This window comes from Ahaetulla prasina, chromosome 5 (genome assembly GCF_028640845.1).
Source record: "Ahaetulla prasina isolate Xishuangbanna chromosome 5, ASM2864084v1, whole genome shotgun sequence".
NCBI classification, from domain to species: Eukaryota; Metazoa; Chordata; class Lepidosauria; order Squamata; family Colubridae; genus Ahaetulla; species Ahaetulla prasina.
The window spans coordinates 57,680,992-57,792,859 of record NC_080543.1 but is presented as its reverse complement, the minus strand read 5'-3'; the positions used below and the strand labels follow the sequence as shown (position 1 = coordinate 57,792,859).

The 111,868-nt window shown below is 37.4% G+C and overlaps 3 protein-coding genes across 3 annotated transcripts; 1 reads left to right on the top strand and 2 right to left on the bottom strand.

The window, feature by feature from the left end:
• Positions 1-36,754: 36,754 nt before the first annotated feature.
• Positions 36,755-37,462, top strand: CLDN14 (claudin 14). Its single transcript, XM_058186617.1, has one exon. It carries the CDS (start codon positions 36,755-36,757, stop codon positions 37,460-37,462), a length of 708 nt encoding a protein of 235 aa, XP_058042600.1.
• Positions 37,463-43,395: 5,933 nt separating this feature from the next.
• Positions 43,396-60,401, bottom strand: CHAF1B (chromatin assembly factor 1 subunit B). Its single transcript, XM_058186422.1, has 14 exons — positions 60,309-60,401; positions 58,744-58,870; positions 58,065-58,197; positions 56,578-56,698; positions 56,270-56,373; positions 54,258-54,354; positions 52,429-52,513; positions 51,089-51,182; positions 50,274-50,343; positions 50,085-50,176; positions 48,901-49,057; positions 45,133-45,540; positions 44,620-44,684; positions 43,396-44,046 (listed from the first exon to the last, which is right to left on the bottom strand). The coding sequence occupies exons 2-14, from the start codon at positions 58,867-58,869 to the stop codon at positions 43,970-43,972; spliced, it is 1,629 nt and encodes a 542-aa protein (XP_058042405.1). The 5' UTR covers position 58,870; positions 60,309-60,401; the 3' UTR covers positions 43,396-43,969.
• Positions 60,402-61,208: 807 nt separating this feature from the next.
• On the bottom strand, positions 61,209-101,396 carry MORC3 (MORC family CW-type zinc finger 3). Its single transcript, XM_058185656.1, has 17 exons — positions 101,182-101,396; positions 92,440-92,512; positions 89,697-89,829; positions 88,816-89,030; positions 85,922-86,069; positions 82,835-82,985; positions 81,048-81,179; positions 79,383-79,502; positions 76,623-76,720; positions 75,667-75,768; positions 75,438-75,560; positions 75,283-75,351; positions 72,829-72,871; positions 71,365-71,534; positions 66,521-67,370; positions 63,098-63,243; positions 61,209-62,477 (listed from the first exon to the last, which is right to left on the bottom strand). Exons 1-17 carry the CDS (start codon positions 101,221-101,223, stop codon positions 62,324-62,326), a joined length of 2,769 nt encoding a protein of 922 aa, XP_058041639.1. The 5' UTR covers positions 101,224-101,396; the 3' UTR covers positions 61,209-62,323.
• Between the last annotated feature and the right edge of the window lie 10,472 nt (positions 101,397-111,868).

Sequence of the window (111,868 nt, the reverse complement as noted above, 5' to 3'; positions counted from 1 at the left end):
CAATCAGGCTTGGCTCAATCCCAGGTTTCATAGGCAGGAGAGAAGAGAACAACAGAAGCAGGGGAGAGGCAAGCCTAGAAAGTGCTGAGTCATGGAGCCACACCCCACAGGATATAAAAGGCAGCAAGAGCTGGGGTGTCTCTTTGTATCAGGCAAATCCACAGATTGACTAGAGCTGAAGGTTGCTACTCACCAGCGTCTTGGCAGCTATCGAGGGCTCTTGGCAGACGCTGATTCTTTTGCTGCCAGAGCGGATAAGAGCCGGCTAATTAAGCCATCGTTCGGACAGAGGTGAGGAGGACACAACAACAGCTGGAAAAAGTGGGCTGTGCCAAGCTTTGCAAAATCCAGCCAGTAACCGCTGTCAGGAGACTCTACAGGATCATAGCCACTTTGTAGCGGTGGTGAAGAAAGGAGAGGTACTTCACTGACCAAGGGAAAATCACAATTTTCTTGTTAGGTCAGAAGCAAGCTCTCCCAAACGACAGCAGGGATGACAGCCATTTTTGGCAGTCACAAGCAGAGACAACCGGGACCACAAGATTTGTGCTGGAGTGGTTCATGACAGAATTGAAACTGGGTGAGATAATTACCAACTTTTACTCTAAAGACCTGATTTAAGTACAAGAATTTTAAAAGATAACTTCCAAGCTTAAGAAAGCGGCAATTAAATACACGGAGAGAGAAAAAACAACACCTGAAAATCAAGAGGCGAAAGAAGCCCAAGGGAAGCGTTAACACACAGAAAGCTTGAAAAAAGCTTAAACTTAAACAATTTGAAAGGTGATTTTTGGGATAAACTGTCTTGTTTATTTGTATTTTTAAACTCCTTGGATTTATCTAATAATCAGCTGTTTTTGACAGATTGTTTAAAGTTGGATTTGGGAATAAGAGAGCCATCTACTGGAAGAAAAAAAGTACTACACCACTATAGCTGCAGTATACTCAGTGAAAGTCAACTTTTACCCAAAGTCTAATACACAGAATAGAAGTAATAACATCTGGAAGACAGCCTGATCTTGACTTTATGTTAGAAGATGATTTGGATAATTTGAGAATATTTAATGAGGTATTTTTTCCCCTTCTGAAGATTTTTAAAAAGAACTAACTTGCAAATAACTAAACTTTATTAAAATTGGCTATGGATTATGGCACTGAAAGATTGGAGGAATCTAGTGGGTTAACTTGGATTTGTATTAATGTTATTAATAGAACATTCTATGAGACAAAAGAAAATAGAAGAAAAGAGAAAAGAAGGCAAGTTAAATAAGACTGTAAAATTTGGACAATTGGAAGATATAGAATTGGAAACTACAAGGCTGTAAATTACTAAATAATTTTAAAGATAATAAATTTAGGGGTTTTGGAGGTATAATTATGGGATTGATGAAATTTTATTAACCATGAGTTTTTAAATATTGAGACATTGGAACCATAGAAATATACTGAGTAATTTTTATTAAATTGTTACAAAATGGATTTACAGGGGATAATAGAGGCATATGAAGAAATATTCTTGATGCTAAAAAGTGTGTGTGAATCTATAAAGAACAACAAAGGATTGTTTAAAAACACAGAAATGAATGTAGAAGTCACTCAACAATTGGGGGAAAAAGAGAAACATGATATTCAAGAAATAGATGAGAAATTAGAAGAAGCAGTTGAAGGGAAAAATCAAAATGAGATGCAAAAAGCTAAAAATAAAGAAGATAAAGGATTCATAAGTAGGAATCAATTAGATAACTCCCCAAAAGCTTATAATAGAACAGAGAGAAAAGACAAAAATCTCTTTTAAAAAAAGAAAGATTTAGAGGGGGGGGGGAAAGAAATTTCTTCCGAAAAAAGGAAGTCTTGTTGATGGGTGTTCAAATCATACAACAGAAAAAGACATAGAAATAATATTCAAATAATACAGCAGAAAAAGACCTCACCCCATTCCTAAGAGGTCTGTAAGGGGCGTGCATAAGAGCACAAGCGTGCCTACCGTTCCTGTCCTATTGTTTCCTTTCATTATATCCAACTAATATAGTTATTACATACTTATGCTTATATATATGCTTATATATTGTATAGTTATTTCATGCTTATGCTTATATATATGTTTGTGACAAAATAAATAAATAAATAAAATAAAACATAGGGTATCCAGAAGGGAATGTTCAGTAGGGACAAAAATATTAAAAAGAGCTACAAAATTCCAAGAGAGAGAGATAAAAGGTTGACTAAAAAGTCAATAAATGATGGAATTTTAAAAAGGTTGAGATGATGGATAATGAAAAAATATATCAATAAAATGAGAAAATACAAATAGGGAAAATAGTATATATATATATTAATAGGTAATACAACTTTATAACTAAAAATAAGTTAAGATTAGTAGATGAAAATTTAGGATTAGGTAATTTAATTGTATTATTAACATTAATAGCGTGCTAAAGTATATTGTGAATTTAAAAATTTATTAAGGATTAGAAATTGTGGGGATTTTGAGATATACTCCTGGGATTGATTAAATACTGTTAATATTTTGCATTATTAGTAAGCATACACATTTGAAATATTGAAGTGATGGTGGAATAATGAGTAATTCTTAAAATATTAAATAATAGTAATTTAGTAGGGGATAACAAATACATGGTGCAAAGAAATGTTATTTATGTTTAAATGAATTAATAGGAAAAATGATAAAGGATTATGAAGAGAGAATAGTATTGTTGAAGTTGGAAGATTATGATTACTTATACTTATTTGTATTATTATTGTTAGCATTGTTTAAAAAAGACTTGACCCAGTCAATATACTGTCCACAAAATATGTATGGTGTGAAAAGAAAACTGCAAATAAAACATGTTTAAAGAAAAAAAACATAAAAGAATAATTTATACGTATGATTTTTATGTGGAATTATGAGGTTCCAAGACTGTCCAAATCAGTGCTATTGAGCACAAAATTTCCTAAGTGGAACTCCAAAATGGACCATTGAGTTTTCTTGATTGTATCCGCCTCACTTGTGATGAAAAGGAGAAAATATAGGAAATTGTCTTGTATAAAATTTATTTGTCACAATAACTATTTAGTTCTCTGGATGCATGTACTTCTTGAACAGTCGGAATAATAATGTTCAATTATTACGGCAACAGTTAAACAAAACCCTTTAAAATTATCTCATTTGCAATGAAACTACGCCTAAGTATTTTTTAAAATGGCTACCATTCATTCTAGGTAATAAAAGAAACTAAACTAATTAATCTCAAAGGAAAGAACCATAAATCAAAAGGTCAATCTGAAGCTGGCATTTTTTTATATGTTTCAATAATATTTTAAAATTGGTAGTAAAAATAAGGTTGCAAAATTAAGGAAATGGATGAATTTGTGATTTATAGCCAACTTTGTCTTCCCATATTAAAATTTATCATCTCACTTAAAAATGTTGATGGTACTTTCTGGTTATATTGCATACATTCCTTTTATTTAATAAAGAGATTGGTCTGCTCTTATTTAGTGAAAATCAGCTGACTGGTTGTCAGTCTTATTAAAACATAGTATTTCAATAACTTACATGCATCTAATAATTGGATTGGCTAGTAGATCTCTTCAAATTTCAGGAGGAAATCAGAGAAAATCAAGGTTGATTTTGAAATAGTAATATTAAGAGGCATTATTTATAGGACAAAACATGATAAAAAAATTAAAAGGAATGCAGGGAAGTTAGATGGCTTCAGACTTAATTTTGCTGCTTTTTCCACTGATTTTAAAGGATTTGATTTAGTTGTAACCAAATCTGGATATATAATTCAAGATATTAACTGTGCAAACTTCATTTAAACATGAATACTTTCTTCATTGATTTTGAAATTATACTCATTCTTATTACTAAAAAACCCCCACACAGTTTAAAGTGGAGAAGTTGGAGGAGTGAATCTAGTACAGTATTTTGACATTTTGAAAAAAGATTATCTGGAGCAGTTTCTTCAATGTAATCACGTCCAAAGTATAAAAGCTTTATGTATCCAATTTATATATAAATCCATTTATTATATATTTTATATCTAGCTACTTATATTTATATTCAGGGTATGAGACTCATTCCCATTCCACTCTATTTTTCTAGTCTCTTCTACATTTCTGTGAAGCTTTAGTTTCTGCTATACTCTCTAATGATGAAAAGTAAAACTAAAATGAAAAGGTTCTACAAAATAACTATTCAGAAATAGGTTTTTAAAAATACTGAACCAAAAATATTTATTTTACGTGTTCCTAGCTATCTTTCGGTCCAATGAAACACAGAAGTGAGATGCATTTCAAACATAATAAAAAATGCAAGCATAACATGCTGTAAAATAAAGGCAAATAATTAAAATCCACATTTTCAGACCCATCAAAGTAAAGAAACAATTTCTTTGCCTTTCTAAATGTAATAGATTATAAACTCAGAGATACCTTTTAAATAACCTATGTGTAACCACAAAAAAGGGGGGAAATTAATTTAATTGAGCTTTAATTTAATCACTGGTACGACATAGGTTCTCTGACTATTGATTTATATACAAGCTGCAATAACTTAGTAATTAGAAAGGATATGTAAACCAGAGTTCCCCAACCTTTCAACACACACTTACCCGCTGCTCACATAAGTGGGGATGCTTGCTCATGCAAGCTCACTTACCATTTCCACGGCCCAGTTCTGAAAGGCTCAAGTCCTGGGGACCCTCTGATTTAAACCATTTTCTGTTTTTATGTGTTTCCAGCAGAAAGAGGTGAGGGTTTTTTTTTTTTTTTTTACATTTATATCCCGCCCTTCTCCGAAGACTCAGGGCGGCTTACATTGTGTAAGGCAATAGTCTCATTCTATTTGTATATTTATATACAAAGTCAATTTATTGCCCCCCCAACAATCTGGGTCCTCATTTTACCTACCTTATAAAGGATGGAAGGCTGAGTCAACCTTGGGCCTGGTGGGACTAGAACCTGCAGTAATTGCAGGCAGCTGTGTTTAATAACAGGCTTCTTACAGCCTGAGCCACACCGCGGTGGGGAACATCAATCTATGATTAGAAGTTGTAACCCATTAGACCTATATAATGCCCAATTGGCATAGTATTTCTTGTTTTGCTACTTCATTAGAATAGAATAGAATAGAATAGAATAGAATAGAATAGAATAGAATAGAATAGAATAGAATAGAATAATAGAATTTTTTATTGGCCAAGTGTGATTGGACACACAAGGAATTTGTCTTGGTGAATATGCTTTGAGTGTACATAAAAGAAACGATATCTTCATCAAGGTACAACACTTAATGATAGTCATAGGGTACAAATTTAACACTTAATGATATAACACTTAATGATTGTCATAGGGTACAAATAAGTAATCAGGAAACAATCAATATCAATATAAATTGTAAGGATACAAGCAACAAAGTTACAATCATACAGTCATCAGTGGAAGTGGAAGGCAACTGAAATAGAATGCAGGCCAGCTTGGAGCTTTATTAAAAACTCCTCTGTGCGCATGCTGTTTTAAACATTTTGGATAATCATTCATTAGGATAAAAAAGCAATTGGTACCTATGACTGCATCTTCTTTAACATTAATAGTTGTTTAGAAATAATACCATCAAAGACTTGCACCATTCTTGGGATTTTTTAGGGAAGAAATGGCAAATTAAAGCTGGCTCTGCTAAAAGTGGGGCTGACAACTGTGGCAGAATGAAGAGTCAGCAAGATAATTTATTTGTCATAATTTCTCTCTGGACAAGGACATTATTTAAGATTACCCATGAGTGATGAATATACTCCTCAGGAGGAGACTGCAAGACAATAGTCTCTGGCTCGTTTAGAGGTCTGAGACAAAACTCTTCACATCTCCAAAATAATCTCAGAGAAGCAGCAGAATTAATAACCATTTAATAGTGCATAGTGCATAGTGACAGAAAACTGAAACTAAGAAGTTTTAATACAGAGGCACAATATAAAAGATAGTTGTGGTAAGATGAGAGTGGCATCTAGTGATCAGTTGAAGAATTGTTCGAATCTTGAAAAAATGTGGTATATACTTTTTTATGTACTCATAAAAAGATTATAATAAGTTATTTTCTCTCTGATTTCAGACTACAAGAACTGAAATCTGACTGAGCGTTTTAAAGAGTAGCATTTGTGAATATATAAAACAGTTGAGAATCCTAAACGATGAAAATTTAAATCTAAAGATAAAAAGTAGTCTTTTGCAATTCATATATTACAGTTAACAAAATAAACAATAGATAATATTTACTGGTTACACTCTCAAAGCTCATATGATAAAATGTATGCATTTGATTTTAAAACAGAAGCATAAGAAGAAGAAATAGTGTTGATCTGAACTATAAAGGCCACACTATTGATTTTAAAAGACCAAGTTCTGGTCTTGAATCAAACTCTATTGATTACAGGCAGGACAAGAAGAAGTGATTTATTTCAATTTTTAAAAAAGAAAGAGCACAGGTGTCCTAAAATTATTTCAAAGAATATGGTGATATGCCCTTTGTATGCCACGAACAATTAAACAAGTTTTACACAAACACAATACACAGGGAATGTTAATTCAATCATATTCTGCTCCAGACTTACTACTAAGTAGTAACAATGGCAGTTGAAAAACTATGTAATGTTTTCCCTTTTTGTTTAAAAATCTATTGTATATGTTTATACAGGTGAGTAACCAATACACATCTTTCAGAAACCAGAGGAAGATTTCCTCTCAGAAATCCAGTAAAAATCTATTTCTGATTCTTCATGTTCTTCTGAATGATAGATGTTGGTTGATTGACTTTATTAATTGCACTTACAACTATGCAAGATTTTTTTCAAGACACTTTGCAATATAGGTAGTATATCATTTCAATGGAATGCTTTGCAGTATATCATTTCAATGGAATGCTTTCTTTTACAAAAGTGAGAGGAGGAAGGTCAAAATTGTCTTTCTTTTTATATTTTTTATTATCCCACAAACATTTTATAGAAATGCTGAACAGAAAGAAACTGGAATTTTCCTTAAATATTAAAAAAATATGTTTTGAATGTTGAAGAAAGGCAACCTCAATGACTAGAAGCCATGATGACCATAGGCACTTTCTGTTGAGAGGCAGGATGGTTGAAAGAAGAACTGCTGGGCAAAAGAATAGTTGCTTTCAAGTCCAGTTTTGGGTACCCAGAGATATACGGCTGACTACATTGTAGAATGCAGGTCGTTGCTCTATGTAGATTTTGTCTAGGTAGACTCAGTTCATAGAGTGCACAAATTCACAATTTCTTTAAATTGACTGATTACAAGTCATTACTATAGTTTAGAAGTATTTATTATTTATTATTTATTATTTATTTATTTATTGCATTTGTATACCGCCCTTCTCCCGAAGGACTCAGGGCGGTTTACAGCCAATTTAAAAGATACAATAAATACACATTAAAAACAGACTAAAATTTATATAAATAATGGCCAAAATATTTAAAAACTAACTAATACAAAAAACTAAAACCCCATTTAAAATTACTTAGTCAGGCTAGCCCAGCTCGATGGAATAAAAGAGTCTTCAACTCACGGCAGAAGGTCCGAAGGTCGGGGAGTTGGCGAAGCCCCGGAGGCAGCTTGTTCCAGAGGGCAGGAGCCCCCACAGAGAAGGCCCTACCCCTGGGGGTCGCCAGTCGACATTGTTTGTCGAGCCCCCACAGAGAAGGCCCTACCCCTGGGGGTCGCCAGTCGACATCCAAGTATGATTGGATTGTACAATTACTAAACCCAAATCAAAAAAATATTATGGTTTAGTGCAGGGCTGAAATTCAGCAGGTTCTGACAGGTTCTGGAGAACTGGTAGTGGAAATTTTGAGTAGTTCAGAGAACTGGCAAATACCCCCTCTGGCTGGCCCCTCAGAGGGGTGGGAATGGAGATTTTGCAGTATCCTTTCCCTGCCACACCCACCAAGCCACACTATGCCCACCAAGCCACACCCACAGAACTAGTAGTAAAAAAAATTGAATTTCACCACTGGTTTAGTGTGATTTATGAACTCAGACTTTGAGCAAAAGATGGGCTGTTTTTAAGTCCACACATACCAAGCAACAATATATTTAATATATTATGGCCTCATTCCTTTAACTGCTTTTCTGAAAGAATTTAGGATGGATTGGAAAACAATTCCATTATCAGGAACTTTTATTCATTTTGGATGTTCTAGCAAAGCATGTGGGAAAATGACAGATCTACCCAGAATATTTGGCAATGAAGTCTTTGAAAGAGACATTGAAATTGCGACAAGTTTTCAAAATAAAATATTCAGTGCTGCATCCTGGTAACAAAACTGGTGAAACTAATTTTATATTTCTCCCCTCCTGATTGAAATAAATAAGAGGACATTTGTTCCAGGGGTGGGTTCTACTTACCTTTACTACAGGTTCACATCGCGCCCGCATGCACAGATCACTTTTGATGATGTTCGGGTCAGTGGGTGGAGCCTCCCACCAGTTTTACTACCGGTTCTATAGAACTGGTCTGAACCAGGGGCAACCCACCACTGATTTGTTCCCATATCTCAAACCACCTATTTAGGATTACACTGTCAGAATCTAAAATATCCCTTATCAGTGAAGCGCTTTTGGCTTGCTTCTATTCAAGTAAAGCTTGCTCTTAGCATCCGTTCTCTTTTAGGAAATGCTTTACTACTTAACTATAGTCAAAATTGAGCTGGAACCTGGATGCAACTCTACTTAATACATTGCAAAATTCACTAGTTTTCTTACAGAGCTAAGGAGCAGAAAATGGCTAGAACATTACAAATCTCTCTCTTTCTCTCATCTATTTAGTATCATAACTGTAAATTGAGTAAAATCTCATTTAAGAAGTTTGTCTGTCAAATGTGTACTCTGTATGCTGGCCGGCAATTACCTGTGCTTTTTCATATAAACATGGATTTCTGTTCACTTAGTAGACTACTTTAAATACAAACAGACACCACACATTTTATATCCTATGTAAAAGCCTTCATCTGGTCCTACTGTGCATTTGCCTCAGGATATAAAATCAAGTTACAAAACTGAAGTCATTTAGTAAGACATTATACATACATTCTCTGTGTTGTTCATTTTGAAACCAAACTGTTAATTTAAGCAGTGAGTTTAAGTAAAGTATGAGTCATTTTTCAAATCCCTAGAAGGAAAAAAAAAGCATGCTAATAAAGATGTTATGGTAGCTGCTCTCATTGCTCTGATGATTTTTTGCTTTAAGAATGCACCAATATACAGTATACAGCTGCTTTGAGTAGAAATGAGTATAGCACTGAAAATGACATAGAGACATTTTGCTGAAGAATACCCTGATCTTTAGCAGAAATTAAATTATCAAAGCCATTTCCTCCTAAACATACATACATCAAGAACTCCGTTAGCAATCTGAGCTTATTGTTTTTAGCTACAAATGATGGGTACAAATGATTTGTGATCACAGAAAACAGGGCTTGATAACTCCTGTTGTAGCTCACGTATTTCTTTTGTTTCAAGTATAGAGTGACTACTTCTCCAAAAAAAAAAAGGAAGAAGATACTACTCCTGATCCACAGTGCCGATCCACAGTCAGGCAACATTTGATCATGAAGCACGGGATCCATTCATTTAGATAGAGTTCAGGAAACAGATAACAGCTTTCTTGGCTTAGTGCCTGAAAAAAGTTGGGCTGCTTTTATTCTGCAAGCTAACACATGTGGCACACCCATACCTGACTCACCACAAGACCCATCACAAAACCCTGTCCTGATGGGACCCTCATTTGATATGACCTCACCATCACAAGACCTACTGACCACACAAAGCCCCTATAAATAGAAGAACACTGACAATGACATTCCCTAAACTCCGCTGAAGGTGTTACCTAGAAGACTGTTTAGGTTAAGATAAATTGTAGAGGAAAACCCCTAAAACTGATTCCTAGTCAGTTTTAACTGATACCTCCTCTTAAACTGGGCTTTAAAATTGAATCATCCTGAAGGACAACTAGCTAGGATATTTGTAGGTATAAATATTTTCTTTGTATACCCTTTACTTTTAGCAAATGCAGGCTATACATTTGTAATGGTATGTTTTATTCATCCCGTAATTACTCTGAACAAAAAATGTTTTGATACTTTAGGATATGACAGGAATATGCTAGCAAGTGCTTAACAGACCAGAATTTGCCTAAGAAATTTATTTTTCAAGTGGTCTAGAATACTAAATTGTTGGGGGGAAAACTGCTATGCAGTTTAGTCTTTAAAAATTTTTAAATTTCAACTAAGATTATACGCTATAGAGTACTGCACACCAGAACAACTAGACACAAGAACAGTTTTTTCCCGAAGGCCATCACTCTGCTAAACAAATAATTCCATCAACACTGTCAGACTATTTACTGAATCTGCACTACTATTAATCGTTTCATAGTTCCCATCACCAATCTCTTTCCACTTATGACTGTATGACTATAACTTGTTGCTGGCAATCCTTATGATTTATATTGATATATTGACCATCAATTGTGTTGTAAATGTTGTACCTTGATGAACGTATCTTTTCTTTTATGTACACTGAGAGCATATGCACCAAGACAAATTCCTTGTGTGTCCAATCACACTTGGCCAATAAAATTCTATTCTATTCTATTCTATTCTATTCTATTCTATTCTATTCTATTATTTCGCTTAAAGTATCCTCCTTTCTGCTAAGCTACTTGATATCCCACAAATTATTAATTTGATTTCCTGAAAAAGTGCATACTGTCAGCAAAGTAATGTAATATAAACTTTTAAAAAACTACATTTGAAATGCTTAGAAGAGAGAAGAACACTTAATCATTTGAATTTTTTGTTTTATAAGACATTGCATTCAATTTATAAATATTTTTTTATAAAAATATTTTGAATACTCAGCCTGATTCAATGGACCTACAGCATCAGTTGGCATAGTTGTTTGGATGGGGAATTTACCCAAATGAGCATAATATTTGAATGAACAGAAATGAGACATACACCACAATGTTTTTTAAGATAATCAGGCTAAATAACGTACCATGGATCCAGAATGTCATTTTGAGTTTATCAGAGGCAAGAAGTTTGAGAGGAATCATTAAATGATTCAGTTCGAACTGACAGTTTCTTAGTAACTACTGAATGAATTAAACGTATAAATACCATTTAATATACAATGAAAAATCTTTACTTTTTTTAGTAAGTAGCATACATTCATAATTTTCTAACTAGTTTCATTAACTGAAATTTTCATATCAAACTTCCCAAAAGGAAAATATTTTTATGATAATAGATAACTATTATAGGAATTCTTCTACACAAAAAATCTAATATACATCACACACATATTATTTTTACTATTCCTTGAGCCCAGCTAAGGATTGAGCAGCTGTTGTTATTTTCTCCGGATTCAAAGTTCTTAAGCAAACATAAAACAGGATTAAGTGATTTCCAGGAAGCATTTATCAGTTCTTTTTCATGTTTCCCATCCCCATTCTGTAACATTGTTCCCTTCTTAATCACATAGTACGAGATTTATTTCATGAAACCTGTTGGTGCAGTGATATGTTGTGTTTTTAGTCAGGCTTATATGAACAATTGATACAGTTGTAACTTTTTGGAGCCAGACTGTCTACTGCTTTCACATCTGTAGTTAGTTTTGCAAGGGTACCTTCAGTAGGCTAATTGCTGTGGAAAACACAGTCCTGTTTCATAGAAATGGGATATGTATGATATGGGACTTTTTCTGCTAATTTATTGAGTAATTATAAGTTTCTGGAAGATCAATTTGCTGTATAAAAGCAATAATACCAACTATAACAGCATTTGACAATTCTCAAAACACTCTTGTTGGGAATTCTTTGTTCTTTTCAACTGGGATCCTATGGACCTTCCACACAACCTGCATTTATGCAGGCTGCGCACCACCACTGAATTATGCCCAATTTAGGTTATACACCTAGGAAGCAATGATAGAATTAGAAGTTAACTGAGTATTACTAGAAAAAGACAAAAAGATGAAATGGAGATATTGAACTCAAATCAGTTATTATGAGCTCAATTGGCTGAAAATTGTAGAATACTCTGAAAAATAGGCTAGAGTATCCTCAGAGGAGAGCAATCAAGATCAAACAGTCTGGAAACAGTCTGGAAGAAAAAATGTAGAAGCGATATTTGAAGGAACTATGCATGTTAAGCCTGGAATAGAGGTGACCACAGGAAACCCAAGGGCTGTCTTCAAGTATTTGAAGGGTTGTAATGTAGAAGACAGTGTAGAAGTGTTCAGACTTGTTTCTGAAAAGAAGACAATAGAATTAAATGAAAGAACAGCAGAATTCAGTCAGGAAGAATTTCCTAACATTAAGAGCACTCAACAATGGGACATACTGCTTGGAAGCTGGAAGGATTTTCTTTCAGTGGAAATATTTAAAACAGAGGCTGTGTGGCAGCTTATATTGGGAGAGGAATGACTGAGATTATGCATAGCAGCCTTAGCCTGCTTATATTCTGTGTTGCTACTTGCTAAAACATAGCTGATTTAGAAATTTCTCTCCTTATTTCCAAATGTGGCAACAAAGATGGCCAGGTGTTTTGGTTTTATCAATGGACTATTTTTTTAAAAGGGGGGGGGGATGGCTAAACACACAGAGAGAGAGAGAGCTTTATTGTTTCATGGCCCAAAATCCCAAGGAAAAATGACTGTGGAGAGCAGCAACCGATGATGGAAGGGAAGGGATGGTACATGCATAGCAGACACTAGCTAGTGGAAGCAGTTATTGCATGCAATGAAATGAAGTGCAGCAGACAGATCTCTGTTTAATCCAGTATATATTGCAAAACGGTGCTTTTGATGTGGAGCAAAAAAAGAGGGGTAGAAGCTGCCTCCATGACTGACTAGAGGTGGGGCTGATATTCATGTCCTCCAGAATTGGCATGATGTGCAGATCAATGCTGCATGAGATGATTCCTACAAACCCCTATAGCTGAGGATTCTTTAGAACTGTGTATTATGTTATTTTAATATCATTCTTGCTTATAGGTCTCATATAATATTTGTCTGCACTTTCACATAATGCTAAAAAGACATGCGCCCCTCCAACCTTTAAATTTAGAAGGAAAAGAAATATCCATTTGTGCCACTCTGGCAAACGAAAACAAAATAAATTTTCCTTTCAACTGACTTGTTTCCGGTGTGTATGGGCACCAAATTCATCTATTAAGGAAAGCCAATGACATAGGATTCTATATCATTCAAATGCAACTAAAAGTTTGAACATTTTCCAGAGGCTGAGACAGAGAGAAGAGAGGGGTTGCTACATTGCTTATACTTGGAAACAAACACAAAAACAAACTGAGCACAGGCTCCAATTATTTTTAGGGCCCCTCTTAAGAAGGAAAATTTAAAAAAGGAAAATGAATTTTCATCAATATCCTCTTCTTACCTTCTCCTGTGTTATAAGAAAAAGCTCCGATTTTTTATTTGCTATATAAACAACACTTTGAGTAAAATGCTGTGGGAATAAAAAGTGTCTGAAAAAGGTGACATGGACATCTAAGACATCTGGCAATTTTTTTTAACCATACCAAGTATTCTGTATCCATTTCCCTTTTTGCATTAGTCATATGGTGGGGATTGTTAACCATTAACCCTTAACAATCCCCACCACATGACTAATGCAAAAAGGGAAATGGATACAGAATACTCTCTGTGTTACTATCGGCTGGGAATGTTATATCGCCTCCAAGATTCCTCCTTTACAGATATTTATAGAGGCACACATGGCAATCAAATGGGCTCTACTTAAATTAATAAAAATAAACCTAAGAAATCCTATTTTTCCCATTTAGTGGAATAGAGTAAAAGTGTCTCCTGTTTCCTTCTGCACCTAAACTGGATACATTCATCAACTCATGCAAAATGCATTGGCATATGGTTTGAAGAGATGCACATTAAAGAAAAAGGGCTTAAGTTATCCAAAACTTTCCAAAATAAATAAATACTCCTGTCACTGTATATATTTTCAGAGCAAAGCTGGAAGCAGCATGAATAATTTTTCTCATGAACTGCACTAAGTCCTTTGAAAAAGCCCTGTTTCCACAAGGATTCAATTCTTTTTATAATCCCAAACACAGAATCCTTTAAAATGTTACTGGCTTTTCATGGCAACCATCTCTGTTTGAGTCTGTGCAGGTGATTTAATAGAGTTAACAACTTTGCTTGGAATGGAAAGTATATGTGTTCCTGAAGTTTAACAAATGGTTTCAGGATATGCAAGTTTAGCGCTTGATGGCTTTCCTCAGTTGCAGTGAGACAGAAGGGATGGGAAAATTTCTGAGTAATGAAAAGCTGCTTTGTCAAGAGAAGTTTGCTCTGTTTTACATGTATCAATTAGGGTAACTAGGATGTGACTGTTAACATATTACGCTTCTCTGAATAGCTAACCCTTTCAGCCAGGTGCACTCATCAAGTCTTTGCCAACTGTACATGTATAGTGGAAAACACTTAAGTTTTTTTTAAGGGATCTTAAGTTTCTTTAAATACTGTACTGGATCCAAATACTGCTTAGTTGAAGTTCTCTCTTCATCTGGAGGGAGGTTGGAGGGAGACCTTTTATGTGATTTCTCCTTCTTTTTGTAGTACATCTTCTATAAACTACTTTTAAGGACTAGTGAGACACTTTAGCACAATATGAAAGGCAACCTAACAAGTTTCAGGCAATACAATTTGAACTTGAGGCTAGCTGTGAATACAAGGAACTGAAATGGGAACTTGGCCAAAGTTGTTACTTTTTTTCAATTTATTTGATTTATTGGCTGCCTCAAGCAAAACTCTGTAGCAATTCTAGATGATGTACAATGATATAATTTAAAAACAATACAATAACAAACAAAAATGATTCAGCAATAAGAAACAAAAAGGAACAACTCACTTAGAGGAACCATCAACTGTATCAATATTGAATCTACAAACAAATGTCATGAGTGGGATCCTAAAACTCTCTGAACCAGGGCCTCCTAAAAAAAAGTTGGGGTTATTGGACTTCAAAGGGACTCATAATCCAGAGGGCAGAGATGGCCATAGAGAAGACATGCCTTCAGAATCCCATAAGATAGCATTTTTTCATTGACAAGACCTGGAGCATGCAACTCTGCTTGATCTTACTGAACAATCAGAAAAAATATCAGAGAAAATAAATTATATAGATATTCAAGCTCCGAAGCTATGAAGGGTTTTATAGGTAACAATTATCACCTTGAACTGCACCTAGAAGCCAACTAGTAACTAATATAGTTTGCAAAGAGAGATGTTGCATGGTCAAAATAGGACTTGCTCATACGAATGCACACTATTGCATTCTGGACCAGTGGTGGTTTCTGAGTGGTCATCAGGGCAGCCCCATGTACACAACATTATAATAATCCAAAGGAGATGTGATATGAATGATGAAAGAAGTGTGTCCCAATCCCCCAACGACCCAATTCTCTTTATTCTTGAGTTTAATAGAACTGGTTTGAAATGGAAACATAAGGAGATCAAGATATATTTTTTTTGTCACAACAGTATATACAAACATCATCATAAATAAAAACAAGATATCATGAAAGAAATATATGTATATATAAGTAAAAACATGCAACAACTATGTTAATTTGATATAATGAAGGGAACAATAGGACAGGAATGGTAGGCACTTTGTGCTCTTATGCACGCCCCTTAAATTCCTTAAGATTCCTGTCCTCTTCTCTGCTCTGTTGCCTGTCAGTCATTGTTCCAGCTGACCATTGGAAGGGTGGAAAAGAAGTATTGAGTATGACAAAACCATTAACCACCAACCAGCAGCTGTATAGTTAAAGCTGCAGGGCAGCTAGAGCAGGTAGAGGGTGGGAATGAGGATGGTGATAACATCTAAGTGCCAAAGCCCACTGCAACTACATCGCAAAAAAGGCTCTAAGAGTTGTAAACCTAATCTTACGTAGCTTCTTCTCCAGAAACACTATACTACTAACCAGAGCTTATGAAACATTTGCTAGACCAATTCTTGAATACAGCTCGCCTGTCTGGAACCCATGCCACATTTCAGACATCAATACAATTGAACGTGTCCAGAAATATTTTACAAGAAGAGTTCTCCACTCCACTGAATACAACAAAATACCTTATGCCACCAGACTTGAAATCTTGGGTTTAGAAAACTTAGAACTCCGCCGCCTTCGACAGAACCTATGTTTAACTCATAGAATCATCTATTGCAATGTCCTTCCTGTTGAAGACTACTTCAGCTTCAATCACAACAATACAAGAGCAAACAATAGATTTAAATTTAATGTTAACCGCTTCAATCTTGATTGCAGAAAATATGACTTCTGTAACAGAGTTATTAATACTTGGAACACACTACCTGACTCTGTGGTCTCTTCTCAAAATCCCCAAATCTTTAACCCAAAACTGTCTACTATTGACTTCACCCCATTCCTAAGAGGTCTGTAAGGGGCGTGCATAAGAGCACAAATGTGCCTACCATTCCTGTCCTATTGTTTACCTTCGTTATATCCAATTAATATAGTTATTACATACTTATGCTTATATATATGCTTATATATTATATAGTTATTTTCATGCTTATATATACTGTTGTGACAAAATAAATAAATAAATAAATAAATAAATAAATAAATAAATAAATAAATAAATAAATAAATAAATAAATCTTGGCTAGACAGAGTGTGGGAAATCCCTGAAATTCAAGCCAAGGGGAACACTGATTCTGCAGCTTTTCTGCAGAATACAACTAATTCTGCATACCTTTTCTCTAATGTACGATAAACAGTATGATATGATAAGTGGCTCATCTTCCCAAGTGGTACAGAAACTAAGACCTTGTGATTATACAGTCCTACCCCCTCACACAATATGGGGACAGACTTAGGTTCTTTATACCAACTGAAGTTTCTAAGCATTCTTCAACATAATAGAACACATTGCCGTTGTTAGCATAATGTAACCAAAATGTCCATGGCTGTCGTTGCCAGATCAGTTAGGGCCAAGAAAGGTTGTAGCTGGGATAGTCATGCAAACACTTCTTGCTTCCAGTGCTGTGCAAAGATCAAGGAGCAGAGTCAATTCCAACATACAAATCTCATCTTTCAGACCAAAATCTCATCTTTCAGACCAAAAATATTCCAGAAATATTTTACAAGAAGAGTTCTCCATTCCTCTGAAAACAACAAAATACCTTATCCCACCAGACTTGAAATCCTAGGCTTAGAAAACTTGGAACTCCGTCGCCTTCGACAAGACCTAAGTTTAACTCACAGAATCATCTATTGTAATGTCCTTCCTGTCAAAGACTACTTCAGCTTTAATTGCAATAATACAAGGGCAACCAATAGATTTAAACTTAATGTAAACCGCTTTAATCTAGATTGCAGAAAATATGACTTCTGCAACAGAATCATCAGTGCTTGGAATACTTTACCTGACTCTGTGGTCTCTTCCCATAATCCTAATAGCTTTAACCAAAAACTTTCTACTATTGACCTCACCCCATTCCTAAGAGGACCATAAGGGGCGTGCATAAGCGCACAAACGTGCCTACCGTTCCTGTCCTATTGTTTTTCTTTTCTTCTTCCTATATATGTTTATATGTGTATATACTATATAATCTTTTTGTATGATGTTGTGACAAAATAAATAAATAAAAAATAAAAAATACAATTCCTTCACCATGAATTCCCGAGTGAAGCTTTCAGCTAGGAAATAGCATTACAATCTTGCCTATTTCAACTTGTTCCTTTTCGTCCAGTCTATTTTGGACAATAATCAATATCAAAATCTGGCAATTACTTTCTCTGAATTAAGTGACAAAGAGTTAATAGGTAATAAAACGAGCTCCAAAGAGTCAGAAAACAGGCAAGAGCTAAGAGCAAAATGGCTCTACCATTCTGCTGCCAGAAAATAGCAGTGATAATAAAGATTCTTGAGATTCCTTTATGTCTATAGCAAGTTTGTTATACAAGCATACACAGCAACTTTTTCCAAAGGAAGTCCCTTTTAAGTGTCAATGATTCTATTGCTTTTATTGGAAAGTAATGATGAAAATTAGAAGTTCCAAAAATCAATAGTATTCACTGAAACGTCCTACCAGTGTCGGTTAGAGGACATAAAACAATTTATACATCAGCACAGAAGTGAAACTCACTCAAGAACATGTGAAAAATACTGTCCATCAAACTTCAGGTACTCATTTGACCCTAATGACCTACTGAAGTTAACATTTAACAGGGGGCCAACTTTATTTCCCTTTTACAAACATCCTAGTACAGAATGATCTGTGTTTTTCTTGGCTGGGTAACAGACAAGAGAATAAAGTGCTGACCGTAATTAAGTTTAATTAGACACCTGTTCAAATCCTATATGTACTACTAGTGGAGTAAGTCCACTTGCTTCTCTACTTCAAATATATCTGAAGGAAATTATGGGTGAATTGGAGAACCTGGACAAGGCCCTAGCCAAGCAGCAGAATTAATATAATGGTGTGTTAGTTGTATGTCTATGAGGTCACTATTGAGTGCTTTCCTGGATCAGGGCCATAACACATAACAGCTAAAACACTGAACTTTAAAGTTCAATGTTTAAAGAACTTTAAAGGAGTCTATGAAATAGAAACAGTCAAAAAAGCAGTATTTCAGGCATTTGAAACTTCCTTGTATGAATGTATTTTTTTTAAATTTACATTTATATCCCGCCCTTCTCCGAAGACTCAGGGCGGCTTACACTATGTTAGCAATAGTCTTCATCCTATTTGTATATTTATATACAAAGTCAACTTATTGCCCCCAACAATCTGGGTCCTCATTTTACCTACCTTATAAAGGATGGAAGGCTGAGTAACCTTGGGCCTGGTGGGACTAGAACCTGCAGTAATTGCAAGCAGCTGTGTTAATAACAGACTGTCTTAGCAGCCTGAGCCACAGAGGCCCCTTTCCCCAATCATGCAAAGCAAACCACAGTAGCTTAAATAAAAGCATTTGCAAGTACTAAAAGTAACTTTGGAATTGTAAATTCAAATAATTGGGAAAGATCAAATTTCTCCTTGTGTTTGTAAGGAAGGGATGAAAGGGCTCTCCATGCTATTTGGCCAAATCAAAGTACATACAGGACCTACAGTACATATTACCATGGTATCCTGCTGCGCCGGTTGGAGGGGTTGGGAGTGGGAGGCACCGTTTATCGGTGGTTCTCCTCCTACCTCTCCGACCGGTCGCAGACGGTGTTGACAGGGGGGCAGAGATCGGCCGCAAGGCACCTCACTTGTGGGGTGCCGCAGGGGTCGATTCTCTCGCCTCTCCTGTTCAACATCTACATGAAGCCGTTGGGCGAGGTCATCAGTGGCTTTGGGGTGAGTTATCATCTGTACGCTGATGATACCCAGCTGTACTTTTCTACCCCAGGCCACCCCAGCGAAGCTGTCAAAGTGCTGTCCCGTTGTTTGGAGGCCGTACGGGTCTGGATGGGGAGAAACAGACTCAGACTCAATCCATCCAAGACGGAGTGGCTGTGGATGCCGGCATCCTGGTACAGTCAGCTGCAACCGCGGCTGACTGTTGAAGCAGTCACTGGCCCCAACGGAAAGGGTGCGCAACTTGGGCGTTCTCCTGGATGAACGGCTGTCGTTTGAAGATCACTTGACGGCCGTCTCCAGGAGAGCTTTTTACCAGGTCCGCCTGGTCTGCCAGTTGTGCCCCTTTCTTGACCGGGATGCCTTATGCACGGTCACTCACGCTCTCGTCACTTCTCGACTGGATTATTGCAATGCTCTCTACATGGGGCTACCCCTTAAGTGTACCCGGAGACTGCAGTTAGTCCAGAATGCAGCTGCGCGGGTGATTGAGGGAGCACCGCGTTGCTCCCGGGTAACACCACTCCTGCGCAGTCTGCACTGGCTACCTGTGGTCTTCCGGGTGTGCTTCAAGGTTTTGGTTACCACCTTCAAAGTGCTCCATGGCTTAGGGCCCGGGTACTTACGGGACCGCCTGCTGTTTCCACATGCCTCCCACCGACCCGTACGCTCTCACAGAGAGGGTCTTCTCAGGGTGCCGTCCGCCAAGCAGTGTCGGCTGGCGGCCCCCCGGGGGAGGTCCTTCTCTGTGGGAGCACCTACTCTCTGGAACGAACTTCCCCCCGGTTTACGCCAATTGCCTGACCTTCGGACCTTCCGCCGGGAACTGAAAACTTATTTATTTATACAAGCGGGACTGGCCTGATTTTTAAATTTTAAATTTAAATTTTAAACTTTTAATGGTAATTTTATTGGGTATTTTTATGGTCAATCGACGGTTTTAATTTGGCCTTTTATTGAATAAGTTTTTTAATTGTTATTTTAATATATATATTAATTGTTTTAAATGAAGGCTGTACACCGCCCTGAGTCCTTCGGGAGAAGGGCGGTATAGAAGTTTGATAAATAAATAAAATAAAATAAATAAATATTATGTTTTTCACTGATAAACATGTTTCCAGATAGGGTAAAAGAACATTAAGAACAGAATTCATAATTTGCAGGGGTGGGTTTCCCATATTGTTGCCACCAGTTCGCCGCGCGTGCACGCTTGCTTTGCTCGCACGTGTGTCCCTTCTTCTGCACATGCGCCCAGCCTTCCGCTCATGTGCTTTGCTTGTGCATGCGCCTTCCCTGCATGTGCCCGGCCTTGAAAACGTAGCTAAATAGGATGGCATTATATCTGGGCGGATGGGTGGGGGTGGACGGGCCCACCCCTACCCGCAGTCACCACTACTGTTTGATCCGAACTGGTCCGTACTGACTGATAATTTGACTCTAACTACAGCTAAACCTATATAGTAATCCTATGAGTGATTATTATAGCCTTGGTATTTCAACTTGTTTCTGTGTTTATTTATTATTTAAATTTGTATAGCCATCCACTTGTCACAAGACTCTGGATGATGAACAGAGGTTTAAAATCATTTCAAATAAATAAACAAATAAAAATAAAAAATCATTAAAACATGTCCCATTGTAGGCAACTCACATTCAAAACATTAAAAAAATCATTTTAATCCCTTGGGTCACTAAGCCGACAATTAAAATGCAAATAGAAACAAAATGTACAACTCAAATTTAAATGTGAATGTCTACTGGCAATTTTGATTTTTTTTTAATATTGTGAAAATATTAAGAAGTTTATGCCTGGTGTCACAAAGACAATAAAGCATTCTGTCATTGGATTGCTATACAAATCTTTATTTAATAATTGTGGCAGAAGGCTTTCTTCAGATTAAGAATGAACCTGCTTGTCTGCTTGTCGTCTATAGGATAATCAATCTGTGACTATAACCATACAATGAATTCAATCTAACTACATTATTTAATAATACAGAAAATAAATGAAAAAATCTCCAGCAATTTACTGTTTCTGCAACATTAATTTGATAAGGGTACCAAAATTGTCTGGGTAGTTGGAGTTTTCATACCATCTGAAGTATCCATGAATGAAATCTGTTTATTTTTTATTCTCTGTCTCAAAACAATTTACAGAATTGCCATTTTGTCAAAAATACCTGCAAGAGTTTTTGTATTTTAATATAATTTGGCATATCTATATTCAAATGTATATGTACGTAAAAGTGAGAATTTTTGTAAGGGCCAGCTTAAGAATGGGAGACATACTTTCCTTTGGACAGTTCAACAAGTAGATAGAAAACTGGAAGTCAAGGGTCATGAAGATAGTGGCTGTAAGCCACATGGAGAGGATCTAGAGTTTTTATTTGTTTAGCGTATGGAGGGCACACAAGGCCAGGAAGTCTGCAATGTTTACATACAGGAGAAGTTCTTGCAGCCAACAATCACTAGTCCCTTTCTTGCACTGGGAGAAAGCGATCTAGCTCTGCACCCGCTGGCCAGCAATGAGGCCACACGATTGAATTCTCAGGTCTTTTTTGCATGCATCAAATGTAGAAACCAGGCAGGGCTTCAACTGCAGAATCTGCAGTTGCATGGCCACCATCTTGATTGTGTTGCTCTCACTCCCACCTGAATATGACTGATAGAAATGGCAAAAGCACTTAGACTGCTCCATCATGCTTTACAGCAGGGGTCTCCAACCTCTCCATGCTTTACAGCAGGGGTCTCCAAGCTTTGCTGGCTGAGGAACTCTGGTAGTTGAAGTCCACATGTCTTAAAGTTGCCAAGGTTGGAGACCCCTGCTTTACAGCATTCTCTGGGTGATTTACAGTGTCAACATATTGTCTCCAACAATCTGGGTTCTCATTTTACTGAAGACCTCGGAAGGATAGAAGATTGAGTCAACCTTGAGCCTGTCAGGATCAAACTCCAGGCTGTTGGCAGGGTTAGCCTGCAATACTGCATTCTAACTACTGCTCACCAGGGGTGCTGATGGTGAAAATATTTCTGTGGTCTTTGAAAAATATATATTTTATTAGTTTAAAAACCAACAAAATCTAAAAACAAGTGAAGATTCCAAATCAATGTTTGCATGTGCTAGAAAAAATGGAATTTGACATGCATTGTGAAAGAATTACTTTTTCTCTGGAATTTTTCTATATTGTGTTATAATCAGCCTTGCTGCAACCGTCATGATTTGATCAGCTGTTTTATGTTTAATTCTTTGTTCTTTGATTTACATCACCAAATAATGATAGTAAACTTATCTCAGAACCCTAACTATATTTCTTGGACATACAGAAGGATGTTTTGAAAAATGGAATCAGAAGTTAATACCAAGAACATCTATGTGATTTTTGCTTCTATGGATAGATTGTCCAAAAGATGTTTTGGATGAAATGGCAGAAACAATTTTATCTGACAAGACAGAGACCAAGTTGAAAGTAGATTACAAATGACAGGCTACACAAATGACATGGGAAAAATGTTTAATTGAGCATATACAAGAAGTAGATTGATGCTTTAAAAGAATCAAAAGTGAATTACAAATAATAAACCAGTAGAGTGACCTGAATAATTCTTTTATGTTGGATTTATGAAAGACATTTTTTTAAAGTTTGGAAAAATCTTGTTAAATAAGATAAAAAAGAAATGAAAAGAAAGTTGTACTACATTGCTTTAATGAACTAAAGATTAAGATTGTTAGAAGCAAAAGAAAAGAATATTAAGTTGGTTTAGTTAAAATTGATATGTTGTTATTTCTGGCAACCTTTAACTTTTACTGATACCAGAATTGAAATGATAATTTTATAGATTATTTATAGATAAGGGATAGAACATGGGATGAAGAGATTAGTTGTACATTAAGAGATGAAAAAGGATGATGAAGAGATGAAGGTTGGAAATAACCTTCTTTGCATATTTCTTTTCTTTTTCTTCACTATATTATCTTTTCTTTCTTTCTTTCTTTCTTTCTTTCTTTCTTTCTTTCTTTCTTTCTTCTTTGCACTTTTTACTCTTTTTTCTATTTGCATTATTTCTTTTAGTTTGCATTAGTTGTAATTACAATAAATTATTTAATTAATAAAATTATATTTTTAAAAAGATATTAGAATTACATTTTCAAAAACCATCATGGATATGAAGGGAATCTCTATATAGCATGCAAGCCCAACACAGATAGAAACTTGAATCAGTCTCTCTAAAAACAAAACAACAAGAAGAATCGAAAACCACACACTTCAAATCAAATCAGCAAATGTGGTATGATAATATATCTGGAATGTTCTTTTTTAAAGTTTGGAAAAATCTTGTTAAATAAGATAAAAAAGAAATGAAAAGAAAGTTGTACTACATTGCTTTAATGAACTAAAGATTAAGATTGTTAGAAGCAAAAGAAAAGAATATTAAGTTGGTTTAGTTAAAATTGATATGTTGTTATTTCTGGCAACCTTTAACTTTTACTGATACCAGAATTGAAATGATAATTTTATAGATTATTTATAGATAAGGGATAGAACATGGGATGAAGAGATTAGTTGTACATTAAGAGATGAAAAAGGATGATGAAGAGATGAAGGTTGGAAATAACCTTCTTTGCATATTTCTTTTCTTTTTCTTCACTATATTATCTTTTCTTTCTTTCTTTCTTTCTTTCTTTCTTTCTTTCTTTCTTTCTTTCTTCTTTGCACTTTTTACTCTTTTTTCTATTTGCATTATTTCTTTTAGTTTGCATTAGTTGTAATTACAATAAATTATTTAATTAATAAAATTATATTTTTAAAAAGATATTAGAATTACATTTTCAAAAACCATCATGGATATGAAGGGAATCTCTATATAGCATGCAAGCCCAACACAGATAGAAACTTGAATCAGTCTCTCTAAAAACAAAACAACAAGAAGAATCGAAAACCACACACTTCAAATCAAATCAGCAAATGTGGTATGATAATATATCTGGAATGTTCTTTTTTTTTTTAAGTTTGCAGAAACAAAATAGTCCATGATGAAAAAAATGCTCTTGTGTTTTTCTTTCTGCCAAAGTTAACTACTGTTAAAAGAAAGAAAAAAGTTGCCTCTCTGAATTAAAATACAGAGCTATTTCATAAGATGCTCTACATGAAAAGGAATAATGCTAAGTCAGATGTATCACTTTTTCAAATCATCATGCTACAGTTTCATTTACCACAACAAAATTAAACAAGCACTGTTTATTTTTTTTGAAAAAAGATTTTTTTATTTTATGTGTTATAAACATATTGTAAATGTGTATTCTCTTATTCATAGTTAGTCACACATATACATATATTTTCTAAAAGAAAGAAAAAAAGATTTTAAAATTATATTTGGGGTTGCTCTTCTACCCTTTCTTCTCCCTTATTTTACAACAATCCTTCTCCTTCTTCTCTCTTTCCCTTTCCTGCCTCCTTCTATTCTTTCCTACTTTATTCTTTCCTCCTCTCCTTCCTCTTCTCTCCTTCCCCTTCTTTTCCCCCTCTCCTCCCTTCTTCCCCCCTTTCTAACCTTCTCTCCTACTCTTTTCCCCCACCCTTTCTTCCTCTCCTTTTCCTTTTCTTCTGTTCCTCTCTCTCTTCTTCTTCTATCTTACCCTCTCTCCATTCTTTCTCAATTGTTGTCCAATATTTCCCCTATTGGTATATGAGCAGCCCCGATTTTCTATTAATATATACTTTCTTTTCAATCTCTTTTCAATTTTACCAATTACACATGCATCATCATACTTGTACATTTCTGTAGTAACATTTTTTCCTTTCCCCCATCCCTCTTTTCCATTTTCACAAGTGTCATCTGAGTTTCTATTTCTTTTTGTCTTCTCTCTCATTTACCTTTCCCTTGTCTAATTTGTTAATCTATTATCTTTTATTCATATTTCTTTTCTAACTGTACATAAAATCTTCCCCATGTCTTGAAATACACCAATTACTCTTTATCTTTTATTCTTAATGTTAATCTGTTCATTTCTGCACAATCTAAAATCATCTTTATTACTTCTCCTTCTGACGGGATTTTTTCTACCTTCCAATTTTGTGCAAATACAATTCTTGCTACTGTTATTATGTGTATAATTAAATATGTATCTTCCTTATTATATCTCTCCGGCAAAATGCCGAATAGAAAAATCTCTGGTTTTAATTCTATATGCTGGTGTAACATTTCTTCTAACCATGTCTGTATTCTAATCCAATAATTTTTTGCTTCTGTACAGGACCACCACATATGATAATATGATCCCGGCAAGTGCAAACATTTCCAACATTTATCCTTAAACATTTTTGCTAACCTTGCTGGTGACATATGCCATCTATAAAACATTTTATTTAGGTTTTCTTTATATGCAGTTGCCATTGTTATAAATTAACAATGTTAACAAAGTTAATTTATAATTCCTTTCCCATAGTTGTTGTCATCTCTCTAATTCTATTGTATAACCAAATTTTTTTGCCCATGCTTGACAGGGTTGTGTGTCAGTTTTTAGTTTCATGGGCGAATGGGAAGGGGGGTGGCTGCCTGAATGGAGTAATAATGCATTGTCCAGGAGTCCTGGACAATGCGTTATTACTCCACCAGGAGTCATAATAGTCAAGTTTGTTAAGTGTCTTAGGTTAATGGGGCAATAAATCTCTATTTGCTCAATTAACTTTGGACCTGTTTCTGTTGGTTCTTCCATAATGAATACTAGATCATCTGCAAATGCTTGTAATTTATATTCTTCTTTTTTGATTTTCATTCCTTTTATTTCTTTATCTTGTCTTATTTTTCTGTTTAAAATTTGTAGAATCAAAATAAATAATAATGGAAATAATGGACATCCTTGTCTGGTTCCTCAAATGTCAAATCCTCAAAAGTCATTCATTTTACAAAAAAGCCACTTTGCCCAATCTGCTTTCTAGTTTTTAAAACAGTTTCTCAGCTTTGCCAATTTTGTTTTCATTAACGGCATCCACTTTTTCACCGCTGTTACCGGAAGTGGGGAGCTAGCCTTGTTCCGCTCCTTCCTCTCTCTTCTTTTGCTGTTTTCATTAAAAAGTAAAGTTTTTTACAGGCAGGAAGTAAATTAAAAAAAGGAATGTTGTTTCCAAGACCACAGTTCTCATCCAGATGAATCACTTCACTTTCTTCTTCTCTCTCTCTTGTGTGGCCGCCCCAGCTTGTGAAGCTCCTAATGGCTGTCTTCCCAGCTGCTGGGTCAGAGGCTATTTTCTGGTGCTTCAGGGCACTTGCGACTTCCCTGTTCATGTCAGCCCATGCCTCCATTCTTCACAGTCCCTACAAGACTGCTATGATCCCTTGGGACCACTTAGATCAGCTGGGATATTGGCACTTGTTCAGAGCACCAAAGTCCACCGTATCGCCGCAACATTGTTCACGCCCCCTCCCTCAAATAAGCACTGTTTAGATAAGGCACATGCAAGGAGCCCCAGTATGTCTGTATTGTAAAAATCCCACTCTTTGTAAATAAGGTATATCACTCATCCACATTTCTTCCATTCCTGGTTACTTCAAAAAGAACTGAACTAGATTGAATAATCACAGCTGGATCTAAGATAGGAAGAACTAAAAAACTGTTTTATGAGAGTCATAAACCAAAAAAAAAGAAGAAGCAGTTAAATAATGGCAGCGTTCACAAGTATTATGGGAAAGATGAATTCATTTATGATGGTTGACATTAATATATATTCTATTTCTTCAAGATAAGATAAATGGAAATTCAAAGAATGTGATAAAATATATTCATTTACCATTAATGAATTAGAATTCATTAACTAGAAGTATTATATTATTTTATAATGATTTTACCAGTAATATAATACAAGCATATATATTATATCATTATATAATAATTCAATTTATAGTAATTTATTTCTTTTTTATTTTATTTTTATTTCAAATTAACTCATCAAGTCTAGAAGGACAAAAAATTGAGGTTCTGTCTTATTTGTCCATGAATGTTCTTGACATTTTATTAAGGACACTGCTTTGTTCTTTTCCTGGACTCTTAAGCCTATGATCTGAAAATTCAAAATTCTTTTGAAGACTTTTATCAGAACAGTGTAAAAAGCAGCTAAATTTAAGATCTACTAACTATGTATCTGGTAGTGGTCCTGGTGCTTGGTCCAATCTGTTCTGGGTTAACTGATATCTTCTAAGTTATACAATGCCGGCCCATCTGTCCCTGAGGCAAATAGTAGCTCTGGCAACCATTATGAATACTTGTATGTCTTTATTGCTGTACTTTTAAAAAAATCAACCATCCGCCAAAATAAACGAACTTCAATTATAGTGCTATCCAACACTTATTTACACTCAACACTAACAGCAGAATTTTAAAGTATACAAACTTTCTATGTTCTGATGATTTTCCAAACAATTTACTTCAGACATGTGTGTGATGATGGAAAAGTATTGAAACTCATCCAAGAATTCTGTAAGTAGGCTTGTACCTTAACAAGTAGGCTTGTACCTTAACAATCACAATATCTGTAGGTAAAAAAATTTAACACTTCTTAATTTTAATTTTTTAGCTTGCCAACAGGCTAAAGAGAATATTCAAGAAAATATATTTTTTAATATTGAAAATTTTCATTGTATGTTTTGAAACTTTGAAATTTTGAAAATTTTCATTGTATGTGAGGAATAAAAACACAAATTTTACTGAATGTATTTTTTACAGGCTACATTACAAGTAAATAAATTTGACAAATGTGGAAAAATTTTCAGACAGACATAGACATTTTTGACATTGCTAAAGAAAATCTGATACTCCCAAATTAAGGGAGTTGATATCATAGGCAAATTCATTTAAATCAAACTTTGAGCTTTTCTCTACTGTTAAGTTAAAGACCTATCCACTCATCCCTGTATCAATAGAAAACTGCTGCACTGAAATCTACTTCCCAATCATGAAACCATATTTTACTTTTCTTGACTCACTGATGAAAGGAGATGTGCTGATCACACACATGCAGATCATGATAAGCAAAGCATGATTCCTTTGCTGTTCTTCCTCTTCAGCACCTCATCCCAAAAAACCCCAAGAGCCATGCTATTGCAACTGAATAGGGTTGGTCTGGCTTCAGGATTCTGTCATGTCTCGTGTATTTATTGTGCTTCTCCATAATCTTTCTGTTTGAAAGCATCTGTAAGATGAGAGAGGGGGCAAAAACGACAAGCAAAAGGAAACTCACATATTATGCAAATATATAAATGGGGTGGGGTTTTAATTATGGCACTATTAGCATTGACTGTTTTGTCCTCTCCCCATCTTTCCATTCTGGTAGGTGAATCCAAGATGACAATACCTCTATCAATGAATAGGCAACTTTACTTGGTTTGCTTACATTCTGTGATGATATCTTTAATATTATCTGCCTATCCCAGATCCTTGGGAAGGACTTGATAGGTGTCTAAAAATGCTAAATCCCATCTGAACATCTGGCTGACTGTGCAATGAACCATAGAATAGATAATATCTAACTGCTACTTCCAAATAAAATATGTGGTTTAGGGAGAAGTTGGAATGAAATTTACTTTAAACATCATAGACTATCAGCCTCAAATAGAAATTAGGTAATATGTAAACAGTAGCTTTGTACATGATTGAAATTTCAAGATGTTTACAAAAATACTGACAATTTACAGCCACAAAAATTGGCACCTGAACATAAATAATTATAACCAGGAATAGTCATATCAGGCATATGCCCTGCTGACTTTCTGTCTGCAAAGAACACTGAAGGTTAAACTAACGAATACACAAAAATAGAGTTAAAGTATAAAAATATAGTTGCCTTGGAAAGCAATGAAATTTTTGGCTCATCTTCTGAAGTCTGGTAAAGGAGGTGCTAAACATAAGTTCTGAAAAAGTTTATTCTATACCAAGGGAACAAAACAAAAGTGTTTTTTCTTTGTGACAAATGAGCCTCTACCAGTTGGGACCAAATCAGAGGCCTCTTCCATAGACCCTAATGGACAAACAAGATCATAAGATGAAAAACTGCCGCCTTTAATCAACTGTTTAGGGCTTAAAGAATCACATCAGTACTTTAAATTGTGCTTGTGGCAACCACTGCAAATCTTCAACACAGAGACAATATGATTTCTGTACTTTGCACTGATTAGTATCCTGCTGCTGTATCAGCTCTATCTGTAGAAAAATTAGATCCAGCATAATAGGGAAAGTTCTGTTAATATCATTGCAGATATGATATCAATGTTATAAAGCAAATATCAGATTAGTTTTCCACAATCATATATAATATCATAAAGGTAAAGGTAGAGGTAAAGGTTTCCTCTGTCTTGTCATTTCCAATTCTAGGGGGCAGTGCTCCTCTCTGTTTCTTAGCTGAGGAAGTCAGTGGTGTCCAAAGACATTTCCATGGTCATGTGGCTGTTATCACAGAATGCTGTTACCTTCCCAATGAAATGGTACCTATTTATCTATTCACATTTGCATGCTTTTGAACTGCTAGGTGGGCAGGAACTGGGGCAAGAAACAGGAGCTCACCCCATTCCACAGCATTTGGGTTTCGAACCCCAGACGGTCAACTTTCTAGCTGACAAGTTCAGCATCTTTAATTACTGAGTCATCTGCACCCCTTATATCACGGTTGTCAAACTTGCGGCTTCAAGTTGCCATCACATGATGTTTCATGATGATTTTTCCCTTCATGGAGCTGGGGTGGGCGTGGATTGTGCATGAGACACCTGTGGGCCATTAGTTTGACACTCTTGCCTCATATCATATCATATCATATCATATCATATCATATCATATCATATCATATCATATCGTATCATCATTGTATCATTGTATCATATCTCATATCTCATATCAGCAATGATTTCATGCTGCTAATAGTTTATTCTCCCAAACCTACAAAAATAAGAGTTTTGTTAGCCCTAAGAAAGGATACAATTGAAATTATGGTTCTTGGTGCCTTTGTAGCAGGGGTGAAATCTAAAAATTTTCCCTACCGGTTCTGTGGGCGTGGTTTAATTGGTGGGCATGGCTTGGTGGTCAGATGGCTGAGTGGGTGTGGCCAATAACAATAAATAATAAAAATAATAAACAAAGTATAAAAAACAATAAGAGGTACCAAAAACCAACTTTCACACTTTACACACACACAACACAACTGACTCACACACAATGTAAAAGCAGCTGCACTTCACACTTCACACTTCACACAGCCACAAAAAGCTCAAAAACCAACTTTCACACTTTACACACACACAACACAACACAACACAACTGACTCACACACAATGTAAAAGCAGCTGCACTTCACACTTCACACAGCCACAAAAAGCTCAAAAACCAACTTTCACACTTTACACACACACAACACGACACACACACACACACACACACACACACAAAATACCACATACAGCTTTCTGAGATTTTGTGTGTTTTTGTAGTTAGAGTGAAACACTACAGAAATACACCAAATCTCAGAAAGCTGCACAAATATTTTATTTTATTTTATTTTATTTTATTTTATTGTGGACTTAATTTCCAGAGTTCCTCAGCCAGCAAAGCCAGATAGCATTAATCACTCAGTGATGAAATAGATTAGCCAAGTTTAGATTAGTTCTGTCTGGTGCTAAAAGTGAAACTGGGGCTTTCCGGCTGGGAAAAAAAGCCATGAGGTCATCAGTAATCAGGTAAGTGCCTTAGAATCTCTTAAAAGGAGGTTTTCTACATGTTTTTTACAGAAAACATATTTTTTAAGGTTCTGCTGATGAGGAACTCAGGTGAGATCCCCAGAGTAGCCTTTAATTTATTTTTTTTTTAAGTTTAAAGGCTCTGCCAATCTCAGCTGAGGGGCGGGATCCTCAAAGGCTTTTTTTTACTTTTAAAGGCATGTTTCGGCTGAAGCAAAACCTTCTTTTAAAAGTAAAAAAAAAAACCTCTGATGGTGGGGCTCAGCAGAGTCAGGAGGGGCGGGGCCAGGGATTTTTGCTACAGATCCTCCGAACCAGCAGCTGCCATCGCTACCGGATTGCGCGAGCCGGTCCAAACCGGGAGCATTTCACCCCTGCTTTGTAGTAAAATGTAGAAAACATTTTTCTGCATATTAAACATTAAAATATAATTGAGCTGTAGACTGAGTGCTAATTTGAAAATATTGTTTTTATTGCCTTATGACTTGTGCTGTGAATCAAATCGATCATTATATAAATTCCACATATCTGTATATATTGATACTTGTTAATGGTGCGGAACATGAATGCTATTAACTTGTGTTAATTTTGGCAGAGATTTTGAAAAAACAAGTGACTGGAAATAACTGAATAACTGTGGTTTTTCAGGGCACCAAATTTCTTCCACATACCATGTGTTGATTTTCAGCAGTTTGATAATATTAAATAAAAAGTGATCAATTATTCTTTGGATAGTTAAAGCAGTAGCTGCTTTAAGTATATAATGAATAGAGTGTGGAAAACATGACGTCTGGCAAGGGAGACCATCACACACCAGTTTCCCAAATTAGCAAGAGTAAATAAAGTAACAGCTTAATGACTTCTAAAAATAGTCGCTGCCTGGTTATTGAGTATCATGACCTACATTAAATCCAGAGTCTATTTCCTGTGACTAGCAGCATAAATCACATGTAGTTTTTATATTCTGTTCTCTTTGGGATTAACAGTGAGGTTTTAGGCCTGACCTTGAAAGGTCTTCTTATAAGTGTCTGAATTATATATCGTACAGTATACATATATTTCATATATTTTTACTGAACTGGAAAAAGTTAAAACAAAGAGTGTACTAAGGATTTAGGCACACAATGACATAAAGCCAAGCACTGAATAATTTTATTGAATCAAAAATCCACCAATAATTTCAGATTTTCAATAATAACATCAACAATAATAATTTCAGTCATTAGGACATCATTTTTTTGTATGCTGCCTACATCCCGCAGATGGGCTTTGCTTGTTTGCATAGACCATTTGCTGGCATGCTGCGGACTGGTGCTGGTCCAGTGGGATGACCTGGGGCATGGCACAGAGGTAACACAGGCACCTGGCAGTTCAAACCGCCCCATTATTGTTCCAAATTTCTCCAAACGCTCCCACATTTCTGACAAGTTCCCAAGCAAACTGTCTCTCATGTTCACTGCTTAGCCCCTCTTGGTCATCCTGCCCGCCCTTCCTCCCTGCCTACAAGCCATCCCAATACTGAAAGGCCCTGGCCTGACTGGGACTGCTCCTCCCCATTTTCCTCCCAAGCCAACGAAGTCGCCCTTGATCTCCATTGGCTCCAGTTCTGGCTCATCTTACTCCACAGATTCAGGCTCCGATGGGGGCATGACTGCTGTGACCGAGGCCCAAATAGTGATTACCAAACACAATTGTCCTGAACAAACTTATTTTATTAAAACAGCTGAGAATTAATTCATTCTCAGCTCAGTCCAAAACAAATTCTTCATAAACAGTCCTTTGGCCTTATCACCAACCTTTGTTGTCTTTGGCAAGCTGCCAAAGGCTTTTCTTGGCAAAACCCCCACAAAGTTCAAGAGACACTGACAAGAAGCAATGGAATCAATGTTGCTTTTCCACAAAGAACCCAACAGCTTGTTGCTCTCTTTTAAGCCTTATGGGAGTGGCCAATCAGCTTCTGGGCTTATTCTGGAGTCGTCCTTTTTGCTTCAGCTGCTCTTGCCTTCTGGCAGCTCTTCGCATGCGTGCACTAGGAACAGGCTCCTCCTGTTCCTCTGCCTCTCTGCTGTCCATCTCTGGAGGCTCCGGAGTCCGCGCATCACTCCCAGATGGCCCTGGCCCCATCTCTGCCTCTGACACAGAGCCCTTGTCTGGGCCTTCCCCTGACTCCAGGACTGGCCCATTGTCCTCCCCAGCTTCCTCACTGTCCGACTCTGCTGCCAGGTCCACAGGCTGCTGGCAGACCATAACAATGACATCCAGGGACCTGGGGTTGGGGACCCCTGCCTTACAACTGTTTATATAATGATTGTTCAAAATTACACTGGCACTGAAAAGTGACTTATGACAGTCTATGCACTTATGATTATTGCAAAATCTCCATGGTCATGGTGATCATAATTTGGGCACTTGGCAACTTGGTAAATAAAATAATAAATAAAAAAATAATCAGCTGATTATTAGCTTATAGCTGGAATGTGTTAGTGGATATATTGTCTGATATTTCATTTCATTTAAAAATCATGACATAAATTTGCATCCTCTTCTTAAATTTTATTATTCTTCATTATTCAAGTAAAATTAGATGTCTTAAATCCCATTTTCTCTTGTTCTGCACTACTGAATATTATTGCATGATTTAAAGTAGAATTTATTCAGATGATTGCTTTCATGGTTGCAGCAATTATAAAGCATTATTTATTCATAATATTTATATGTTTCTTTTTAAAACTTGTTTTTCCAGGCTAGTATTTCTAGAATAAACAGATATTTTTAAAAAAAGATTGAGCATAATACAATTGTTGTCTCCATCATTATATATTCACTCCAAATCATTGTGACTTAAAGGTTCTATAGTTGGTCCATCACTAACTTATGATTTATTTATTCAAGCATGAGTTATTTCACAAACTATAGTTGAGAAATCTGCACAACATGCTAAGGGGACACAAAAATATGATTTAGATGGGGAGTTGCTACTAAGAAGCCATGCATATACGCTTTTGTGCAGTTATCTATCTCAACAAAATACAAAATACTGATAATCTATCTAACAGGTTAAAAAATTCTTAGTAAGAATTATTGAATAATGTTGAGTTGTTTTTTTCTAAACAGTAGTTGTTGTCAATATTGTTACGCACACATGCATACTGAAGTAATTCACCTGACAGAGTTTACAGACCTAGCAAGCCACAATCTAACCCACATATATTTTTATTTATTTATTTATTTATTTATTTGATTTCTATACCGCCCTTCTCCCGAAGGACTCAGGGCGGTGTACAGGCAATAAAACAGACGGTACAATATACAAATTTAAAATGCAGTTAAAAAATGATATATAAATATATCATTTATACAACTAACTTCATACCATTATGCCAACCTATCAACCATGATCTTGTGTAGACTAGAATAAGCAGGGTCCTTGAACAAAGAGTGCGTGGCTATAAGAAAGGCTTCTTAAAATTGTACAGGTAGTTCTCAATTTACGTCTACAATTGAGTCCAAAATTTATGTTACTAAGTGAGAAATTTGTTAAATGAGTTTTGCCCCATTTTATGACTATCCTTGTCACATTTACTAAGTGAATCACTACAGTTGTTAAATTAGTAACACCAGTGAGTCCAGCTTTCCCATTGACTGCATGTCAGAAGGTCACAAAAGGTGTTCACATGACCCCAGGACACTGCCACCATCATAAATATGAACCAGTTGTCAAACATCCAAATGTAATTGCACATAAATGTAAATGCATTGGTCATAAGTGTGAAAAGTAGTCATAAATCACTTTTTTCAGTGCCATCGTAACTTTGAACAGTCACTAAATGAACTGTTGTAAGTCAAGGACTGCCTGTATTATTTTACAATTTGTTCAGAACAGTTAGTGGTCTTTCCCAATAGGTTATTGTTATTGTTATTGTTTCAATTTCTATACCGCCCTTCTCCCAAAGGACTCAGGGCGGTTTACAGCCAAAGTAAAAACAATTAGTACATATCTTGTGGATTTGTTCAGTTGAACTAGTATAGTTTTTCAAACATACAGAAGTATTTATTTTATAGCAGATTACTTACTTAAGCAAAGTTAGTTATAGTCCTCAAATATTTAATATTGGCAGGATAGATAATTAAAGGCCTTTCTATTTATCCCAGATTGGTCTAACTCAGAGATGTCAAATTCTATTTCATTGAGGGCCACATCGGGATTGTGTTTGACCTTGGAGGGCCTGGGTGGGTTGGGGAGGGCATGGCCAGGGTAGGCATGCCCAGCATGACATCACTCATGTTGGGGGCGCCTGTGGAGGCCCAAGTGTTCTGCCAGTGAAAATGGGCTCCTGAGTTCCATTTTCAGCTACAACAGTCTCTGTCAGAAAAAACGGAGCTTGGGGCGCAGCCCTCACAAGCTGTTTTCAGCTGGGATGGCATCCTGCAACCCTCTGCCGGTGAAAATGGAGCTCATGAGGGCCGTGCTTGGCCCTCCCAAACTCCGTTGTTGCTGGCAGAGGCCCCATGGGTGGGTCCTTCACTGTTTCCAGGGGCCCCCTCACAGGTCAGATCTAAGCACCCCGCAGGCCGGATCCAGCCCCTGGGCCTTGAGTTTGACACTAACTTAATGTAAAACATTTGTGTGTGGCGGGGAGTTGGGTGACATATGGAATGATCATCTAGACTTTTGCAACTCAGATCTGGTAGAAGAGTTGGGTACCCTCACAATCCATGTGAGGGTACCCAGGCACCTAGGCTACCTATTGCAAGCATCTGGCAAAGAATCCATTATCAAGAACCACTGAAAGTTTGATTTACAGTTGGAAAAAAATGTTCTTTTGTGCTGTTTCAACTTCAATTGATCATGGAACATTTTCAGTAATTCTGATGGCACTGCCATTCAGAAACAATAAGATAGGCTTCACATTTCACATGCTGTCACTTGTCTGGAGATGATGAAAATTATTTCCTTTCAAGCGCCTTTATTAAAATAAGTCTTAAGAAATACTGGACACAAGTTTTAATCCATTGCTTCTTAGACTGTTTTGGGGGCTGCTATTTGCTATTTTTATTGCTGTAGTTGTGGTGTTGGTTATTATTATTAGTATTATTACTGTACTTAATCCAGATGCATTTCAACAAGCTTATGGAATTCCACAATGAATTTTTCAGACATTTCATTCTGCATAGTAACATTCAGGCAAATAATTTCTAATTCTCGTCTCATGAATGAATGTTCTATTTTGTTGTTGCTATTAAAAGAAATATATTTTTAAAAAATCATTTGAAAACATTGGTCCACGACATAATTTGTTTCCAATAGTCTTCTTGGTGTTGACAAGAATTATGTAAATAATAATGAGCTTTCTCCTCATTTTCATGGAGTTCGTTAAAGTCAGTGAAATATGCTAATCATCACACTATATACCTTGGAATGCATGTTATTGGTCACTGGGAAATACACTCCTGTAATGTTTAACTTCGTCTTCTGCAATTATTCTTTATTAGGCATTTGGGAGGTGTCAAAGCAAAATTGCCATATATGTATCAGGAAAGGCTGATTTTCAGAAGAATCCCCAACAAAGATCCCAACAGAATCATTATGGTACTATAGACACTGAAATGGAAAGCATGGCAATTCAGCCGCTGGGCTTTTTCTTGAGTCTTCTTGGCTCAGCTGGAACCATCACTGTGACCATCCTGCCTCACTGGTGGAACAGCGCTCATGTGGGAACCAATATCATCACAGCTGTGGCATACATAAAGGGTCTCTGGATGGAATGTGTTTGGCACAGTACTGGAATCTCCCAGTGTCAGTTCCACCATTCACCACTCGCTTTGCCTCGTGACCTTCAAGCAGCCCGAGCCATGATGGTGATATCCTGCCTTCTTTCAACTCTGGCCTGTGTAATTGCTGTTATTGGCATGAAGTGTACCCAATGTGCCAAAGCGTCCTCCACCAAAAATATATTTGCTGTCCTAGGTGGCATCCTTTTCATACTGGCTGGAATTGTGTGTCTCATCCCTGTTTCTTGGACAACAAATGATGTGGTGACTGATTTCTACAACCCAATGTTGACCAATGGGATGAAATATGAGATTGGGCATGCCCTTTACCTTGGCTTTGTGTGTGCTTCACTGAGTATAATTGGTGGAATAATCTTGTGTGCTTCGTGTCAGCAGGTGGAGAATGACATACGTTCCCAGCAACAATCAAGAAGTACAAGATTAGCTCCATCCTTCAGACCACCAATGGCTTACAAGTCAAATCACAGTCCTCCGCACGCATCTGCTTCTTTCAATGGTTACAGGTTAAATGATTATGTATAAATTCTGTGGGACTTCTCTTGTGTGTATGTTGCTGTCAGTGTTTCCCTAAATATGTTTGCATATATGTATACGAATTACGTTATTACATCTATGATGTTTTGGTATTATCAATGTACTGTAATTTAAATATACTGTTTATCACTATTTTACTTTTTATATAATTAATGCAATTTTTAAAAACAATGCTTTGAAGCTTGAAATTAGAATAAGTAGCCTTTTCTTGGAGAAAGACTGCAAATATTTACAAAAAATGGTTTGTGATTTCAGAGACAGGCTGCTGAGCACAGGAGTTCCAGACTATGGAACTGTGTATCAAGGCACATCTGGTGCAACAAGACCCAGATGTGTTGTTATTTTAGCAGTGATCATTCAAAGAAGTCTCATACTAAGTATTTTGATCATGTAAATGGAAAATCTTGTGTTTGTACTTCATTGTATACTTACAGGATATTTGGACATGTATGTGTGTGTTTGTGTGTGTGTGTGTGTGTCTGATTTTAAGATATGTAAACAAAGAAAACGAAGATGTGTAATAGCTCTGTTCTTTGTATTGGTTTCCTATCTGTCATGCAATGTAAGGCAGGAAATGTGGATATAACATCGGTCACCTCACTCATCTCCACAATTGAATTTAAAAGTGTTATGATTCCATTTCAATATAGCCTTTTGATTCCATTTCCTCGTAAATGAGAAAACCTTTTTCTTCTACATATAATTAACAATGTGCAATGGTTACTAAATGGAAGAGTGTCACCTCAAACTATATTAGGAAGTTGAAAAAGCAACCAGGAAGAACGTAGTAACAAACCTGTATGATTGCCAAGAACAATAGACAGATATGTACATGTAAATGTAATCACTAGGACTTGAACATGACTCAGGATGGTGAAAAAGAGAAAGATGGAAGCGGAGGAAAGGAAGAAGATAAGGTGACTTGATGGGAAAACAAGCTCCTTCCTATTGTTTACCACAATGAACCAATTACTTATGATTTTGGTCAGAAATGGTGATACCTTCCAATCTCTTTCCTCAAAGGTAAACATATTTCCCTTCACTTTTGTCTTTAATCGCTCCACACGATAATCTCTAGCAGTACTATATTTGATTAGCATATTTGGTTAGTATATGCTATTTAGGCTGAGTGTGATTTATTTTGTATGCTCTCCGGGCTCCACTTATAAAATCACATCCACAACAACCTCAAATATACATAAACTATCAAAATCTAAAAATTTAAAAGAATCCCAGAATTACAAAAGTCATGTGCTTTTGCAGATCCTCTTCCTTGGCAAGCTAAAACAATTATGCCCTGATAGTTTTCCTAAAGCCCAGGAAGGATGAAGTCTTTGCAGGAGGGAGTTCCAAAGTCTCTAAAGATTAATATAATAAAAGCCTGCTTCTGTCAGATAACAAAATGGGACTTGAAGGGAGTTGACCTGTTTGATCTGGTTGGCTGAAGCACGTGTCTGTGGAGAAAAGTACCATATTTTTCAGAGTATAAGATGCACTTTTTACACCCTAAAAGAGGGTGAAAATTTGGGTGCATCTTATACTCCAAATGTAACCCCACCTACCTGCCGGTCCCCAGCCTTTGGCCTCTGCCTCCCAGCAGTTTACCTCCTTGCAGCAAGCAACAAACAGCAAGACTGCCCATTTCACCTTCAGCACAAGCAGTTGATTGTCAGTTGGATGGGAATCCTGACCCTCAGCTGTTTCAGCTGCCATTGCCTATTTGCCTGCAAGCAGGCAAATTGCTGGGAAGCAGATTTTTCTTTTTTTCTTGTGCTAATCATGCTGTGCTGAAAATGAAACTAAAGCAGGCTGTTTGCTGCAACAAGGCAAACTGGGAGGCAGAGGCAGAGGCAGAGTTATTGTGTTTTATGAGTCTTATTTTCTTTGTGTCCTTTTGTTGTAAAATTTCTGTCTTGAATCAACAATTAGCTGGAATTTAAAAAGCATTTCACTAACTTAATTAAAATGTTACCTGAAGGAAAATAGAGGCGGGGAAAAGCTTTACATCTAAGAAATTGCATGCTGAATAACTTACTGATTTTGATTACAATACCAATCTATGCAAAGAAAAAAACTTAAAACAGTTCCAAACTGGTAAAATTTCATATTATTTCCCATATCCATGCACTAGCGTATATCTTGTTTTCCTCCCCAAAAAAGGTAGGTGCGTCTTATAGTCCAGAGCATTTTATACTCTGAAAAATACAGTAATCCTTTAGATAACCAGGTTTACAGCCATGGGGATAGAGGGTTAAATGTGAAGATCAGAACCTTGAATCAAACGTTGAAACCAATTGGCAGCTAATGGAATTCATGAAGCAGTGGAGTCACTTAGACACACCCAGAATACAACAGTATCTTCCAAATATTATTCAGGGCAGCCTCGTGTACATTGCATTACAATAATCCAAATAGTTAGGCCAGAAGTTACTATAAACTGCAAGTTGTAAACCACTTCTGAAAATTGGACTATTACTTTTTATAGGGTCAAAGATTTCACCAGTTATAAAGCTCACAGACCAAAGGCACTCTGTGGTAGGAGGCTTCAGTCTAAGTGTGTTTCTCTCTCTTCAAACTCTGCGTTTCTGGACACTGGGTTGCTATTTCTACCACATTACCAGTTTCATCTCCCCTCCCCTACTAAAGGTGACACTCCTTAGCAGTTTTGTGTATACAGTATGTTATAGAGAATTGGAGAAACTCCCAAGATATTCTAAAAAGTAAATATTTTTGGTTCAATTTTTCCTCTTCCCTGACTGGAGCCACCCCTCCTGGAAGAATAATTGCTGCAAGATAGTACCCTTCCCCAGCTCATTAGGAACAGTCCCAAAGAATGCCATTGTTGAAGGTGTCAAAAGCTACTGAAAGGTCAAGGAGGACCAGAAGGATTGTACTTCCCTCTGGGTGACAAATGTAGTTTCCTGTTGGATCCTGGCCTGAAATATGCAGCATAAATCCAAATAATCTGCTTTCTCTAAGACTCTCTGAGTTGTACCACTTTCTGTACAACTGTTCCTAGAGAAAAGGGAGGTTGGAAATAGTTATACTTTCCTGCCCTCTTGAATGTTACCATGAAATTAAAAAGTTATGAACAGTTCTATATTTATCGTGCCTAAAACTTTTCATTTTTCTTCTTCTTAACCCTTGATATTTTTTATGTATGAAACAAAATTAGTTCACATAGTTAAGTTCAAAGCAAGTATATTGCAATCCATTGCACATGCTAAAGTTGTATCGGTGAAGGCATTTATATTAATATATGATAACAAACCATTATTATTTTTTTTATATTGGCTGTGCAAGGCGAATTGAATATAGGATCAAAATTTTAAAACATCAGCAGAAAAATAATATTGTAGTTATTCAAAATTCATTATTTAAAGGAATAAAACTTTCTTTTTTTGTATTTTTTTAAAATTTTATAAGCTATAATAGTTTCAATTTCAGTTGAACAGTGTGTTGCCTGGTTACATGTTATTTTAAAAAATAATGATCAAAATCTTTATAACAGTATTCATTGCATTAATATTCTAGAATGATAATATTTATCCACTTTAATAAATCTGTCTTGTAACATTCTTTTTTTGCATTTCCATATTTCTAACTTCTGTTTTTATTAGCTATCCCATGTCAAAAAATATTCAGTGTCCTCTTTTTCCTTAATTGTCAGTGTTAATGTGTCCATTTCTGCACATTCTAATATTTTTTTAATTATGTTTTCATCTGTTGGGATTTCTTCACTTTTCCATTGTTGTGCAAATACAATTCTAGCTGCAGTTAATACATGTAAATCAAATATATTTTCCTTCTATCATATTTTTCCGGTAGTATGTCTAATGAAAATAGTTCAGGTTTCAGATCTATATGTTGTTTTATCATTTTTTCCAAACATGTGTGTATTTTTGTCTAATATTTTTTTGCCTTTGGGCATGTCCACCACATATGATAATACGAACCAGGAATAAATCTGTTTCTTACCTTCAGGTCATATGCTAGAAATCCTATATCTATTACTACATATTTCAATGTTGATGAAATAGGTTATTAGCATGAATGATGAAAAAGTGATGGTTATATTTGTTTTTTTCCTGAAGGAATACATCTATAAAATCTAGATTTCTCCAGAATAAACTGTTGTGAAACACTAGAAAACAGTGACATCAAGTGGCCAACTAATGCATGGCACTATGCTGCTGGTATACAGTATCTGATGTTTTTTTTAAAGAATCTGAGCTAAGATAATGCTACATATTTCCTATAATTTCTATAACAAATATTATTTACACACACACACCATACAAGCATTGGGGTTGTACTTTATTCATATTCTAAAGCAGTTTGCATTTCCACACAGCAGTTTAAATAGCTAAAATGATTTCTAGTGAAATTCATATTGGGAGTGAGACTGATAAAATAATATGAATTATTTAAATTATCAAAACCCACCAATTTAAATGCTAATGAAGTATAATTCGGTAAAGTATTATTTTTGCTTCATTTTTACAGCTTAGAAAATATTAACCTAATTAGAGCTATTTACTTTGGGTAACCCCTTAATGCATTTATTTTAGTATTTAACATCAAGCTGTATTTTCAGAATTCCTCGTTTCCTCTATAATTTTGAAGCTGTTCCAGAGGATTGAAGGAGGGACAATTCTTTTGAGACAGCATGGAGATCTCAGAAAGAAGATAAACTGATAAAAATTATTATCTTCTTTTCGTACTGATCCAGACATGATCCAGAATTAGCTTAAGTATAAAATAAGACAATTACATAAAAAGTGGGTTTAAAAAAAAGATTTCAATTCATTCTAGATTCAGTAGAAATCTAAACAAAATGGTACGATTACTACAAAGGTCTAAGATTTTATCCACACTTATTCTCCAAAGCACCTGAGGGCAGGACAAGAAACAACAGATAGATTATTAAAGAGAGATCCGAACTAGAATTAAGGGGAATTCCATGACAGTGACAATCAGTGGACTTTCAAGAGGTCTTACAACTCTATTATTCTGTTATTCTATTTCCCACTCTATATTTCACAGCACGTGACAGACAAACCTTTTTCACTTATATTAAGTTATGATAAGCCACACATAAAATATATTCTAAGAAGACATTAAGGCATTATATAAATGTAAGTTTGCTTGTGAAAACTGATCCTTCAGTATTACAAGAAGTGAAATAGAGATGATGTTTATTCAAACTGAATCCATGTAGTCACTACTGCTAGTGGCTGATGTATGCATGGATCCGCACTTTTATCTTTCATCTCCTTGGAGTTTGCATGAGCTGGGAAAAGCAGTTATGAATGATAGTTTGAAAATCTTGCACTAATGTTGTGGTCACATAGAATTAATTGCATTCAGCTTGAATGACTCTTGGTATTTGTTTGAAACAGAAAATAGCTACTTTCTACATGGAAGCAAAAGGCCTGAAGCATCATGTGATTTATTTTAGACAAGTAGGCATGGAATTGCAGGCTTGCCTCCTAAAAGGCACAACTCTGCTTTGCTATATTTTTGTTCAGCACTTCAGGAATTGGGTGCAAAATAATTCACATTCTGTTTTATGAATTAACCTTAACCTTTAAATATGAATTTGGACAATGTATTTGAATACTACGTTATATATCTCCATTAATTTTTCAATGAAAGTTGACTGTTTTATTTTTCATGATTCCTCATAGCATCTTGCTTTGTTTTGAATTAATAGATACCAATTTTTTAAAAAGCAAATGACTAACATGAATACCAGAGGATAGATAAAAGTGTGAATGTTAATGTTAAATATTCTGCTTTATGTAACTATGGCAATTTTTGTAATAGTTTTCTTACAACATAATTTCTAAAATTACAAATCCACTACTTTTTAAAACAATGTACCCATTGCCCACACATAAACAAATTTATATCACAAAGACATTTGAAGACTTCTTTTTAATGAGCTTGGATACAATTAATGTAGAAAATTAAGTAGTGTAAGCTTTTAAACTTAAATCCAATTTCTAATCTCTGGTACATTTACTTGGTATGCAAGTAAAATGTTCAGATTTATTGACAGTTCCATTTAACTAAAGTAGGGTAGTTAAACAACCAACTGCACATCTTACAGATTTGAAAGAGAGAAAAAATGTATTAGTTTACAAATCTTATACTGTGCCAATTAGCTTGTCAAGATAAATAATTAAGTAAATGCCAACTGAAAAGCAATGATTTCTCTACCAGATACAGAGCCAAGAAAACATAACAATTATGCCTTTCTCACACAATCTGTGAACTCTTACTGGTTTATCATGTAGCCAATACTTTACTTAAAATGTCTAAAGAATACTAATGCCTTTTCTTCCTCACCACAAAGTCATGTTTTATGCAAATGTCACTCTGAGTAAATCTCTTTCACAGGGTATGGCAACTATGTTGTAGAAAAAGATCTCCACTGTAATAAATCATTTCAAAGGATTTATATTTTGTTTTCATTTTCAGGAAATCCAATTATGGGGTTTCATCCATTTTTAGTCGCTTAGGTGATGGTGGATTTTGTAACTGGTCTTCAGGTGGTGATGGTCTCTCTGAAATATTGAATAATTTAATAAAAGTTTTAGTGTGTATTTTTAAAACCTGGACTGATTATGTATATTTTCTTTATAATGGTATTCCTGTATAGGTTGTTCAACCAGAATGAGCAGCATCAAAATATGACCAATAAGGTCAATTTAATTAAAGGTAAAGGTTCCCCTCGCACATACGTGCTAGTCGTTGCCGACTTTAGGGGGCGGTGCTCATCTCCGTTTCAAAGCCGAAGAGCCAGTGCTGTCAAATGGCATCTCCGTGGTCATGTGGCCGGCATGACTCAACGCCAAAGGCACACGGAACGCTGTTATCTTCCCACCAAAGGTGGTCCCTATTTTTTCTACTTGCATTTTTACGTGCTTTCGAAACTGCTAGGTTGGCAGAAACTGGGACAAGTAACAGGAGCTCACCCCGTTACACGGCAGCACTAGGGATTTGAACCGCTGAGCTGCCGACCTTTCGACTGACAAGCTCAACATCCTAGCCCTGAGCTATTTAAATTAGTAATCAATTTAATTAGTAATCATTTTACAATAACATCTCAATAAATTATAAACAATAAAGTATTTTACCATGCTGAGTTGTATTTCTGGAAGAATCTGGAGTATATGCTTTTAGAGGAATCAATGCAACTCTCCTAAGAACAAGAACAAAAGCATGGCACATTAGTATGTTTTCCTCTTGCCTGCTTTCTTTAGTAATGCATTTCTCCTCCAACTTTCCTTCCCCTTTCTTCTTGTTTCTCCCGACTATTCGTGATTCTCCTCTTAAGACTTAGTTTTGTGACCCATTCTACACAAAGGCTCCATTAGTGCAGTGGCACGGAGAAGTCTGTAAATGGCAACAGTACAGATATCAACTTTCCTTTTCCTGACGTTGTCTCTGACTACACATCCTGATCTCTCCTCCCGGTCTTAGGGTAGCAGCTTAGTAGTTATTGCTACCACAATAAAACTTCTATGGTGACGCCTTTGTCTCTTATCTCCAGCGTCAATTTCTGAAACAATTCATACTCTGAAAACCATGGTTATCATTCCTGGAAGTCTTTTTATTTCTTGATTCCAAATTTGTAATGTTAAACTTACCTTGGTGGCTTACTCCATGCTTGTAGAGTATTCAATGTAATCCTCCTGGATTGTTTTACTTTTGATGTGTGAATTGATGGCTGCACAGTTTTTTTATCTTCAGAAGATGACATGGGGATGTTTTTAACCACAACAGGTATGGACTGCAAGTCTTTGCTATTGGTTGGAGTCTGGCATGCAATTGATGGTTCTCCAGACTTATTAAGACTGCTATCCACTGGTTTTGAAACTGGAGAGACAACATTTGGTGACTGACCCTTTTTAATTTTCTTTTCCGCTATGCTAGGTGTTTTGATATTAATGGCTGGCTTATCTTTCAGTGGGATTCCAAGTTCACCTTCTTCAAATGTGACAAAGGAACAATATCCATCCGTAGAAGAAATAGCAAGAAATGATCCATCACTGGACCTGGCATTTATTTATGGGAAATAAATGGATAAAAACTGATTACTTTCAAGTGACAAAAATATACACATAAAACTCTGAAAAATTAATTGGAATTTAATTGATTTTTGCAGCCAAGTGATCCATTCAGAATGAAAGCATAAATGGATTATAGTTAACATCAAGTATGTGCTAAGATTCTAATCAGCAATTCTGATAGCATTTCATCCATTTTTAAAGATAAATTAAATCGTTCAACATTATAAGAGAATTGATATGTCTGAATCTATTTGTCATGTTTGTCATAGCAGTTTCTGTAACTGCAATAACATACTCTGAAATTTCATATAAAATAGTTGTGTTTTTCATTTTGATTTTATTTATGTGTACTTTAATACAAAAAAATGTATTAAATAGTTGTTTTTGACCCACAAGCCATAAAATACCCAAAAATATAAACTAGTCTGATGTATTAGATCTGTTTATTTTAAAAAATCCTCTTGCTGAAGACAGATGATATTTTTTAAAATAGTTTCACAATTTTATTGAAATGGTAAAATATTTGCTCATATTATCATATTTATCTGATAGGAAATGAGCAACCTCCACTTCAGTTACCTGACAAGGGTCCTATTACACTGATTGATAAAAACAGAAATTGTTGAAGATAAAAATAGGAATAAGAAGTGAAGTAACCTCAGATTTCGCTGCTGAAAAGTCTTTGAAGATTAGCCTGAAGATTAGCAATGAGGGACTGCTTGCTTAATGAATTTAATCCAGTTTTTTAAAAAATAAAATAAATCAGCCAAGATTATAGAGACCCAATAGACTATTTGATGTTTGTTTAATATCTAAGCCAGGATTCTGTTCTCTTGTATCCCATCCAGTTAACATTTTGCTTTCATCTCAACTTCTAATTTTATTTTCCTTTTATTCCATCATGCGCTCATTTTCTTCTTTTCTGTTGTTACTGCTGGAATAAGGGAAGGAAAACATATTGGTGTTTCAGTGCTTGTGTGTTCTCGTTTTTGTATGCAAAATAGATAGGAATCAGTTTATAAATAGAATATATTTAACAGGCAGCCAACCTGAAGAGTTATTAATTCAATATTTTTGTATCTATTGTGTCCTTTTCCAAAATGTCATTTCTGGCAAAGAAGGAGGAAGATATAAGTGTGCATGCGTGTGTGTGTGCGCAACCCACTGATATTTTTTGGGCTAGGAAGAAAACTGTCAAGGTATGTTTCAGCTGGAGTTGGCAACACTAATTTGACATAGTAGGGAATCTGAGGATCACAAACTGAGGTTACCTTTTTTCAATTAAATATGTTATTTAAGGCAGTGGTCTCCAACCTTTCTGGATCAGTGGACTGGCGGCAGCGGGTTGGGGGCATGGTTTTGCACATGTGCGCTCACGCTGCTTTCACAAATGCAGCTTTATGCATGTGTGCGCGCACTCAACTACCAGCTTGGTTCCAAACAGACTGCTGCCTGGCACTAAGCAGCGGACTGGGGATTAAGGTCCTGAAGTTATCCTGAAGCCATACTAGCATTTTTTATTCTGCCTAAGAACAAACTATTTGCAAAAGTAATAAGTTATGTTTATCTTTCTCTTATACATTTAGTATTTAATATTTATTGAATTTTTATACCGCCCTTCTCCCGAAGGACTCATGCATGCATCTTTGCCAATATTAAACAATACTTTATCAAACTGTGAAATTAGACAACATTTTTCTTGTACATTTGGAAGAAAGGTTATAAGGAACTTAATAGTACTAAGTATGCAACTTCCGGTTGACGTTGCAGCAAGAACGGCTGGAAAATAGCGGAGCTCTGCAGGTCTCCGTGAAATGCAGCTGGCAACTGCTTGCTGGAAGACCCTATGGCAGAGATGGCTAACCTTTTTGCCGTTGTGTGTCAAAAGCGGGGCGAACATGGGGGGGTCGTGCGTTCAATGCACCCCTTTCCCCACGCATGACCCTCCCGCGCTCTCCCTGCTTTTGCCATGTGTTGGGCCTGTTAGACCCGTTTTTCACCCTCCCCAGGCTCCAGAGCCTTTCTAGGAGCCTGGAGAGGGCAAAAACAGCCTTCCCCACACTCCCGGAAGCACTCCGGAGGCCGGAAATGGCCTATTTGCCAACTGAAAAGTACAAATTTATAGACATTTTGGGGATTTGGAGAAATACCTGTGGGATTGATTAAACCTTACTAATAATTGATATTTTGGGGGGCAGGTTTTAGATAGTGGGATACTAGAAGGACATTAATTTGTTACAAAATGACCCAGGAGACAATAAAGTTTTATGAAGAAATGTTAGAAATAGTGACAAAGAACTATAAGAAGTTGATGGGAATATTTAAAGATAAAGATGTGAAAGTAGAGGGCACTCAACAAATGGTGGGAAAAGATGAATATGATGCACAGAAGACAGCTGAGAAATTAGGAGTGGTGGAGTGGACAATGCAAAATAAACTACAAAAAGATAAAAATAAGTTAAAAGCAGAGAAAAATACTGAAAAGACAGCAATGACAAATACTAAAAATCAAACAGAAAATCCCTTAAGAGCTTATAATAGAATAGAAGGAAAAAAGGAGGAGCTCACAAAAACAAAAACAAAAGTGTTATGGATGGATATTCAAAAGACGCAGCAGAAGGAGATAGAGAATAAGACAGAGGGAATAATCAGTTTGTGTAAAAATGTTAGAAAGACATATAGGATTCTAAGACACAAATATAAAAGAAGCATCAAAAAAATCAATATATGATGAAATTTTAGAAAGGCTGAGAGATGATGGATAATAGTAGCACATATATAGATACATATTAGAATTTATTATAAATACAGATATATTAAGATTAGGAGATGGAGGACCAGGATTAGGTATATTTAAAAGTATTATTATAATTAACAGGATGGAAAAAATATATTGGAAAATATAGCCTATTAGGACTATAAAACCAGGGGACTTAGAGATATAAACTTGGGACTGATTAGATCTTACTAATAATTGGTCTTAATGGTGTTTATAGAAAGATATGATATTGAAAATGTGGTGGAACACTGAGTGACATCTATAATATTAAAATGTTAGGACTTAATAAGTATATAAAAGAATATATTACAATTATAATGTGAACATTAAGGTTAGACGTTGGAAGATAAATTTTTTGTAAATGTAATTGTATTATTATTGTGAACACTGTGAAAAATATGTTAACCCAGTCATTACACTGTCCACAAAAAAATGTCAGTTGTTAAAGAAAAACTACAAATAAAACTTATAAAAAAATAGTATTAAGTATGCAAACTAAGACAGATTTTACTAGTGATTAGTGATTGAAGAAAGTCAATATTTCTAGAAGACATCAAATTACTTACCATGAAATGTCACTTAGAGTATGGTAATGTATGTTAGATACATAACCAAAAGGAAAAGTTTGCTGTGTATCATAGAAGAGCACAGAATCCTCTGAAGCAACAGCAAAAACCAACCGATAAGGAAGATTTGTTAGACCAATCTTTTGGGAACTTTCTTCTATAATAACCAAAAATGTTTGTTATAAAAATCATACCTTACTGACAAGATTATAAATTATTGCAGGATTCTTTTATATTTAAGAATGATTAAAGACAGAATTAGATTATTCTAAATTTGATTATTAAAATTTGATTATCAATTTGATTATTATTCACTGAGTAGAGAGGACTCTTGTTCATTGTGAGATTTGAAGACTGTCTCTCAATATTACTACCAAAAATAGAAAACAATTTATTGGCACTGAAAAATTGAAAGAATATTGAATTGTAACAACTTTTTGCATACATACATAATTTAAAAATAGTAAAGGAGTCCCTGCTACAACGCTAGTCATTGCTGACTATAGAGGGCAGTGCTCATCTCTGGTTTCAAGGCACTCGTGTTTCAGTGCACTGTTTCAATGCACTCCAAAGACATTTTTGCGATCATGTGGCCAGCATGACATCACGGAGTGCTGTTACCTTCCCACCAAACTGGTACCTATTTATCTACTCGCATTTGCATGCTTTTGAATTGCTTGGTTGGCAGCAGCTGCTCACCCTGTTGCTTGGTGCTCAGGGCTAGAATGTGGGCTGCGGCTTTCCAGCCAACAAGCCTAGCATCTTACTTTCTGAGCTACCGTGTCACCCCGTACATATGTATGTATGTGTGTATGTATACACACACACACACACACACACAAACAAAAAATGATTTCCTACTATAGGTGTAGAACAGGTCATAGCTTAGTTTAACTTGTTTTTATTGGTTACCATAACTACTTGTAACATTTTAATTTAAACTATTCTTTTAAGGGAATGTAGACTAATGTAGACTTCAGGGGTTAGGGATATACTAAGTTAAATAAAATGAAACAGCATAAAGTACAGCAACAGTATATAGCTGAGAGCTGGAGATGACAAATAAGATTTATGGTTTTGCATTATAAAAGAGGAAGATGTAGAACAGAATAGTTACTAGTTTAATTATATTTAATTTATTTTTAATAAACCTGCAATATAAACTATTTTCTAACTCAAAATACCTTTGTTACATGCAGATCTCAATTCGAAGTAGACAGGGCAGCAACGAACAGCTAATGTTGCCTTCCCAGGACAAGGTAGATGAGCAATGGGTCTAAAATATAACAGCAGGTTTTAAAAATAAAAATAGAAATTACAAAATGCATTTAATATTTATAGTACATAAATGTGGAATTAATTCAGACCCTCACCTTTTCAGATTTTTTCTGGAGAAGACATAAGTAGTGTTCATTACATTTTCACCTGATTCCACACAGCCTGCTAAGAGAATATAAAAACAATGCCAAAACATCAGTTTTACAATTAAGAGCAATGTTGGATAATGCCAAGTGTAATCAGCACTGCCAATTTAAACAATTTCTTTGTTTATATTTGCTAAATATATATATAGCCCATAATGAAGCTTTGCATTACTGTATTATTGACAAGAATCTAATTTGTAATATGAAATCACTTGTATATATTCGCATTATACTTAAAGGGTTTATCACATGACATCTAATCTAGGATTTATTGTCAAGTTTCTCAGCCTAATTATCTATCTATCTATCTATCTATCTATCTATCTATCTATCTATCTATCTATCTATCTATCTATCTATCTATCTATCTATCTATCTATCTATCTATCTATCTATCTATCTATCTATCTATCTATCTATCTACCTACCTACCTACCTATCAAACCAACCAACCAATTTATATAGCCACTCAATTTACACACAGTAACTTTGGGTGATGTACAACTTTAAAAAGTTTTTAAAAACCCCACAATTTAAACATTCCCCTTTGAACTCCAAAGGAATGTAAATACTTGTAATATTTCACCATTTGGAATGCAGGCCTTGACAACGAAAGTCATGCTTGATTTAGAGTAATCAAAATGACAAAAAACATCAACATGCCCCATATTACACACTAAGGTGAGCCGTTTTTCCCCCCAAAATGCTCAGAGACCCATGTCCTCTACTGAGCTGTACAAAATAACAAAAGTAAAACTGCCTACCAGGAACAAGAAGTAAAGAACCATCAGGAGTGAAAGTCAGTCTCCGGAAAAAGGACTTCATGCTGTCATCGTGAAACATTCTATAGCTTTTCACCTGAATTGTTTTTGACAATGATAAAGTAATGCTGTTTAATACCAATTTCTGCATGAATGAACACAGTGATTTTGGATATTTTTATTCAGAAAATAATAGTATAGTTTTCACAGGGAAGGAAACCTGTGATCACAATCTGCTGCTGAATTCCAATTCTATCAAAGGTACTTGCAATCCAGTAATATCAGGGGATTACAAATAAAGTCTTAATCTTTACAAAATTATTGTTTTTACATGTATCTATGCATTTTTAATTTACGCTTACTTAATCTATAGATCTGCCTTGTCAAATAGGAAAACAAAGTACAAATATAATAAGCAACAACTATAAAAACAATCTTATTTAGAACTTACTCAATGTTTAAACTTCCTATTTTTGGTATTTTTTAAATTGATTTAGTTCAGTGGATAATTGCATGTATTAAAATATTTAAAAATGAAGCAAATCCAGTTTATCAATTCTTGGATTCTCACAGAGAATATGTTTGGGAACTTTCACAAGATGGCTGCTGGGAAATCTTGCTATTCACAAAACTAACCAAACCAATATAACTGCCCTTATTCCCAACTTTACTTGCCCTTAAAAAAAGATTATAATATCTTTTTGTTCATCGCCAATTTTCTGCAAATCCCCTGCACTCCAAGATTACCTTCAGTGGTACTAAAACAACATTCATCAGTTCCTTTAGCACCCTGAGAATGTAATCTCCATTAATGTGAATTCATTCAAAACAGCCTGGGATTCTCTCCCCACATCATTCCCAGCTGGAATGGTTTAGAGCAGTGGCCCCCAACCTTTTGGGCACCAGGGACCCGCTCCATGGATATGTTTTTCTGCAGACTGCAGGGGGTGTGGTTTTACATGCTGGCTACATACTGCGGATGGGGCTTCGTTTGTTTGAATGGCCCAGTTGTTGGCATGCTGCGGACCAGTGCCAGCCGATGGGTGGGGGATTGAAGATTCCTGGTTTGGAACGTAAAGAAGTTCCTTTGGAAGGATATATTACTATCTGAAATGAGGACAATGTAGCATAGAAGATTAAAAAGTAGACCTAGTCTTTGAAAATTCTCATTCCTTCTTGGTCTCCTCACTTCTGCTCTCTTATTCTTCAGTGTATATTTTCAGTGATAAAGAATTTAAATACATTGATATTTATCATATAAATATTATCAAATATTAGTGAAATATTTAAATATTTTTCGTATTTCAGAACTATAGCTAGAAAGAATTTTAATTAATTCTGACCTCTCCTTCAGATCCTCCTCCTGATAACATTTTAGTAACATTGAATGCCACTCTCTTGGTTTGCGTGTTATACACTCTCAGTATCCTACATAAAAGGAAAGTTTAATTACAAACATTGAATTGATTGCATGGTGATAAAAAAAAAATCTGTGCTCTAAAGCTTTTCTTGAAAAAAACACCTGCATTAATTTCAATTTTTTAGAATTACACTTGTGCATTGATTTGGATTTCATTTGGAAGGATATGCAGAAGCATAAATGTAGCATTAGACTACCGATTATTTACTACGAAAATAAGACCCGGTTTTATATCTCTCTTTTTTTTTTTTTGCCTCCAAAACAGGCACCAGGTGTTATTTTTGGGGATATCTTCCACTGTCTCATCTCGCGGTGGCAGCTTCGACAGCCCTGCCCAGCAGAAGCCTGTGTGGCCGCTGATGGCCCACTTTTTCTGCGGCTGCTTGCTGCCGCTTGCGCATGGGCCCCCGAGCATCTGTTTCGCCATCAGAGGCCTTCAGGAAAGGCCTCTGCAGCCAAAAAATAGGCTCTGGATTGATGCGTGCAGAGCCTCCTGGCCTCCATTTTGCTGTCAGAGGCATTCAGGAAAGGCCTCTGCAGCCGAGAAACGAGCTTTGACGGGGCCTCTGATGGTGAAATGGAGGCTAGGAGGAGCTCTTTTCCTCCTAGCCTCCTTTTCTTTTCGTCAATCTGGAGCTCTTTTATCGGCTGCAGAGGCCTTTCCTGAAGGCCTCTGACCATGAAACGGAGGCCAGGAATGATGCACGCAAGCGACGCCAACCAGCTTACAGAATAAATGGGCTGGCAAAGCAAGGCAGGTGTCACGATGTGTGAGGCCTGGCTAAAACTATCCGAAGGTAAGCATCTCCACCCTCCATCCCCACCCTAGCTTGATTTTTACCTGTGTGCCTCGCCCTACCCTGTGCAACCAGGTGCAAGGGAATGAGTGGGTTCTTAACTAGAGCTTATTTTTTGGAGGGGGTAGAGCTTAAATTGGGTGCACATGTAAAATCAAACTAGGGCTTATTTTCGGGGAAACATGATATGACTCATTAAAATAGATCATATTTCTAGGTTTACATGACTGCAGTGGAAGCTTGTCTCCAAGAAAAGACAAAGTTGTTTGAGTAAGTTGGAGATAACTCTCGTGCATCTTGAAGCAACCCTGCTAAGTCAGAATTGAAGCCTTGCACAATGCTAAAAGCTACATTTAGCATTGATCTGAATGAAACTATTCAAATCATTTTTTGTTTGGGATCAAGATAATCATATATAATATTTAAAGGAAATCGGTGCACAAGATTACTCTGTTATATTTGACGGTTATTTCCAATGTACAGTAGATACAGTACATGATTGAATCCTAGAGAATCAACGTTTATTTATTTCTTTAAAGGAATATAAACTGCTGCATTCAGGCTCAGGTTTTATAGTTTATGATAGGATTGAACATGAAAGGAAGGTTCCTTGCATCTTTTCCTCTCTGGCTATTTTTGCTTTGGGGGAAATTATTTCTCATTATAAAGCAATCAGAGAACACGGAATTGGGAAACCTAAAACACTGATATGGTGGGAGAGGTGTCAGAAAAGCTTTGCTTTTTTCTGACCCACAACTCATCACAGTATGCCTTCATGTAAACTTCTTTTTTATATCAGAGAAGAATTTAGCAGCACATAAAACAAAAAATTCTGTGGCTGCTTGCCTGCCTTACTATGGACCATTAGATAAATTACCTAAATGTTGTAAACACTTTTAAACAATACAGAATCAGTAAAAATAACAATCTCATATTCCAAACAGTAAAAACTTACCGATCACAACTAAGAGTCGCAATATACTGTCCTACAGGGTCCCATGTAACTCCTTGCACATAACTTTTGTGTTCATTAAAAATAGAAACCTTTTGCCCTAGAAAAAAACAGTAAGACAAATTTTTACAAGTCTATATTTTTTCTTTCCATTCTAGAAAGCAATAATTAGAAAAATATGTACAACAAACTACAGTTTTATGCAGTTAAAATCAATATAAACATACTCTTTAATGATAAAGGAAGATAGTATTTTGGTAAAGGCATAAGAATTCAAGGTCAAGGTCTTGAATTCTGCACTTCAAGGTCTTGGTTACCATCTTTAAAGCGCTCCATGGCATAGGGCCGGGTTATTTACGGGACCGCCTACTGCCACCGATCGCCTCCCACCGACCCGTACGCTCTCACAGAGAGGGACTCCTTAGGGTGCCATCCGCCAGGCAGTGCCGACTGGCGACACCCAGAGGAAGGGCTTTCTCTGTGGGGGCTCCCACCCTCTGGAACGAGCTTCCCCCAGGGCTTTGTCAACTTCCTGACCTCCAAACCTTCCGCCGCGAGCTTAAGACACATCTATTTATTTGCGCAGGGCTAGCCTAGGGTTTTAGTTTTTAAATTTAGTTTTTAATGGGGTTTTATATTATTTTATTCTAGTGATATTTTTAATTTGGCCTAATTAATAAGTTTTTAATTGTTGTTTTTACCTGTATTATTTGCATGTTTTTATCTGGCTGTGAACCGCCCTGAGTCCTTCGGGAGATAGGGCGGTATAAAAATTCGAATAAATAAATAAAAATAAATAAATAAATAAAATTTATAAAATATGTGGCATTTTTATCATAAGCAATTAAATTGCACATTACTGTTTTAAAGAGGAGAGTCAGCAGTCTAATAATTTTGAAATGCTCTTTAGTTGCAAATTCAATATTATTAACTCTAATATCCAGGAAAAGTTACAAATGTTACAAAATAAAATTTTAAAGTGAAGCAAGGAAACCATGAGTAAATGTCCCTTTTTAATGTGTTCTGAAATCTTTTAACTAGAAATATTCTTTTCTATAATGATATAATGTATAATCATATCATTGGCATTCAATCCACTTACAAATCTATTTAAGTCTGATCCAAAGATGCTTTTTTTCCCCAAGAGGCAACTGGACTTTCTGGATTTTCTTTGAAGACGTTTCGTTTCCAATCCAAGAAGCTTCTTCAGCTGACTTGGGGAAAATAGCACCTTTGGGACAACCATGACCTGGATGACTAAGAAACTCCATAGATATTTAAATCTGAGTTAATGTTATTTGTCATGGATATTAGATCTGCATGCTTTGACAAAATATTTTGTGTGTAATTTAACCACTGTTCTAGTTTTTCTCACAGTGAAGAAATAAAACTGATATAGATACTTGAAGGCTTGGAATGGCTGCTTCAGTGCTTTTCCAAGGTTATCTTTTGACAAATGTTTATGTTAGCAGCAGATATTCCATTAACTGGAAGAACTGGTGAAAGGACATGTTTATAGGGAGAAAACCTTGGAAAGGTTAGACACTAGCTGTCCCACCCCATCAAACACTATGATTGCTTCATGTTGCAGATCCAATGTGTTACACAGTGCCTTGTCAAGCATACTATGGCCTAACAGTCAAGATTTGCTCTCACAAGTATAACAGATATAAAAAAACAGACCGTTTTATGATTCACAGTATTTTCCAAATTGTAGACCCGTTATTGCTATTATTGATAAAGATACTTCCTAATTTTCCCTGTAAATATTTCAGCATATAAATACAATATATGCACACTTGAATTCTTCCAGTTTTCTATTGATACATCAGGCAAATAAATTGATTAGCATGCTACTTTATCTGACCCACCAACTTGCCTTTAGGATTAAGATAAAAGAGGTTGTAATAATATGTATAAGTATATATAGTATACATAGATTTATTTAAAGCATGTGAATTCATGGTTATTATAGATTTTATAGGCATGCAATTTGAGCCTCAACAATTAGTTACCTTTATTGACATCCCATAATATAGCTGTGTTGTCAACTGAGGCTGATGCCATATAATTTCCATCAGGAGTCCAGCAAATGTCATATACATCTTCCAGGTGACCTCTTAAATGAAGCATAGTAAAAAGAAACTGATAAAGAGGAAGTATGTTATTAAGGGCATGATATTGGTAAATATTCCAGCTATTAAAATAGAGCTCAAGTACCCAAGCAAGCCAATTTTATATTGTTACAATTTTGTCATATTAGCAGCTTGGTTCGAGATACTATTTTACTCAGTGAATATTCAATTAAATCCAAGAAAACTACCTTAAAGTTTTGATTACTGTCCAGTTTTCCTTGTTCAGCTGGTTATCACCCTCATCATCTTGAAATACAGCTGCTTCTAACTCCTTGTTGTCATTCAACTTCCATAAAAAAATTGCAGCATCTGTGAAGATTAATTTCACTGAAAAAACTTTCACAATTTCCCCAATAATTATTTTATTATGACATAATATTACATTGTTTTGTTCCTTTTTGTTCCTTCAGATTAGATTTTGATTCTGCCTGGACAAATCCTCAAAGTTTTCTTGGCAAGGTTTTTTAGAAGTGGTTCGCCATTGCCTTCTTTCTAGGGTTGAGAGAGAATGGCTGGCCCCTTTGTGCCTAAGGCAGGATTAGAACTCAAGACTCCTGGTTTCTAACATGGTGCCTTAATTACACCACCACTCTGGCTCTTTATTATAAGGCTAGCCACTAGAAAATTAGAGTTAAGCATAGATAGAATTGCAATCCATCTGGAATAAAACCTGCTGTATTTAATGTGTAATATACAGTACATGATTGAACTGAGCAGTACTCAGTACTAATACTGTGTAAAATTGGGTTTTTTTTAGTTGTTTCTTTTGTTTAAATTGTGAGCTCTGTAACATTCAAACATTTTATTTTCTCCTAGTACTGGTATTACATCAATAGTACTGTGAATATTGCAGTAGAAAATTCTTTTCACAGCTCAATGCTTTATACCAGGGGTCTCCAACCTTGGCAACTTTAAGCCTGGAGGTCTTCAACTCCCAGAATTCCCCAGCTAGCTTTGCTGGCTAGGGAATTCTGGGACTTGAAGTCTACCAGGTTAAAGTTGCAAAGGTTGGAGACCCCTGCTTTATACAACAATTATGAAATATACGAAAAAATTACATGCCTACTAACAATAAGATTAGGCTTATTAGTAGTTATTTAAGATACCAGCATTGTTACCACTATTGTAATTCCATTTCTCCCTGGTAACTTTATAATATTATTTTTAATGTTAAAAGTATAATTTGTCTTTTAAAAGATTCTCAGATTGAAAAATAACCATAAAACATTTTACAAGAAATGCTATTGGTAGTAAAGATAAAGGTTAAGATAAAGGTCCAGGTCATTTCCAACTCTAGGGGGTAGTGCTCTCTATTACTTAGCTAAGGGAGCCAGCATTGTCCAAGATATTTTCCGTGGTTATGTGGCCAGCATGACTATGCACTGAGGTGCAGAGAACACGGTTACCTTCCTACTGAAGCATTTGCTTGCTTTCGAACTGCTAGGTGGGCAGGAGCTAGGCAAAGCAACGGGAGCTCACCCTGTTGTGCAGTGCTCTGGTCTCAAATCCAGGTTGTTAGCTTTCCAGCTAACTAGCTCAGAGTCTTTAACCACTGAGACATTGCACCCCTATTCATTTATAAATAGGTATAAATAGAATATGTGAAATAAACAATTTATTTTCTTATCAAATGTTAAATTTAAAATTAAAATTTCAGTGCCAACTTTACACATACCATCACCACCAGATGCTAGAATTTCACCGCTGGGAGCAAAACGTACAACATTCACAGCTTTGGTATGGCGAGCTAAATTGGACAAGAATTCCACAATTGCTTTCCCATCTGGTCCTTTTTCTACTTTCCATATCTGGTTATAAAAACACAACACCCAAAGAAAAACTATAAGAATAACTAAAACATTGAAAAATCCCAATGATAACATAGTTGAAAAGTAGTATGTTATATATAAAATGTTATGATAAAACATTTTAACATTTTCATAATCAATTTGAATATAAGTCGAATATTCATCGAAAGGCTGAACTTCTAAATTGTTAAGGAAATATATATATAAAAATGTCCAGTTCCATAAATTAGTTGTCAAATTGTAAGAATATATGTACCGTGTTTCTCCAAAAATGAGACCCTGTCTTACATTTTTTTGAACCCTGAAATAAGCGCTTGGCCTTATTTTCGGGGAGGTCTTATTATCTTGGGGTGCGTGGGGCAAGATGGCGCTCCTCTTGCCGTCATATCTGATTTCCAGCTCTGCGTTTCGGGGAGAGCTTATTTTTGGGGGGAGGCTTATTTTACCGCCTATACTCAAAAGCCTGATTAGGCTTATTATCAGGGGATATCTTATTTTCAGGGAAACAAGGTAAAAATATAGCAATATCATCAATATTTAACTCACACGAACAGTTGTGTCTACTCCAGCTGAGGCCAGTCTATTGATTTTACCATCAGTTCCATGCTGGAAATCTAAGCTGTACACTGGCTCTTTGTTGTGCCATGCAATTTCACAAGTAATTACTTTCATTCTGTAAAAAGCAGATGAAAAGTTTTGAAGGTAAGTTTATTTTGATGAAAACTAGTATTGCCCAATGCATAGCTATCATTGTACTGATCCTGTATATTTATGATGGTGTTAAACTTAAACATAAAACAGACCTATCGTTCTCAAAAATACTAGCCTAAACCATGAAAAATATATCAAAGAATTGTGCCCTATGCTGGTTATGTAGTGATAATGTTATAACCCCAGAGATGTTATGATAAATAAGAGGAATGTTCTCATTTCCCACATATTTATCTTTCCTCAATAAGAGCATTCCATTATGCTTCTTTTGCTAAAATTAAGATTCTTCAAAAGGAGGACAATGACAATGAGGCCATAAGATTAACGTGAAATTGTATATAATAAAAGCATACAAATAAATTCATTATTAAAAACAAAAAGAACAGAACCCTGGTTTCTCTTCAAAATGTATAAATCCTTTACTTTTTACTAAGAAAAGCAAGAGAGGGCTGCTGAAACGTCAAGAAAGACTCTAGAGAAAATTTAGGATTTCAAAAAACACTTAAAATGCTATTCTTTCAGAAGTGTTCAAAGCATTTAACTTACAGTACATTATCTGAACGTCCCTAAGGCACACAAGAGTTATGGTTACAATACACACACTGCAAAATGAGCAGTTTGTATAGACACCCTCTCACGCATCTTCCCACCCTGTTCATGACTGAGGCTGGTTATTATTCTCGTCAGTCATGGAATTTTAGAATTGGGAGCAGAGGAAAAGGAACCACAAACCCCACAAACAAAATGTTCTCCTACTTGTTTATAAAGGCTTCTTGGAGTCAAGATCTGGATCCAAGTTTTGTCGAGGATTTATTTATTTTTATTTTATTTATTTATTTTGTCACATTATATATAAGCACATATAATGAAAGAAAACAATAGGACAGGAACGGTAGGCACTATTGTGCACTTATGCACGCCCCTTAGCAAGCCCTTCACGCAACTCATTCATTTCTCTCTTTAAACCCTTCCTTTAATCCTGGAGCCAAGTGCTACTTGTGTTGCGACTTATTACCTTGCTTTTTTATAAGCCACAAGGAAGAGCAGCGACCATCTGACTCTGAAGAACCACTTTCTTGCGCTATATACTCGGAAGGGACTCTTACTTAATCTAAAATAAACCTTCGGCTTCCCACATCTTAACCTGCGGCAAGAAGCACAGCGCACCCACTTTTGTCTAGAAAAAAAGGAAAATTTCCCCCGAACCTAGTACCGACGCAGCACAAACCAGGGACGCGTCTCTTTGTGACAGTTTCCGTATAAGAGTTTCCCTCCGACTGTGCCCAAGCCGCTTTCCCGCCCCTTCTCCGCACAAGGGAGAGATCCGTTCTTTCGTGCTCCTGACCCAGTGTTTTGCCCTTCGGGTCTGCCACTTTCTTACCCCCCTACCCCGGTCATACCTGCAAAAAGAATCAGCACAGAGGTCCAGTTGCCCTTCAACACTAACTTAAGTTCCCGCGCTCGCGTCTGCGCGTTGGAGTCATTGGGCGTTCCGGAGGAGGAGCAGGTAGTTCGGAAGTTTTCCTAGTCGAAAGAACGCCACCTAGCGTCCGAAACGCGCCCCGCTTCTTCTGTCTATCAGCTTTCCTCTCAACTAGGTTTCATTCCGCTTCCTCTGACTGAAAGAGTAGCGTCGTTAATCTAGTGCAGAATTTACAGGGATTGTGCGCTTCACTATAAATTGATACCTAGCCCTTTTAAAACATAATGCGTGGTTACTGTATGACTTCCAGCATATCCGCCTCAAGAAAGACCTTTTTCTTGCCATTTACATTTTTAAGGGAAAAACTGTCCTGGGAAATATCAGCTGACAGATAGCTTGTTTAGGCAATCTATCCTGGGGGGCTGGGGGATACAGGTGATACACAGAACTTTTATCTGAATGAGATGGCAGTATCCAGTGATCTTCCCAGACTCTATTATGTGACTTGCTTAGCAACTATTGATGAACATTTCATTGGAACCAATGGCGGTCACTAAACAAGGTCTACTTGTGCACTTTTCCAGAATTCTTAGCAGTTTGGCGCTGCTCATGTACCCTGGCAAAGCAAGAAGGGAAGGTTGAGAATGGAGCAGTCGGCAGAGTTCTGGAATGGCTGAAGAAATTCTCCATGTTTTTTTCCTTCACTGCTCCAATTCATTTATGAACTCAATCCTTTTTGTAAGCTTCTTCCTCAACACAAAATTTAAACCTGTTCTTTTTGGGCAGAATAGAATCCTAAATGCTTTTGCAACTGTTTCCCTCCCCTCTCCCCCAAATTTTTATTGAATTGCATAGAAGAAAGAAACACGGGTCAATATGTGTGTGTGATTTATTATTAGAAAAAAATGTATTTGTTCCTGTCAAGCAGAACATGAGAATGTTTTTCACCATTTAGTACAAAATATATACATTTCTCATTTATTTTATGTAAATAAAAAGTCATTTCCATGTATTTACTTTTCTTCAAAATGTAAATGTACAGTATAAATTTAAATAATGTTTTCCATACAGACAATTTATTTTACTCAGACTTTACAGTACATTCAATTATCAAACAATAATGTGAATAATGAACAACATATACTAATAGTTAAGAAAAAGAATGTGGAAAAAAAATAAATCCTTCAAACCTATTTTGATAAAACACTCATATTTATTCAACAAAACATAATCTGATAGTATAATAATCATTATGCAATACTCTTAATTAGTATTTATAATACATTATCAGGTATCAAAACTCAGAAATACTCATAGGCCACTATAAAATACTAATAATTTGGGGAAAATGCTACTTGACAAAATTGCCAGTGTTTTTTAAAAGAAAGTTTAAAAAGGTATATAACACCATTTATAGTATCTGTGGTTTATTTCTGAATGTGTTATAAAAATTAAATATATCTGTAAGAACTGCTGAAAATTCAAAAGGGGTAATCCAATGCACCTGTAGTGGCATTTGAAGCACTTGAAATTAGAATAAAATTAGACATGGTGTTAAGACTGTCTTTCTGTTAATAGTATCACACATGCACATTTTGATTTTCACCAGCTATGCTAAATAAAATATTAACCCAAGTTTTCTTTCCAATTTGGCAATGACAAGTGTCCTTCTTCTATGTCACCACAAACCCCAGAAAGCAACGCGTCTACAGTTCCTTCACAGATCTTACTTTCAGGAGCTGCTATCTGCCACAACTATTGTCATAACCACAAGAATAAAGAAAGAATAAAGAAAAAGTTCCTTCCATCCCTCCACAATGTCTTCATTGGAGACATTCATTCTTTTTGTGGCACTATTAACACTTTGAAAATCCAGCTGCAACATTTCAAGAATATATTTAACCCTTAAATGATTTGGATTTTTTTGCAGATTTGAAGCTTCACAATAGTGTACAAATTTGAGCAAAGCATGATGTGGCAGTGGAGAAATCATTAAGCACTGCTGATTTCATTCATATGTTCTACAACTTGTCCTAGAATTTCATCAACTACATCAACGTCGTAGTTCACTTGTTTCAGGTCAAGATCGGGCATTATTGTTGCCAGTAGCAGTCCCACATTAACTCGCAGTGATCGCAACTTCAGGCTACAGAAAGACAACATTGAGTACGGTAGTTAAAATGTTTTACATACAACTTTTACATACAATTGTACATATAACTTCAACACTTAATATATTTCCTGAGCATTTTATTTTTTCCTTTATTCTTTTAAGGTATTCTAAAATATATATTAAAGTACCGCACATTAAAGTGCATCTTGGCAATGTGGTTACTGAACAGAGAAGAGCTTTGAATAAATTTAGTTTTGAACTAAAATGAGTAAGAATTACTCTGCTCTTTAAAACAAAGTTTCAGCTATTCCAGAACTGTTGCTGGATATTCTGAATTTGAAAAGTTTTAACTCACAATATATTGCATAGTCCTAGCAGGCACGTGGATAGATTCAGCTAAGATTAAGGAGGTAAAATTTTAAATGAAAATCATAATGGGAGTCAGTGGTTCTCAATCTTTTTAAAATCTTCATGTTTAAATGTGAAGATTTAAATCATAACATTTATTCAAGCCTTCATGGACCTCATGATGACATCGAGGGCCCCTGTGGACTACAAGTATACATAGAATTTGGAACCACTGGAATAGATAGAAGTTTCAGGTATTAATGAAGATTTTAATAAGCTTTTCCATGGATATAAAAAATATCTACCTTTCCGGTTCTTCAAGATTACTCGCTACAGAATCATTTGTTCGTGCAACAATTTGTGGAACAGAAGCTTTTAACTGTTCAATTTCTGTTTTTAGCTCTTCACACCGAAAATGCAATTGGTTTTTTTCCATTTCAAGGAGTTCAATCTGAAAGAAATAGGTAAAACTTTCAATTCAAAATATTTACAACTGTGTATTTAAACTATGCATATTTCTGATTGTGCAAAATCTTCAAAAGGTTTGCAATGCTTAAGACTGCAGAGATGACGGCTAAGTTTTTTCATGGTAGCAGCTTCTGAAAGTTTGCATGCAAGATTTGCAAACAATTTTTACAATTCAGAAAAAGTATGTACCACACATTTATGCATTATGAAGTACCTTTTTTGAAGGCTTTGCAAAGTTAAATACATATAAGTTGGGGGAGCAAGTTTAATATATTCCTGTTGTTAAGTGTTATCACTAGATCACTGGCTTTAAATTTTTGAATACCATGCACAAAACACCCAGAAGCAGAATGGAATATGTTATTAGTGGGATGTCATGCAAAAACAAAATAAAACAAAAGCCCTACAATAAATGAATGTTCAATACATTTTATGCTACAGTCTTCTGATTATTTACATTAAAGACCAAATAAGTTCTATTGTATATAAATATAAAGGCCCAAACAAAGAATGAAAGCAAGTAACCAGACGGTCTCTGGATTTTTTAAAAATAAGTATTCTCAACAATTCTGTCTTTCATAGCCTGACTAAGGCTGAAGGGAATTGTAGTCATAAATATGTCAAAATACTGGACTATAGTACTATATACTGATATAGTATCATTCAATACAGTACTGCATATTGAACTTTTGTTTTTGTTTAAATACAATTCAGATGATATTTCAAAGGTTAAAGAAAGGTAGGTTGACAGATAGATACAATCTTTTTTTCGTTGGTTGCTTATCTTCCTAAATTCAGAAGTTGAACAAATGCGGACTGAAATATGGAATCAAATTTACTATTTTTTTAAAAAGAGGGAAGCCACAAGGAGCTGTTTGAATTTTGGCCAAAATATTAATCTTGCCATATCAGTCTATAGCACTAATTGTTTAATTTAATATTCAAAATATAAGCAACTGTAAGATTTAGTCCATTAATTAATGTTAAAAAACTATTTTAACAAATTCCAACGTTTTAAATAGGAACAAACCTATGCACACTTGAAATAAATCCAACTGAAGACATATAATTATTATGCTCACTACTGTGCCTCTTGGGATGTTATATTATTGTAAATGCATATTGCTATCTTGGGAAAGCAATTCTTATCTTTAGAGTATATGAACTGGAAAAATCAATTTTAGATATGAATTCAATACTTAATGCCTCTGTTGCTACTTGACTTTGGAAAACAGGACTGTACAGATTTTTGACAAATTGCTGGATCCTCAATGTGAAGTCTAGCTTTTGGGCTGTGAGCATTTAAAGTAATCTACGTGTTAGCAGCTAGTCAATCTTATCTAATGTCAAAAAGACTAAGCAGAACTGGACCTGCTATGAAATACTAGGGTTTTCAGGCTAAACAAGGAAGCTGAAAGAAGACACATATTGTTAATAAGAAAACACAGACATTGTCCATGAAGTCATTAGGAATCAAGACTGAATGAAAGCCTTCATTTTTATGTATTGTTGACTACTCAATTCTATTTACGAAATAAGAATTGCAAAACTGATGTCTTGTATTAGATTATTAAATGCCAATACCACAGTTATATCAAAATGGGCCCTGCTTTTTACTTACCTACCATGTTTCCCCTAAAACAAGACCCAGTCTTATTTTCTTTTGGACCCCAAAATAAGCACCTGAGCTTATTTTCGGGGAGGTTTTATTTTTTTAATCACAAGTCCTGGTCAGGCCAGGCACCCTGCGCTCCGTGTGCATAGGAGGCAGCAACTGCGCAGAGGTCAAGTGCAGCAGGAGGTAGAGGCAGGCACCCAAAGGGCATAGGCCGGCATGCCTTGGATCAAGTACAGGCGGCTGTGGAGACCATGGCTGGTGGCGTGAGAGAGCAAGAGAATGATGTGATCAAACCTCTGTGAGAAAGAGGGAGGGGAGGGAGGGAGGAAGAGAGAGAAAGGGAGAGAGGGAGGGAGAAAGAGGGAGAGAAGCCCTGGTATAACTCTCCAAGGTTGGATCAGATAGCTCTCTCACTCTCTCACACACGCATAGAGAGGTTGGATTGGGTCACTGGATCAGATCACTGCGATGGCAGTGGTGGTGCTTCAGTGCCTGGCCAGTGGGGCGCTTCTCACTCAGCCACTTTCCCCCCCCCCCTTTTTTTTGTTTACATTTATACCCTGCCCTTCTCCGAAGACTCAGGGCGGCTTACAATGTATAAGGCAATAGTCTCATTCTATTTGTATATATTTTTTTTACAAAGTCAACTTATTGCCCCCCCAACAATCTGGGTCCTCATTTTACCTACCTTATAAAGGGTGGAAGGCTGAGTCAACCTTGGGCCGGGCTCGAACCTGCAGTAATTGCAGGCTCTGTGTTCTAATAACAGGCTTCTCTACTGCCTGAGCTATCCCGGCCCTTTTTCTTCTCCCCGCTCCTCCTCCTCCTTCAGACAAAAGCTGTGCTTTTCATCTGTCCATTGCAGCGCAGCTCCTGGGATTTACTTTGACAGCGGTGGGGCTTGGGGGATGGTCAATTCGCATTCGTGGCACAGCACCGAGTTTTCTGTAGTGTAGTGGTTCATGGCACAGTGGAGAAAGCGGAGGACAATCCCCCCCACCAGACCAGACCAGCCTGGCAGGGATGGGGTGGAAAACCAAGTGATGCTGAAAGCAGCTGAAAGTGTGGTGTTCAAGCCCTTCAGCTGCTTTTGGCCAGGCTGTGGGACCCTCAGGTAAGCCGGTGCGGGATGCATGGGGAAGCTCCGCACACCCCACCTCTGCTTGATTTTTATGGCTGAGCCTCACCCCACCTTGTACAATCAGATGATGGGCAGGGCTTAAACTAGCCCTTATTTTTGGGGTACAGCTTATTTTAGGCACAGGCGTGAAAATTGGACTAGGACTTGTTTTGGGGGCAGGTCATATTTTCGGGGAAACACTATAGTTTTTTTTTCTATCAGATATGATAATTTGACAGAATCCACTTAAGTAGAAATAATTTATTTAGTCTGAAGCCCTACTAAATAATTATGTATTTACTACTAATAATGGAATGTTCAGAAAAAATAGGTGTGTTATACACAAGGCGTAGGACAAATCTAAACAAATGCATCTTGAGTAAATTAAGCTACAATGCATCAATCCTACCACAAGAGATATTTGAGGGAACAAAATTTAAAATGCAGTATTACAATAGCTGCAAAAACTGAGAAAAAATTAACTACAATCAACTTTATTACATATGCATTTGTAAAACTTACCTCATTTTTATATTGATCTCTTTCAATACTGCACTTCTCCAGCTGTCTGAAAACATCATCCAGCTGGACAGCCATCTCATCGACTTCAGTTTTACTTTCACTATTTTTACACTTGGTGCATTCAGATTTTAAATTCTGTAGTACAGTACATTGTTTTTTCAACCATTTAATCTCATTCAGTGCCTGCTCGTAGAGCATCAAAATCTCCTCTGGACTTTTTCCTTTAATTTTTTCTAGTTCGTCATCTGATAGAATGCTATTTGTTTCTGTTGACTGATGGCACATTTCCTTTTTCATGTGTTTATCATTCATTTCCACAATTTTTTGTTCTAATGTCTTTACTTCTTTGAACAACACTTTATACTGTTCTTCAGATTTTTCTTTTTCTTTTTTGGCTAATTGCAACTGAATATTTAATTCATTTATTTTGCTGTCCACATCCCCCAAAGCAGACTTGGAAATGCCAGCAGGCTCTGATATGGTCAATTCAGGCTCCAATCTGGACAGCTGATTCTTTTCAACACAGACCTCTTCCTCTTCTTTTTTTATTGCAAGCCACTCTACTTCTGTTTGTGTGGCTGCAGTTCCTTTTGTACATTCTATTTCTGAACAAGCATCTTTGCTTTTGGAATCGTCTCCATTATCACCAATATAATCCAAATTGGCACCACCTTCAACTTTTACTATTTTGATATCACATTCTTCCGTTGCAGGCTTTGGAGTACTGTTCTCCTCCAAAATGATGACATCATTGTCATCCTCATCTTTTTTGTTCTCAAATGCTTGGCTAGTCACCCGCGTGATCTTAATTTGTAGTGGTACATCAGAATTAGAATGTTTTCGTTTAAGCCTACAGAAATAGCAAGAGATGTCTATTATACCAACACTTTTAAAAGTAACATTGTATTCTTTTGTATTGCTTTAAATAGATAGTCCCTTTAAATAAAATAATACATTGAAAGGTGCTTGCAACTGGTGGGATTGCACACTTACAGAAAGGATAAGCAGCTGGATATTGATAGTTAATGCCTCTTTATGGATTGGAGAGGTGCAAGTTGCCTGGAAAGATATGTTGATTTGTGCACTGAAGAGGCATGGTCTCTAGACTCAGGTCAAGGAAAACAGATTGATTACTCATTCAGAAGCCTGCTAGCCCTAGAAATGCAGTAACTTTGCCTCTTTATAGGATTGTGCTCTCCCAAATGAATAGATCTGTGGATGAGCAGATGAAAGCTGTGGCAACTTGGATAATATCGCCTGAGCAGAGTCACTGATACTTGTCACTTGTCAAATTACTGTTGATTACTGTAATTTACTTTATATGACATGGCCTTGACAGTACCCAGAACGTTCAGTTGATGGAAAATATAACTGCTTGTGTACTACTTGTACAGGTAGTCCTCGAGTTAGGAATGTAATGGAGCCTGCCCATTCCATCTGTAACTCGGGAATTCGTGGGAATGAACCTTGTACATTGAACGACATCACTCCCTTTCACCCACACATTCACTAATTTAATGCATGGGTGAATGTGTGGCTTGTTAAGTGAACATAAAGTAACTCGGGGTGGGGAAGGCCATGGGGGGGGGGGCTAGTGAGGGAACAGGCCACCTACTTCATTCTCCCTCACCTGGGGTCCCCACAATTTCTCCCCCCCCCTCCATCCTGCCGCACCGGGTGACTTACCTTATGAAGATCTGTCACCTCTCCAGCCTGTTTCTTTGCCTGCCCCCTCATTTCTCATCAGCAAAGGGCTTGACGAGGCCTCTGGCAGCAAGAAAGCAGCCCAAGCGCGCAGCTGTGCAGTCTCGGGCTGCTTTCTCTTCAGCAAAGCACTTGAGGATTGCATCCCTGTAGGATTTGGCAGTCCTTTGCAGAAAGCCTTTGCTTGTAGAAATAGGGCTTTGGAGGGACGTGCCTCATCAGCTGCACTGGTGCCAACAAAGGCTTTTTGCAAAGGGCTGCTGAAGCCTACAGGAATGTAATCTCCCTGCAGGTTTCGCCAAGGAAATGGCAAATGGAGGAAAGGCCTGAAGGGCGGAAGCCTTCCCTCTGTTTGCAAACATCCAGGCCTCAATTCACAGAGAATATAGGCCTGAAGCGCAAAATTACACAAGATCTCGCACTACTGATAACACGTGATCTCATGGTACATTAGGCCTCTGTTCTCTACGAATGCAGGCAAAGAAACCGTGACAGACAGGAGATCTTTGCAAAGTAAGTCAGTCTCCATAGGCAAAGTGCCTGTGAAGACCCGGCCAGGGGTGGGGGGATGGTGAATGTTGCAGAGCCTCTGTGGTCGTTTGTAAAGATGAACAACTGCCATGGTGCTGCAATAATCATAATTTCAGGATTTATTCATAAATAAATTTATTTAGGGGGCGCTTATCATGTAACTTTGAACATTCACTAAGGGAACACTTGTAACCTGGAGATTACCTTACTGCATCGTCATGTTACACTGCTAATATGGAGCCTTATTGGTTGCTAATTTATTTAGCAGTTCAAGATGCTTATTGTTATCTATAAAACCAATTGGGCAGCTGGGTATCATTAGGACTATCTATCCCAGGACAAACTCGCTTACCCAATATGTGTGCCTTACTAGGTGGGAGAGGCCACAGAAGCAGATATTTTATTTGGTGGCTTCCCACTTTGGAACAATCTGCCCTTTTCTCTCATGGTCTTTGAAAGACAAACTCAGCAGAGAAAGAGAATAGAATATAATAGAATACAATTTTTATTGGCCAAGTGTGATTGGACACACAAGGAATTCGTCTTGGTGCATATGCTCTCAGTGTACATAAAAGAAAAGTTAACTTCATCAAGGTACAACATTTACAACACAAATGATGGTCATAGGGTACAATTTAACACTTAATGATACAACACAATGATAAGTATAGGGTACAAATAAACAATCAGGAACAATCAATATCAATATAAATCATAAGGATTACCAGCAACAAAGTTACAGTCATACAGCCATAAGTGGAAAGAGTTTGCTTAAAAATGGATTTGGCTTACATTAAAACAGTGACCTGATGCTTAAAGCCGAATTTTTTTGTTTTTTTTTAAAAAGCTAACACAATTTGTAGAACACAACAGGGAAACCTTAGGAACAACTATTAGAACTGGCATGCAGACCCCTAAAATTGCTGCAAATGCTGAATTAACAGAATCAAGACTAATAATTAAAAGGGAAATTAAAATGTTACTAGGTAAAAGGGTAATTACTAAGGGATTCTGTTTTTGCTTAAGTAAACTAGATCACTAAATAAAGTTTTTCCTGACGCCCTATTAGTAGGTAGAGCTTTGTATCCATCCTCACCTCGTCTGCAGTTACAATAAACTTGGCTCAAATCATACACTAATAAGGTAAGGGATTTTCCCTTTCCTCTTCCAGAAATGTGGAATCTTGGTAGGCTTTCAGAGATTACATTACTATTTTGACAGAGATAGGGAGCCATCAATGCTATATCAAATTATAATAGGAAATTCAGGTAATCCCCAGGTAAGAATTTTCATTTACGAATTTTCACAAGAACAAATTTATTCAGAAAGGGTACTTATGTTAAAAATTCAAAAGTGCAGTCAAAGAGGCCTCTGTAGCCATGTGACTTGGATTCAGTCACTGCTGCAGCGGCAGCCATTACCAACTCTGTGACTTGCCTGTATTGTTCGGGGTTATGACATACAATTTCCTGAAGCCGGCAGGAAATTTTGTCCCTGGTCACATGGCCAAACAAGATCAGGTGATTTTTGCAGCTGGTGGGGCAGCAACTTTGTTTGTTGCTGTGTGTGCTTGAGGACTAGTGCTAGAATTGCTTCTAAGTATTTGAAAATATTCTTTTTTGTTATTCTATAGTACTGTACTGTTTGTTTGTAAGTATTTGGAGAACTGCTCTGCTTTTTAAGTACTATACTTTGCAAACTATACTTTGTTTGCATCTGCCTTGAAACTGCTTGCAGAAATGCTAGCCAGCATCTAAACAAAGCATTCTATAATGTTGTGTTTCCTTGCTTTTATTTTGGAGATTAGTATATATTACTGTACTTCGTAGGTCTTAAATTTAAATTGCCTCCAGAAGTTGTGGGTGCCCCATCACTGGAAGCTTTTAAGAAGAGACTGGATAGGCATTTATTAGAAATACTCTCTTGTGAGAGCAGTGGGTTAGACTAGATGACCTCAAGGTCCCTTCCATCTGTTACTGTTGCAAGCTGAAAGTTCTGTAAATCCCTCCTCCATCTCCTTCAATACTTGGCTGGAGATGCTTAAGCTAATTAGTGACAAGTGGGTTTGTTTGTTTTTAAGCAACTGCAATCTGAGAGTTTTGTAAATTACCATCCCACCCCACCTGCAGCTCTCTGAAGAAGCTTGAGCTGATTAGCAGCCAATGGTTTTTAAAAAAAAAAAAAGCAACTGCAGTTGAAGAGTTCTGCAAGCCTCCTTGGAGGCAATTTAGTTCTTCAGCTTAAGGCTGCACCAGAATCAGCTGATGGGGGGGGAGGGGGGGGAAAGAGCCCGCTCAGTTCAGTTAACAATGGCAGCTATCAATTAATGAATCTGAGGAAATATTAAGTCAGATTTTTGTTCACTTAGCAAGCCATTTGATTCAATTAATGAATTTGATTTTAAAAATTCATAACATTGGGTCTGATTCATTTGACGACTTTAGTGACTTATGAACCTAATGGGCAGGCTCCAATAGGTTCGTACCTCGAGGACTACTGCAATTATAAATTGTGTCAAAATATATGTGAGATACATAGTTACATATTGTATAGAACCAGTAAATGATTGAAGTGGTATAGAAGTTGCATAACAAAATAAATGTACTGACCTTTTTTCAGAATCTGAACGTGGAGAAGATACCGATGAATCTGATACATTTAGAGGCCTGTTTAGAGGTGTATTTGAAGTTTCTACATGCAATCTTGAAATACTTTCATCCATTACTGGAGATGTGTTCGACAAGACAGATGTTGTTTGCAAATACATTTCATTATACATCTGTAGAAAATGCATCATTTCATAACAATTAGAATAACTTTTTCTCAAGGTATTTCCCTTTAAAGTGATGATATATAACTAGAACACTATGATACCAGGTTAATTAATTACTTTATTTTTTACCTCACAACTGTTTCAATTAGATGTCAAACAGAACATAAAATATTCAATGAATATATTTATATATATTGTGAGAAGAGAAATATACCCATTGGAAAGTTGCAGGTAGTAAGGCCTAGGAGTGGGCTTGCACGCCTCACTGAACTAAATTTTTAAACTAATGTAATTGCAAAATGTACCAGACATATTTCTAATGTGCTGATTTGTGTGCTACATTTTCTGCAGAGTACGTGGTTTTGAGATATATTTGGAATCAGAACATTGAAACTGAGAAATAGGGAACTGAAAGTAGACGATGGATAGAGGTTTAAGATGTACATGGGTGTTTGCGGATAGTGACGGTCAGTAAGAATGTAAGGAAGAACAAAAAAGTGAAACTATGGAATGCATGTCAGAAAAAAAAAAAGGTATAATTAATTTGGCTTGAGATGAGAATGGTGTCCTTTGCCTGATAGCAGTCCTTGTAGGACCTGCTATGTATCATTGGACCCCAATGCAACTGTTTAATAATGTAAGTTTTGTTATGAAATTCCATTGCTATGATGGCTGTTCATGTTCCAAATTACTCATGAATAAACCTCTGATCTTAAAGTAAGATTTATTGCTTGTGGTTTCCTCTTTGGTTTTTTATTGGGGTATTTTTATGACAATATAAATATAGATAGTCCATGATCTTTGACCAATTGTTTAGTGACCATTTGAAGTTATGACAGCACTGAAGATATGGTGGTTGTAATACTCTGAGGTAGTCCTCAGAGTTTAGGCTGTCCCATCATCTTCTGGTCACATGATCATGAACTGAGTACTTGGCAACCAGTTCTCATGACTGGTTGCTGTGTCCTGCAATCACATTGTTGCCATTTGCGACTTTCCTTGTGGCTTCCCCAGAAAATCAGTGGAGAAGCTTACAGGGAATGTCATAAGTTGCCGAGGACTTCAGTCCCTCTGTGCTTGCATCACATTGGCCAGTTGTGCACCCACGCAACTTCCCCACCCACTTCTCTAGCACCCTCTCTGCACCAAACCTCTCATGCATCCCCTCATGCCTTCCCTGATTCCAACCCGATTCTTCTTTCTGCAGGAAGAACTTGCCTTTTTGAATGCACATATTCATTGATGGTACTGTTTAAAATAAAAATAAACATACATACATTTTAAGTTTTCAATTACATACCTGTTGGCTAAACTCCAGTCTTTTCTTTAATTTCTCTCTGTCTCTGTTTGATACAAAAAATGTTATTATATACACTCAAATATACTGGCTAGGTGGCTCAGTGGCTAAGACGCTGAGCTTGTCGATCAGAAAGGTTGGCGGTTCGAATCCCTAGTATAGGTTTCCTGCATGAGTAGGGGATTGAACTAGATGACCTCCAAGGTCCCTTCCAACTCTGTTACTGTTACGATGCAGGAAACATGTGTTCTATTTTGAGAGGTTGATCTGCTTGACTTGGTTGCCCAGCACAAGTACAAACCATTATTTCTTAAAGGTAGGAACACTTACCCAAAGGACAGGCAATTTCCATCAAAAGTAGTGTTTTCTGACTTGTGCTGGTACAAACAATATTGCCTGGTCCACCTGTTGAGTTTATTTTGTTGCAAGTAAATGTCTCCATTCCAGATGGCTACTCTGGGGTGTGGTGTGGCAAGATCTTTCCTGATCATTGATAACTACCCCTTAGGTCCATTTTGTCAGGAAGTCCATCTCTTTTTTGAACTCATTAACACCTTAGGGACAGTGGTGGGTTTCTACCAGTTCGGCCTGGTTCAGGCAAGCCGGTAGTGGAAATAGTGAGCTGAGAGTGAACCGGTTCTCTAGCTTGGCCCTCCTGCCCGTCCCTGCATTATATATACCTTATATTCGGTCGTTTTTAGCCCAGCCGAAAGGCACAGCAGAGCGGATTGCCGCCTTTCAGCTGTTCCAAAATATACTGCACTTGAGTGGAGCGAAGTGCATGCATGAAGCGAACCGGTGGTAACACCAGTTGAAACCCACCACTGCTTAGGGACATCAGATGCATCAGTTGCATCCGCTCCTGGATTGGAAGGTTTTGCTGACAAGTCATTCATGGCCTCTTATCTGGATTACTGCAACATGCTCTATACAGTGTGCCCCTGAAGAGCATTTGGAAACTTTAAATAGCAAGGCTGCACAGGTAGTAAAGAATGTTGGATAATTCAAGTAAATAACACCACTGCTATGTGTGCTGCATTAGCTACTAGTGTGTAGCCAATGCACTAGTACTAATGTACTAGTAATTCAGGATACTGGTTATCAGCTTTAAAATTCTTAATGATTTGAGGCTGGGTTACCTAAGGAACTGTCTTCTCCCAGTAATTTCTATCCATTCAGCAGGTTGGACAACCCTGTATGGACTTCTTGCTAACACTACCAAAATGTTGATGTCTTATGGGATGGTTTATGGGAAGAAGAGTTGTCTTCAGATAGTCCTCAACTTACGACCACAACTGAGCCCAACATTTATGTTGTTAAGCGAGAAATTTGTTAAGTGAGTTTTGCCTTATTTTATGACTTTTCTTGCCACGTTTTTTAAAGGAATCATTGCAGTTGTTAAATTAGTAACACGGTTGTTAAGTGAACCTGGTTTCCCCATGGACTCTGTCAGAAGGTCGCAAAAGGTGATCAAATGACCCTGGGACACTTCAACTGTCATAAATGTGAATCAGTTGTCAAGCATCCAAACGTAAATCACATGACCATGGAGACGTTGCAACAGTCATAAGTGTGAAAAATGGTCATAAGTCACTTTGCTCAGTGCCCTTATAACTTCATACAGTCACTAAGGGAACCGTTATAAGTCGAGGACTACGTGTATTTGTAAGTTTATAGGAGCTGAAAAGCCACCAAACCTGTTTAGGTAGTATTATACTTATGATTAGTATCAAACTTGTTTATGAAGTATCACACTTATGATAAAAGTTTAGAAGTTACTTCTTTATTACAAGACGTATATTATTACAAGAAGTAACTTATGACCATTTATTTAATGAATGTTCAAAGTTAGGATGGCTCTGAAAAAGGTAACTTACAACCTGTTTTTGCCTTTACTACTGTTGATTATATGATCAGAATTTGGGTGTTTGGATGCTGGCATGTATTGACAACAGTTGCGTCATCTCAAGTCCAATTGCAGTCTTAAGTTGAGGACCATCTGCACTTTTTTTCCACTTTTTTCTTTTTGTTTCTTTGTATCTTTTACTTTCTCTTTTGAGTTTAGTTTGTATTAATTTTTAATCACTATAATTAAAATCTTCCAAAAAAAAGTATACATAATTATCACGATCCCTTTCACTGAAGCATAGTTAAACCCTACATAATTTGCCTGAATTCTACATCTATTGTAGAGGGGCAAATGAAATAAACCAATTTTAAACTGTGCAGAGTGAATATAATTTATACTGATATGTCTTTTCACATTCTAAGACAGGGGTCTCCAACCTTAGCAACTTTAAGACTTGTGGACTTCAACTCCCAGAATTCCTCAGACAGCTTTGCTGGGAGCTGAAGTCCACAAATCTTAAAGTTGCCAAGGTTGGAGACCCCTGTTCTAAGAAGTGCTTTTAAGATACGTGAAAGTACATTTCAAATTTCTTGTTGTTGAGTACTCACCTTTTTTTATGTGTTTTCTCATATGGTATTAAATCATCATCTTCAGGTTCTTCAGGCACATTGCAATTTCTAATTTTAAAAATTAGTAAGGTATTGTTAATTTTGATGCAGTTAACATTATACCTAAAAATGTGATTCATTTCTACCTATTTTACCTGAACTGAGGATCAGGGTTATATGAACAATACCATTTCTCTGGCAAGTGATCAATTCCATCTGGAAGCTTCCTCCATTTTAGGCAAATATCACACTGAACCCAGGTCTGATCAGGCCGTTTCCTGTAACAAATTAACAGCTATATAAAACCTAGAAAAGTACAACTATAATTTATAATTATTCAACCCAAGAAGTATTATGGAAAGATTTTTGTTCATAAAAACTTACTGTATATCTTCAACTAATATTTCCAGAGGATATTCTGTTTTCTTTGCTTGCATCTCATTCCAATAATCATTAAGCTTTTCACCAAGGGCATGTATTGTACGCCTAATAAACAAGAAACACTATTTTAAAATTCATAATATAAGTTAACAACAAATATAATTATCACAGAAATGAAACAGAGAATAAAAAAGCAATGATTTGGATTCAAATGTCCAATGAGTGAATATATTTGATGGCATATTCCTCCCCAGAGAAAAGAAGGCATTTTTTTCTTATTCCTTGGCCATCAGTGTTTTACCGTCAAGTTAATGGTAGTATTTTTTTTTTCTTGTGCCTTTCAGTCACTTTTGACTCCTGTGATTGCTTGGACACATCGAAGTAGTTTTCTGGGCAACATTTCTGAAAGTGGCTTGCCATTGTTTTATTTCTAGGGCTGAGAGAATGACTGGCCTGTTGGCTTCATGTCTAAGGCAAAGTTAGAACTCACAGTCTCCTGTGGCTTTAACCATGATACCAAATTGGCTTTTGAGAACTGGTTCAAAGTCTAAAGCTTTCCCCCCACCCCCTCGCTCCAAATAGCTTTTCTGAAACATCTACAATATGTGCACTCATTTATACAAGTATGCAAATATATCTGAATAAGATAAACATGCAGTATGCTGGTCTCCCTTTTAGTACTACCACACATACAAGCAAGGCACTAAATCATTTCAGAATGGAAGGGGGCTTTTATCTGGTTAAGTATCAAAAATCCTGATAAAGCAAGGCTTCCATTTGCATGACATCATCTACTTCTGTGGAAAGTTAAATAAATTGGTCTTTTACTCAACACAGAGAAGATAGGGCCCATCTGGCATGAAGTTCAATTTATCCAGCTTGGTATAATACCTAGTGTTATAAATAAGAGTGTTTAACATGCACTGAAGCTCTTTTATACTGATAAAATAAACATTTACCTATATTCATTGGTATAATCAAAGTCCTGTTTATTATGAGTTGGTTTCAGAAAGTTGCATTCAATGATACCAATTACACCTACACCCATATTGTTTGCCTGTGGAAGAAAAAAAAGAAAAATGCAAATATGTTTATATGTGTTAATATCTCAAAACCATTATAGTTGAACAATCATGCTCTTAAATAAGGTCTGTGCTACACAAATATTTGTATAACACAAATCTCCAAAATACACCTAAGAATTCTTTATTTAGTAAATTTAATAAAACTGTTCCAAATGTTTTTTAAAATAATTTCCAGTTTTTCACTTCGAAAGTTAAATAGTGCAGCAAGTTATGATTTAAATGGTAGAGAAACTAGGAGAAACTGTTAATATTCTCAGGCTTTTAAAAGTATTCAAAACAAGGATATTTATACTATGTGAATATTTTACATTGTGACAGCGAGCAATATTTATACTATGTGAATATTTTACATTGTGACAGCGAGCAAATAGGTTTAGCCAGAATGAGAAAAAATAGGCCTCTCAGCAAAATCCTGCATTTAGAACAGGGGAAAAAATGGACTGATGAAATTCCAAGACCAATGTTTTAAACAGAAGTGGGCGATTAATTTTCCCAAGGGGTCATGTTAGAAATTGAGATTGTAGTGGGGGGCCAAACCAATAGGACAGGTGAAGGTGCATAGGCATGCATGCACATACATACATAAAATTGGGGGGAAAAATAGCAGTCCCCTTCAAAATAAGAACAATGCAGTTGTATTGCATGCATAGTATACATTTATTTACACTTGATTTCTAATTTCCAATTGACCTCACATAGGAACAGCTAAAGGGCTGGGGCCTGGGGCCTGTAAAATGTCTATTCTTCTGTCTATCCTTCCGTCCACCCATCCACATCCATCAAGTTTTTAAAGTTCATAGATCTAGAATTGTATTTTTGCAAATTAGCTAACATAGATTACATTAATTGGAATGTTTGTTTCAGACACTTCTATAACTCTTCTATTAACTTTTAAGTCTAATTTCTGAGTCCATTAAAAGATGTTTATTACAGCTGTCTAAATTAAAATTAGTAACTCCACAGAGGGAAATACTAATGCCATTAGGAATCCACCTATGTACTTGTCTTTATGAAAGTATTTTAAGTCTAAAACCATAGGATCCCTTTGAAGTTAGTAATGTAGCAAAACTGTCTTTTGGGTATGCAGACTGCCTCCCAAAACATGGTACTTCCTTTTTGGGCAAATACTGCTTGCTACTTATATTACAACTTACTGGCTGGTTGAGTACATTCCAGCTTCTACAGCTTGCAAATTAAAATGTCATATGTCCTTATGAATATAATGCATAAGCTTGTTCAGCTATTGTTTTATTCTATAATTAAAGGTTGCATTTATAGTGAAGCATTTTTATCAATCTGATCTTACTTTGTAAGATCTTGAAAACAGCAGAATGTATTAAAGAATTTAGTAACTTAATATATTCAAGTGAATAGTATATCAAATATTTATAGTAGGGCCAATCCATTCAACTGAGAGGTTTGTAAAGAGAAAAAGTATTCTCTGTGGACAGGATTTCACAAATTCTTTCTAAAGAAGGAATAAAATCTTGGAACCATAAAACCATAAATAGAAGGTCAAAACCTAGGTGTCATAAAACCATAAATGCCATGTTGTAAAACCATAAATTATGGGAACCAAAGAACTGTTTTAGGAAAGAATGGAGAATTAACAGAATTAAATATCTTTGGACCACCAAGCACAATTTTTTTGGAGGAAAGTTAAATAAATATTTTTTATAAAGGTAATCTATTTGAACAATGGATAATAAAGCTGAATACCTGGGATTCTGGAAATATATTTTAAAACAGAACATGTAAATATTTCAAGATACTAGTATTAAAAATCAGATAATTAGAAATTACTGAATGAAAGCAGTCCTATTTTACGAAGCTTATATTGTTAATCTCTAATATCAGTCCTCTTTTTAGAAAAATTGTTTTCTAGAACAGGTGGGCGGAGCCTCCTGCCACCGCCACTACTTTACCGATCTGGTAGAACCAGTAGCAACCCATCACTAGTACATACTCCCAATCCAGGAACTGGCACAACCAACACAAAGTTTACAAAGGCCCTCCAGGACACAGCTACCACTTGCTTATTGAGCAGGGACTATAAAGATATTGAAGGAAACTTTAAAAGAGTTTTAAAATAAGACTGATTTTTAAACTACTACAGGTAGTCCTCGACTGACGACCAGAATTGAGCCCAAAATTTATGTTGCTAAGTGAAAAATTTGTTAAGTGAGTTTTGCCCCATTTATGTCTGTTCTTGCCACATGTTAAATGAATCAAATTTAATAACAATTGTGTTATTAAAATATAACCCAGTTGTTAAGTGGATCTGGCTTCCCCATTGACTTTGCTTGTCAGGTCGCAAAAAGGGATCACACGACCCCAGGACATTGCAACCGTCATAAATATGAAGCAGTTGTCAAGCATCTGAAATCACATGACCATGGGAATCACATGACCATGGTAAATCACATGACCATGGGAATGCTGCAATGGTCATAAGTGTGAAAAACGGACATAAGTCACTTTTTTCAGTGCTGTTGTAAGTTCAAATGGTCACTAAGCGAACTGTTGTAAATCAAGAATTACCTATATTTTACATCAACTCTATTATAAAAAGTCTTGTTATAGTGACAATTTGAAAATATACATATAAAATCATTTTATATGCATCTGTCTCACCTTTAGCTGATAACCAACTCTTTCATAAGCTTTGATTAATCTGTTTCTATGATACATCATCATCCCATAATGATCTTTATTGCGGCAGTTGAATCCAAACGTAATTCGTACTGTTTTGGGCTTATTTGTGCATGTTAAGAAAAATATGTGAATCTATCTTTTCTTAGCTGAAAATGATTAGTCACTGCAAAATATTTTATAAAATTAGAATTTCATCAGTTTGTAAGCAGTCTTTTTTTTATATATTTAAAATTCCTCTTAATAAAAATCATTAAAAATGAAAAAAGCTAATTTTACCAGGCAGCTTTAAGAACCTTGGAATTAGAATTATATATAAAAGGATTTTATACAATAGCACATTCTACTATTTCTTTTTTTAGACTTTTGATTTGCTACATTTACTAGATATATAGGAGACCGATGAGTCCAGAATAAGAGGATGCTTAAAATTTAGCTAAATGAATTACAGGAGATTGAAGCCATTGTTTTAATCATAAATACACATAAACTTAAGTTTTGCTTTTTGAGTAGAATCTTAAAAGTGATTCATTTTGGCCATAATATTTATCCTGATTCATTGTAGAAGTGAACATAATACCCTGCGACATGAGTTAAGAGAATGAGCCACTTGTTTAAGGAGGGACTAAATTTTCTCTCTCCTGATTTCTAGGCTGGTACCCTAACCATATTGCTCTTCAGAATCTTATTCAGATTACAACCTACTTCTATTCAAAGATATTTTTCACAATGACTATTACCTACCTAGGCATCCCATCATGTATTTTATTTTTGTTTATTAATTGACTAGGTGGCTCAGTGGCTAAGACACTGAACTTGTCGATCAGAAAGGTCGGCAGTTCAAATCCCTAGTACATGTCTCCTGCGTGAGCAGGGGGCTGGACTAGATGACCTCCAAGGTCCCTTCCAACTCTGCTACTGTTAATTTAAGAACTTTGCACTTGCCTCTTTTACATTTCAATTGATTACTTCTAGTTTCTCTAAGTTATTAAGGCCATTTTTAATTTAATTTATCCCCCTAGTTGCCCGACCCAATTATGACTAGCTCTTGATCCAAGTCCAATTATTGAAGTGGGCCTACTATTGAATCTTGTGGTATATGACTATACCAACATCCAATTTGAATGCAATTTTTGATCCAGTCATATAGCCACTTCATTATCACATTATTCAGTTCACCGTTATTAGTCATTCAGAAAAGAATAACAAATTGCTATTCAGCAATTTGCCTTTCTATGATCACTATAATTATACTATTATTTTCATTAACAAACTCAATTTATCCAATTCCTCATTTGGAGATTGCTTTCTTATGTCCATAACTACCAAAGTTCTTTTCTTATCAAAATATTTGTGCAAAGATTGCTGGTATTTAAATTATTGGACTACATATTACACCAATTTTTGAAGTATATGATTGTACACTAACACTATGCATTCTAGAGGTTAAAATTCCACCCATATATTGTGAGCATTTCAATATATGTTTGAACAAAATCAATATAATCATACAAGAGAACATTTCTGATCATTCCAAAAATAATATCATATGGCCTGAGAGTGGATAGAAAGAGAGACAGACTGAGATTTTGCTCTAGATTATCTTTTCATAGTCAACATTCAATAGCCCATAGTCATAAAGGATACAGCCAAAAATTTTGGTTTGTAAACATCGCGTTCTATATAGGCAAGACTTTTGGAAACCAACTGTGTTTGTACTTTTTGTCCTCTTATAATGATCTGCATTCTTGGCTTTAAATATAAAATACTGCAATAAGCCTGAAAAACAAATGATCAAGTCTATAGTTATATCTTCCTCAAGTACTGAAATCTCGAAAGAAACCAGAGCAATTTACAAAAACCCATTCATAATTATAAAGCTCACAAAACATGTAACTGAAATTCTGTCTAGATCAGGGGTGTCAAGCTCAAGGCCCACGGGCTGGATCTGGCCCGCGGGGTGTCTAGATCTGGCCTGCAAGGCTGGCCTAGAAACAGCAAAGGATTGGCCCGTAGTGTCTCTGCCAGTGAGAATGGAGTTTGGGGGACCCTTTTGCATTTGAGCATCCAAGAAGGGACAGGAAAGGAGAAAGGGAAAGAGGAAAGACAAAAAGAAAAGAAGGAAAGATGAGAAGGAAGAAGAAAGGAGAATGAAGAGGAAAGGAAGGAAGGAAGGAAGATAATGAGGAAGGAAGGAAGATAATGAGTGTATGCAAGGGTTTCGGGGAAGTCCTGCCTTAGCACTTGGTCACCACAGGTACCCCGACACGAGTCCCTTGTCATGTCTACCCTGGCCATGCCCTCTCCAACCATCCCCCCCCCCCGGCCCTCTAAGGTCATACACAACCCTGATGCGATCTTCAATGAAATTGAGTTTGACACCCCTGGTCTAGATTTTGTATTTTTACAAATCTGATATCTATGTTACACAAATGATTAAACACAAAGCTATGTGTGCCTCATGATGGATACTCTAGGACAGGCATGTTAAATTGGCGGCCTGCAGTCGGATATGGCTCCCGCAGGCCACGCCCACCCTGACTCCACAAGGGAAAAAAACTTCCCCATACATCACAATGCGATCGGGTTTGACACACCTGCTCTAGGAGCAAATTAATTAATTTACATATACAATTGTCAGACAATTTAAAATCCATTTAGCCATAAAGTGGAACAGGACTATACTTATAATCCACTATAATCTAAAATATAGTTATAAAAATGTAATTAAGAATGTAAGAATATAGACAATAATTAAATGTTCATCTGCATACGTGGATAAAAAATTGCTGAATAAAAATGAGATCGTTATTCTGATAATATGAAAGACACAGAAATTAAATTGTCAGTTCTTCAAATCACCAGCAGCAGAAAGCCATCTTTAAATAATGGCGGCTTACTATAGCAGTAACACTTAAGACTTATATATTGCTTCACAGTGCTTTACATCTCTCTCTAAGCTATTTACAGCATCAGCATATTGCCTCTAACAATCTGGATCCTCATTTTACCGACCTCAGAAAGATGGAAGGCTGAGTCAACCTTGAGTTGGTGAGGATTGAACCCCTGGCAGTCAGTAGAAGTAGCCTGCAATACTGCATTCTAACCACTGTGCCACCATGGCTATAAGTATTATTACATTACTAGTTTTTATGTTTTACCTCTTCATATTGCATTTTAAATAACTTTAGAAATTTTATTAGCAACAATTATGAAACAAAATAATTGTAGTTATTTTGTTTTGGATGAAAAAAAGATTAGACAATTATGCAAAGTTTTTAATCTCATTTTTAATTTCCTTCTTGAAAGAATCCTTCAGAATGTCAATTAGGTTCCACCTAAAAGCATTATACAGGCAATTACCAAGAAGTAACAAATATACTGTGGAATATTGCACTGCAAGATATAGTTTATAATATGAATAATATACGTACTCGTAATGAATAATCACTTTCAGGAACGATCTGGTCTTGTCTCTCTTGTTTTTTATAGCCTCTTTTTCCTGTTACTTCATCCAAATCTGCAGGAATTCTAATATCATACTTATCTGTATTAAAGTCAAATTCCGTTTGTTCATTTTTCTCTCTGTGAAAGCAAATACAAAAAAACAGAACATAAGCAAGAATTACTTGCTTTTATGTAATACTGATCCTTAAAAAACAAAATCTTTAGAATAATTACTAATTATACACAATGCAATACCTTCACCTGGAAATCTAAACCAAATCCTCAATAAAGGAATTATGTAATAGCTATATGCAGCAAATATGGAAAACCATTTTTGCATAGTAGTTGGTGGTGTTCTGATCAAACAGAATTCAGAATGAAAGTAATTTCTCTTCTATTCACAGGGATTAGTTGAAATAAGCCTTTGCTTCATTTCTTTTAGTGGTATCATATGCTATGCTGCCATTTATTTATTTATTTATTTATTTATTATTTACATTTCTATACCGCCCTTCTCCGGTATAGGGCGGTTTACAGCCAAGTTAAAAAGACATATACAAAAATTAAAACACAATATCTGAAATTTAAAAATCATTTAGACAACATAAGAGAAAATGTGGTCAAAAAGGTAATTATTTGTAAAAAATATAAACATAAATAATGAAGGCAACAGTTTAAGCATGATTTAATGGCTCCTGAAGCCCAACAAAAATCACAGGACCATTAATTTAAAAATAAGCCAAGAACTAATAGCAAAAAATATACTTCATTAACTATTGAAAGGAAGCTTCTCTCTCTTAATGCACAATGACAATTAACATTTAATGGTAATTTTCAGCAAACAATTAAAGTTAGATCGTTTCTGCATTAAGCATAGAGCAAGCAAACTCAACATCAACTAGTAGGTGTATAGTACATGTATCCAAAAGTTCATCAATATAACAATTGCATTTTATAGTTAACAAATTGAAAACCCTGTCAGCAATACCAGTGTAGTGCACAGCAGTCTTTGCATGGGCCAATGCTGTAAAAAGAAGCATAATGCAGAAGTATAAACAGCAACTATGATTTTATTATAGTGAAGGGAGCATATATACTGAAATACTAGAATTAGGATTAGTAGAAAACTTGCTAATGATATTTGATGTCTTGTATACCTGCATGGTCTCTTGTTTGTATAACACTGACATATATATTGTGCCCTTTTGTGGTTAGAACATAAATATGCCATCATGGATGGTTATTGAGGTCACACTGACTAAATTCCTGGATTATTATCACCCTGAAAATATATGGCATATGTCTCATCTTGAGAGTATCTGGAACGTATCAGAGTAATCTATGGCATATACCTCATCTTGAGAGTATCTGGAAGGTATCAGAGCAATCTATATGCCTTTGTGCTGTCACCTTTTGTTGTCTTAATTGGGGATTAGTTGACTAATTAGGAAGACAAACGGAAAAGATAACACTACAGAAAGATGTTAGATTACATTCACTGACTTTTACTATTCTTTACTATTTGGTTAGATTGTATTACTACATATAAATCTAGGGGTTAGATTAGTCACTGACTTTTACTATGGGAACCTACAAACCAGATTCCAGAATACGCAGATGCCAGAGTTGAGGATTTATGACCTTTTGGGTATAAGAGGACATTGCTTTCTCTCATGACTTTGTAGCTTCTTTCCTAGCATGTATCTCTGTGTTTGGAATGACTATCCATTTGAATCTGATCAGAATTAAATGCTATTTTACTCAAGCCTCTGTTTAAGTCTCTTGATTGGCAGTTATGAGCTTAGACATATTAATAAGTGAACCTTACAATAGCAAGGGAAGTCCCCTATTGAACAATCTCATTTCATGACCTGTTAAAATTGTTAGCTAAATGCACAGTGCATAAGTTTGGATGGAAATCTTTGAGTGCAGTGCGTAGAAGGGCTGTTGTAAGCTTAGCAGTCCATATCCCACATCTTATTTACAATCTTTAGCTGCCTATGTCGAAGCAGCAGAATCACTCTAGATCAGCGGTCTCCAACCTTTGTGGCTTGGCAGCCCGGCGGTGGGGGGGGGAGAGAAACTGGTCCATGTAATTGGTGGGCCGTTCCACATGCGTACCTCGACTTGTGTAAATTGAGCTGTGTGCATGCACATGCGCTGGCCCGCCACTTGCAGGGCCCAGTTCGGAATAGGCCACAGCCTGGTAGTGGGCCACAGCCCTGTTCTAGTTGTATAATTCAATACTGATCTTACTTGCTTATAAAAATGCAGCAAAAGTTGTACATTATTTAAAAAAATATTAACAAGTTATGTTATGCACTGCAGAGAAATATAAACGAAGCAAAATACAATATGGACCTAAACAGCAAAACAAAATTAAAAAGTAGATCAGGAAAATCCCCCAAATATCAGTGTTTGCAATGGAAAGACAGCTGTATTTCTTGGAGGTACAATTGCTTTTCAGACTTCTCCTGTTTTTGGGAGCACTTCCCAACACAAGTGTTTTCTCTCCATGCATTTGCATACAGACATAGCATCCAATCTAAGCCAGATGTTTTAGTGGCTGAAATCCAGCATTTATCTACCTGAATATATAATTAAATAACTGCTTCTTTCTCTCCTAGTTCCTGATGATAGAGTTGAAATCAGTCCCTAATTTATGTTGGAGGCAAAAACAAAAACTAAGCCAATTACCGTTTTCAAAAGAATAAGTCAATCATGGGACTTGAGACTTCTCAGAATTTGAAATAATGTCTCCTAAAGCAGGCCATTTTGTATGAAGCTCAGAACAAATCTTGTGTGTTTTGTTTTGAGGCTGGGATAAAACTCAACTCATGGCTTTTTTAAATCTAACTTTGAAACATTATAGAAGTTTTAAATTCTAAATGTTTTAAACTCAGATCACTGCGTTCTTTAACATTCTTTTACCTAAAGAATTTTTGAGATAAATCTGAGTACAATCCATTCCCACATTAATTTATCATGTAAATACAAACTCATCCTTATTTTATATAGCATTAACAAATTAATGTATATAACATTGCATTATCAACATTAAAATTTCCACTTACTTTCGAAGGTTCCAAATAATAATCCGCGTCCCTTTTTTTCCTATAACTGCATCAAGTTCTGCAAGGAGCTCCTCTTCAGTGGAAAACAAGGAATGGTCCAAAATAGCCCTCAAACTGGCTGTTGATTCATCTGGTTTCATCACTTTCCGTAAAATATGTTAAGGATGTAGGACATATCAATTTTGTAAAATTTGTCTATTAAAATCTTCTGAATCACTCCTGAATTAAGACAGCAATTGATGAGCATTTCCTGCAGTTTTAAAAACCTCAAATATCAAAATGATTTAATTCTGCCAAAGAGCCATCAGTAAACAGCCCAACCAAAGAATCCCTAAGACCATCCCACCCACACAGACAAGCAAGCCACCAGAATATAAACTGACAGCAAACAGCACTCCTTACTAGCACTGAGGATGTTACCTAGTTATGGTAATGAAACGTCTACAAGAAAACAAGCAAGCTCAAAAGAGCACCAAGGACCCCTGATTCAGTTCTGCTGATATCTGGATACCTGGTCTTATGTTCTGGAAGAGCTGGTAAATATAATGGTGGAAATCTCTCATTCAATACAAGACCAAAACCTATATATTTCTTTGCTCTTGCACTACTGTCTGCATCATACATATTTAAACGTAGGCACAGAGTATACATTTACAATGTGATTTTTAACCATAAAATAGTAATTGTACTTTCACCTTAGTTTTCTAACTTGCTTATTCCTGTTCTATACTTCTGGTTCTTCCTGTTTGTTTCTTAAAAGCCCATCAGATGAAATAAGGGTGGAAGGCTATATTAAGTGCAGCGTTATCCCAAAGAGCAGACCTGCAATCACATTTTTTTCAGAATATATTTCTAGAATGCTGGATATGGGATATGTGATAATGCATTTTATTGTGAAATGTTTATGCTCGGCATTCTATTAAGACTTCAAATACTTCATTCCATTTCCTGACCTGTGTTTTTCAACTTTTCCACAAATGCAATCACCGAACTTCAAAGAGGCAGATTTTGCTTCTAATATGTGGGCATAGAATTGTATCTTTTTTAGTCGAACTCTTTTACCTACAAAGTAGATCACACAACACTGAGCTCACTAGTATATACAGCGAATTTTGAGGCAAAAATTGAATGTCAAATCTGAAATCTCATGTTATATGGGTGAGAAAGTACCACCTCGACACAGCCCCCTCTTACATTTTATGTCATGTCTTCTGAAAATGAAGACTGTAGGTTGAATGTTTACAAATATCCTGCTTGCTGGCAGAATTTATCTACATACCATACCAATCTTTTGTAATAAAAGATTATGATATCTATACTTTTGAAGTCTATGTCTTATTTAACAAAACAACTTTTAAAGTTGTACCCTGAAATATGCACTAACTGCGGATGCTTTCCTGGCTCTTCTGAATTGCCTATGAAACAGCTCTAGAATTGTTTCCGAGCCTTGCTGGTTTAGTAAAATAAATACTATTATTCGAGAAATTAACTGCACCAGGAGCTGTTGCTACTAGATATGCATGACAAAAATCAATATGAAGCACTGCCTCTGGGTCTTGCAACTCGTTTTTATTACCTGTGTTAGGCAAACAGGCAGACTACAACTTCCAGATTTGGAATTTTCCTTTCCCATTCCTTAGTTTAATCTGCATTTTGGAAAGTAACAAGCATCTTTGGCTAACAGATTGCTCATTAATATGGGCAAAAGAGTCAGCAAAGGAGTTTTCCATTGTCACAGGATTGCAAGTAGGATAAGGTATAGAATTAGAAATCATCCCCCCCCAAAAAAAGAAAGTAATAAAGAGAAGGCAAAAAAAGAATCTGCAAAAGAAATTATGGTTTTGTTGCCTCTCAAAACAATTTTGGTTTATGTGGTTTTTCATGATGTACAGATGTCTTCATGCCAAGATATTATGGACAATTCAGTTGTTATATTTGTATGAGTAAATATGCATGAAGAGCCATGTTTAAAATTTGCTATTTTTAAGCCTCCAAAGTGTATTAAGAATAATTTGGAGCCATGTTTGGGAGATACATAGGGAGGCACCTTGGGAGTTTGAGGATACATAGTATTCAAAAAACTTGTTATGAAATATAGCATTGGGATACACAGAAAACTATCATTTAAATTATGAATATAACTCTTCAGCTTTTCTATTCTTTGGGATAAAATAAGCACATAATCTATTTTTCCAACAACTCCGTGGGGCAATTCATGGTGATATAGATAAGTTAAAGATGAAACTTAACTCTTTACTCCCTTTCCTAGGCCTAATACTAAGTATTTTAATTAGAATTTGTTCTCACATAAGTACATATACACTCATGACCATACTTTATATTTTTCTTTTCCTCCAAAGAACTAATAATAATAATCAAATGTAGAGATAACTATACAAACACATGCTCTCTTTTTTCTATTCACTTAAGTAACCTCCAGTTGAATGTGTGCCCCTCCACATCAAAATCAGAGGAATTTATGAGTTGTTAGAATAAACTGAACATTTCCCTAAATGCAATTATTCTTTCTTAGCTACCTATACTATGTCACTGACCTTTTATTGATGCAATCATGACTGGTATTAAGTATATTAAAAAGCCAGTTTAGGAGTAATACCTACATTGAAATTTTGCATTGACTTTATAGTGATTTGGCCATTAATACATCAAACCAAAAATTATCAGCGTGAAAGCAATCCTTCTCCAAGTTCAATGAATAATAGATGTGAAATTTCTTGAGCAAGCCCTATTTTTGAATGACTATCTATATACATTTTACATAACTCAATGCAGCATTTTTAGTTAAAGAACCTGTAAAAAAAAGTATATGTGCTTGGATATATACAAATTTTAATCATCGATTTCCTTTAGAAAAAAAGGCACCAAAAGGATATTGTTCTTGTTGAAAGATATTATGGGGACAATTACATGTTCTGCCTTTGTAATTTCCAAGAATGTCTGTGATAATAGGCCCACACTCATGACATCTCCATTCTTGGTGAAAACAATTGCATCTTTTCCCAGCCGCATAGATCCTGATTTAAATCCATTTCCATACAATCCAACAGGAACGTGGCCATTCAGTGTAACTTTATCACTGAAGCCAAAACTGAAATGGGTTTGGAAAGATGAAAAAAATGTTAATGTTACATTGCTCATATAAGAATTAAATAGCCAAGTGAATATTCTTCTTTTAACCTGAAATACAATGCAACTTTAATCCTGGTTAACAACTACATTTTAGAAGCACCTGTTGGTAAAATTGATGTCTAACAATATTGCTATAATACATTATAAATTATATAATCTGAAAATGACAAAATAGGTCCACACTGTATATTGTATTTATACCAAAGATTCAAAATATAGCAGGATAAAGCTACACATCTTGGTTAGATGGTTATCTGTCCCTTCCTCTAATTTTTAAAGGTGAGTATGTTCTAGAGCCAGTAAGTCAAGCATCTTTAAGTTGCTAAGCCACAGCAACTCTTTTGCAATATCCTGGGGTCATGTGATCACCTTTTGTGACCTTTTGACAAGCAAAGTCAGTGGGGGAAGCCTGATTCACTTAATAACTGTGATAATTAAACCAATGCAGTGATTCACTTAACAACTGTGGCAAGAAAGTTCGTACAATGGGCAAAACTCACGTAACAATTGTCTTGCTTAGCAACAGAAATTCTGAATTCAGTTCTGGTCGAGGACTAACTATATATAATCATATTTTTAGATTCTAAGATGTATTCCACATGAATAGGAAGGAAACCTTGCTTACCTCAACATCTTATGCAATTTATCTGCATTCATACCATTCCCATTATCCATGAACGTTAAACATACATTCTCATTTATAATTGTTTTGTCAATCCACATCTGTTTAGCATTTACATCAGGGTCATATGCATTATCTAAAAGAAAAATGCATAGGTATTATTAGGATTATCATGATGATTTACTTAACTACTTTTCCTCTCCAGTTGTATATGCATCGATTAGTTGTAATGCTAAAAATATAAAAATAAAATAGACTTTGTGTAAACAAAAAAATACTTTATCATTACAATCAAATAAAAAAAATAATTTTTAGCTTTCTGAAATCATCTAGGTTGGGTGTCGGCAACCTGCGGCTCCAGACCCACATGCGGCTCTTCATCCCTCTGCTGCGGCTCCCTGTCATGGCAGAGGGCTGAAAGAGCTGTTGCCCTGTCGTGGCAATGGCCAGAGCCTTAGTGCAGGAGCGAAGAGCCCCTGTACTTGCCTTTGTACAGCAACAGGATTCCGCTTTCATTCTACATACATTTCTTGTTGCCGCCAGCAAAGAGGGCTGGGAGAGAACGGTGGGGACGGATCTTGCAAGGTGGGGGCCATCCCCCAAGCCTGGCTTTCCTCCTTCCTCGTCGGTGGGGCCAAGAGAAAGAAGGGGCGGCTGAGCCCTGAGTACGAAAGCCCAGTGGGGGGTGGGGCTGACCCAGCAGAAGTGCCTCCATTTCTGACCCAGCAGAAGTGCCAACAGTGGAGAGGCTTGGCTCGGCTCTCACAGTGGGACACTAGGTTCGGCACCTCTAGATACAAGCTGCTGACTTTGAAATGCGCCGTGCCTTTGAGGAAGCTGGGCAGTGATGGCTGGGGCTTGTGGGGGGGCAGTGGAGGCATCAGGACTGCTTGTCCCCTCCTCAGCAAGCTGGGCCTTGAGGAGCACGGAGAGTTGCGGGCTAAGCACTGGAGGGTCAGAAGGTGCACTCCAATATCACCCCAACACGCATTTCCAGCGTCCACTCCTCTGTCCCAAAGTGGGATTGAGTGGGGAGGTAGGGGGAAGGGAGCATGGGGAAGGGTAGGGGGGCTTCTAGGAGGAGAGGCCCAGCTGTCTTTCCTTTTGGCATGGGCAGGGGAAGACCCAATAAAAATCCAATTTCCCCCAATAAATGGGGAAAATAAAGGCCTGGTGATCCAGAGTCCAAAAAGGGGGGTGGATCTGTTCATTGGAGGATCGGAGAGGAAATCAGTAGAAATTTGTGCAGGAGGCTATTCAGAGAGAGATCTGCCTGGGTCTCTTCTTCCCTCTCTCTTAGAAGGGAATAAAAATAGGTGTAAGGGTGTGTGTGTAAATAACAGCCCGGGATAGCTTCAGCCACGAACAACAGTTGCTGTTATTTTTGCTGAGAGCTTCTAAGCTACATAGCACTCTTTAATAAATACTAACAATAATGAATGATAATATATGGGATTAAAGGAAGGAAGGTGAAATCAGAGAAGATAGGAAGGAAGGAAGGAAGGAAGGAAGGAAGGAAGGAAGGAAGGAAGGAAGGAAGGAAGGAAGGAAGGAGAAATCAGGAGGGGAAGGGAAGGAAGGAAGGAAGGAAGGAAGGAAGGAAGGAAAGAAGGAAGGAAGGAAAGAAGGGAAAAGAAGGAAAGAATAAGGATGTAATGGCCCTCCAGAGGCTACTGCACTACACTCCCATCATTTCTGAGTTATGCTGTTAAAGAAATCCAGTGCCACTAGGGAGAAGTCAAGTTGTGAAAAGTGATTGAAATTCCTCACATTGAAACTAAGTGGTGACAGGTCATAAAAGAGGTGTGCATTCTCCCTGACAGAGTTCCTTGTTATGTGTCCTATGATTTAAATTTCAGATAAATGTATTTCTCTGCTGTCCTCTTAACTCAAAGAGGTCTCCCAGGGCACTGCTAGGGTTGAAGGGAAGATGCCCCAGGAGCCAGTCTCATCTCTGTACCCATCAGGCATTCCATGTCCTGGTTTCTTTTCCCCACCCCATTTGCTCTTCTAGCACACTTTTCTTTCCTTTGATATAACAGGTCTTTGAACTACCTGAGAGCCAAACTTTAGTTGTACTTTGAGTATTTAAGGTTGCTGACCCCTGATCTAGGTGAAGAGGGAACTAGAAATCATGAAAACAATGGGAGAAGGCAATGACAAACCACTTAGTTTGCCATCCAGAATTGTTTTGGTTAGATGTGCGGTTATGTAAATTTTAAAACATAAAATCACTTGCTGAAATTATGTTCATTAAAAATTCTACTGTATAGTTTAGGTCAATAAAAATTAACAGCAAATCTACAATATAAAGAATAACTACTGTGTTTCCCCCAAAATAAGACCCTGTCTTATATTTTTTTGAACCCCAAAATAAGTGCTTGGCCTTATTTTCGGGGAGGTATTATTTTGGGGCGCGTGGAGCAAGACGGGTTCCTCTTGCCATATTACCTGACTTCCAGCTCTGTCTCCCTAACCCTAACCACAGGAAATGGCGTGGACTGGCTGCGCATGCGTTTAAATATTTTCAGGAGGGCTTATTCTTCACTCAAAAGCCCGATTGGGCTTATTATCAGAGGATGTCTTATTTTCAGAGAAACAGGGTAAATTATGAGTTCTGAAGTTAGAATAAGTAGATTATGACTTCCAAAGATGTCTGAAAACAGATATTATTGAACTACATACAGAAATGCATTGTACATAACATAAAAGCTTCAACTGAGTAGGTAGAATACTGTTCACATACCTATAAGTTCAGCCACAGCGCTGAAAGGCCAAGTGTGACTGGTTGAGTTTGTATGCAAAAATTTGGGACACAACTGAAATGAAAAAAAAAATTAATGGTTAACACAAAACATTTTATTTAAAACTCTTTCTGCAATATAAACTTTACCTGCTCTCAAAGGCTGCAAAGATTTGCCTACAAATAACATTGTAAATATTAGCTATTGTTTGTACTTAACTAGTTTAAAAAGTTACACAAGAAGTTGAAATACTTTAATTACTCAAAGCATATTCAGGGTTTTAAAATAATGGCTTATGAATCAGCTGTGATTGCTAGCTGGCTTACATTTGTATAACATGAGATGACCCAAAAGCTGTTTGTGAAGGAAGGAGAAAGACAATATTTTTTATTTTTTTTCTAACTTCCTTCTAGAATATTCTTCTTGGTCTTGGATATAAGTTTCAAGGGAACTGCTTTTCTTGGGACAATATAGAGCAAGCATCCTGAAACTACGGCCCGTGGAATGGATCTGGCCTGCTGATGCAATCTATCAGACCCATGCGCAGTGGTGATTAAGCCCCGCTCCACCCTTCCCAGCTGTCGCCTTTATCTTCTAGCACATGAGGGTCTACCCACTGCTAAGTTAAGGCTGAAGGGTGTGGGCTGGTGGGGTGAGTGAGGGCTGGTGTAGGGGCGATGCCGGTGGCACAGTCATGTGGTCCCTGGCTGTCCCCAGTAGCTGTGCTGTGGAGAGTCCAGGTGAAGATGCGGGCTGGGGGAGGGGCTGAGCGCCATCAGCCTCACTTTTCAGCCCGCAGGGCTTGCAAAACTCACTGCAGCTGCCTGCAAACGACAAGAGACACGCTCCATACCCACTGTGCTCAGCTGGTGGGCTAGCAGGTGGGAGAGAATGGCGGGGTGGATCTTGCAGGGTGGGGGCCATTCCCCAAGCTTGTCTTTCCTCCTCCCTTGTTGGTGGGGCAAAGGGAAAGAAGGGGGTGGCGTGGGAAACCACTTCCCTCCCCTGCCGAGTATCAAACACAACAGCCCAGGGGTGGGGTGATAGCCGGGCAAAAGTACCCCCATTGGCAAGTTGGATGGCCTGGCTGTCACAGCGGAATACTTTCTGTTGCTTGTGCCTTCCCCGGGCAGTGATGGCTGGAGGTGGCAGCAGAGGTGCCAGGGCTCATCCCCCCCAGCAAGCTGGGCCTGGAGGAGCGCAGAGTTGCGGCGAGCACCCGAGGGTCAGAAGACGCATTTCCAGACCCAAAGTAGGATTTAGTGGGTAGCAGGGAGCAAGGGGAAGGATAGGAGGGAAGGAGAAGCCCGGCTGGCTTTCCTTTGGTGTGGGGCGGGAGGGAAACCCAATGCCCCCGCCATGCCTGCCTGCTGCTCTTGCAGCGCCTTGAACAGCACAGCTAAAGCTAGCACACTTCACATTGGGACAGACTGGATCCCCTCCTCCTCCGGAAGCCCATTCCCTGCTCCACTGGCCCCTGGCAACTCTCTTTCTTTCTTGGGGCAGAGAGCAAACCTGGAAGTAGCCACTATTGTGGTCTGCCAGCAGCCTGCAGAGCTGGCAACGGAGTCGGACAGCGACTAGGCTGAGATGGAGCCAGGGCCATCGGAGATTGAGGTGCAGACTCCAGAGCCACCAGAGACTGATAGCAGTGAGGCAGAGGAACAGGAGGAGCCTCTTCCTAATGCACGCATGAGAAGAACTGCCAGAAGGAAAGAGCAGCTCGAGCAAGGAGGACAACTCAAGAGTAGGGCCAAGAGATGATTGGCCCCTCCCATAAGGCTTAAAACAGACCAACAATGGCATTTGGCCTTTGCCAGAAAACAAAGTTGGGAGCTTCATCTTCTTCTTCGTCTACGTCTTGCATTTATTTTTTGTGTCTGTGACTTCTGAAAGTTTGCCAAGAAAGGCTTTTGGCAGTTTGTCTAACTGGACCAAGGTTTGCGATAGGACCGAGGAATTTGTGTTGGGAGGAATTTGCTTTAATTTAGTTAATTTAATTTAATTTACGCTGGGAATGAAGTAATTCTCAGCTGTTCAAATAAAGTTTGTTTGTTTTTTCACTGACTGAGTTTCCTACTACCTACTTGGGCCTGGGTCACAACAGCTGCCTGCTATTTCCCTGCCAGTCAGGAAGGGGGGGGGGAAGAGACAGATTTGGCCCTCACCCATCAGCCAGTCTCCCTGTGTGTGCGTGTGTATCTGTGTGTCTTCTCACTCGGAAAGCCCTGCATGCTTTCCTTGGGGCTTTTCGCTACCCAGTTTTTTTTCTTCCTTTTAGAAATCTGGGCTTGCTCAGGAATGAGCAGCAGAGGCTTCCTTCCTCCCCTCTTGTGCACACCCTCCCAGCGCCAAGGGGGTCGTGAGAGGAGGAGGGATGAAGCCTCCATCGCTCATTCCTCAGCAAGCCCCAATTTCCAAAAGGAAGAAAGAAAACGGGTAGCAAAAAACCCCATGGAAAGCACATAGGTCTTTCCTGAAGAGTGAGAAGAGACACAGAGACAAGGGGGGGAGGAGAGAGAGAGAGACAGACAGACAGAGACATTGGGGGGGAGGAGAAAGAAAAAGAAAGAGAGAGAAAGATAGATGAGGGAGAGAAGAGGGGGGAGAGGGAGATAAGAGAGAGGGAGAGAGAAAGAGATGAGAGGGAGTGTTTAAGGTTGCAGACCCCTGAGCCACGACAAGAGACAATAAGAAGCAATGGAATCTTTCTCTTCAAGTCTTTAAAGAAGGAACAGATTTGCTTCATGTTTCAGAACCAGTGAGTTCATATTATGAGGAAGGGGTTTATATGAGGACTGTGCTAATCACAAAGCCTTTCAGCTTCCAATAAAATAAAAGATGCCACTAAGCTTCTGAAATAAGGTGACCAGTCTATGTCTCACTCAAGGTCAGGATTTGTATGGGCTTTCCTGTGTGAGGTTTTATCCCCACTTCCTTCCCAGGTATTTGAATATCTGCAATGATGCAATCTCGCCCAGGTTTTTATATGAATAGTTCAGTCCTGCAAATGCTTTTATAGAAGCTGCATTAGCTTTTGGGTCCTTCTGAATATATTTGCCTTAGACCCTGATGAGAGCAGTTCACTAAAGGTGACTTTGGGTGGCACACAACAGTGAGATAAAACTATATAAAAACTAGATGTAAAACATAAAAATCCATAACAATAAATTGGCCACGCCCCCCCAGCCTTATTTCAGAAGGACCCCCACCAATTTGAGAGACCATGAATTGTTCCCCTGTTTAAAAAGTTTTGAGGACCCCTGATATAGAGTAAGCTTTTACAATATGTGGTCACAGCCACTAACTAAAATAATTGAAAGGATTTGATTGAGGTTTGATTTAGAAGTAAAAAAGTTGCTAAGACCCTATATATGGATTGCATTGGGATATAACTGATAGAATGGATAAATAAATGGAAAAAAGGAGGTGCTCATGGAATGTGATGGCAACATCAAAAGGAAATACTGCAATTCAAAAAGTAAATGTTGAACATTGTTTTCAAATGAAGGGTGTCTAATGGTATAAATATAAAAATGGCTGAAATCTCATGTGTCTTAGCATTGTCACCTTGAGGTCTCTTGTGAAAGCTCCAATATTCTGTGAAAGTTAATAACGTTCTGAGAACTTGGCATGTGCATTTAATATTAATTACTGAATTTTATGAGCACTAACTGGATGGAAGCCATTATAGGTACTGTACTATCTATGTGCAATAAGTATAAATCATAAAAGTATGACATACAACACAGTAAATTAAGCTTTCTAAGATTATTGCCCCTATCCAATTCCAACAAAAAAAATGTACAGGGATAAAAAAAATTGTGTGGCACAATTTTCTGACACTTTTTGAGAAGGATGGATAGATGGGAGATTATGTAATCTACTCTTTTTATAAGACTGAATATTCTAAGACAATAACACAGATTTAATTGTGACAATGAACTAGTCTTTAATAGTTTGCGTTAGATACAATTCAGATATTTCCTTGAGATTAAAATTAATAACCTAGCTCCACTAACTATATAGCTTTAATGCACATTCCAGTTACATTAATTGCAAATATTGTGAAAAAAGAACATAACACTATTCCTTTGGGGCAAGATTCTTTCTTGATCCAAACCTCAGAGTCAGTAAAATGTACGAGGCAGAGAAAACAGCCCAACCTTTAACAGAATACTTGTTGTGACTCGTCCTCCCCCCTCTCCTTAGCCGGGCCCCAACCGGGCCTTTTATCAGACTCCGAGCCTGATAATGAAGATGAACGGCCTGTCATGCCTTCAGCCCCCAGCCCTGGCCCCATGCCCAGAGGGGATTCAAGGAGTGAAAGGAGAAGCCCAATAAACCTCACTCGTACAGCGTGTGTTCCTAGCAGGAAGTCAGCCAGGTGGTAGAATTACCCGGGCCTACTCCCTCTGACCCCACCCTTTCCCAGATGCTGACAGCAGATCCAACTAAAGACAATTCAGAGTAGGTGGAACCTCGCTTCCGGAGATCTGAGAGGTGACGCCAACAGAAGGAAGGGTGGGGCAGGCCTGAATAAATGCTGAGTCATGGAGCCACACCCCACAGCCTATACAAAGGACCTGCTTTTGGCATTCCAACCTTGAGTCAAGCAAAGTCTTATCTAGTTTGCTGATACCGGACCCTATCACTGAAGTCACAACTTGGACTCCTGCCTGCCCTGATAAACCTCGAAGGAACTTGGCAAGCTGCAGAGACTTCGTTGCCAAGTTCGTCAGAGTGGGGGTGGGACACGACAATACTATACTTGTATTCTGCAAGTATAATTCTGAATACGAAGGAGGATATATTAACTACTGTATAGTAGTTATACAGATATATACACAACTATAGGTTGGTGACAAATATCCCCTTCCAGGGCAATGATTAAGGTCAGTTTGGAAAATTAAATCTGACATTCCTTCCTTAGACTTCATACTTTCGGATGTCATTTCAGTGTCCCATCTACAGAATTGTTCTCTCTAAATAATTTTACTTTCCATGCATACAAGGCCATTCATCAGGCCACTCCTTTTGAAAAAGCAATTGAAAGTATATAAAAGGAATAAGAAATAATATGCTTAAAAATGAAGGGTACCACATAAGAGAAAGGAAAAGAACTAAATGTAGATGCACAATGACAATCAATGTAACAATCCTTGCAAATAAATTATTTCCACATCTTGCACTACATCTTCTGATCTTGCACTACCCTCTAGTTTTTCTATGTACTCTTCAGTAACCTATTTTAGTGCTTTCACTTCTAATATTATCATAAGCATTTTCTAAAACATGAATCTATAAATTATTTAAACAATCAAGGGGACACCACCACACATGCCTGTTTACTCCTAGCTCAGTGCTGATCCATTTATAAAGCTTATAGTTTAGTCTCACACACTAGTCTATGACATATTCAGAACTTCTACCTGTATCAACATTGCTAATTTAATCATCATCATAAACAAAAACTTGTTTTTAGATTCATTCTGGTTTCATATGCACACACAAATAGATTTAGGACTGAACAGATTTTTTTCCTAGGAAATACTTCTCAAACTGTCATTACTTTCAGTCACTATTGGGTGTCAAATATTTCAACAGCCTTTTGACTTATCTTGTGTCCATTCATTTATTCTTTTCATCTAATGGGGTAACTTATTTGCCTAGATAAAATTCTTTCAAACTATTGTGCAATTTTTCTACAAATGCAATATTACCTTTGTTGAAATGAACAACATCAGCAACTATAAAACATGTTTAAACAATAATCAAATGATATTACTTCATGATAAGATTGAATGGCCTTCAAAACTTAATATTGTAAGATGAAATGATAGGAAAGCCAAAACTAAAAGAATTGGCTAACAGGAAAGCCAAAACTAAAACTAAATAACAGTAAAAAATCTAGTGTTCTAAGAAGCCATAAAACATCCCTGACCTCAAAACAAGTTAACAGAGCATGCTCAATAAATCATTGAGTATTAGTTGACACAACTTGCATTTATTGTCTGCTCATTTAAATGCACATGTGATGTATGATTTAATATATTTGGAGAAAATAGGAAATATGCAGAAGGCAGTTGGAGACAATGTAATATCATAGTATCTCAGCCATTGGGAAAGAGAAAGGATGGGCAACTTGTGCAAGGAATCTATAAAGATGTTGATTTGAGATGATAAATTTTGGAGAGAACCAAGTTTTGATAGCTTCTCTCCCTGTTCGTTGCAATAAACAAAACAAGGAGGTTTTCACTGTGTCTTGGGTGGTTATTGGTCAGGTGAGCTTGCCTTTGGTCAGGAAGGAAAGTATAGTAGCCAGGAGTACATATTCATATTTTCTATCATAGAATTTAATCATTTAATTCATATTAAAAATGCATCAATTATTTCCTGCATCAATTTATCTCAACAAGATCAAACAAATCTTCATTTACGTTTATTACCGGCTTCCTCTCCTTAGTTTTCACAGACAGAAAGCCAATTTACAGTATTTTTCTTTGTTTCATCTGAATTCATGCTCTTTACCATTTACTGCTCTTATTGTATATTACACTTGCAATCTTCAGTATCCTATGGTCATTATCAAATGGGCCTGTAGCTATTACAACAGTGCTTTCATATAATGCTTGTTAGTAAGACAGAGAAGATTTAAATAAGATATCCAGGTATCAAATACAGGTAATCTTCAATTTACGACCAAAACTGAGCTGTTCCTGAGACATTTGTTACATGAGTTTTGCTCCATTTTACAACCTTTTTTTGCCACAGTTGTTAAGTGAATTACTGCAGTTGTTAAGTTAGTTGCATGGTTGTTAAGTGAATCTGGCTTCCCCACTGACTTTGCTTGCCTGAAGATGATCATATGATCCTGGGACACTGCAATCCTCATATGTATGAATCAGTTGCCATGTATCTGAGTTTTGATCACATGACCACAGAGATGTTGGAATGGCCATATATGTGAAAAACAGTCATAAATCACTTTTTTTACTGCAGCTGTAATTTCAGCCACTAAATCAACAGTTGTAAGTTGAGAACTTCCTGTACCTTGCAACTATCTCCACAAAATACTGTGGCCAGCTCAGTATTCAAGCAAACAAAATGTATGTAGTATACTTAAGATTCATGCTTGAGATGAGTAAATTAACATTTGAAATCAGAGAGCAAGAAGATAAGCAATACTATAAAATATGGGATTTATTTTATAATTGGTTAGATGGAAAGATATGTTATTAACGATAAATATAAGATATATGTATGAAAGAGATGTTTATTCTGTGAATGCACAGGAAGATATGCTAACACCCATGCAGCACGTTGTAATGAAATTGATTTGATGAGTTTTCTTTTTTTCTGTTTAAAATAAAAAATTTTCAAAAAAAAAAGATTCATGCTTATTTTCCCAAGCAATTAATAGTGCCATTGTTTTTAATCTCATTATTGTGGATTTTACACTTACACTGTTAACGATTTGGTTATTATTGTTTTATCACTTACACTTTTACTGCTTTATCACAAATGAAACTTACTGGTTTCTGTATGATTTTGATTCAAAGTCCTTCTTAGTCACATGGCATGAAATAAACATTTCTGACGCAAAAATCACACAAAAATTAAAATAAAAAAAAAGCTCTTGGACAACATGACAAGAAAACATTATTGCCTCGAAACTGCAGCAAGTCACTATCAGATTCCAAACGCTGCACTAATGGATTGATAAGGCGGCTGCATGTGTTTATACCAAAGATTGCAATCCTGGTATTAACAAACAAAACCACGCGATCATGTAGTTGTAGACTCCGTTTCACTTTATAGAGAACCGAAAGTTATCTCCAATATCCAAATAGGTTACTTCCTTGAGTTCTCGTTTTTCGTCTTCATATCACATTTCCCACAAGAAACAGTACTAATTGTGATGAGATTGCAAGTAAAATTCTAATATAATCATCTAACCTCCGTCTCCCAATAAAAGTCCTGTTCATATACAAGATCCGAACAGAAAATACTATTTCATGCACTTTATCCTCTTTTTGATCTATAAAGAAGTTATTCAAATCGACCTTATCTGCTTTTTTAACACAATTCTTAAAGCTATGTAAATTATTTAAGCCATTGGCAATAACAACTTTAAGAATGAAACTCCCAAACGGTATTGTTTTCAAAAGGCAACCGGGTTTTCTTGGTTTTGTTTTTTCTTTCAAAACATTTCGCTTCTCATCCAAGAAGCTTCTTCAGTTCAGATGAGAAGCGAAATGTTTTTTTAAAAAAATCAAGAAATTCCAGTAGCCTTTTGGAAAAAGCACCTCTGGGACAACCTTGACCTGGATGATTAAGAATCGCCATAGACTTTTCAGAATCAAAATATTCTCAGCGATGCGGCTCTCCGGGACTAAAACAGAAAACCAAATACGGCTTCATTGCCAAAACCCGTTAAAAGGAAACCAATATAATCAATCAAGCAACTCCTCTTCCATTTTTCAACGTTGCCAGATCCGTAACACGAACGATAAAACCAGAAAAGAAAGCGGGATTCGAGACTGGAGAAGAAACCTTCCCTCCACCCCACCCCCAATTCGAGGAAGGAAAAAAAAAAAAAAAGGTTGCAAACACATTGCAAGTCTTTTGCTTGGCAAGGCAGGCAGGCCCAAAAGGAAACCCTCCTCCCTTTGCCTCCCCTTCTTTCCCCTGGCCAAAAAAACCAAAGCAAACCCACAACCAAATTGTATTTCGTCTCTCACCGCACTAAGAAGAATCCCACTCTGATTCTGCACCGCCGCCATTTTAACTCTACTACAAAAGCCGCAGCCAACCTGAAGCTTCCTCTTTCCCAAATTCAATGTACTTCCGGGGAGGGGCCTGCAAAGGGGAAACGTATGTTTTTCCTTCGCTTTCCTTATCTGTGTTGAGAACTAGGGAGTTTTTTTCTTCTTCTTCTTCCAATTGACCGCCTGTAGAACGCATCGGCTATCGAGTCTTTTGTATCTACTGTTCGCATTTCCCTTTCGATCTGTGCTTCTTTCTCTCCTGTCACCCAAGGAAGCGCTTCATTCGTTAAACAATCTATCGCTCGGTAATGGAACTATCGCCCAATAGCTTTTCCATGATATAAATCTGGTGGGACGCAGTCTTGCGCGCTATCTCCTAATTCAGTAAAGCGAAAACACCCATTAATTGCAGCATGAGACTTGGAACTGGCTTTAAGTGTATGGCCATCTAGTGGTTGTCCTGATTTCGAAACCCTGGTTTAGTAAGCCAAAGAATCCCAGGAGCATCTTAGAAATACTAGCGGTGAGCCGAACTTAAAAGCTTAGAATCTGGCAAAAAAAAAAAAAGACCCGAAAATTGATACAAATAGAGAACGTTACGTCCTGAACCTTCCAGATTCAGAACATAAGCTATGGACGTGACCTACCAATCAAATATAGAAAGTTTTAGTCATTTGACTATTTAAACTTAAATGACAAAAGTTGCTGAAAATATTACTATTTGTTTTCTTAAGGGCTTCATAGAAGGATTGTGTGTTGTAGAAATATACAGATCAGTGCTAATTTTAATCAAATGGAATAATGCATTAAAAGGAATCTTTACTTTTTCAAACCAGGAGCAATAACTTCTCTAGTATACTTCCAGCCCTTATCAATTAAAATGGAGGAAATCGACCTAAATGGAAAACATAAGTAACATCAAGCAATGTGTTCAGGAATTCTGTATATTTAAATATCTGTATCCTTTTCTCATAAGATCTTGGAATTGTGGATAGGTTTTAAATCAGTATTTTTAATTAAAGCAAAATAACAATCACTGTTATGGAGGAAGTGAATGAGAAATGGTGAGAAGGGAGAAATAATTACATTAGATGTTAACCATAAACCAATCAGCAGTAAGATGTGACCCAGAATTTCCTGTGTTAATTAGCTATGGTAATTAACAGATGTAGTGTGGCAGATGCACTGATTTATATAGCCTCTGAGAAATGGCATTGAATCTCTTGATGTTCTCAATAAAATATTGTAAAAGATTCTTGTCTAGACATGCTTCTGAGACAACTGAACAGCTATCAGCAGTTTGTCTCCAAAATACAAAGTTAATTCAAATTATCTATTCCTGTCTTCATTAACGAATTTGCAATCTAATTTTATCATCCAAAATTAGGCTTCTGGATACATTTTTAGAAACCAAAGGGAAGAGGGAAAAATGCCTTGGGATGTTAATAAACAATCTATAAAGAATAGACAACCTCTTTACAGCATATCATTCATCCTGTTTATTAAATCCATATAATGCGCACCCACATTTTCGGTGCTGGGGCGAATCAGTTGTTAAATTATGTGAAGCCCACCTCTGGCCCAATCCATGCTTCTCAGCATACACAAACACGCAAGCATAGCACCTTTTGAGGCTAAAGAAGATGGAAAGAAATTCTAGAAGATATGTTATCTAAGCTTTCTTTACCTTGTTTCTTGGACATTAACATTTATCAATGTCCCTTTTATTACAATATCCTTTATATAGAATAGAATAGAATAGAATAGAATTTATTGGCCAAGTGTGATTGGACACACAAGGAATTTGTCTTGGTGCGTATGCTCTCAGTGTACATAAAAGAAAAGATACGTTCATCAAGGTACAACATTTACAACACAATTGATGGTCAATTTGAGATCTTGCGATAATTTTCCATCCCTGTTTCAGCACGTCCAACAAAGGTGTGTTTGCCATCACTGGTAGCAGTTTGTTCCACTGTCGACCATTAGCCATTTTGTGAATAGATAACTTTCCGTGACAATCATTTAACCTACCAGATTCTCTCAAAATTCCAAACCTGCCACACTAAGGTTTAATTTCCCACTCCTGCTTTAAACAGTACTTGAACCAAATCTGGGATTAATTTTTCACATTTCCCTATTCAAAACATTTCACTGTAACATACATTAATTTTCTAAACATCCATGGAAGTGATTATTTGCTTTGAGACATAACTTCCTATTCTGTGTTTTTTTAAAACATTGATTAGAAGCATGGATTTGGAGGTATTCCAGAGAATACAAAGTTTATATGGCTGGCTTCTGTATATTGTTAAAAATTCAGACACAAGATGTTATAGCATATTGTATGGATAATGGTACGCCAATAAATAATCACACTTTGTGTTACAATATGGTACATACCAGTATGTTTGTATGTAAACAGTTAAAAAGAAGTTAAAATCGTATCAGGATGTACTTATATTTACTTTTAGAAGTGATGGAATATTTGTATACTATGAGAACTTCAGTTTCTTGCCTAAAACTATGACTCACAAACTGAAACCAAATAAGATACTTTCAGTTACCAAACTGTACATACCATTTTTCAGTCTCAGTTTCTGATTAAATTTCTCTTTCTGAAGGTAATTTACTCAAAGACAACAAATGAAGAGGAACAGCAAATAAAATGTAGACAGATCTTTCATTCTGTTATTCCAAAGCATTGTTTACACATACATAAAAAGCATTTTCAACCATCTGATGTGAATTGGGGTTAATGAATACAGAAGTATGGTGTTTCCCATTTCTTAAAAGCATATCTATAAGAAAAGTAGCATTGAACATAATCTAGGTCACCCAATTTTTTTAACTTGTAACAAGGTATTTTTATTTTAACTTGTAACAAAGTATTTTTCATAGTTATATTTTGAATTAACACTTTAATCTCTTTCTTAAAGTAACTTTCTGCTTTTTCTTTGCAGAAAAAGAAAAGTAGTGTTGGAAGAAATATCCATCTGGTTCAGTTCCAAGTTGGGAGAAAGACACTGGAAACATGGAGGCTGACTGGAAAGATGGTTTAATGATGAACAGAACCAACAGTGTTTATGGTTCTGGTGCAACTGACAAAATGGAGTTGAGAGTGGGGCGGGGGGCGGTGTTTATACCTTCTTTGGGCTTTGTTTTTGAGCTTCCTGTTCCTGTGCAAGAACATGTATTCTATTGGCTGTTGTCAGATTCCTATCATGTAGGGGTTATGTAGGGGTCATAGCTGGCTCTATAGGCAAAAGAAGACATGCAAATCCTAGGTGTTTGTCTGAGCTAATCTGGTCAACCTCTGGCTTATTGTTTATCTGAGTTCCCAGGTTTCTGTGATTTTGAAGTTTGGACTGCAATGAACTGTCTAAAATGTGATATATTTTATTAGACTGATTATACTTATTTTTTGTCATTACTTCTAATTTTCCTTTTCCCAATAAAATTACATTTCTGGAAGTTGGTTTCATTTGTTCCAGTTGAAAGAAGCTAAGGACCTGAAAAAGTGTATGAAACTATTATTATTATTATTATTATTATTATTATTATTATTATTATTATTATTATTATTATTATTATTATTATTATTATTATTTATTAGATTTATAAACCGCCCTTCTCCCGAAGGACTCAGGGCGGTGTACAGCCAGAGTAAAAAGAAACAATATACAGTTTAAAATAAAAAAACTTATTATACAGTGTGGCCGAAATTAAAATAATTAAGAATCTAAAAACCCCAATTAAAACCAGAGAGAAATTTAGAATTTAAAACTAAACAATTTAAGAAAGCCCCGCACGAACAAACAGATATGTTTTCAGTTCGCGGCGAAAAGTCCGAAGGTCAGGTATTTGACGTAAACCAGAGTTTAAACCAGAGTTTTCATTCCAAAGAGTGGGGGCCCCCACAGAGAAGGATCTTCCTCTGGGGGCCGCCAGCCGGCATTGTCTGGCGGACGGCACCCTGAGAAGGCTCTCTCTGTGCGAGCGTACGGGTCGGTGGGAGGCATGAGGTAACAGAAGGCGGTCCCGTAAGTACCCAGGTCCCAAGCCATGGAGCGCTTTAAAGGTGGTTACCAGGACCTTGAAATGCACCCGAAAGGCAACAGGAAGCCAGTGCAGTCTGCGCAGGAAAGGTGTCACATGGGAGCTACGTGTGACTCCCTCTATCACCCGCGCAGCTGCATTCTGGACCAACTGAAGCCTCCGAGTGCATCTCAAGGGGAGCCCCATGTAGAGAGCATTGCAATAATCCGGGCGGGAGGTAACGAGCGTGAGTGACTGTGCATAGGGCATCCCGATCAAGGAAGGGGCGCAACTGGCGAACCAGGCGAACCTGGTGAAAGGCTCTCCTGGAGACGGCTGCCAAATGATCTTCAAACGACAGCCGTGCATCCAGGAGAACACCCAAGTTACGCACTCCCTCCTTTGGGGCCAATAACTGCTTCAACAGTCAGCTGCGGCTGCAGCTGACTGTATCAGTGCCGGCATCCACAGCCACTCCGTCTTGGAGGGATTGAGCTTGAGCCTGTTCCTCCCCATCCAGACCCGTACGGCTTCCAAACACCGGGACAACACTTCGACAGCTTCGTTGGGGTGGCCCGGGGTGGAAAAGTACAGCTGAGTATCATCAGCGTACAGTTGATATCTCACCCCAAAGCCACTGATTATCTCACCCAACGGCTTCATATAGATGTTGAACAGGAGGGGTGAGAGAATCGACCCCTGCGGCACCCCACAAGTGAGGTGTCTCGCGGTCGACCTCTGCCCCCCTGTCAACACCGTCTGTGACCGGTCGGAGAGATAGGAGGAGAACCACCGATAGACGGTGCCTCCCACTCCCAACCCCTCCAACCGGCGCAGCAGGATACCATGGTCAATGGTATCGAAAGCCGCTGAGATGTCTAATAGGACCAGGGCAGAGGAATAACCCCTGTCTCTGGCCCTCCAGAGATCATCCACCAACGCGACCAAAGCTGTCTCCGTGCTGTATCCGGGTCGGAAACCGGACTGGAACGGGTCTAGATAGACGGCTTCATCCAGGTACTGGGGTAGCTGCCGTGCCACAGCACTCTCTACAACCTTTGCAGTGAAGCGAAGGTTGGAGACCGGACGGTAATTACCTAAAATAGCTGGGTCCAGGGAAGGCTTCTTGAGGAGGGGTCTCACCACTGTCTCCTTCAAGGCAGCAGGGAAAACTCCCTCCAACAAAGAAGCGTTAGTAATCCCCTGGAGCCAGCCTCGTGTCACTTCCCGGGAGGCCAGCACCAACCAGGAAGGGCACGGGTCCAGTAAACATGTCGTAGTATGCAGCCTCCCCAGCAACCTGTCCACGTCCTCGAGAGTCACAGGATCAAACTCATCCCAAATAACCTCCACAAGACGCGACTCCGCCCTCCCACCTGGATCATCCCAATTTCGGTCCAAGCCGTCCCGGAGCTGAACGATTTTGTCGTATAGATAACCACTAAACTCCTCGGCACGGCCCTGCAACGGGTCATCCCGCACTTCCTGATGCAGGAGGGAGCAGGCCACCCGAAACAGGGCAGCCGGGCAGTTATCTGCCGACGCAATGAGGGTGGAAGCATAGGAGCGCCTCGCCTCCCTCATTGCCACTAGGTAGGTCCTAGAATAGGATCTAACTAGTGTTCGGTCAGCTTCTGAACGGCTGGACCTCCAGACACTCTCTAGGCGTCTTCTCCGGCGTTTCATCTCCCTCAGCCCCTCGGAGAACCAAGGGGCCGGGCGAGACCTACGCCGGGTCAGAGGCCGCAAGGGCACAACACGGTCCAAAGCTCCAGCTGCGGCCCGTTCCCAGGCCGCAACTAGCTCTCCAGCCGTGCCGTGGGCCAGGTCCTCAGGAAATGGCCCAAGCTCCATCAGGAACCTCTCCGGGTCCATCAGGCGCCTGGGACGGAACCAACGCGTTGGCTCCGTCTCCCTGCAGTGGTGGATAGCGGTCCGAAAATCTAAGCAAAGGAGAAAATGATCTGACCATGACACCAGTTCTGTTTCTAAGTTATCTAATACCAGATCATTTCGCCACTGACCAGAGATATAAATCAAGCCCAGTGTGCCACCCCCTATGTGCGTGGGGCCATCAATTACCTGGATCAGGTCCAAGGCCGTCATGGAAGCCTGGAACTCCCGAGCCGTTGTCGATGACAGGCCCGTCGATGGCAGGTTAAAGTCCCCCATGACTATCAGTCTGGGGGGCTCCACCGCCACCCCGGCGAGCACCTCCAACAACTCGGGTAGGGCTGTGGTCACGCAGCAAGGAACCAGGTACGTGATCAACAAGCCCATCTGATCGCGATGGCCCCACTTCACAAAGAGGGATTCACAACCAGCAATCTGAGGTACAGTGGCCTCCCTCGGCTCTAGACTTTCTCTAATGACAATCGCTACCCCCCCACCCCTACCTTGGGCTCTCGGCTGATGAAATGCTCGGAAACCTGGTGGGCATAACTCCACAAGGGGAACCCCCCCCCTCCGGAACCAACCAGGTCTCCGTAATGCCCATGAGGTCCGCAGCTTCCCCCTGAATAAGATCACCAATCAGGGGGGCCTTATTGACCACGGACCGGGCATTACATAACATCAACCGGAGACCAAGGCTCTGAGGACCATGGCCCCCCAGGGAACGGGTGAAGACTGAGGGGCCGGAGCACGTGATCGTTTTGAGACAGCGAGCACGTGCTCCCAACACTTGATATGGCCCCCCGCTTCCGCCATATCTGCCTCTCCCACTTACCGTACAGATGGAACGATTCTCCACTCCTGGAACGAACCCATCCCCCTCTGCCTTCGGACCAGATGGTACAATGCCGCGAACAAGCACAGGGGCTAAATCCCTCCCCGACGGGTTATTCCCCCCACCCGTCGTATCCCTCCCTCCCCTTAAAAGACCCTTTTTAAAAAACCTATTTAAAAATCCCCAGAAACTCTTCTTGGCCGCATGCCACCTCTCTGGGTCCCAAGACCCTTCGTTGAGGTAAGCTCTTGATAACCTAGAAGGCCATTCCTGCGAGGCGGGGGAACCTCGCAGTCGTAATAGATCGGTGGGTGAGTATCTCATGAAAGAATAATAGTTTACGACAGCGAAAGTGTACAACCCAAGCCGGCATAGATGTTAACCGGCTTCTAGGCCAACCGAGTTGACTGTTCCGCTCAAGTCCAAATGAACCCAAAGCCGGCCAAGTCTAGAACAGCAGTTTTGATAATAGTGTTATCAGGTGTTACAGTACTTGATGAAAACTAGTTTCTCAAGCTAAAGTTAATGCAGCTAAAATGCTAAGCATTCATAATTTTTTTTTATTTGCATTTATATCCTGCCCTTCTCCGAAGACTCAGGGCGGCTTACACTATGTCAAACAATAGTCTTCATCCATTTGTATATTATATACAAAGTCAACTTATTGCCCCCAACAATCTGGGTCCTCATTTTACCTACCTTATAAAGGATGGAAGGCTGAGTCAACCTTGGGCCTGGTGGGGCTTGAACCTGCAGTAATTGCAAGCAGCTGCTGTTAATAACAGACTGCATTAGTCTGTTGAGCCACCAGAGGCCCTTTTTTCTTAGTTATATGCCCAGTATTTGGATTCAAGATAATCGAAATTGCAGATTATTCATGCATGAAGGCCAGTTTACAAAAACCAAACCAAACCAAAAAAAAAACACCTACACTTGAAGGACAATTAGACCTGATTTGCAGCAAAGGATTGCTGGTATTTATTATTTGTTAACAATGGAATTAGTCCTTTTTTTTATGCAAAAGGAAATACTTTTTATCTATAGAGTCAAATTATTTGGAGTTATAGCACTGCACTTTTCTTGATATATCTATGTTTGTTTTATTTTTAAATTATTTCCCCACTTCTAAAAAGTAAACTTATTTTGTAATCCAAATGATGATGCATCTAAATTATTATTTCAATGCAATAAATACATTATACATTACCATAGAGCTGTGATGGCGAACCTATGGCACGCGTGCCACATGGAGCCATATCTGTGGACATGTGAGTATTGCCTTAGCTCAGCTCCAGTGCGCATGTGCATCCTGGCCAGATAATTTGTGGGCCTATGGGCCTACTGGAAGTTGGGAGACGTACAGTTTCTGGACTTCAGAGGGCCTCTGGGTGGGGGAGGCTGTTTTCGCCCTCCCTAGGCTCCTAGAAAGCCCCTGGAGCCTGGGGAGGGCAAAAAATGGCCCCACTGGGCCATCACATGCCAAAAGCATCAGGAACGTGGGGGGGGCATGTGTGCATGTGCAGGGGTGTGGGGTGTGGGGAGGCATTGAATTATGGTCGTGGGCCTGGGGTGAAATCTAAAATTTTTCCTTACTGGTTCTGTGGGTGTGGCTTAATTGGTGGGTGTGGCTTGGTGGTCAGATGACTTGGTGGGCATGGCCAATAGCAATAAATAAAAATAATAAACAAAGTATACAAAACAATAAGAGGTACCAAAAACCAATTTTCACATTTTACACACACAACACAACACAACACAACTGACTCACACACAATGTAAAAACAGCTTCACTTCACCCAAAATGGCTCCTGCAACAAGCAGGGACCTCACACAGCCACAAAAAGCTAAAAAATCAGCTTTTACACTTTACCAGCTCTCGGTGACTTACAATGTTAATCACACTTTCTCATATGAACAGGGCAGGGGTGAAATCTAAATATTTTCCCTACTGGTTATGTGGGCGTGGCTTAATTGGTGGGCATGACTTGGTGGTCAGGTGACTGGGTAGCTAATAACAATAAATAATAAAAATAAAGTACACAAAACAATAAGAGGTACCAAAACCAACTTTCACACTTTACACACACACACACAACACAACACAACTGACTCAGACACAATGTAAAAAGCATCTGCACTTCATGCAAAATGGCCCCTGCAACAAGCAGGAACCTTACACAGCCACAAAAAGCTCAAAAACCAACTTTACACAAACACACAACACAACACAACTGACACACACACACACAAAATGCCACATACAGTTTTGTGAGATTTTGTGTGTTTGTGTATCTAGAGTGAAACACCAGAGAAACACACCAAATCTCAGAAAGCTGCACAAATATTTTATTATATTATTTTATTTTATTTATATTTTTAGATAAAAGCAGTTAAATTTAAAACTTCCTTTTCAATTTAGACATAGCAATTTAAAGTTAATTGCTATGTCTAAAAAAAAACTCTTTAAAAAAACCCCAATTAGCTATTTTTTTAAAGGCCCCCCCCCACTTACTTACCCAATTCAAGGGGCAAGGCAGGCAGATTGAGTTGCTCACTGAAGAGATGGATTGTAGGCAGGCAGATTCAGTTGCTAGCTGATGCAATTGATTGCAGCAGCCGAAGCAAAGCAAGGCAGGAGCGAGCCCGAAAGAAGCAGCAAGTAGGCAAGTGGGGACCGGGCAATATTGTGGGCATGGGCAGGGGGTGGGCAGGGATTTTTGCTATCGATTCTCCATTGCTACTGGATTGCGCAATCCGGTCCGAATCGGGAGCATTTCACTCTTGGCATGGGCATGCATGCACGCGACCCCTCCCGTGCTCTCCTTGCTTTTGGCATGAGACTGCAAAAAGGTTAGCCATAGAGGATCATTTATCTGAACTAATTTAACTAAATTAGTTTAGTTAATAGACTTTTTATTAGTGTAGGGAAAACTTCTAAGAGTTTCAAAGAAAGACTATCATGTTTTAAATATGAATTATAGCACAATTCAACAGCAGGTTCCCAGGAAGGAAGGACCACGTTCCAATGAGGGGACTGGATAAAAGGCAGCATAGTCCAGAGTTGGATAGTGGGAAAAGGAAAAGATTTAGGATAGTCACTCCGATAGTTTGTCAGAAACAAGTGTTGCTTTTTTCAGGCTCGTGCATGTGCCCAACATCTGGATACTTTGCTGTGCTTGTTGTTTGCTTGTTTGCCATGCTGGCCTGGCCTGGCTACTTGCAAGGTTGCAGTGACAGTTTTACTCCGGGGAGTGCTACAGTACCAGTGAACTCTTCCTGTGACAAGGACTCCTTGGAACCAACCTCCCTGAACTGTGCTGCTCCTCTGGACTAATAGCAGCCAGGACCAGTGGTAGGATTCAAATAATTTAACAACCAGTTCTCTGCTCTAATGACTGGCTGAGTGGGTGTAGCCAGGGGTGTGACAGGCAGCACTTAGCCTCCTGCACCCCACTGGGAGCAAAAATGGGCAGTGGAGGGGGGAAGACGTGCCGCCCCCTATACCCCATTTTGGGCCTAGTAGGCTTCCCTGCAACCTCCTGGGAGCAAAAATGGGCTGTGGGGGGAGCATCGCTGCAGCACCCTGTGACCCATTTTGAGCCTAGGAGGCCTCCCTGAAGCCTCCTGGAAGCAAAAATGGGCTGCACGGGGGTGCACCACACACCCCCGTGCCTCATTTTAAGCCTAGGAAGCCTCCCTGAAACTTCCTGGGAGTGAAAATGGACCACGGGGGTGGTGCGGCGTGCCCCATTTGGCCTCCTGGGAGCAAAAATGGGCTGCGGGTGTGTGTGCTTCAGAAGGGGAGTAGAGGGTCTCAAGAAGGCTCTCCGAACCAGTCCCACTGGCTCCCTCCGTAATTGCCGTCTTTTTCTCCATCTTCCTTGAGTCTTTACA

Coding starts and splice junctions, on each gene's coding strand:
- CLDN14 (XM_058186617.1), top strand. CDS start 36,755: ATGGAAAGCATGGCAATTCAGCCGCTGGGCTTTTTCTTGAGTCTTCTT.
- CHAF1B (XM_058186422.1), bottom strand. CDS start 58,869: ATGAAAGTAATTACTTGTGAAATTGCATGGCACAACAAAGAGCCAGTG. Junction 56,699..58,064: donor TCTAGCATCTGGTGGTGATG/GTATGTGTAAAG, acceptor TAATCTTCACAG/ATGCTGCAATTTTTTTATGG. Junction 50,177..50,273: donor TCCAGAAAAAATCTGAAAAG/GTGAGGGTCTGA, acceptor GTTATATTTTAG/ACCCATTGCTCATCTACCTT.
- MORC3 (XM_058185656.1), bottom strand. CDS start 101,223: ATGGCGGCGGTGCAGAATCAGAGTGGGATTCTTCTTAGTGCG. Junction 82,986..85,921: donor ATTATTTGGAACCTTCGAAA/GTAAGTGGAAAT, acceptor TTGCTTTCACAG/AGAGAAAAATGAACAAACGG. Junction 72,872..75,282: donor GAGAAAACACATAAAAAAAG/GTGAGTACTCAA, acceptor TGTATCAAACAG/AGACAGAGAGAAATTAAAGA.